The sequence below is a fragment of the Schistocerca gregaria genome, chromosome 1 (genome assembly GCF_023897955.1).
Source record: "Schistocerca gregaria isolate iqSchGreg1 chromosome 1, iqSchGreg1.2, whole genome shotgun sequence".
In the NCBI taxonomy this organism is placed as follows: Eukaryota; Metazoa; Arthropoda; class Insecta; order Orthoptera; family Acrididae; genus Schistocerca; species Schistocerca gregaria.
In genome coordinates this window covers 435,175,319-435,319,497 of record NC_064920.1, presented here as the reverse complement: position 1 = coordinate 435,319,497, position 144,179 = coordinate 435,175,319, and the positions used below count along the sequence as shown (strand labels likewise).

The 144,179-nt window shown below is 40.8% G+C and overlaps 1 protein-coding gene across 1 annotated transcript; it reads left to right on the top strand.

Moving 5' to 3' along the window:
- Nucleotides 1-34,624: 34,624 nt before the first annotated feature.
- LOC126351252 (integrator complex subunit 9) lies at nucleotides 34,625-133,172 on the top strand. The gene is made up of 13 exons (XM_050002587.1): nucleotides 34,625-35,005; nucleotides 35,193-35,384; nucleotides 35,468-35,670; nucleotides 44,780-44,981; nucleotides 52,770-52,903; nucleotides 59,852-59,964; nucleotides 60,039-60,219; nucleotides 60,295-60,427; nucleotides 60,925-61,027; nucleotides 81,378-81,583; nucleotides 93,873-94,058; nucleotides 110,925-111,125; nucleotides 132,304-133,172. Exons 1-13 carry the CDS (start codon nucleotides 34,997-34,999, stop codon nucleotides 132,421-132,423), a joined length of 1,983 nt encoding a protein of 660 aa, XP_049858544.1. The 5' UTR covers nucleotides 34,625-34,996; the 3' UTR covers nucleotides 132,424-133,172.
- The last annotated feature ends 11,007 nt before the right edge of the window (nucleotides 133,173-144,179 follow it).

Genomic DNA, 144,179 nt, shown 5'->3' with positions numbered 1-144,179 from the left:
AGTCTTAATGGGAGCAACACCCTCTAAGGATGGTCTACACCATAACAGTGATCACATACATGACTGCTATATGAAGGATTAATCGAAACGTGACACCTAGACATCTGCTACCATATCACTGTGAAAGATGACTTTAAATGCAGAGATCATCAATCAATTCCGGACAACTGTTTTGAAATACCCCACAAAACCTTAAAACTCCTACAAGTTTGTCAGTAAGAAACACTACCTCTGTCTTTTATTTCAGTCGTCCTGTGCATGTTGTGGAAGCTGCAGCAGCATAATTTACACTGAGGAACGTCCAGTTTTCTCTTGTGATTGATAGGCTGTAGGAAATAAACTCCTGCAGTACAGATGACGAAAGCTTACACTGGTCTGTGGAAGCGTCTTCGATCATGAGCCATCTGCTCCAATGAGTCGTCACCTGTGTGCTTAATAGGATCGTCACATATGCTCGATTCTGGCACAAAGGTGGTATTTGTTTCTGATACATCTGAAAAGAGGGGAGTGGTAATATCTTGTAGAGTTCTCTACGAGATGACGGTAGTGGAATTTTTATAGTTCACAGTTCTTCTCTGTTGCATGGTACAAAATAATCAGGAGGAAGAGAATGTTTGGATTACAGACATGAAAGCACCCTGAGAGATGAATCTCCTTCGGACTGCAGTGCTCATATGTAATTTGGAGGCGCATCACAGTTCAGAAGCAAAAGCCTCTTCCTTCTTCCAGTTCCCGTTACTGCTTGTACTGTCTTTTCTACTACCTCATTTTGCAGCAGAGAGAAAGCTTCATTTGGTGCTGGCCTTACACAATGAACAGCGTTGGTGGGGCTACAACATGTTCCCATTTCCACCAAGTGGTCAAAACATGGTTCTGTCGCATTAAGTCAGATCACCCTGTTTCTCCACAGGATGCAGAAGGTGGTAAGTACAAGATGCAGAGGGAAACTGTAAAAATCTGCGCTGGAGTGTTTGCTGTATCTGATAGGTTCGAAAAACGTTAATCGTTTCGAGGTATGAGAGTGGCATAACCCAACTACAGAAAAAGAAAAATTATTGGTCATGCAAAGTGACTCTTATGATCCATTTAAATACTTAGCCTATCAACTTGATATCAATGGCTTGCCGCCTGGCGGGTGGAAGCGTTGGCTAGGGCACCACAGAAACGATTCTTGACATGGAACAGCAATCGGACATTTTTCTCTTTTCATCAATATCTTTTAACGATATTTCAGTTTCACATCTACACTTAACGATATTTCATTGATGTGCAAAAGCTTGTATGCCTCGATATTTTCTGTCTTCGAAAAAGGCTTGTGTAAAAGGAGGAAATCTACATTCCACATGAGAGGTGTATGGTCAACAAGATCGTTGCCTCGTATTGGGTAAAGTGGATTTCTTAAACTGTGTGGTCTATGTCGCGATGGAATTATTTAGAACTTCTATATATTCCCAAGCTGTAGCTGCTTATTTCACAGCGCCCCACAGCTGGCTGTAGCAGTAGTCAAGAGGAGTTTGTAACCGGAAGTAATGGATTAGCTCAGCCTGTGATGGGTAAAAATGGTTCAAATGGTTCAAATGCCTCTGAGTACTATAGGACTTAACATCTGAGGTCATTAGTCCCCTAGAAGTTAGAACTACTTAAACCTAACTAACCTAAGGACATCACAGACATCCATGCCCGAGGCAGGATTCGAACCTGCGACCGTAGTAGTCTCGCGGTTCCAGACTGAAGCGCCTTGAACCGCTCTGCCACACTGGCCGGCTGACGGGTACAAAGAATGAGCTGTCCTGTCTGGCCTTGCGCATAGCAGCGAGGGCTGCCGAAGTGACCAGTGTGCAGGGTGAGCACGACAGAAGCGGACGTATGTGTTTGCGTGAGAGAAGGTTCTAAATGATGGGTGTTTGTGCTGTAAGCGCTGATAGCATCCGAATTACTAGCAATCCAGTCACCTCTGGACAGTGTTCTGTATGGGCAGGCATGCCCTGCATGAGTGTGGGTCTCTCTCCCGGCTCGTGCAGATGGGGTTACACTGTAGTCAGTGGATGGCGCAGACCAGCGTGATCGGTAGTATTTTATTTTTCACCATATACGTTTAGTGGAAACGTTGTAGTGGAGGAAGGTGTTTGTGCTTTCAAACATCGTTGCATACACGCCCTCAGATGTATTTAGCGCTGCAATCGATTTGTGGTGGAAATCCTTGATTTTCGTAATGTTACTGTGTGATATTCAAATACTAAAAATATGTTTTATCATGAATAAGGATAATCATAAGGTGTAGGTAAATGTTTTAAGTGATCTATTTGAATCTTGTAAATTTTTAAACAATTAATTGGTTAGGGTATTGCAAATGCATTATTTCACACTATTTTTGATATCGAAATTCTGCCAGCTCTCCCTTTGTCCCCAGCATTAGTCAATAGGAACACTGTATTCTGAGGAGTGATGGAAAACTCCATCTGAATGTGTCGAGAAGTTGCTTCACACAGACAAACAGGTAGAAAAGGCAGAAACTGAAAGCGAGTATGGAGTTTCCTGATCAACAAAATGCTACCGCTTCATGCTTTCTTTGGGGACCGCGAGATCAAAGGAGACGAATAAACGGTCTGTGGTTCGTGGTGTTTAGTAATGTGATCTGTAATTAGGACTTTGAGCGGTTTTGATTGGCGTGGCGACGCCCTGACGATAGACAGACGTGCTGGACGCCCCAAGACGTGACTACTATACTGCACTTCATTCCACTGATGTTGTATAGACCGCATTTTCAGAGTTTAACTGTCACTGGAATACGACTGCTGCACTTTTCTCAATCTGTGCAAAATTGTTTTCACAGAGATTCGAGTAATTTGTCTGCAGAAAATGGCAGTGGGTTTCGAAATATGTTATGAACTTTTAGATATATCATTCTTATGATTTTCTCGTCTGTGCTTAGACACCAGTGTTCTTCGAAAAGTGAGGACAATAAAAAAATAACAGTCTTAACATCACTGACTGTGGCAGCAAATGTAAACTAAGCCCACTCAGCATTTCCACGTGCAAACATAATAAGAAAGCGAAACAATTGTTTAAATATTTCGTACTGCCTTGTCACCCACAGATTGTTTAAATAAACAGTATCCCATATATTGCAGTCACATTCTCGACAAATTCTGTAACTAAATACTCAACTGAGACCTCAGGGGGGGGGGGGGGGTCCACAATCCACTTAGCACAACAATAGGTTAAGGACATGTCAATCAAAAGAGAATAATAGATTTGTCCCTGAACAAGTGCCTGCCCCTGAACGTAGGGAACCTGCACAAACTACTTGTCCTCGTGCCCCTGTTGCGCTATTACTCTATGAACGTCCAAATAAGTTTGACAACATTGTATTCACGACTTCAACAATGGTCAGTTTTGGAGCAATCTATCTACAGCAAAAAAAAAAAAAAAAATGGTCAAATGCGTGTAGGAACATGCTGGAGAAGTGTGGAGTACTCTGACTGCAGGAACTCAAAAAACTTCATCGCCTCACTCACCTTCTTCATGCGCAAAGAAAACTCATTAAATACCATAACCACTACCGATTCAACATCGTATGTCATTAGTCTTAGTTCATATTTCGCAGTATGTTGCAGTATTTTCATGTGACTAGGTCCCACAATTAGATGTGGTGCTTCAAACATTTGTTTGAACTTCATGAAAACGGGCTGGTTTTTCCCATAATTGACAGAATACTTGTCCGTACCATAATCGGCTGCTTACGATCCTGAAAGACCAGTCTTAATGACGATCTCTTTAAGCTTCTTGGCTGTAGAAGTTGATGTCGTCAGCATTTTCATAAAAATGTAACAGCAGAAGTCGTTCAAATGTCTTGGTCAAAGTGCTGGATAGCGACTGGAAATAATTTCATGTTTCCTTTATCTGAAGCATCACATGCAATCGAGAAGGGAGTTGTGCCAACTTTTTGCAGAATTCGTTGCATAGAATGTGGAGCCAATACATTCTCCATTATTACTTCAGCTTTAGTCCATAAACAGTGAATTCTGAATGATAGTTTTGAATCTTGAAACAAAAAGTGAGATAGGAGAGCATGTCCTCAGTATTGAGGAAGGTAACTGTGATGATGTTTCACTAAATAATATGTTAATATTACTTTCATTGCTGAGACTTCCTCTTCCTGACTAGTTTCTGCTGACACAGTGGAATTTCTTAATACATACCACACATTAACAATTTGAATCTTGGTTTACCACTTCATATTTCATTGTAAAACTTGCGTGAAGTGCTTTATGGTATGTAGTATATTCATCATGTTTCGAAAGCCACTCCAGAAAGACTGCTTCTTGCAGCCATTTGTATCTGAAATGACACTCACAGTGCTGTTTCTTTTAGCTTGCTTCATTTTAGAAGCTCTCCATAATATGATGTTGTTATATACATACACACATCACACAGTTACTACGATAAAATACTTCACTACACCAATCAGGTGCATGCAACAAAGGGTGTACTTGACATGTTCATTCATCTGACAGCAGTATTCCTTTTAAAATGAGTAGCTCTTTACTGCAAGCACCGATAATAAAATGAAAATGCAACACTGTCTCCATTTGTTTTGTTTGTCGTTTTTTGTCACTACGTAATATAACTGTGCAGAAGAACAAATTGAGATAAACTGAAATTGTAACTCTGCTTTATTGTCCATGTGGAAGCGACATGCAGCTGTTATAAGAAAATACAAGCTACTATTAGCCTGTCTTTCCTAGTTCGTTCTTATTGGAGCAGTCTTCAAATCACTTGGCGAGAATGGATGACAATGGACACCACAGTGCAGTAAAAATACAGATCCATTTTGACCTCTATGACATGGCTTCTCAAACAAATGAATGTGCCAGCTTATACTAAGATACATCGGAATTCGCTGGGACAAATCCAGAATGATGCCAACTTGTGACACAATCTGATACAAAATATTGAAACCAAAGAACAATCAAATTGAAAAGTTTAACTAACTCTATTTTCATTATTTGGCTTTTGCAAAATATTAAAAATGTAATTAGTAAATTTGAATTTACCCTATTTAAAGGGCCCCAAAAACAGAACTTCTGACATCCAGTCGGGACATTCGCCCAGACACCACAGTTTTTATTTAGAAACCAGACTGTCTAGTCTAAAACCGAACAAGGCAACTTTGTCAGTTACCAGCAAATTCACATTCACATTAATTACCTGAAAAGCTAACAACATATCAGTAGTAATCCTAAGCAGAGCCAAACAAGGGCAATATTAGTAAAGATATACTTCGGGAAATATTATCATGAAACAAACCAACACAAGGTTTTCCTTATGGCTCAACTAGATACTATAACTGATAGGAATGTTTAAAATCATTCTATTCCCTTAAAATTTATGTATTTCTGCTGCCATCACAGTCAATAACATATTCGAAACAGAAGTAATTTGAAAATACACTCCTGGAAATGGAAAAAAGAACACATTGACACCGGTGTGTCAGACCCACCATACTTGCTCCGGACACTGCGAGAAGTTTGTACAAGCAATGATCACATGCACGGCACAGCGGACACACCAGGAACCGCGGTGTTGGCAGTCGAATGGCGCTAGCTGCGCAGCATTTGTGCACCGCCGCCGTCAGTGTCAGCCAGTTTGCCATGGCATACGGAGCTCCATCGCAGTCTTTAACACTGGTAGCATGCCGCGACAGTGTGGACGTGAACCGTATGTGCAGTTGACGGACTTTGAGCGAGGGCGTATAGTGGACATGCGGGAGGCCGGGTGGACGTACCACCGAATTGCTCAATACGTGGGCCGTGAGGTCTCCACAGTACATCGATGTTGTCGCCAGTGGTCGGCGGAAGGTGCACGTGCCCGTCGACCTGGGACCGGACCGCAGCAACGCACGGATGCACACCAAGACCGTAGGATCCTACGCAGTGCCGTAGGGGACCGCACCGCCACTTCCCAGCAAATTAGGCACACTGTTGCTCCTGGGGTATCGGCGAGGACCATTCGCAACCGTCTCCATGAAGCTGGGCTACGGTCCCGCACACCGTTAGGCCGTCTTCCGCTCACGCCCCAACATCATGCAGCCCGCCTCCAGTGGTGTCGCGACAGGCGTGAATTGAGGGACGAATGGAGACGTGTCGTCTTCAGCGATGAGAGTCGCTTCTGCCTTGGTGCCAATGATGGTCGTATGCGTGTTTGGCCCCGTGCAGGTGAGCGCCACAATCAGGACTGCATACGACCGAGGCACACAGGACCAACACCCGGCATCATGGTGTGGGGAGCGATCTCCTACACTGGCCGTACACCTCTGGTGATCGTCGAGGGGACACTGAATAGTGCACGGTACATCCAAACCGTCATCGAACCCATCGTTCTACCATTCCTAGACCGGCAAGGGAACTTGCTGTTCCAACAGGACAATGCACGTCCGCATGTATCCCGTGCCACCCAACGTGCTCTAGAAGGTGTAAGTCAACTACCCTGGCCAGCAAGATCTCCGGATCTGTCCCCCATTGAGCATGTTTGGGACTGGATGAAGCGTCGTCTCACGTGGTCTGCACATCTAGCACGAACGCTGGTCCAACTGAGGCGCCAGGTGGAAATGGCACGGCAAGCCGTTCCACAGGACTATATCCAGCATCTCTACGATCGTCTCCATGGGAGAATAGCAGCCTGCATTGCTGCGAATGGTGGATATACACTGTACTAGTGCCGACATTGTGCATGCTCTGTTGCCTGTGTCTATGTGCCTGTGGTTCTGTCAGAGTGATCATGTGATGTATCTGACCCCAGGAATGTGTCAATAAAGTTTCCCCTTCCTGGGACAATGAATTCACAGTGTTCTTATTTCAATTTCCAGGAGTGTAATTAAAATCAGAAAAATTCGGTCATAATCAGTGTTGATGGTATATGGTTTATAACAAATGGAATTGAAAAAACAAAGAATAGGATACAATTAAAATACGAGTGTAACATATTCAGATTACCAGACTCTGTTTTGAAAAGACTGTGTTTTTAAAAGCGAGGTTCATTTTTATTTAAGCTTGGAAAACATGCAGGGAAGAATTTATATTTTATACTTTACTAATAATCCAATAAAATGTAGTATGTATTCTTATAATTACATCTGACTACTTTCATTCTGAATGACGCTGCTTTATAATGAATTTCATATGTTACTTAACGTAATGTTATTATACAATATTTAGAATTAATCAATGTACTGTTATTTGCCAAAATTCGTTGTAATTCTTTAAATTTACGTTTTAACTATTATATCATTGTAGAAAAACCTATCGAAGGCCATGTGGAGGCATTGTTGGACACCCAGTCTTGCTTGAAATATCGACATGGCACCTGTGGCGATAGTTTAACATTTAATCGATTCCAAATGGAACACACTGTGCCAACTTTGTACGTTTTTACTCAACAAACAAAACTGAAGCTCCAATAAATTGTGGTATGAATGGTGTGGGCATTACAAACACTTGGTCAGTGTATGCACCTCCAGGACGTCAATTTATTCTTGTTTCCTGCAACAACTGCAGCAAATCAACTCTTAGAAACTGACAATGTAGGTTAAGTATTTTATCCCAGCCAAAGTACAGCTCTTGAAGTATTTTGGACAGTCAAGATCTGAAACAAAATTTGGACAAAGTAAATAATAAACAAAGATAAGGATCTGTTAGAACAAAAATATGTGAGTTCAACAAACTACATCATACAATGCAGATAGGATCACTATCATTACCTGGAATGAGATATTTCAACAACTGTTTCTTCTTTTTTTGCAAAGTGATAGCGAGTACTGGTTGTGCAAAAAACGTTTTCTTTATAATGACAATTTATGTATTTTTAATTTTAATTTGATTTATATTTCTGGTTAGTTAAATATCTGGGGAAACATGAGTGATGTAAATGTAGAAAATGTCAATGAAATAAGGGAGGAGTAAGTAGAACAGAATATCAATTATGGGTCACAGTAGTATAGAGTGAGGATCAGGCAGTAGATGTTTTCTATAATTTCCCTAAATCCCTTCAGGCAAATGCTGGGATAGTTCCTTTGAAAGAGCATACCTGACTTGCTTTCCCATCCTCCCATAATGCATTGGGACCTATGATCTTACTGTTTGGTACCTCCCCCAAATCAACTAACCAACCAAGGCAGTAGATCTGAAGTGAGTAGTGTCTGTACACCTTTACTTAGCTTTGAGGAGACAGAAGGCATGAACATAGTAGTAGCAATAGTTCGTTTGACAAAGATGAGTGAGAAGTGTCTGAGCTGCCATAAAAAAGTCAGTTCTGGGTTCTATGCAGCTGTTTTGACAGATGGGTACATTAGGGGGAATGTAGTTGCGTGGTAAATGTGGAAGTAAATGGGTCTCTTCCATGGCATTGCAGATTACGTTCAAGGGACAGTAGTAAACCTGAATAGGAAGGAAATATTAGAGGCCTTATGAATGAACTTGATAGTGCTACGGAGGAACATATGAGGTTAAGGGGGGAGGAGGGTGAAGACAGGTGGGATGTGGTAGCAAGGAACAGGGGCCACAGAAAGAGAACACTATCTAACAGTTTCATCATTGGCACAAACAACAGATTTGCCTTGCTGCCACAGTTAACTAAGGAAGAGGCTCAGGTAGATGTATGTGTAGTGAGCACTCAACAGACTTTCACCAGGAAACTAATTGTTTCAAAAAAAGTAGAAAGTAGGAGGAAACACTGTTGTTTGGTAGTGGCCATAGAAGAGGAAAAGTTAGGTGACAGGACCCAGGTCTCAAGTGTTTTCAAGCCCAGTGCTTGTCTTAGCAAAGTGATATAGTATCATTGTGCAAGGATTTTACAAAGCAGGATCCTGTTGTGGTAGTGTGCACAGTGGGAAACAGTATTGGCAGAGATCAGGGCTACAGTATTGAGTGTGACCTGTCAAAAATTACATCTGCAACAAACCATACAAATGTTGGCTTGGTTCCTGCTGCCATGTGGTATGATCGGCTCCAATTGGACAGCTCTGTCAGGAGAGTCAATATGTAGCTAGATCAGCTGCTTTGGGTGCTACTTTGTCTGGCATAGGTTTGGTTCCTGTTGATGGTATTGGTAGGTGGGACTTCAAAAGACATGGTCTGCATCTCAATAGGAAAGTGAAATGTAAACTGTCTGGGATGACAGCAATGAAACTCATGAGAGTACCTCTTTTTTAAGCTAAGATCCATGTCCAGTAAACCAACATTGAATGTAATGAAGCTTAATGAGTAGCTCAGACAGGCAAGTACTAGAGATATTAAAATATCTCAAGCTTCTCATACAGTACAGCGAAAAATTATGTTAATGTGTCACAAGATTCTCATAAAAACACAGCGAAAAATAAAGTTATTATATTGCACCAGAATATCAAGGGATTAAAAAACAAAGTTGATGAGCTTCTTGTTTGTTTAGAAGATTAAGTAACTGAGGGTGGAATAGATGTAAATGCCTGTCACAGATATGGAGAAGGTAAATGAAGGTGGATATAAGCAAGTGTAAGTAGAGACACTATGGAAAGATGAGGAGTTACCATATACAGGGTGTTTCAGAAGTTATGGTCAGTATTCAGGGATATGACAGGAATCATCATTCAAGACTAAAAATCAGATAAACATTGGCTCTAAAATTCATACCTTAAGAGCTTTGAGCAATTCTTGATCTTCGATATTGTGACACAGATCTCTTCTGCTGTAAGCGCTTTGCTTTCCATTTTTTGGGAGGTGGTAGTATGGACCAAAACAAGAAATAACTGTCCAGTAAAGATATGCTGTAAAATGCATACCTTAAAAGTTATGACCACTTCTTTGTTAAAAGAGCTGTATTTCAAAGTAGCAAAGATGAACAAGTGCTCGTATCTCTGAAGGTATGCATTTTAAAGCACATATTTACTTGACATATTTTTCTTGTTTTGGTCCATACTACCACTTCCCAAAATATGGAAAGCAATGAACTTGTAGTAGAAGAGATTTGTTTCACAGTATCGAAGATCAAGAAATACTCACAGCTCTTAATGTATGCCCATATTACTTCACATGTTTGTTTCATATGGTCATTCCTATCACATCACTGAATATTGACCATCACTTCTGAAACACACTGTATCGTAAAATCTGCCATAATGTGAAAAATTTAGAAACCAAAAGAAATTGTTTAGGGTAACTTATAGAGGAAAGTGTAAATGAACTTAAATTAAATAACGGTATTTTTATAATTGTTGCTGTTTCCCATTGGAAAATTTTCAGCTATTTTTGAAAAACCTGAATTCTTTGTTGTGCTATGTGTCAGACAGAGGGAAACAAATTATTGTTTATGGGAATGTCAATGTCGAGTTTCTGAGTAGATTTTCTGAAAGAAAGGTTGACCTTGAAATATTACTCATTCAATTTGACATCAGTTATCGATTTTCCTACTAGGGTAGTGCAGAAAAGCAGCAGACTGATAGATAATGTTTTCATAGAACAAGATAAATTTAATCAAATAAAAACTTTTCCTTTTAAGAACGGTCTGTCTGATCATGATGCACAGCTAGTTACATTATATGACATAGCTCAATACACTAATACAAAACACTCCTCGAAAATAGTGCATTCAATTACTGATTTAACAATCGAAAATTTTAGGAAAAGCTTGAGGTGTCCAGAGAACCTGATGCTAATTTAAAATTTAACCTACTTCATGATACCCTTTGTGAATATATTTGAAAACAGTGTACCTAAGAAAACAGTGAAATATAATTGTAAGAAACCACCCAAAAAGCCAAGGCTTACTAAAGGGATAAGAATATCTAGAAAAAATAAAAGAGAAATGTATCTTACAGCTAGAAGGAATAATGATCCACAAACAGTGCAACGTTATAAAAACTACTGCACTATATCAAGAATAGTTATTAGAAAGTCCAGAAGTATATGTATTCTTTCTGAGATGAAAACAATTTGGAATACTGTTAAAAGGGAAACAGGGCAACAGCACAGGAAGAGTATATTTCTATCAAACTCAATGAAAATTTGTTAACTAAAAGTCAGAGGTAGAAAACATTTTTAATAATGATTTTCAATTGTTGTGGAAAAATAAGATCCAGTTGTTCATTAGAAATTGTAAGGCAATGTATGTAAGATGCTATACCTATGCAATATGATAGAACTGAAATTCAACCTAACTCTCCTACTGAAATTAGGAAAATAATAAATTTACTCAAAAGTAAAAGCTCACACAGAAATGATGGCATTTCCAACGGTGTACTAAAAGCTTGTTCCCAACAGATACTTAGGCCTCTCAGCCACATATGTAGTAGCTCACTAACACAGGGAATTTTTCCAGGTAGACAGAAATATGTTATTGTTAAACCATTGTATAAAAAAGGAGTGGGTCTGATGCTAACAACCACCACTCAATATTACTTCTGACAGCTTTATAAAAATTCTTGAATAAATAATGTGTTCAAGAGAAGCATCACATATTTATAACAATGAAGTACTAACAAGATATCAGTTTGATTTTTTGAAAGGATTTTCAACCCAGAATGCTACATATGCTTTCACTGATCAAATAATAAATGAAACTTCCTGGCAGATTAAAACTGTGTGCCCGACCGAGACTCGAACTCGGGACCTTTGCCTTTTGCGGGCAAGTGCTCTACCATCTGAGGGTTCAGTCTTAGGGCCCTTCTTGTTCTTAATATATATTAATGACTTGCCACTCTGTATTCATGAAGATGCAAAGCTAGTTCTTTTTGCTGATGATTCAGGTTTAGTAATCACACCCGACAAACAAGAATTAGGTAAGGAAATTATAAATCATGTCTTTCAGAAAACTGTTAAGTGAATCTTTGCAAATGAACTCTCACTCAATTTTAAGACGACGCTGTATATACAGTTCTGTACAGTAACTGGTAGAACACCACTGATAAGTATAGACTTTGAATACAAGTCTGTTGCTAGGGCAGAATATTCCAAATTTCTGGGTGTGTGTGTTGATGAGAAATTGAATTGGAAGAAACACATTGATGATCTGCTGAAACGGTTAGATTCTGCTATTTATGCTATTAGGGTTATTGCAAATTTTGGCAATAAACATATCAGTAACTTAGCCTACTACGCCTATTTTCATTCACTGCTTTTATATGGCATCATATTTTGGTGAAATTCATCATTAAGAGAGAAAGTATTCATTGTGCAAAAGCATATAATAAGAATAATAGCTAGAGCCCACCCATGATCACCTTGCAAAAATTAATTTAAGAAACTAGGGATATTAACAGTACATTCACAACATGTTTATTAACTTACGAAATTCGTCATTAATAACCCATACCAGTTCAAAAACGACAGCGAAGTGCATAGCTACAACACTAGAAGAAAGGATGATCTTCATTATTCTGGGTTAAATCTGACTTTGGCACAGAAAGGGGTGAATTACGCTGTCACAAAAATCTTTGGTCATTTGTCAAATAGCATTAAATGAGTGACAGATAGCCACTCAGCATTTAAAAACAAATTAAAAGGATTTCTGAATGACAGCTCATTCCACTTAGTAGATGAATTTTTGGGTATGAAGTAGTAACTGAAAAAAAAAGAAATTATATTGTGTAAATAAAACTCGTGTTAAACCGACACATTCCACATCATTACGAAATGTCACCTTCATGATCCACAGAGCAAATATTAATGTAATGTAATGTGAAGCTTCATAAATAGATGTCTTCGTCGCATCATGGATATCTGGTGCCCAGAAAAAATATGTAATGAGGAGCTCTGGCGAATAACAAACCAGATACCTATAGAAGACCAGATACGAGAGAGAAAGTGGGGATGTTTGGGGCACACCTTAAGAAAACCAGATGGGGCCATCGAGAAAAAAGCATTGGAATGGAATCCCCAGGGACAAGGGAGAAAGGAAGACCAAGGGGCACATGGAAGAGGACAGTGGAAGGGGAAGCAAAAAGAGTTGGCAAGACCTGGGCAGAATTGAGGCAAATGGCCAAAGACAGAGACGGATGGCGAGTTCTCCTGGATGCCCTATGACCCCATAGGGGTCAAAGGAATTAAGTCAAGTAAAGTCAATGTAAATGTAATGTCTTGCTTTGTATGTTCTACATCTACATACATACTCCGCAATCCACCATACGGTGCGTGGCGGAGGGTACCTCGTACCACAACTAGCATCTTCTCTCCCTGTTCCACTCCCAAACAGAACGAGGGAAAAATGACTGCCTATATGCCTCTGTACGAGCCCTAATCTCTCTTATCTTATATTTGTGGTCTTTCCGCGAAATATAAGTTGGCGGCAGTAAAATTGTACTGCAGTCAGCCTCAGATGCTGGTTCTCTGAATTTCCTCAGTAGCGATTCACGAAAAGAAAGCCTCCTTTCCTCCAGAGACTCCCACCCGAGTTCCTGAAGCATTTCCGTAACGCATGATGAACAAACCTACCAGTAACAAATCTAACAGCCCACATCTGAATTGCTTCTATGGCCTCCCTCAATCCGACCTCATAGGGATCCCAAACTCTCGAGCAGTACTTAAGAATAGGTCATATTAGTGTTTTATAAGCAGTCTCCTTTACAGGTGAACCACATCTTCCCAAAATTCTACCAATGAACCGAAGACGACTATCCGCCTTCCCCACAACCGCCATTACATGCTTGTCCCACTTCATATCGCTCTGCAGTGTTACGCCCAAATATTTAATCGACGTGACTGTGTCAAGTGCTACACTACTAATGGAGTATTCAGACATTACAGGATTCTTTTTCCTATTCATCTGCATTAATGTACATTTATCTATATTTAGAGTTAGCTGCCATTCTTCACACCAATCACAAATCCTGTCCAAGTCATCTTGTATCCTTCTACAGTCACTCAACGACGACACCTTCTCATACACCACAGCATCATCAGCAAAGAGCCGCACATTGCTATCCACCCTATCCAAAAGATCATTTATGCAGATAGAAAACAACAGCGGACCTACCACACTTCCCTGGGGCACTCCAGATGATACCATCGCCTCCGATGAACACTCACCATCGAGGGCAATGTACTGGGTTCTATTACTTAAGAAGTGAGCTGCACGTAACATTTCCAGTCAATGATCAGTTCAGTTGGACCAGAGAACCCAGTCCATTCCATGTAAAGACAGCCCATAACATTATGGAGCCACCACCAGCTTACACAGTGCCTTGGTGACAACCTAGATGCATGGCTTTGTGGGATTCTGTGTGCAGCTCATCCCATAACTTAGTAGGATCGTGTGCAGGAATATTATCCTTCAGACTTCATTTCTCAGTTTGTTCCAACAGAGCTTCACGCTTCCACTTCTTCAATTGTCCATTGGAAAATTATGCAATCCAAATTAAATAGTTAAGTCTCTGTACAATGACCTTCATAAATGTGCTGGTCAGGGTGCCTATTATAGTGTTAATGTTAACCGTGTAGAAATAATATCAGCTTTGGAAGTTATTCAGGATGATAAAACTCAGAGGGCTGCATTAAGATGCAGGACAACTGGAATGCTGTACAGTCCGCAGTCTGGAAACTGCGATGGGGATATTTTTTGGTCAGTTTTACAGCAGAGATTTAACGCCACAAATAAATTGTAGTGAAGCGTTGATACTGATTTTGGGGCTGTAATAAAGTTGTTAGATTCTTTATTTGAATTTGTTCAAGAAAATAGTTCTATGTATGGCATGTATTAGAATGCTGGCTTTGAATATAGTAAGATAAATGTGTACAAAACAAGGAAGAAGTCAAGAAAACTGAAACAAATATGGTCACAATCCCAGGAGAAGCACTGCAGGCAATGTCGTACTGTTAGCAAAGGCACTTGCGACAGTTGTCTGTTGCTGTAGCCCAATATTGCCAAATTTCGCCACACTGTTGTAAGGGATACACTACATCTGTTAATTCACATTGTGTGGCCAAAATCACAGCAGACTTAAGGTATTAATCAGCTGAGTGCAAATGGTAGCTCCTCAATGTACCGCTCTTTTATACCTACTGGAAACTGTGTGAATAATTCTCACGCATAATGGCAAATAGAGGTAGTAAATTTAAGTTTTCAACTCCAGGAAGGTCATTCTCCACCAGAAATGACTCTCACTGATATATGTCCAAAACTCTGTTGCACTTTTTGTGGGAAATTAGGGGCTCTCCACACATCCCAGTTCAGTACCGGACAAAGGAACCAATCAATTTCGTGGTAGCTTATACACGCGTGATCAACTGCACTCAGCGATTGCAGTGCTCTGCTTTTCATATCGCTGGTTGTCAAGTGAAAAAAAAATCATTGAGGTTATGTTCAACGAGATGTCGCTATTTTTGACACACAAACGAATATTGGCATTTGTTTGTTTCAAGATAACAGGGTCTAGAAAATCCGAGATAAAGTTGTGGGTAAAGAAAAGGCTTATGCAGAGAAAGAAATTCACCCATGCTCTGTTACTTAAGAAGCTGGGAGCCGATGACTATCGTTATTATATAAGAATGAATGATAACAGCTGCTAACATGATGAAGCTATTCTTCAGGAAAAGGAATACTGTCATGAGAGGGGTTGTAACCTGCAATGAGAGGCTGTCAGTTTCATTACACTTTCTAACCACTTAAAGGAGTTACGAAGATCTCAAATTCAGCCCTCTAGTATCCTCACAATTATTATCCAAAATGATTCCTGAGACCTGCAACAGGGTTCTTAGTTGCCTCAGGAAATAGATTAGATCAAAGTAATGCAAAACAAACATAAAATAAAACGAAGGATGTGCAAGTAAACTGTATTATCAAACTCATCAGGCTTTTCCGGCGATCCAATGACATCTTGGGTTGTTGGGTGTTCTGCTTGATTCCAGCGTCGTTCTTGCACAATATTTCGGTAACGTAGCTAGTAACCTTCATCAGGTGTGACCTGAGACTGTTCCTCGAGCGCTTTTTTTTTCTTGCCCTTTTCATTCCCATCCCTGAAGGGGATAGGTGGGCGGTTTGAGGGCTTGCATTACCCTTTCCAGCCTTTTGTTGTACAAGCACACTTCGTTTATTTATTTGTTAAATTTTCTTGCAAAAGGGTATTTGATCATATTTACAGTATAGAATATAAAATTTAAAGTCATATTGAAATACAACGTAAGTGCTATAGACTACAAAATATTTTACATCATGGTTATTCCATGTATCATATTGGAATATTTAAAATACAATAATGTTATTAGAATACAGTAAAAACACAATACAATAAAATACAATACAATGGTTAACAGTTTACGTTTTATGCTTTGAGGTGGTGTGTATTTTTATTTTGTTTTTTGGTGTTGCTCCATTTTGTGTGTGTGAGTGGTGGTGGTGTTGTTTTGTGCTACTATTATGCGATTTATATATAAACAGTGACACTTTTCTTTATATTGTCTGCTATAGGTGGGAGGGGAGGATAATTTGAAATTTGAAGATATACAATTGATTTGATTATACAACTGAATTTAGAAAGAAGTTGTCAATTTGGTGTTTAAGGTGCTCTCCTGTTTACATCAGGTCCTCCAGTCACCTTAGGGAAATGACTTTCGTGGCAGTGGTGAAGAGTCACATATTTTTTTAGGTCTATGCTACATTTTATATCTAACTTAATTTTATAGTTTATATGTATGTGTGTGTGTATGTGTGTGTGTGTGTGTGTGTGTGTGTGTGTGTGTGTGTGTTTCATGGGGTTAGTTTCTCTGTCTTTTGTTTAGGTGTGGGGGGAGTGGGATGTGACGGGTTAGAGGTTCCATGGTGGGGACGAGGTCTGGGTATTCTTGGCTGGTATTGTGTGCTACTGTACATGCTGGTTGGATGTACAGTAGAGCGTCGATTATCCGAACGTCGGTCAGCCGAACGACCGCTTAACCGAACTGTGTACTCACTCGCACCTGTTACTCTCCCACCCTACCGTTCATTATCCCCCTCACCCCCAAACCAAGCAACAGATTGCCACGAATGTGATGAAGAAGACGTTCATGACTGGATGAATATCGGTGATGGAGATCCAGGACGCCAAATCATGCAGGACAGCGAGATTGTAAACGTCGTCACTGATAAAGATGACACCGCCAGCATCTCATCAACCAGTGCTCCAGAAAGTGAAGATGAAAGTATACCAACAGCTTCTGAGACGTTCACTTGTTTAGATACTGTCTTGCGATGGTTTGAAGCCCAAGATGAAAGTGACCAGTTTTAGATCTCTGTAATGAAAACAGTACGTGCCTTAGCTGCTCGTAAGCATATAAGCTTGCTTAGACAGACCAAAATAAAGGATTTTTTTAAACGCTTATTTTGTATACTGTGTATATTGTTCATGCAGAATGCATATGTAATATTTATATATTTTTGTTTAATAAACTGTGCCACAGACTATATATTCTTACTGAAGTTGGCTTTGTATATTACTTTGTAATACTAAAAGAGATGCCTGTTTTTATGAATAAATTTGCTGTACAGTACTTCTTTTTGGCCAATAAGCATGTACAGTTCGATTATCCGAACAAACCAGTTTTCCGAACACCCATGTCCCCCAATTACATTCGGATAACCGACGCTCTACTGTATTTGAATTTTTGCCGCTTGTTCACTGCAGGTCTTGTCAGGGTGTGTTCCATGTCTGGGCGTTTCGTTAGTGTGTGTCTCCTGTAGTTTTCCCTGAGTTTAATTAGTCTGGTCTGTAGCGGCTCCACGCCTATGACGTCATACACGTCGTCACTCGGCGTGAGCCTGCCTTGGCAGTCTTGAGATGCTGCGTAAGAATCGTCTCGGTCGAGTAAAATCGTTCTGCTACCAGTTTATGCAGGCCCCCTAAGGGGGCTGCAGCATATTCTACCACAGGTCTGATGTACGCCTTGTAGGTGTGGATTGCAGTTTGGTCGTCACATCCGTGGATTCGTCCTTATACTCGCTGATTAGGGTTTGTCTTTTTCTTGTCTTGTTTAGTAGATATGTGAGGAGTGTTTTCCAATTTAAGTGTTTTTATAGTTACACACCTAGGTACTGGCAGTGTCATTAAGTCTTGGTGGTGTGTTTCAGAGCGTCAGTTGTATGTCATCTGTGTTTTGTTGTCGTTTCTTTGTCAGGTGTCTGTGTCTAAATAAAACCATTTGTGTTTTGGATGGGTTTGGACGGATTCTCCATTTTGCCATCCAGGTTTCTAGTCGTTGTAGGTAGGTCTGTGTCTTTCGTTGTACAATTGTCGCTTTCAATTCTGTACACCAGTTGGCAGTGTCGTCGGCGTAAAGTTCTACCGTTTCTGTAGGGGTTGTTGTCATTGGTACGTCAGCTGTGTAAAGTGTGTACAGTACCAGGGACAAGATGCCTCCTTGTGGTACTCCTGCTTCGGCTGTAAATTCTTGAGAGGAAGCACCGCCGACTTGTACCTTGCATTTCCTGTTTGTGATATATGCCTCTATTAATCGTACACCGTTGGTTGAAAGGCCCAATTGGTTCAGTATGTAGAGCAGTCCGGTGTGCCAAAGCTTGTCGAAGGCACTCTCTATGTCTAAGAAGACTGCGAGCGTGCAGTACCCTCCGTTAAAACCTTGCGTTATTCCGCTGGTCAGTTAGATTAACGGGTCGTTGGCGGAATGATTTTGTCGCAAGCCTGATTATGTGAAGGGGAGGATTTCTTTGCGTTCTACGTACGTTTTTATGAGGTCATTTAGTATCCTTTAGTGTGTTTTTCCTATGACGCCGAGTAGAGATACCGATCTGTAGGATCGCGGGTCAGTCTTTGGTTTGTCAGGTTTTAGTAACATTATTGTTTTGCTAGTTTTCCAGCTGGTCGGTAAGGTTTCGTTGGTGAGACAGTAGTTACAGATGAGGGAGAGCATGGGTACCAAGCGGTTGGCTGGGGCTTTCTGGAAGTGTATGCGTGTGATGTCATTCTGTCCAGTGGCTGTGTTGCGCCCTGAGTAGATTGCGTTAATAATTTCTGTGTTGGTGGTTTCTGCAGTCAGTGTGTTTTCATCTTTTGTCTCTGTTGTTGGGGTATTTAAGGTTATGGTTAGTTGTTGCTCTATGTGTTGTCTGAACTTGTCGAATTTAGCGTCTTGTGGGAAAGAATATACTTGCTGTAGTACTTGTCCGAATGCCTTGACTTGTTCTGCTCTCTCTGTTATTGGCTTGTTGTCCGCTAGTAATGTGGTGTTTGTTGACTATCGTTGTCCCGTTAGTGTTTTAAAGCGTTGCCAGAATTTCCCTCCTTTCCTGAAATTTAGTCTTCTACATGTGTCGTCCCATTGTCTTTGTCGGTATTCAGACATGATTCTTTTAATTCTGGCATTCAGTCTGTTCCATTGTCTGTTCAGGTCTGGGTTGTTGTCTCCTCTGATTTGTCTGCAAAGTTGTTTCTTCTGTTGTATTAGGTTGGGGGCTTCCTGGGAGATGGCATGTTTCCAGTTTTAGACTATTATAGTGGGAATGGCTTCATCTATTGCTTGATATATGGCAGTCTCTATTCTGTTGGTGGCATGTTGGAGGTCGTCGTCGTCTGTTATCGTCAGTGGTATTGATAGGTGTTCTGTGAGCACGTCTTTGTATTTGCCGCAGTCCGCATTTGCATATTTTCGGATCATTCGCCTTGTGGGGGTATGGTCTGCGGGCAGGGTGGCGCTGGTCGAGAAAAGGATTGATATGTGGTCGCTCGTTATAGAAGTGCCTACGGCAGGCTCTGACATTGTGTCGCTATTGTTGTGTCCGTATAGTACACTACTCGCCATTAAAATTGCTACACGAAGAAGAAACGCAGATGATAAACGGGTATTCATTGGACAAATATATTATGCTAGAACTGATGTGTGATTACATTTTTACGCAATATGGGTGCATAGATCCTGAGATATCAGTACCCAGAACAACCATCTCTGGCCATAATAACGGCCCTGATACGCCTGAGCATTGAGTCAAACAGAGCTTGGATGGCGTGTACAGGTACAGCAGCCCATGGAGTTTCAACATGATACCACAGTTCATCAAGAGTAGTGGCTGGCGTATTGTGACGAGCCATTTGCTCGGTTACCATTGACGAGACGTTTTCAGTTGGTGAGAGATCTGGAGAATGTGCTGGCCAGGGCAGCAGTCGAACATTTTCTGTGTCCAGAAAGGCCAGTAAAGGACCTCCAACATGCGGTCGTGCATTATCCTGCTGAAATGTAGACGTTCGCAGGGATCGAATGAAGGGTAGATGCACGGGTCGTAACACATCTGAAATGTAACGTCCACTTTTCAAAGTGCCGTCAATGCGAACAAGAGGTGACCGAGACGTGTAACCAACGACACCCCATACCATGACGCCGGCTGATACGCCAGTGTGGCGATGACGAATACATGCTTCCAGTGTGCGTTCACGGCAATGTCGCCAAACACGGATGCGACCATCATGATGCTGTAAACAGAACCTGGATTCATCTGAAAAAAAAATGACGTTTTGCAATTCGTGCATCCAGATTTGTCGGTGAGTACACCATCACAGGCGCTCCTGTTTGTGATGCAGCGTTGAGGGTAACCGCAGCCATGGTCTCCGAGCTGATAGTCTATGCTGCTGCAAACGTCGTCGAACTGTTCGTGCAGATGGTTGTTGTTTTGCGAACTTCCCCATCTGCTGACTCAGGGATCGAGACGTGGCTGCACGATCCGTTACAGCCATGCGCATAAGATGCCTGTCATCTCGACTACTAGTGATACGAGGCCATTGGGATCCAGCACGGCATTCCATATTACCCTCCTGAACCCACCGATTCCATATTCTGCTAACAGTCATTGGTTCTCGACCAACGCGAGCAGCTATGTCGCGATACCATAAACCGCAATCGCGTTAGGCTACAATCCGACCTTTATCAAAGTCGGAATTGTGTTGTATCAAAGTCGCATTTCTCCTCCTTACACGAGGCATTACATCAACGATTTCACCAGGCAACGCCGGTCAACTGCTGTTTGTGTATAAGAAATCTGTTGGAAACTTTCCTCATGTCAGCACGTTGTAGGTGCCGTCACCGGCGACAGTCTTGTGTGTATGGTCTGAAAAGCTAATGATTTGCATATCACAGCATCTTCTTCCTGTCGGTTAAATTTCGCGTCTGTAGCATGTCATCTTCGTGGTGTAGCAATTTTAATGGCCAGTAGTGTACGCGGTGTGGTGTCGAGTGGCCTCAGTGACCTATGAATGTCGATTGGTTGACTGGTAGTTAGTCCCTCGGTTCTGTTGTCAGGAAGTCAAATAGACTTCGACCGTTTCCGTTATCGACTGTGTCACCTAGCATATGGCGCCTTTCATTAAAGTCTCCTAGTATTATGTATTTATTGTACGTCATCATATGTCGTAGGAAGCGCAGTGGTAAGGGCATTCTGGATGGGTTGTACAGACAGGCCATCGTGAGAGTGTGTTTGTTCCTGCCTCTTCTCGGTACTGTAACTGCTTCTACATTATTAAGTTGTTCCAGGAGAGGGATTTCCTTTGCTGCTATTGTGTCCTGTACGAGTAATGATACTCCTCCTCTTCCATCCAGTCTGTCCTTCCGGAATGTGTTGAATTTGGGGAGGCTAAAAGCGTGTGTATTCCTGAGCCATGTTTCGGTGCTGCCTGCAACATGGACACCTTCTTGTTGTACTCATTAGTAACGTGCGTTTCGCTCCTCGAGTGGACCTGGTCCAGGATCTATGTCTGTGGCCTTGCCCCTACACTGGAGGTTGCTGGCGTTCCCCCTGCGGTCCGTGTCCCCTTTGGTGCGACCTGCTGGAGCCCTGCCGTGCCCTGTCGTCACATCACTTGCCAGTGATATTCGACCTGGACACAAATGGGGAAGCACCACCGGAGAGCAGCAGAACGCTGCACAACATCGACTGGGAGCACTTTTGAGTGCACCTGGCACAGACAGTCGCCGCCATGCCCGATCCGGACGTCAAGGGAGCAGACGCGGCCATCGCAGTATTCACGCGATACACGCTGGATGCAGCAGACGCAGCCACACCTCAAGGAGCGAGGAAACCACGGGACTACTCCCGCCAGCTGCCTCCTGACACCATAGACGTCATCAGGGAGACTGGCAGGTCACGAGAGACCCAGCCGCAAAAAGAGAACTGAAGTGACGCCGCCGCCACATCCGCGGCTGCAGTAGCAGACCACAGGAACCGAGACTGGGCGGGCCTGATTGCGAAGCTCAGGAATGATGAAGGCAGCGAGTGGGAAACCACCAAGAGGTTCTTGATACGTTCAACCCAATCCGCCGTTGCAGGTAGGGCGTGACCTTTTCGAAGAACCCGACGCCAAAGCCAGCGTATTAGCCGACGCGTTTGCAGCAAAATTTACGTCGGTGGAAGACGTCGTCAACGAGGAACATATCCGCCTGGTGGAAGAGAGGCTTCCCGCCTTCCTGACCATCAGAGCGGAAGACAAAGACATTGACGAAATAACGTGTTTATAGCGATAAGAAGTGCAATAGTATCGAAGGAAATTGACGGAGACTCGAATTGTGAAATGATTTGGGTGAAGGTCACGGTTAAAGCAGGCTCAGACATGGTAATTGGATGTCTCTATAGGCCCCCGGGCTCAGCAGCTGTTGTGGCTCAGCACCTGAAGAATAATTTGGAAAATATTTCGAGTAGAGACTCAAACGTTCATAACGGGTGGCAGGGACAAAGAATCCAGTGAAATATTTTTAAGTGCTTTATCTGAAAACTACCTTGAGCAGTTAAACAGAAAACCGACTCGTGGCGATAATATATTAGACCTTCTGGTGACAAACAGACCCGAACTATTTGAATCAGTTAATGCAGAACAGGGAATCAGCGACCATAAAGCGGTTACTGCGTCGATGATTTCAGCCGTAAATAGAAATATTAAAAAAGGTAGGAAGATTTTTCTGTTTAGCAAAAGTGACAAAAAGCAGATTACAGAGTACCTGACGGCTCAACACAAAAGTTTTGTCTCAAGTGCAGATAGTGTTGAGGATCAGTGGACAAAGTTCAAAACCATGGTACAATATGCGTTAGATGAGTATGTGCCAAGCAAGATCGTAAGAGATGGAAAAGAGCCACCGTGGTACAACAACCGAGTTAGAAAACTGCTGCGGAAGCAAAGGGAACTTCACAGCAAACATAAACATAGCCAAAGCCTTGCAGACAAACAAAAATTACGCGAAGCGAAATGTAGTGTGAGGAGGGCTATGCGAGAGGCTTTCAATGAATTCGAAAGTAAAGTTCTATGTACTGACTTGGCAGAAAATCCTAAGAAATTTTGGTCCTATGTCAAAGCGGTAGGTGGATCAAAACAAAATGTCCAGACACTCTGTGACCAAAATGGTACTGAAACAGAGGATGACAGACTAAAGGCCAAATTACTAAATGTCTTCTTCCAAAGCTGTTTCACAGAGGAAGACTGCACTGTGCTTCCTTCTCTAGATTGTCGCACAGTTGACAAAATGGTAGATATCGAAGTAGACGACAGAGGGATAGAGAAACAATTAAAATCGCTCAAAAGAGGAAAGGCCGCTGGTCCTGATGGGATACCAGTTCGATTTTACACAGAGTACGCGAAGGAACTTGCCCCCCTTCTTGCAGCGGTGTGCCGTAGGTCTCTAGAAGAGCGAAGCGTTCCAAAGGATTGGAAAAGGGCACAGGTCATCCCCGTTCTCAAGAAGGGACGTCGAACAGATGTGCAGAACTATAGACCTATATCTCTAACGTCGATCAGTTGTAGAATTTTGGAACACGTATTATGTTCGAGTATAATGTCCTTTCTGGAGACTAGAAATCTACTCTGTAGGAATCAGCGTGGGTTTCGAAAAAGACGATCGTGTGAAACCCAGCTCGCGCTATTCGTCCACGAGACTCAGAGGGCCTTAGACACGGGTTCACAGGTAGATGCCGTGTTTCTTGACTTCCGCAAGGCGTTTGACACAGTTCCCCACAGTCTTTTAATTAACAAAGTAAGAGCATACGGACTATCAGATCAATTGTGTGATTGGATTGAGGAGTTCCTAGATAACAGAACGCAGCACGTCATTCTCAATGGAGAGAAGTCTTCCGAAGTAAGAGTGATTTCAGGTGTGCCGCAGGGGAGTGTCATAGGACCGTTGCTATTCACAATATACATAAATGACCTGGTGGATGACATCGGAAGTTCACTGAGGCTTTTTGCACATGATGCTGTGGTGTATCGAGAGGTTGCAACAATGGAAAATTGTACTGAAATGCAGGAGGATCTGCAGCGAATTGACGCATGGTGCACGGAATGGCAATTGAATCTCAATGTAGCGAAGTGTAATGTGATGCGAATACATAGAAAGATAGGTCCCTTATCATTTAGCTACAAAATAGCAGGTCAGCAACTGGAAGCAGTTAATTCCATAAATTATCTGGGAGTACGCATTAGGAGTGATTTAAAATGGAATGATCATATGAAGTTGATCGTCGGTAAAGCAGATGCCAGACTGAGATTCATTGGAAGAATCCTAAGGAAATGCAATCCGACAACAAAGGAAGTAGGTTACAGTACGCTTGTTCGCCCAATGCTTGAATACTGCTCAGCAGTGTGGGATCCGCACCAGGTAGGGTTGATAGAAGAGATAGAGAAGATCCAACGGAGAGCAGCGCGCTTCGTTACAGGATCATTTAGTAATTGCGAAAGCGTTACGGAGATGATAGATAAACTCCAGTGGAAGACTCTGCAGGAGAGACGCTCAGTAGCTCGGTACGGGCTTTTGTTAAAGTTTCGAGAACATACCTTCACCGAAGAGTCAAGCAGTATATTGCTCCCTCCTACGTATATCTCGCGAAGAGACCATGAGGATAAAATCAGAGAGATTAGAGCCCACACAGAAGCATACCGACAATCCTTCTTTCCACGTACAATACGAGACTGGAATAGAAGGGAGAACCGATAGAGGTACTCAGGGTACCCTCCGCCACACACCGTCAGGTGGCTTGCGGAGTACGGATGTAGATGTAGATGTAGAAACGGAAGAAGAGGTGCAACAGCAGCTCACCCTCCTGCCAACCAGGAAGGCAGGTGGTTGCGACGAACTAAACAACGCGCTGCTGAAGCAACTGCCGCCAGACGCAGTCTTTGTCCTGACAGCAATCTTCAGTGCCCTCCTGAAGCGCTCCAGCCTCCAGCTCGGTGTGGAAACATATTGAGGTGGTGGCCATTCCGAAATCAGGGAAGAATAACAGGCTGGCCCGGAACTACAGGCCAGTCAGCCTTCTGCCATGCACCTCAAAGGTCATAGAGTGCCTGTATGTGAGAAGGCTGCGCCGCCACGTCAAAGAAGAAGGCCTGCGAGCGGTCTAAGGCGCTGCAGTCGTGGACTGTGCGGCTGGTCCCGGCGGAGGTTCGAGTCCTCCCTCGGGCATGGGTGTGTGTGTTTGTCTTTAAGATAATTTAGGTTAAGTAGTGTGTAAGCTTAGGGAGTGATGACCTTAGCGGTTAAGTCCCACAAGATTTCATACAACTTTGAACAGTTTTTTGAAGAAGGCCTGCTTTCCAACGAGCAGTTCGGATTACGTCGAAGATACTCGACACAACAGCTGATGCGACTCATGGAGCAGGCGATGGGGGCGCTGGAACGTCGTGAGTACCTGGAGGCGATGCTGCTGGACGTCGCTGGTGCCTTCGACTGCATGTAGCACAATAGCCTCCAGTACAAATTGCTTGTGCAGGGGGTGAATGTGTCGCACGTCCGCCTGCTCCGATCATACCTGCAAGAACGTACCTTCCAAGTGCGAGCCGACGGTGGTACATGAACAGCACATTCCATCAGAGTGGGAGAGCAACAGGGGTCCACCCTCAGACCCCTACTGTACTGCCTCTAAACTGCAGACAACCCGAAAACGCCAAGGATTCACCTGGCACTCTACGCAGACGACACCATGCTATTCGCGAGGAGCATGAACGCGCAAATGCTGCGTCGCCGCCGGCAGCTCGGCTTCGACGAGCTCGGATCTCGGGCCACCAAATCGTGGCTCAAATTCGATGCAGACAAGAGCCAGGCTGTGATTTTCAAGCGGAAGAAGGTGCCAGCGGACATCACGCCAGGACAGATCGTGGGTGGTCCCATCCCATGGTCACGCACTGGTCGGTACCTCGGCATTACACTCGACGGGGCCTGTCGTGGAAGGCGCATATTCGTGGAGGGGGGGAGGGGCGGGGGGGGAGGGGGCAATGACGCTGGCCAGGATACGCCTTCTGTACCCGCTGCTGAACCCAGGGTCGACACCACCTACAGACTGCAGCATAACACTCTTTCTAACACTCATGAGGCCAGTGTTCGAGTATGCTACCGTAGTCTGAGGAAACGCTGCCGAAACTTCAGTGAAGCTGCTCCAGACTGCACAGAACAAAGCCCTCAGGCTTGCATTGCACCTGCCACGCGATTTTCCCACGAGGGAATTACACGAACTTGCCGGTGTGCCGGTTAAACAGCTCTTCCGGCAATTAGCGCAAGTTTCTATGCGCCAACGAGGGAAGCCGACAACGAACTCGTCAGGTGACCGACCAAATGCTGGCCGGACTTGCTGCGCTAGTAGCGACTATGCACCAGCAGCAAAAGAACAGAGAGACCACACTAGTGACACAGAGAAGAAAATTCAGGAAAAAGGACAAAGAAAAAAATAGGTAGCTGTACGAACAGCAGTATAGGCTGCTTAACCTACGGAGAAACAAGGCAAGAAGCTTTAAAAAGTCACTACAGGGCTGTTCCGTTTTCCGTCTGCTAATGTTCTGGGCGTTCCCTCTGCGGTCTGCGCTCACCAGAGCCGCTCGTGGGTGTTCCATCTTCGACCTGGTGCGTTTGGAGTTCTATCTGGGTTGTCAAGAATTCTCCCTGTGGTCCTCTTCAGCTCACGGCAATCTTCTGAAGCGTCGCCGTTCCATTTGCGGTCCGCTGCGGTTCTGGGTCTTCCCTCTGTGGTCCGCGCCGTTCGGACGTCCTATCTTTGGTCCGGAGAGCCTGGCACTGTCTGGGGATCGTTTTCTATATCCATGCCTTCAGTTCTTCTAGTCATGGAGTGCTGCAGCTGTCCCCGGTGCTCCTTTAACAATTCCAGATCAGGATCCCAGGCTATGCTTAGCTGGTACCCCATGTCACGGTTCATGAGATTGCCAGTTACTTTTATCTCTATTCGATTCCCTTATAACACTGTCCCAAAATCTGGGTGTCTGTGCTAGAATCTTGGTTTCGTCATAATTCATGGCATGATCTAGTTCTAGACAGTGTTCAGCAATGGCTGATTTCGTCACCTGTCTTAATCGGGTGTGCCTTTGATGTTCCTTGCACCTGGTACCCACTGTTCTTGTCGTCTGGCCAATGCAGGAAAAGGTATAATGTAAATGCCTGGTTTCTGTAACCCCAGGTCGTCTTTAACATTTTCCACCAGTCTCCCGATCTTGCTGGATGGACAGGAAACACACTTGATATTGTGTTTGCGGAGGATCCTACTTATTCTGGCAGAAGTAGGGCCAGCATAGGGCTGATACGCCACCTTCTTTGCTTCATCTTGCTCTTCTTCTGGAACCTGTGGTGTAGTGACTGGTTGGAGCGCCACCTCAATTTGTTTTGTAGTATATCCAGAGCCTGGTATCTTGCTCTGGAATTGTTAAAGGAACAATGGGGACAGCTGCAGCACTCCATGAATAGAAGAACTAAAGGCAGAGAGAACAACCGAACCGCAGCGGATCGGAAACAGAACGGCAACGCTCAAGAAGATCGCAGTGAGCGGGAGAGGACCACATGGAGAACGCCTGGCAGCCCAGACAGAACTCCAAACGCTCCAGGTTGAAGATGGAACACCCAGGAGCGGGTCTGGTTGGCGAGGACTGCAGAGGGAACGTTCAGAACTGCAGCAGACGGAAAACGGAGCGGCAGCGCTCCAGCAAGTCGCAGCGAGTGGGCGCGGACCACAAAGGGAACGCCAGTAGCCGCCGGTGGAAGGGAAAGGCCACAGACGTAAATACTGGACCAGGTCCACTCGAGGAGCAGTCTCAGGTCGCACTTCATGAATGTTACGAGCTACGTTACCGAAATATCGTCCAAGAACGATGCTGATATCCGGCAGAACATCCAACAACCCAAGATGTTATATTGTCGTATGTTTGTAGCATAAGCAATCGTAATAAATAATAGAAATGAAGGGAACAGAAAACCCCTCGTCACACCTGTAACTGCCCTGTTATCTACAACATCAGACATTTTATACACGTATATTCTCGCGCGCACAGACTGCAAATGTTCAGCACTCAGGAAGTTTGTCAGGCAGCTAATTAAGTTGAGACTCAGCGCGGCAGCTGTAGGGAGTGGCTGTAATTGCATTTGCCACATACAGTCGTTCCCATCAGCCACTGTGCAGAGTGTCAACTTAGTCTGGGTGTATTATACACATGTCAATAATACATCTTCGGTTGTATAAAGCAATTCGATGATATTTTGCACAGTACATTTTTCATTTCTGGTGTAACTCTCCAAACATGCAGAACAGGTGCACTTTTGACGTATAGCAGTACTATCCATTGAATTATTAAGTTAAGGTATTCGCATTTCTACCACCGATCCAAAACAACTACAACTTGGAAGCTGAATGTTCCATACAAATTTCTGCTGAGCAGTGCAGTTTTTGAACTGGTAGACCATGTTTTCGTCTTTCTTGATGATCAGACATATGCATACAAGGTTCAGGTGCAGTAAACACACAATATGAAAATTCTGTTGGTGATTTAACATCAACAATCATTAAACGTACATACAGTTCAGAAGTTCCACAGACTACGGCCGGAAGCTTTAAGAAAGTGAAATTACTATACTGGACGCCAAATACAACATTGATTCTGTCTGACACAACACATTTATGGTTCCCAACGTTGAATAACTACAACTATTTATGAAATTAATGTAACATTACAGTTCCGAAATTGTGATATATTGACATCATCCGCTATAAAAATGATCGTCAGCAATGGTAAACATATATGACAGGACAGCTACATCTTACAAAAGTAATAATCTGTTCCTTATTATCCATGACGTTCTAAGACGGAAAACAATCACCAGTACTAGACCACAGCGTATTTCAACTTGAAAAACACTCACTAGACCACAGTACGCCATGTATTTAACATCAAACAGATGTCAGCAACTCTAATTGTGGTTCCAACAAATACTTGACAAACATAATCCAAGAGTAGTTTCAAGATACGTCCATCATAGATTGAGTCTCTCCATAGTAATCCACATTTCAGAGTACAAGCCGCACAAGTTCACATCAAATGAACGCTTAAAGTTACTTGACAGAGGCATATTTCCATTCTCCCATTGCTTCATATGCATGTGGAACAGCAGAAGGGGTAGACTCGCGGCGAGAATCCATGCCTTGGAATAGTGTTACTGGCATTGACTCTTATGATGTCACAGTCCAGCTCAGACTTGTCAGGCTATTTATAACAGTGCAGAATTCTGGCATACTGGCCAAAAATTGAGATACTGACATAGATTCTATGACATCAGAACCCAAGTTATGAAATACTGGCACTGTACAAGTAAATGTATTATAATAGTTCGTATGACAACATAATCGAAGAGCTGTTACAGTATGTCCACCATAGATAGTCTCTCCATTGTGATCCGTACTGAAGAGTACAAGTCCGACATATTCACATAAATTGAATGCTTAAATTTACCTGTGAGAGCCACGTATTCCTTCTACCATTGCTCCATATGCAAGTGGAACGGAGTAAGGGACCAATTAAAAGTGATATAAGATAATATCCCAAAGGTGCTAAATGGTGGCTTACTACCTATCAAATATATTGGAGCAAGACAGCAACAAAGTTTTCAACACCACACCCAACACACACCATGAACTGCACTCACACCTGTCATTTCTGATGAATTTTAAGGGTGTTTACACAGGGAAAGTGCTATAACAGTTCATAAAGACATGTGGGTCGCTTTGGCTTAGTTGGTATATTACCACGCAGATTTTGTAGTAGTTGATTCAATAGATTCAAACAGTAGACGCTATGACGAATTCAGATTGCACTGGGTTCCAACTAACTGTAGGATACTCAGCCACCTATACCACAGCAGCCCACACACTCTTTTGGCTGGTGGCAATATAACCTTTTTTAATTAACACCGATTTTTGCTGTAGATATGCCTTCGCATGATGGAATCTGATATCAATCAGACATAACACTAAGCTCCAACCATTCTTCCTATAAACACAATGAGATGTGATGTCTGGACTGGCAATGAATTTGTAATTTCTCACGTAAATTGTAAATGTTTTACGTTGCTCATTGGACTTCTAAGATTTCCAGCAGATTTCTGTCTGCTACTAACCTGAAGCGTCCAGGCTTCCCATCCATCAAGAATGGAGTCTGTGCTATGAACTGTTGGAAAGTCAAATGAGAATTTGACTTTCCAACATAGTAAACGACTGAGCAGGTTAATAGCATTTTATCACTGCTTCTAGAATAGGAGCTGGAGAAGTCATAGTTGACACAATCTAATATTTGTCCAACCAATGTTCAGTTACATACAGAATGTCAAAAGTTTGTTCGAGATTCACTAAATCAAATGCAGAACTTATTTTCCAGAGACTAAACATTGTGATGTAGTACCTGTAGATTTGCTGATAACACAATGGAAAACATATTCTCAGATATCATATTATCATCAATTCTATTTGTTCCAGATGGAACATTTACTCTAAAATATGTTCTTACTTTTATTTTGATGTCCAAGTCACCAGAAGATTTTGTAGTAGACAACACAACATTCTTGTCATTTCTCCTGTGTTTGACGTAAAAGTATTCCATGTAATTATTTGTCAACATTTTGTGTTATGATTTTTTTTCAGCATCATCCAAATGAAGACCATGTGTAGTGTGAGATGGTCAACCTACGTCACTGACATCCAGTACATGCACATTTGAAAACTGTTTACGTGTATTGGAATACTGTTCATTTACAGGCACTAACCTCTTTGTTCACACATGACTAAAACAGTAAGTCATATGTGTGTGTGTGTATCTATATATACAAAACATTTGTGTGCCCCAGGTAACCCAAGCTCTCCTTTAGTTCTTGGCAGACTACTGACGTTTCGTTCTGGTACACTTGGTTTGAGCTGCCAATGAGGAAAATGAAATCCTTCAACACCTACTTACCGATTTCTTCTGAATGAACATGCTTTTTTATTTGAGATAAGGATGCCTCAGACTTGATGAGATCTGTTGCCTCTCAGTTACTGGCACTTCATTAATGCGAGAAGTGATCTCATGGCTGTGACTGTCTCTGAGAATCATGAGCTTCCTCTGGCAGTTACAGTCCAAATCATGTTGCTGGATATTTTGAGAAACAGAAACAGCACTATAAAAAATTTGAATACTCTTACGTTGACGTTTTGAAGCGTTAGTTTTCCCAGAAAGGTTACTGCAGCAAGCATTATGTGAGTATATTCAATATGGATGACATAATACATTTGTCGCTATGTCATTGACCGCTTAATAACTGTTCATTAATAAAATATTTGTGGATTTATTTAATATTAGTATATATACTTTATTTATGAGTGAACATGGAGACATATACTACAATGTTAACTCCTCATATGACACAGCAAAATATTTGTATGGGCTGACACAATTGGCTGACAGCTTCATTACAATTCCTGGCAACATGAAGCAGTTACCAAGATTTACAATTTTTGAAAACAGTGTGCAAATGAGCACTGATCGAAATAATACGTGACTCATGTGAATCTACATACACTTTTGTGAAGAATGATTTCAGGAATACAAAGTATCATAATTGTGTAGCATATTAATTGTGACACATTACAGATCATATACTAACATTTTAGACACTTTTTAACTTCATAGAATCTAATAAAAGATTTATCTTTTACTTCGTTACTGAGGATAAGGGGATTTTGAATTCCCTGCATAACGTGTACTGGCAACCTGTTAGAAACTTTTCACCAGAAAAAAACTTCATTCTTAATTCTAGACAGGTGTTTGCAGTCTACAGGAAAAAACTTCATTCTTAATTCTAGACATGTGTTTGCAGTCTACAGGAAAAGTTTCACTTTTAGTATCGTGATAGTGAATTATACAGTTTGCCTTTAATTCGCTCTTTTTATGAACCACATATTCCATTGTGGAGTAAATGTATGGGCACACAAGCATTTGTCCCAGAAGACACTGCTGTAAGATCAATTGATTTTTATTTGGTCCTGTTAAATTTCATTCTGTACAAAGATTATATTATAATCTAGGAAAAGTCCGAGGGTACGATATTGCACGGAGAAAAACAAACAACGCTGTAAAAAATACACATGCAAGATATATGATATCACTTGCGAGGTCTCAAGAAAGACAACAGTCTTTAACTGCGCGATCGCAACGGTCGCAGTTTCGAATCCTGCCTCCAGCATGGATGTGTGTGATGTCCTTAGATTAGTTAGGTTTAAGTAGTTCTAAGTTCTAGGGGACTGGTGACCTCAGATGTTAAGTTCCATAGTGCTCAGAGCCATTTGAACCATTTTTATGAAAAACAACAATATTGTAGATAATATTCATTCAAGCTATACAATATTACATACATTAGCATACAGTATTACATCATTTATAAAGTAATGCATCAGTTACAAAAATTACAGCTCTAAATATTCAGTTTAATTATATATAGTATTGTTAGGAGGAACTGTTTCTCCTCATGAATACATTAGGGCTGTCAATGTCCTTTTTTATTGTCAGTGGGAGCTTATTATAAGTTCTTATTTCGTATTGGTTACCTCATTTCAGTACAATATTGAGAGTTGTTGAGTCTTTGTGGAGCGTTTATTCGGCCTTCTGTCATGACTGTGAATACCACCATTAGTTAGAATTGCTTTTCTGTTGTTGATTACAAGTATCCTGTGAGTACCAATGTCCAAAGGGTCTTGAATATTATGACTAATTTATAACGCCACAGACCTACCTACCAGCTCATTTTAGTAATTTAAAATTTTTCCCCTTTTGCAGTATTTCCTCAGAATTTTAAATCACACAAGATCAGAGAGTGGAAATATACGAGATATGACAACATTATTATTTCTCTGTCAACGAAGAGTGCAACAGTTAGTAGTACAAAACATGCCAACTTTAGTTTCTTGAGCAGGTGACTAATTTATTCATTCCATCTTTGTATGCCAAGAAATCTTATACATGAATTTTCATTTATTTTCTGGCCATTGATCTGTTTGAAAAGGCTGAAGTTCGTTATTTACTATCTGAAACTAAATTAATTTTATTTTGGAATAAAGGTTTAATGATAGGCTATTTGCTGTGAATCGTTTGTGTACTTGTGTTATAGTTTCAGTTGTAATCTATATTGAGAATTTCACACCTTTGATCAAAATATGTGTATCATCAGTGAACGTTCCTGTATTTTCCTTGTTATTTATTGGCGTTGGTAGGTCCAGGTCATTAATGTACGCTATGAAGTTCCCTTGCTCAAAGATTGACCGTTGGAGAACAATGCACATAATAGTTTCTCAGTCTCATTTTATTGTTTCGCCGGTACCTGATAGGGCAACTCCTTTTTTCTGTTGTGTAAGTAAGATTCAGTCAAGCAAGCAATTAGTCGTTGATGGAAGTTTTCTCGCTAATGTGATATATTTTACCCAGTCAGAAGCGTTGGCAAAATTTCAGAAATTTCCGTGGAATATTTTCTACAGTTCAACTCATCTAGAATTTATTTTATAAAACTAAATATTGCTCCCTTTAAGGAGAATCCTCTGCGACAGCTAAGCCAGGAGTTTGTCAGTGATTCATCTTGTGTTAGGTTTTACACAGTGTGCAGTACACTAGCCTCTAAAATATTTTTGAAAGAAATGGCATTGGAGAATAAGTCGATAAATAGTACATGTTTGGCACCACCTTTGTGCACTGGAACCAATGTCCTCCATCAACTTATTACAATGTTCTGAGCAATTTCTTCTGTAGAATAAATATTTATTTCATTTTGTCTACATTGCCTCAATAGAGTAGGGCATGGTACAGTACTGATGGAATGGGTGCTGACAATCCCTTGCGCTGGTAAATTTAATGACAGAAATTACAAAACGCAAAGGATGTGTGACTAATAATGTTAGTCAAGTCTGCAATGATAGTTTTAAATACAGCATTCCCGTTTGCCGTAGGATCAACTGCTGTTATTCTCTCTGTTAAAGAATTAGAATCCATTGCCTTCTTATCTCGATCGTTGTAATTCCTGGTATTAACTTTCTGCGAGTGTATGTGAGTCCTATATATTCCAGTAAATTCAGCAATGAACTCCCGAAAGCCCTAATATGTACCAACCAGTTTACAATTTGCTATATGCACATGGACGACAAACGCTATATTGAACGAGCAGCGGACTCGGTCACAGTTTGCTCGTTAGATTTGTGGCGATCGCCTGTCTACACGCTACTATTTGTTTGCGTAGGTGTGGCTGTAGCCCATACATTTAAGCAATGTTGTCCAAACCTCCGTTCCAACTTCCAGGTTTGGCGTACGGTATATCTCATTTCTGCGCAAATCTGCTGACGACGGGCTACTATCTCTGGGCAGATGTTACATGCTCAAACTTTCTTGCGCAGAAAGAACGTTGTGTGCAGTAAACACACCTTTAACTATTCTTGAGGAGGTATACTTGCGCAAGTATTCAGTTTCTTGTGTGACCAGTGAGCTCTGTACTGTAGTGGTAAAGATGATCTCTTCCGGCGGCTACACTCAGAGAGCTCAATACTTCAGTCTTTACCACTGTTGTCTTTAATACCGCCGACCGCGAGTTGTGAAAAATTTGGTGTTGTGTGCGTATCTGTGTGAAAAGATGTAGTGGAAAGTGCTGTTTGTTCGATTGGTTTAGTGGTCAGGATGTGTCGTACAAAGCATGCAGACTTGAAACGTTGAAAAAACGACTGCAATTTGTGACAGCTACTGAAAATGAAGCTTGTGAGTTTAACATTTGTCAGTGTTGGAATAACTTATATATTTGTTTCATAATTTTTGCCCAGAACTGGGTGGGTGTCGAATTAATGTTTTTTATTCTGATTAATTAAATGTTATGTAGAAATTTTTTAAATAACATGTAGAAATTTTTGTACTCTTAGTGTAAAGTAGATTATTTACTATTTTCCAGTATTGCTTGAGCAGCGATCCTAACAAGCCTTGCCATATATTGAGGTTCAAGGAAATCACATTAATGCTGGACTGTGGCTTATCAGCTCAGACAGTTCTTAATTTTTTACCTTTGCCATTAGTGCCAAGTGCAAGACTAAGTAATTTACCAGGATGGATGCCAAGAGATGTGTCCGATCCGCAGTTGGAGGGAGTACGTATTTGTTGTTTTCTCTCTTTAGATCTGTCGCGTGTATGAATTAATCCAGGACTCTCATAACTATGTTTCCATTCCAGGAACTGAAAGAGTGTTGTGGAAGAGTTTTTGTGGACTCTGCACCGGAATTTTTCCCACCACAACCGAAGATTGTTGATTTTGCTGAAGTTGATGTTATACTTATATCAAATTATTTATGTATGTTAGCTCTCCCTTTTATTACTGAAGGCACAGGATTTGCTGGGGTTGTATATGCCACAGAACCGACCCTCCAAATTGGAAGGTAAGAAATAGAGTGAGTCAGTTGATTTTCAAATATATTTGATCAGCTGTTTTCAGCAGACATCAAGATTAGCTAATAATGTTTCAATGTAACATTGAACCTATAAGGAAATGGGAACATAATTTCTTTTTTTAGCCACTATATTTACAAACAGTAGACATATTTAACTGATTGCAAACTGACAACGCCTCAAAATCCTGCACCGGAACTCTAAGCACATTTGAATGAAAACATTTGATAGTCAGTTTCGAAGGTAATGTCCCTCATGAAAATGGCTGTAGTATATACACCAAGTTACAAATAGAGCTAAAACTCTACAGAAATTCATGCATGTTTCTTATGTACATTCTATCTGATCATTCTGGTTCTACCCCACCCATCACTGTATGAATGTGGCAGCAACATCTTTAAAAACTAAGTAACTGTGAAGAATGGCTCTTCCTATTCACACGATTGTAACCTGGGGCAGGGGCACTGTTCAGCAGTAAGTATGATGATATTGAATAATGCATTTGTTTTTTAATGACCAATTTCAGTTTAATACAATATTCTTTACTATGGGAAAGAGTGTACGCTTGGTAACAATACGATAATAAACTGGATAACTGTGTAACACAATACTAAGGGTAAAAATAACTGACGATTTAACTACAAAGTGTAACAGATAAAACATAAGTGCTTCCCTTAGGCAGTTCATATTATTTAGGTGTAGTGAACCAAATTGTGAGGAAAGTGTTTTTTGTCTAATCTCCCAGAATATAAATCACTTAAAAATGTCCTGGGAATGAAGTTTATGGAGCTACGCACACATATTTCATAACGTAAACATTATGTTATTCTTAAGGAAAATATTATTGGTACTATTCAGGGGATTTTAAACGGTGTTGGTATAGCATAAATATCCTTTCTGTACATGTCAATGTTACAGTGGTATTCGTCCAATGTATACTTATACAGCTCTCATTGCATTAATAATTTTTTTTAAAGATATAGCTTCGACACCACATTTCTCAAGATTTCACGTTATGTTCATTGGCTTCCATTGCAATCTGGGGATATACGGAAGCGTCCGATCCCACCCGTCTGCTTTGACCCACGATGTCACAAATATGGCGGAAACGACCATAGACCACGATTCCAATATGGCGCATACAAAGTTGGTACGTACACATTATGAAGACGAAAATATATCGAAAAACAAACACACACACTTTCCACATAAAGCCTAATGACACTAATGGGACAAGTGCGGGAAATGGGGTGTTTTTAGGTGGGGGCAAACTAAATATCAACAAATTTAGACACCCATCCCCATACAAAACCACACAAAACGACGAAAGAAAGCGACATCACAAAACTCCCCAAATACCACTAAATACACTATCATCTGGAATCCGACACTTCCCTTGACTTATATATCTCAACAGCAGCTCCCGATCCCATAAATTAGGATCAAACTCTTCCCTTGGCCTATATAGCTCAAAAACATCTCCCGATACCAATATCAACATACACAGCCACACGTGAGATCGGACACTTCCCTTGACCTGCACACTGTTAATTTTATCAGTCATGTCCATTCCTGAACAAATACAACTGATTAATTTTATTAAAATTACCACACGATGTACAGCAAACAACACTAAATTAACCTTCACACAAAATCGTTAACTCACTGAAACTAATTCCACTACAAACACAGCCGACACTCGAACAATTCTGTATAATGAGCAAAAGCAAACTGAACCCATTACACCACACAAACGAAAACCCTGAACATACCACCGGAGAGCACAACATGACGACATCTACAAACACGCCACCCTCACAAACCAAACTCCGCGCCATCATGACGTCACGGGTCAAAGCCGACTCGTGGGATCGGACGCTTCTGTCGACCCCAATCTGGAGCATGGACTATGCTACAGATCGATCTCACCTTGACCTACATAAAAAAGCTGTACAAGCAAAACTATTATCAACATTCATTTAAAGTGAACATGCTGACATAAGATGTTGACTTCATCCCATGACGTAATCGTGTTGTGATGTTATGCACGCACAAAAAGAAAACAAAATACTGACAGATTTTTTGCTTTCCTTGTGTATTATTTTTTGGAAAGCAGATTGTGGCAACAGATTGATACATAGTGTAGCCCAAAGTATAAGGTATGTTGAAAGGCAACAGTTTGGTTGTGAACTGGCAAAGCCAATCAATGTTAGTCCTAATTATCTCACTTGAGGTGACATCCAGTTCTGTAGTCTAGCCCAAGGTTTAGCGTAGGTTGAAAAGTTGTTGTGAATTGGCAAAACAGTAGCAAAGGCTTTATTTAATGTCTGCTTTCTCTTCTCTCTCCGCATATAATAATTCACGCCACAACATTGTTACATTGCAGGTATACGAATGACCAGTATTTAGGGTCAGCTGCTACTCTGTTCCCTGCTCTCAGTTAAATCAGCACGTGGTACCAGTAAGGCTAGAGTGTTTTTTGGGATATAAAATACCAGCTGTGTCTCATTTACATCATACAAAACATGGTTGCAAATAAGAGTGAAACCCACAGTACATGTGTTCTTTATACTGCAAAAACATTCTTACGTATTAAGGGGGGATAACTGTGTATCTCAGTATTTCCTCAGAATCCTTCATATTTCAGAAGCAGTGTACTACAAATACAGAGGCCCGTCCTCTTTACTTTTTTTAATTTTGCACTCAGTGAATGAATGGCCTAGCTCGTCTAGTAAACTCCATGAGCGCACAAATTTCGGTGCCCCGTATGTCAAAGTATGAAGCATTTGCTTGTGCTGAGCTTGTTGACGGTAGTTATTAGCCTGTACTAGCTGACCACAATATTATTTTCCATGCCCTCCCATGGCTGTTAAGGACAACAGTACTGTGGTAAGAAAAATGTCACAGTGTGAGTGCTTTTGGGACAAGTGTCCATATGCTATCAAGTGGTGCTATGTCCTTGCATACTTTCACAATTTGTTGTGACCAATGAATACACAGGGTAAAGAATTGATGGTCTGCAGGAAAAAATACGAACTTTCTGAACTACAAAAAATTACTACATAATGAAAGTTAGCATTACTTTTAAGGTTTCTGGAGACACCATGGTACCTGTGCCGGTTTGTGGCAATAGATACATCTGCATTTATTGGCAGATTTATAGTAGAAGTGACAAAAGACGACCCTTGATTTTTATAGTTACAGTGGACTTGGTGCAGCTGCTTGCTGTATCTACCTCAACCAAATGCGTAATACGATTTTGTATATGTGAAAATGGTAAAGCCACAGTGTTGTACACTTGTAGTTGACAATTGTTTTTACCAGCGGCTGTTTGTACTTTGCAGTTGGAAGCAGGCAACATAGCTACCCGTAAACAGGGATATTCTTACTCTTATCTGCTACTTAGTGACTTGGACATGGAATGCACTTGTGCCACTTCATCACTGCAGCTTAAAATGTGTGAAGAAATTTCGATAGTATTTCAAACTATCATTCTTTATCAGGTTAGGAAGGAAAGGTCAAGTGCCTTGTAGTCAGCATTGTGTTTCATGCAGTCACCTGCCACTCCACACTTTGTGTTAAGGATAAATCAGTGGTCTGTTCTCTCCCTCTTTCCTTTAACTGCTCAGAAGTTTTCATTTCTGTGTGTTGCTGTTGTTGTTTGAATCCATTGTAAAATGTGTCAAACTAAGAAGCTAAACAAATTTTAAGTATCTAAATTGTCTGTATAAATTAATACAGTTGCAGCTTCCCCCATTAACACTTCTTGATGTATGTTTCAGAGACAAATCTGTCATTGGTAGCTATGGGGAGTACAAGTTGTTCACAATATGTGCTGGTTTTGATACATTGTGGGTTGTTTTTTTTTTTTTTTTTTTTTTTTTTTTTTTTTTTTTTTTTGTGGTTAAATGAGTCTCTAAATTCCTGGTGTGAACAAGGTTTGCTTCATGCTGGAGAAACTGGAGATGGAACACAATAAATAAACAAGGTTGTAGGATAGCAAGCTATATAATCCAAGGAATAATCCTCCAAATAGCATCATGCTCAACTTCAAAATCACTTCATATATGTGTACGCAGGTAATCCATGATGTTTATGCTGCAGTTTAGTATTCCTGTGGCTAACACCAATGCATTATAATAGATGAGCTCAGCATGAGATGAATTACAGCAAAGTTCATTCTTCATGTTTTGAATGTTATAATTAAAAAAAGGTTCAGTTATGTATTAAACTGCAAGCATCTCTTTGATATGACTGAAATTTCCTGTGCATGGTCATAACTCACATTAAAATGCAGCAGCAATCTTGACAGTGTACTGAATGTGGAGGACTTAATTTGGGAGAAACAGACACAGATCCATTGTTGGCCATTCTTATTAATATTTCCCATGGTTTCTTTAAATCAATTAAAAAACACCCAGAATCCTAAACCCCTCACCTCATTCAGATTCACTGATGACATCTTTGCGATCTGGTTTGAGGGTGAAGACACCCTGTCCACATTCCTCCAGAACATCAACAGCTTCTCCCCCATTCACCTCACTTGGTCCCACTCATCCAAACAAGCCACCTTCCTAGATGTTGACCTCCAACACAAAGATGGCGACATCGGTACCTCTACCCATATCAAATCTACTAACCACTGGCAATACCTCCACTTCGACAGCTGCCACCCATTCCATACCAAGAAGTCCGTTCTACCTAGCCACTTGTGGCTGTCACATCTGCAAGGACGAGTGGTCCCCCTTGAAATATACTGAGGTTCTCACTGAAGCCTTTACAGACGATAATTATCCTCCCAACCTTGTACAAAAACAAATCTCCTGTCCCTTACCTTTCCAGTCACTCACCATCTCCCAACGTCTCACATTGCAGCCACAGAGGAGCATTCCCATAGTAACTCAGTACCACCCATGACTGGAGCAAGTGAAATACATTCTTTGCCAGAGTTTCGACTACCTTTCGTGCCATGAAATGAGAACTATCCTGTGCCCACTATCCTTTTCACACCTCCCACAGTGGTATTCCGCTGTCCACGAAACCTACACAGTATACTCGTCCATTCCTACACAACCCCTGATCCCAACCCATTACCTCATGGCTCATATTCCTGTAATAGACCTAGATGCAAGACCACATAAATCACCCACCCAACAAAGGCATGGCTATCTTTGAAGCCAATTGTGTGATCTGCAAACTAAACTGCAACCCTTCGCTGTGTTCTATGTGGACATGACAACCAACAAGCTGTCTGTCTTCGTGAATGCTCATTAACAAACTGTGGCCAAGAAATAACTGGACCACCCTTTTGCTACCAACATCACCCGACGTGACATTATTCATTTCAGTGACTGCTTCACAGCCTGTGCCATGTGGGTCCTTCCCACCAATACCCATCTTCTGTAACAATCCTGTCCCCAACCTTTGTTAGCCATTGTTGTCATACATCTAGCCACTTCCTTGTTCCCATTCCAGCACCACACGGCCCTCCATTCCACCAACGAACCCCGTCTTTTTTCTTCTCTGACTTTTCTGCTGCCCCCCTCTCGTGCACTACGTCTTACACCTCATGACTGCACCTAGCTGACCTACTCTCCCCCTCGTCCCAGCACACTCCCAGCAACGCTTTACCATCACACACTCCTACACTGGCATTTCTCCTCCTCCCTGCCCTAGCCTCCTCCTTACCCCTAACCAGTTGCTTCTCCCATCATGCAGTGCTGCTGCTGTTGCTCGTAGTCTGCCTTTAGCTGCCAGCGACTGGCTGTGTGAGAGAGTTGAGTTTGCACATACGTGTGTGTGTGTGTGTGTGTGTGTGTGTGTGTGTTTGAATATGACAGCTTCTCTGCTATATGGTGAATAGCATTTACCTATTTTATAATATTGTTGCATTCCATGCTGGATTTTTCATTGTTTGAAGACACAGATAAGAGTAGAAATTAGGGTAGTGTCATCACTTACATGTTTTGTAGACCAGTAATGGCACCATTCACATTGAAGTGTGATGGGAATGCGTGTGTGTGGGGGGGAGGGGGGGGGGGTGTAAACAGCAGGTTGTAAATATCTAACAAGATATCAGCAGACGGATAATATTTATAGCATTGACTTAACAATTATCATCAAATCAAATCCTGGTAATCTACATAACCACAGTATACACAGTGTACACAAAAAAGAATTAATAATATAAATGGTAGTAATGATACAATAATAATTTTACCCCATATAACTCATCCAATGTTAAATTGTTTTGTTATTTTTGAAGACACAGCAATTAATTTTAACTGGTTGCAAATTACAATCAATTGAGTACATAACAATATTTGGAGCAATTAAAATTATTTACTTATGTCAGTCAGCTATATTTAGTGGCAATAAGCACACTCCTATCCGTTTCCTAAACGACTCTCCTGGTGATCTTGGCTTCAAAGGATCCTTAACTAACTCACTTGACTGGTCAAGGTTGTGAAGCTGAAGGTTCTTTCAGTTCTGATGATGGACTTGTTGCCCTGAGGATTTCTAAAATTTCAGAATGTGATTATTCAGAAAATGCCTTGTGCAAATGCAGTTTCAGGAATTGCCTAGGATTGTACGGAAACAGTACTGTTTCATTAAATGCAGACTTTACCTTAACATAGTCGTTGATTTTTCCAAAGTGTTGTTTGGTTAATGTCTTCTCACTACGATTGTGCCATTAAATCATCACTTCTTGATCCCAGTGATGTTCAGGGGAATGAAACTCTGCCTTATCAAGCAGCTGCAGTTCATGGTTTGTGCTTGTTAAGCATTATAAAACAATGTCATACTTCCCAATACTCTCCACAATGTCCATCAAAAACTGTTACACAGTGACCAGTTCCTTTATGGTGCCCAGAATGTTCTAACAAGAACAAACATGTGTAGTTGTGGAAGTTCATTCACTCATAAAACAAACGGAGTTTGCTGGTAAGTCATCAGCATAAGATCATATAAGAAATTGCTGCTCACATTGCTTTTATACTAGTAGACAATATGATGTAATCAGATACATAAAAAATCCTAATCACAATGTGAGAACACACATGAAAGGAGGTTATACTTGTGGAAGCTTTTGGAGCCAGTGGCTCCTTCCAGGAGAAGGGTTGAAGGGGGAAGGAAGAGGGGTGAAGGAAAAGGGCTGGAGAGGTTTAGGAAAAGGCATAGTTTTCAGAAAAGTCAGCCAGATCTGCCGGTCACGGAGACTTGCGGGACAGGATGAGAACGATCATTACATGTGCACAATGTTCATTGCCAATGATAGTAACTCTGTCTACCTATCTTTCCTAGTACATTTGACTCTTTGTGCAAAATTAATTTGCATTTCTTTCATCCATATGCAGTAGATTTCCTTGTTTATTGAAAAATGTCAATTTAGCGAAATCAGATTTAATTTTTGAAAATCTCTCTTTACTTTTTGGACACTAGATCTTGCAATGTCCTCCTTGAAATTGCAACATTGACTTTTAGAAATGTTCTTGTCTGTTTTTTGCCTTATGATGTTTTTAATGTCAGAAAACACATGCCTAATGTAATTTTTCTTGCAAAGTCTACAAACATATAACCTTATAATTTTAAGTGTTAAAGGAAACCTCACTTTTCTGCCAGCTGCATAATTCAATAACATAAATCGTCATGCTGTTCTTTATTTAGATTGATGTTATGTTTCAACTCAGCTTTGATTTCGCAACCAGATGTAAAGTGTCCATGAACAGATCTTTCACGTTACACCAAATTCCTTTTTGGCTTTGTAATTAGACATTTGATTTTATCTAAAGCTCTCAGTAAATCATCCTGGCCATTTTGTCTTGTTTCTCAATAGATTGTGGAATAGGCCTACTACATGAAATTAAAAAATGTATTTATTAAAAACCAATAAAGTAAGTACCCAGAGTGGCCTATCTGGTCACGATAGTTCACCATTATGCTCTTCATGAAAAATAATTTCCCATAAAATGGTAGACAAGTTTAAATTTATTGGGAAATGTTATTAATGGTACAAAGCTATACAGTGTATCGTAAGTATCATGAACAGTACCAAATTTGTGAAAGAATTTGAATGTATGAATTACAGATGAATCTTACTGGTAGAGAATTACAACACAAAAATAAAAATAACACATCTGCTTTCAACAGCCCTTCACAAACAGGTCATAACAATTGTGTAATTGCTAATGTGCTGAGGTTGTTATGGTTGCCCACAGACTTAAGAGTTTTTGGATTCCTATTGCAATTTTCAGAAAGTAGAAATTAGGCCTCATTGTGTCATAGGCCATATTGGTTACAGTAACCTTAATAATACAGAGCGAATCCCAAACATTTACAGAATATTTGCCATAACAGTAAAAATACTTTGGCTGCGTATGATGTAAGTCAAAATTACAATGTAAACTAATGTGAAATGTGGCAACCTCTTATCTCTGAGGTCAGAAACATACCAAGATCAGTTCATTAACTGTAGTCAAGTGTGTTGTTATATTCATTGGTTTCATCAAATAGCATCTAAACTTTGATCTTTCAGCTTAATCTAGACTACACGCTATGCTACAGGTCACACCGTTGTCATAAGCTTCATTCCCCGAAGGAACAAAAGTTGAAATTGCAGTTTAAAGCAACTATCTATGACCCTACAGAAATCGTGTATCCGTGAAGAACATCAAATTTCAACTTTCAAAAAACATCGCCCCTTTTCTCCCCGTTCATTGGTTACCTGTATTCAGTGTACCATTGGCAGCACTAAACTGACAATTTGCCAAGCTGTGTAATTGCAGAGGATAAGTGCGCTGGGTGGCATTGTCCATATTCTGGACTTCAGGCAAGAAAGTTTTAGGGTGATTCCTTCCCGGGTGGTGGTTTGCAGTCTCTTTCTTGTGCCTGTCTGTGACTCAGCATCCTTCTGTAAGGTGAGCAACAATCTGTCCTTTCCATAATACTGTCTTAAGAGTGCTTGTTTGAATAAGGCAGCCACATTTTGAAAAGTTACTTAGGATTTTATCATACTTGTCCACATTCAGTTCATTTAATTTTGTGTCATTGTATGTTGTGATTGATCTTTTCTTATTTATTTGCTTTATTTTGATGTAGGTTGTTTCTTGAAGAGCTGGTTCAACATATTGAACAAACACCAAAGGCCACAGTTGCTACTCATTGGAAGGAACAGCTGCATGTCCTGCCCCCACCTTTATGTGACAGTCAAAAGCCTCGAAACTGGAAGCATATTTACAATATGCAAACAGTAAATGACAGTTTATCAAGAATACAAATGGTGGGGTATAATGAGAAGTTGGTAGGTCTGTCACTTACTACATTGTATTTTTGCATTCCTAACAAATTAAACATACAATGTTTCAATTTGTTTTGTTTTATTTTATCTTTATTTTTTAATTTGTTTTATCTTTATTTTTTAATTTGTTTGTTCAGAAATTTCCTGTACAGTATTTCACTTGGTCAGTTGTAAATATTTTGTTTTATAATTCTACATTGTTGCTGTACTTGTTTTCAAGCTTGGCTCAAACAAGTAGAGGAATGTGGTAAGATCTTTAGTATCAACTTGCTCAGAGTACAGTTGTACTTTTCAAGCCACTGTACAGTATATTGTGCACTGCTCTAGTTTTGCCTCTTTCTGTTCCATTCACAAATTGCTCTAATGTTATTGCCATAGTCAGCTTAAGATGCGAGATTAGTAATATGTTACTTAACTCTTTTTGGAAACTGAATTCTTGAAATTTTTGCTGTGTCTTACACACCCAAGAAGAAACTGTGTGAGCATCTTAGTGACAATTTCGTGTGGAACAAACCTGTTACGAAATGCGGCTCGTCTCTGAAATTTCTCTATCTCCACTGTCAGTTTTACATAGTAAGGTGTAATAGTGACAAAAATTACTCATGGGTTTTGTCCAATTTTCTGATTGCAGTATAAACTCAAAAAGACAATTACAGTTAAAAAGAAGCAGAAAATCACACAAACAGACCTCACAGAAAATATTTACTTAAACCAATGCTCTTGAAAATGAGAATAAATCCTCAAAACACATTCTAAAAATAAGTAACAGTTACATTTTTCCATTATGTAAATCATACTCTGAAATTGTTGAAATGAGTTTTCGGAGAGCTACCTCCTCGTCTATGAGCTACGTTCCTATAGAATTTTACAGTGAGTCTCCATATGAAATTTGCCTTTCTTACAAGCAGATTGGTATGTTCATGACACATTAACCCATTAGTGCTCAGATGATGGATTTTTAAATACATTGATAAATAGGTATTTACACTTAAAAAGCAATTTCCTTACATTTCTAGTTTTCATTGAATATACTGTACTGTATTTGTAACATGAACTACTGTTGAGAACAAAACATCCATTTATGTGAAAGGGTTTTTTTGCTTGAAAGGAAAAAGTTAAACATGAGTACAAAATACAAATAAGAAACAAAAACAACAAATTATTTGGTATGACAGGCAGCAAAACATTAAACATAAAGTATCGCATTACATTTCTTGCAAGCTGATATCTTACTGTTTATTCCAACACATCGTCTTCATTTGAGAGTCTGTATTGTCACAACCAGATGGCTCATTCCATCAAACTGCTACATTACTGGAGTGTGGGGTTTTTCCAGGTCCTTTCAGTGGCATCAAATACCTCCCCTATGTCTACATCTAGTCTCTGCAAATCAATGTGAAGATTCATCACAGAAGGTACATCCCCATTGTACAGGTTACTAGGGTTTTTTACCCTTTCATTCACATACGGGGTCCGAGCAAGGTAGTGCAGGCGCTAGCACACTAGACTTGCATTTGATAGGACTGCGGTTCAATCCTGCGTCAGGCTGTCCTGATTTAGGTTTTCTGTGATTTCCCTAAATTGCTCCAGGCAAATGCCGGGATGGTTCCTTTGAAAGGGCACGGCCGACTTCCTTCCCCATCCTTCCCTAATCTGATGACACCAATGACGTTGCTGTCTCGTCTCCTCCCCCAAACAACCCAACCGACATATGGGACATGGGAAGAATGATCGTTTAAAGGTCTCTGCGCATGTGTAATTAATCTAATCTTGTCCCACAATACCTATGCAAGCGATACATAGAGTTTTGTAGTATATTTATTCAATTGAAGCAGGTTCTTGAAATTTCGTAAATAGGCTTCCTCGGGATAGTTCATGTCTATCTCCGGATCTGCCAGTTCAGTTTCTTCAGCATCTCTGTGACATTCTGCCACATGTCAGACAAACTTGTGACCATTTGTGCTGACCACCTCTGTATACGTTCAATATCCCCCGTTAGTCCTATTCAGTACAGGTCCCACACCCTTGAGCAATATTCTAGAATGGGTTGCGCAGGTTATTTATAAGCAATCTCGTTTGTAGACTGATTGCATTTCCCCAGTATTCTACCAGTAACCTGAAGTCTGTCACCTACTTTATCCACAAATGAGCCTATCTGATTGTCTCATTTCATGTCCCTATAGTGTGTTGCATCCTGATATTTGTATGAGTTGGCCGATTCCAGCTGTGACACATTGATTTTACAGTTGTAGGATTCTATGTTTTTTCATTTCGTGAAGTGCAAAATTTTAAATTTCTGAATGTTTAAAGTACGTTATCAATCTTTGCACCGTTTTGAAATCTTGTCAAGATCAGGCTAAAATGTTCTGCAGCTTCTTTTGGGCAGTATTTCATGAAGATAATTACATCACCTGCAAACTAATAATATTGTCTGCAAGGTCATTAATATACAACATGAACAGCAACGGTCCACTCTTCTCTGTGGCACACCTGAAGTTGTTGTATATCTAAGAATGACTCCAACCAAGATAACACTTTGCATCCTCATTAGCAAAAAGTTCTCACTCCAGTCACAAATTTAGCATAATAAACCATATAATTGTATTTTTGACAATAAGTGTAGATGTGGTACTGAGTCATTTGCTTTTTGAAATGAAGAAATCTGCATCTATGTGACTGCCATGATCCAAAGCTTTCATAATGACATGTGAGAAAAGTGAGAGTTGCATTTTGCGTGAAAGATTTTTTTGGAATCCATGCAGGTTGGAGGAGGTAATTCTCTCTTCTCAATGTCTGAGCTCAGAATATGTTCTAAGAATGTACAAAAAACAATTTCAAGGATATTGAGTGGTGTTTTGTGGATAACTTCTACCACATTTCTTGTAAATGTGTGTGATGTCTGCTTTTTTTCCAACTACTGGGCATGGTTTTTTGTCTGAGGGATCTACAATAGATTATAGCTGAAAGAGAGATTAACTCAGCCACAAATTCAGTATAGAATCTGATAGCAATTCCACCAGGGTGCGGAACTTTGTTCAGCTTTAAAGGTTTCAGCTGTTTCTGAATGCCACTGACACTCACTTCACTCATCTTTTCAGTGATACGGGGATTAAATTGAGGCAATTCTCCAGGATTTTATTTTGTAAACAAATATTTGTAGATGTAGTTATGCATTTCAGCTTTTGGTTCATTACCCCCAATTTCAGTTCCTGTCTCATTCATTAGGAACTGGACACTACCATTGGTTCACAAACAGTCTGTACATACGACCAGAATTTCTGTGGGTTTTGTGAAAGATCATTTGACCATATTCTGCTATAGTGAACATTGAAGGCTTCATGCATTGCTCTTTCGACAGGCATACATGTTTTATTGAGCATCTTTCTATCTATAGTCGTATGCTTTAGTTTTACACCTAGTATGCAATAGCCTCTGTTTCATTAGTTTTTCAGTGACTGTGTCCCATGGAGGGTCCCTCCCATTATGAAGTGTTCTACTGCATATGTTATGCATTGAAGCGACCTCAGCTATTCTTTTAAACTTGAACCATAGTTTCTCTCCATGCTCCTGCGCCATGCTGCAAGTTTAAAGTTCCTCATTCAGATGTAACACAACTGCTTTCTTATCTACTTTGCTGAACATATATACTTGTTGCAGTTGTCCTTTGTTCTTTGGTAATCATTCTTCAAATGGCCTTGGCCATGTTCCGCACAAACTCGCTAGGTGGTAGGGTTGTGCTTAGCAGTACACTGTTTGGGCTTTTGGCACACTAGTTATGGTGACAGTGGCTTGTGATTTGGGAGCAAAGAGTGGACCTTAAGTTCTGATTTAGACTCGGAAAAACATGGACAATGATTAAGTAAGCATATGCAGACAAGGCTGTTTCAAGAAGTATGTTTCTGAGTGGCACAAAAGTTTCTGTGATGGCAGAGATTTAGTGCCAGATGATACCAGAGCTGGTTGCCCATCTACAGCACACACTGATGCAAAAGTGGAGTGTGTAAGGCAGCTATTGCAAGAAGACTGTCATGTAACCGTGCTTGTAGTATCAGAACAATTTAATTTGAATTGTGACACATGTCATAAGATTTTACACGAAGATTTACAGAAATGGAAATTTAATAAAAAAAAACTTGTCCATCACACATAAACAGACAAACAGAAAGAGGAAAGACGAAGACTCTCTGCTGAACTACTGGGTAGAGCCAGGCATGATACCACAACATTATTGCTGGGGATAAAGGTTGGTTCTACCAGTATAATCCTCATATGGGGTTTCAGAGTGCTGAATGGAGTAGTCCTTGTCTTGTGGATTTTTTTTTTTTTTTTTTTTTTTTTTTTTTTTTTTTTTTTTTTTTTTCTCCTTCTGTTTCTACAAGTGAATAGGCGACTGAAAGGAAAGCTTAATCAAGATATTGCAGATATCCGAAGGTCTGTGACAAATGATCTTACAAGCATCACAGTTGAAAATTTCCCTTCTTCCAAGACCTCCAGAAACATTGGCAACTGTGTATAGGTAGCCAAGGGAACTACTTCGATAGAAACTAGTGCAAATGCTCATTCCATTCATTACTTGTTCCTGCTGCCGCTCCTTTGCAGGCTACAATAACATGTTGACTGGAGCTATAGTCCTCAACATGATTATCTGTGTCAAGGGTTTCATCCCGAGTCTGTCACACATGATGACATTCAGAAGACTGCCATCGTCAGGCCATTCACTTTCTACAAGAGTGTCTTCATGAGCTTCAGTCTCCGTAATGCTGCCTAAATGTGACAGCACTTTCTGGATGCCATCTTGCAAGGCTTGGCCTGGTATTTTGTGTATGTGGATGAAGTCCTCGTTTTCTCCATGATGCCCAAGGAACACTTCAAATGCCTCCATACAATCTTCAAATACCTCAGAGATGCCAACGTCTCGTCAAACAACAAAGTGCTTCTTTGGAGTTAGTAAGTTGGTACTCCTGGGTCATACCATCCTCACTGATAGCTCACATCCCCTGCCTGATAAGTGCAAGCCATCCTCAATTTTTTTGTGCTTCAAGATGTTAGAGAACTCTGCCAATTCCTTGGCATGTTAAATTTCTTGCACTGCCACATGAGGAAGGCACATGACACAGAAGACTCCAAACATTGAAGAAAGACTTTAGAACTGGATGTGCTAATATCTTTTGTCTGATTTTCTTTACAAGTGCAGTCCTTTTTCCAGAACTCTCCCAAAAAATCCACGTCTTATGTTCCATTTCCCAATCCTGATTTTGCGTGTCTATCCCGTTTGATATCGATAGTTAGTAGTACCCCTAAATACTTACATGATGTGGTATGCTCGAGATGGTCACTGCTTATCTTGTAATACAATACTATTGTTCTTCCTCCATGTCGTGAGCTTATCTTATATCTCTTCATATTTAAGGAGAGCTAAATGGGAATATTGTGCAAGTACTTCTGCATGTCCACGAAGTCTGCCAATAATGATACTTTTCTGTAGACGCAGCATTGCAATAGAATAATCCTGTAGTAGTGATAATCACTGATTGTGTAATCCAACAATAATGGCTATTTTCAACAATTTACACACAATGTTACATTTGTTAATTTTGAGAATTAAACGTCTGTCCATGTACCGCACACCCTGCCATAGTGCACTGAGAATATTGCCATGTATGCATCAGTCACAGTGACAGATGGATCACACTACCTGGAAGCAGCGCTCTCGCTGGTGGAACTGTGATGAGTACATTGGAATGGAATGGCATAAGGGATTCCTTGCGACTCCACAGGTGCAGTCTATACCATAACACTGAATCCCAGGGCAGTAGCATCAGACCTGTTGACTGTGGTAAAGGTAACTTCCAGCTGTTTCTGGTAGGTGGCTAATTTTCCTCTTTCTTTGCACACAATGGGAACAGTTTCTACCCATTTTGCACTGTCTCCTACTGCAGACAAGGTATTGAACATGAATGAAGGAATTATAGTAAACCAGCTCTTGGAAGAACAGTTAAAAGTAACTGATTTGTGTGGCTCTTAGCTATGCGAGCCCCAAACTATATAACTGCTGCAGAAAGTGTAAAATAATGCTTTGTAGTTTCCTCATTGGAATTTTGATTTGAATATTTGGTGAAGCAGGCACAAGAGTCAAGACTAGTGCGTTTTAGAGGATTAGTGCAGTGGAATTTTGTACCAACATAAGCTGTTTGTAGCTTACATTAACTGCTGATTAGTGATATCAGTGTAGAAAACTAAACAATGATTGTGCATCAGTGTACACACATGCTGATGAGCCAAAATTTATGACCACTGCTGACTGGCTGATAGACTGCTACCTGCTGGCATTGCACATGATATGGTAAGGTATGTATGTAAGTGGCCCAGAGGTGAATCATTTTAATGATGATGTGGGCTACAAATTGAGATATCCTCTGGTAGAAGTAACTTCGATAATGAGGTGATTGCTGTTGCCCAGCATTTGGGAATGACCATTTTGGAAATGGCAAAGCTGATGAGCTGTTTGCCTGCTGCTGTTGTGAGCATCTTTAGAAAGCAGTTGAATGACAGCAAAACCATGAGTTGTTGGATGTCCATGCCTCATCACAGAAAGTGGTGGTCAGAGACGTGCTCACTCTGTAAAGTGAGATAGGCATCAGTCTGTGCAAATCTTACAACAGAGTGTAATGCTGATGCAGGCACAACTGTTCTGTAGTGCACTGTTCAGTGCACATTGTTGAACATTGAGCCTCACAGCAGAAGACCCCCTGTGTGTTCACTTGGTGACCTACTGACATTGTTGTGTGAGGATCTTAATAGTGAACTCACGTTGATGTCTTGGCCACCAAATTCACCTGATTTAGACCCAGTGGAGCACATCTAGTATGCCATAGGGCACAAGCTCCATACCTGCAGGCCATTGGCCCATAATCTACAGGAATTACACAATTTGTGGTTAGATATTAGGTGCCACACACCTTCAGAAACCACCAGGGATTTGTCAAATCCTCGCCATTCAGAATTGCTGCTGGACTGCATTCCCCAATTCCACAATCAAGCAGATAGTCAAATGCTTTGGCTCATGAGGATGTTATCACATCAGCTCTTGATTTGAAGAAATAAGTATTGCCAGTGATGATGCTGGAATAGGTAGTGGTTAAAAGATCAGTAATGTGAAGACCATCACAAAATCAGCCAGAACGGAGATAAGTTGAAGAGGAGCACAGGGGTTGGCCAGGTTGTTATGTGAAGAGTAATGGTTTTGGGGTATAGTTTCAGAAAATCGCCACCCAGTAGAAAAGTTCGTTGGTTCATTCAAAGCAGGGATCGTGTTGTGGGATGAAAGATACATCCCTTTCTTTATTTTCAGTAGAATCAGTAGTTTTGGAATTGGTTTAGGTAGCGCTGATAGTTTGCTTGTAAAGCTAGGCGGTGAGGTAACTGTGAGAAAAGAAAATAATTAATAAGAGTAGCTGTGTGTTTGTGTAGTAACCATTTGTACATATTTCTGCTGTCCATCTGATAAATAACTATTCTTCAAAAATAATTTAGTAAGTGTATCATATATTATCAGTTCTTTTGTGTTCCTTGTTTGTTGATTTTATTGTGATGAGTGTGTGAAAGTGATTCCTTCAAATATGGGTGTTATTTCTTCTGCACTTGTATGATATGCAGTAATTCTGCCATTTCATCGATCAGCCTCCGTTCAGTTTGTTGCACTATGGTGAACATTGCTTGTGATTGTCACTCCGTTAATTAGTATTGTTTTATCATTTGTATTTTTGTCAATGTTTTCTATTTGTTTACTAGGATGTGTATGGAGGTTTGGGAGTAATGGCTGTGAGTTCAGGTTACTGCCTGGGCTCCAGCAACTGGGTTATAAGTTCACATTATGAGAAGATTGCCTATGTGAGTGGATCCTCAACACTTACAACACATCCAAGGTAAATTATAGCCTTATAAATTTTTTACAGTGTCTAGATAACATCTTTCCCATTTCCTTTCCAACTTAGTTCAACCTGTTCCCATGAGTGGCACCATCACAGCATGTCTTCAAGGTGGCTGCTACACTTGACGTTCGTCAGAAGCAGTGTGCGGTCATAGAATTCCTGTGCTGTGAAAACGAGACAGTGGGAAACATCCACAAGAGGTTGAAAAAGGTGTATGGAGATGCTGCTGTCGATCGCAGTACAATTAGTCGGTGGGCAAGCAGGTTACGTGATGAAAACGGGCACAGCAATATTGAGGATTGTCCTCGCAGCGGCAGGCCTCGTACTGTACACACTCCAGACAATGTGCAGAGAGTTAACAAATTGGTGACTGCTGACAGATGCATCACAGTGAACGAAATGTAATTCTATGTTGGGATAGGAGAAGAAAGTGTTTGCAGAATACTGAAAGTGTTGGCGTTAAAAATGGTTTGTGCCAGGTGGGTTCCCAGGATGTTGACAGTGGCTCACATAGAAACAAAAAAAAAAAAAACGGTATGCAGCAAACTTTTGGAACAGTACGAGAATGGAGGAGATTAATTTCTTGGAAGAATTGTGACAGGTGGTGAAACATGGCTCCATCATTTTTCACCAGAGATGAAAAGGCAATCATTGGAATGGCATCATGCAATTTCACCGAAGGAAAAAAAAATTCAAAACCACACCTTCTGCTGGAAAAGTTATGGCTATGGTGTGTTTGATCCCGAAGGACTCTTGCGTCTGCACATCATGCCAAGTGGAACCACCATAAATTCTGATGCATATTTGACGACACTGAAGAAACGTCAAGCTCAACTGAGTCGTGTTCGACCACATCGGCAAAAGCAGGATGTTCTGGTGTTGCACGACAATGCACGGCCACATGTCAGTCAAAAAACCATGGAAGCAATCATAGAACTCAGATGGGCAACACTGAAACACCTGCCTTACAGTCCTGACCTGGCTCTATGTGACTAGCATCTCTTTGGGAGACTCTCTTCGTGTAACAAGGTTTGAAGATGATGACTCCCTTGTGCACGCTGCCAAACAGAGGCTCCAACACGTTGGTCCAGAATCTTACCATGAGGGTATACAGGCGCTGGTTCCAAGATGGCATAAGGCAGTTGAGAGGGATGGAAATTATGTGGAGAAATGAAAATATTGTTCCTAAAGGATGTATCTACACACTGTAAAACTTTCAGACATGTAGACTAAAAGATGAATTAAAAAAAATAGTGTGCATTTCTTTTGGAGTGACCCTTATACATCAGCTTGAAAGCCCCTAAAGAAACAAAAAATATATAAATTATAGTACTGTATAAATTTTATGATACTACAATAAACACGCAGATGGACATAAGCTGTATACATTTTTAAATAAGAAATGTCAGTTTCCTATTTAACCTGACCGTGGGACAGAAAACACTGTGCTATGAAAATGTGTTGTGTGTGCGCGAGTGTGTACCTGCTTTTTTTTCTCCCCTAAGATTAGTCTTTCCGCTCCCGGGGATTGGAATGACTACTTATCCTCTCCCTTAAAACCCACATCCTTTCGTCTTTCCCTCTCCTTCCCTCTTTCCTGATGAAGCAACCGTTGGTTGCGAAAGCTTGAATTTTGTGTGTTCGTGTTTGTTTGTATGTCTATCAACATACCAACGCTTTCGTTTGGTAAGTTACATCATTCGATTCCCAATCAGAATTTCATTGGCAGTAACAAAAAGCAAAGTTCAAGGTCAGGGAGGGGGTGGTTGAGAGGGAGGTGGTTAGAGGTGGAGGGGGAGTGGAGGAGTTGATGGACAGAGGGAGTGGGGAGGAGAGTAAATGTGTATCCAATTCTCATACGTATTTAGCAACTGCAAAGCATTACCAAGTTTGCCAGTAAAAAAATGAAGATAATTGTCATCATATGAGGGCCTAACAGTTCCTTAGGTAACTATAGCAATATTGCTGACAAAAACACTTTGTAATATCTAAATCTACATACATACTCTGCAAGCCACCATATGGTGCGTAGCAGGGGGTATCCTGTATCAGTACTAGTCATTTCCTTTTCTGTTCCTCTCGAAGATAGAGCAAGGAAAACAATGACTGTCTGTATGCCTCCATGCATGCCCTAATGTCTCTAATCGTATCTTCAATGTGCTTATGCAAAATGTAGAATCACTCTGCAGCCAGCCTCGAATGCTGTTTCTCTAAATTTTCTCAGTAGTGCTCCTCGAAAAGAACATCACCTACCCTCCAGTGATTCTAATTTGAATTTCGGAAGCATCTCCATTACACTGGCTTGTTGTTCGAACTTATCAGTAACAAATCTAACAGCCTGTATCTGAACTGCTTTGATGTCTTCCTTCAATCCAAGCTGGTTTGAATTGCAACCACTCCAGCAGAACGCAACAATGGGTCACGGTAGAGTTCTGTATGCGGTCTCCTTTACAGATGACCCTCACTTTCCTGAAATTCTCCAGATAAACCAAAGTAAACCATTCCCCCTCCGTACTACAGTCTTCTCCTTTTCATATTACTTTACAGCATTCTGTGTAGATATTTAATTGATGTGACTGTGTCAAGCAGACGGCTGAAAGCAAGGGGAAACTACAGTCGTAATTTTTCCCGAGGGCGTGCAGCTTTACTGTATGGTAAAATGATGATGGCGTCCTCTTCGGCAAAACATTCCAGAGGTAAAATAGTCCCCACCAGGATGATGACGTTATCAGGATAAAGAAAACTGGCGTACTACGGTTTGGAGTGTGAAATGTCAGATCCCTTAATCAGGAAGGTGGGTTAGAAAATTTAAAATGGGAAATGGATAGGTTAAAGTTAGATATAGTGGGAATCAGTGAAGTTCGGTGGCAGGAGGAACAAGACTTCTGGACAGGTGAATACATGGTTACAAATACAGAATCAAATAGGGGTAATGCAGGAGTAGGTTTAATAATGAATAAAGATAGACACAAAGGCCATGCCTACTACAGTAGTATAAGTTTATATGCCAACTAGCTCTGCAGATGATGAAGAAATTGATGAAATGTATGATTAGATCAAAAAATTTGTTCAGGTAGTGAAGGGAGACGAAAATTTAATAGTCATTTATGGCTGGAATTCCATAGCAGGAAAAGGAAGAGAAGCAAACGTAGTAGGTTAATATGGAATGGGGTTAAGGAATGAAAGAGGAAGCCGCCTGGTAGAATTTTGCACAGAGCATAACTTAATCATAGCTAACACTTGGTTCAAGAATCATAAAAGAAGGTTGTATACATGGAAGAAGCCTGGAGATACTGGAAGGTGTCAGATTATGTAATGGTAAGACAGATATTTAGGAACCGGGTTTTAAATTGTAAGACATTTCCAGGGGCAGATACGGATTCTGACCACAATCTATTGGTTATGAACTGTAGATTAAAACTGAAGAAACTGCAAAAAGGTGGGAATGTTAGGAGATGGGACCTGGATAAATTGAAAGAACCAGAGGTTGTAGATAGTTTCAGGGAGAGCTTTACGGAACGATTGACAATAATGGGGGTAAAGAAATACAGTAGAAGAAGAATGGGTAGCTTTGAGAGATGAAATAGTGAAAGCAGCAGAGGATCAAGTAGGTAAAGACGAGGGCTAGTAGAAATCCTTGGGTAACAGAAGACATATTGAATTTAATTGATGAAAGGAGAAAATACAGTAAATGAAGCAGGCAAAATGGAATACCAACGTCTCAAAAATAAGATCGACAGGAAGTGCAAAATGGCTAAGCAGGGATGGCTAGAGGACAAATGTAGTGACGTAGAAGCTTCTCACACTAGGCGTAAGATAGATACTGCCTACAGGAAAATTAGACACCTTTGCAGAAAAAAGAACCACTTGCATGAATATCAGGAGCTCAGATGGAAACCCAGTTCTATGCAAAGAAGGGAAAGCAGAAAGGTGGAAGGAATATATAGAGGGTCTATACAAGGGCGATGTACTTGAGGGCAATCTTATGGAAATGGAAGAGGAGGTAAAAGAAGATGAAATGGGAGATATGATACTGTGTGAAGAACTTGGCAGAGCACTGAAATACGTAAGTTGATACAAGGCCCTGGGTGTAGACAACATTCCATTAGAACTACTGATAGCCTTGAGAGAGCCAGCCCTGACAAAACTCTTACCATCTGGTGAGTAAGATGTATGAGACAGGCGAAATACCCTCAGACTTCAAGAAGAATACAATAATTCCAATCCCAAAGAAAGCAGGTGTTGACAGATGTGAAAATTATCGAACTAGCAGTTTAATAAGTCACGGCTGCAAAATATTAATGCGAATTCTGTACAGACGAATGGAAAAACTGGTAGAAGCCGACCTCGGCGAAGATCAGTTTTGATTCCATAGAAATGTTGGAGCACGTGAGGCAATACTCACCCTACGACTTATCTTAGAAGAAAGATTAAGGAAAGGCAAACCTATGTTTCTAGCATTTGTAGACTTACAGAAAGCTTTTGACATTGTTGATTGGATTACTCTTTTTCAAATTCTGAAGGAGGCAGGGGTAAAATACAGGGAGAGAAAGGCTATTTACAATTTGTACAGAAACCAGATGGCAGTTACAAGAGTCGAGGGGCATGAAGTGGAAGCAGTGGTTGGGAAGGGAGTGAAACAGGGTTGCAGCCTCTCCCCGATGTTATTCAATCTGTATATTGAGCAAGCAGTAAAGGAAATAAAAGAAAAATTCAGTCAGAAATTAAAATCCATGGAGAAGAAATAAAAACTTTGAGGTTCACCAATGACATTGTTATCCTGTCAGACACAGCAAAGGACATGGGAGAGCAGCTAAACAGAATGGACAGTGTCTTGAATGGAGGATATAAGATGAGCATCAACAAAAGCAAAATGAGGATAATGGAATGTAATCGAATTAAATTGGGTGATGCTGAGGGAATTAGGTTAAGGAATGAGATGCTTAAAGTAGTAAATGAGTTTTATTATTTGACGAGCAAAATAACTGATGACTGTCGAAGTAGGGAGGATGTAAAATGTAGACCGGCAATGGCAAGGAAAGCGTTTCTGAAGAAGAGAAATTTGTTAACATCGAGTATTGATTTAAGTGTCAGGAAGTCATTTCTGAAAGTATTTGTATGGAGTGTAGCCATGTATGGAAGTGAAACATAGACAATAAATAGTTTGGACAAGAGGAGAATATAAGCTTTTGAAATGTGGTGCTACAGAAGAATGCTGAAGATTAGATGGGTAGATCACATAACTAATGAGGAGATGTTGAATAGAATTGGACAGAAGAGGAGTTTGTGGCATAACTTGACTAGAAGAAGGGATCGGTTGGTAGGGCATGTTCTGAGGCATCAAGGGATCACCAATTTAGTATTGGAGGTCAGCATGGAGGGTAAAAATCATAGAGGGAGACCAAGAGATGAATACACTAAGCAGATTCAGAAGAATGTAGTTTGCAGTGGGTACTGGGAGATGAAGCAGCTTGCACAGGACAGAGTAGCATGGAGAGCTGCATCAAACCAGTCTCTGGACTGAAGACGACAACAACAGTGTCAAGCAGCACATTACTAATACTTTATTTGAACATTATGGTTTTAAAAGTGAACACAAATAGTCTCAAACACAGACATTTTTGTTGTTGTGGTAACTGGTTTGGATCAGTTAACCTATCCATTTCCCTTCTTAAAATTTCTAACCTATCTGCCCAATTAAGGGATCTGACATTCCATGCTCCTATCTGTAGAACTCCAGGTTTCTTTATCGTCATAAAGTCGTCCTGCTGAGCAGCCCCACCCGGAGAACCGAATGGGGGACTGTTTTACCTCTGGAATATTTTACACAAGAGGACTCCATCATCATTTAACCAAACAGCAAAGCTGCTTGCTCTCGGAAAAAATTATGGCTGTAGTTTCCCCTTGCTTTCAGCCGTTCCCAGTACCAGCGCAGCAAGGCTGTTCTGGTTAGTCTTACGAGGCCAGATCAGTCAATCATCCAGACTGTTGCCCCTTCAACTACTGAAAAGGCTGCTGCCCCTCTTCGGGAACTACACGTTTGTCTGGCCTCTCAACAGATACCCCTTCGTTGTGGTTGCACCTATAGTACGGCTATCTGTATCGCTGAGGCATGCAAGCCTCCCCACCAACGGCAAGGCCCATGGTTCAGGGGTGGGGGGAGGGGGAGGGATTTTACATTTATGAAAGTATAATGAACATCAGCATCTCCCATGGCACAATAGTTGAATACAAGACTCATGCTCATGCATGATAAAATCAGTTTAATTGTTTTGCAAGTTTTTGTACCAGTGCAACATGGAAAGAACAACAGGTGTGACTGAGTAGTGAACTGTACATTATAGTTTAGTTTCCTCACTGTGTAAGGAAAAAAGGCGATCAAAATTTAAGCTCACTTGGGTCATTAATGTGTTGACATCGAAGTTTTTATTCAGTACACTGAAGACATATTGTTAAATTATTTTGTTCTACACAAATCTATCATTTCCTTCTCTTTCATGCGACCTGAATTGTATCAGTGAGCTCAAAAACTGCTTATTTTGCAGGGTCACAACTTAGCCAGAAAACAGAATTTAAAGAGGTTTATTTACATGCTACAAAACATGAATGATCTCTCTGAACTTCAATGACATGGTCATCATTTAGTGTGTCATAAATGTGCTACAGTGGAACCGACCATGAGGATTGAAATCACTGTTTCTGTGACAACAACTCATTATTAAAGGTTCTTGATCTTTTTAAATCAATTGAGAGGACTTAAATATTCAGTACACTACTCTCTGGATTGAAAGACTACATCTGGAGAGTGTTTGTCTTGCAACAATTTTTATTACTTCTGCAATAGCGTCCTTTGTACCCCTTCTGTAATATTTGAAGTGAATTTGAAATAGCTACTGAAAGATCTCTCTAAATTCATTTACTAAATGATATCTAACTTTACAGGCCAATGGATCAAGTTGCTTTGAAGAATTCAAATGTTCTAATATTGACAGGGCTGACACAGACACCAACTGCCAACCCAGATTCAATGCTAGGAGAACTCTGCATGACAGTTGGTAAGTGTTTCATATGCTTTTGTGTGTGGAAATACTATGTACAGCACTATTATTATTCATTTCAACTTTCACAGCAAATACATTACGATGTGGTGGCAATGTTCTGATCCCATGCTATCCTTCTGGTGTTGTATATGATCTTTTTGAGTGCCTGTCAAGTCATCTGGATAACTCTGGGATGTCAACAGTACCCTTATATTTCATATCACCTGTTGCAGATACATCATTGGCATATTCTAACATTCTTGCTGAATGGTAAGTATAAATTGGTAATAATAGCACTATTACATTGTGAACAACATAGTTTTTGAAAAATTTAATGAATTTCAGGTTATCAACCACCAAGCAGAATAAAGTCTACTTGCCCGAAGAGCCATTTCCACATGCATTTCTTGTTCGAAATGGGCGCTTGAAACATTTCAAACATATTTTTACAGAAGGTTTCAGCACAGACTATCGTCAGGTTTGTTCGTAACCCTTTTCAATAAATCAGCTAAAAGAGGTGTTGAGTTGCAGACAGGCATGATGAAAAAGAGTGCTAGAGATCTTTAAGATTTTGGACAAAGTCCTTCTACAGAAGTAGAAAATTCACACATGTCCACACTCGCATACTCATGGTCCCTGTCTCCAGGCACTAATGTAGTGCATGTATTACTTTTCTACTTCTGGAAAAGGACCTAGTCTGAAAGCTGATATATTTCCAGTGTTCTTTTTGTTGTGCCTGTCTGCAACCCAACATCTCATCTGTGTGATGAGTGGCGACCTATCTTTTATGTAATGTTTTTATATCATCCTGGACTTTACATTGTTTGATATCAAGCCTAGATCACATGAAATTAAAATGTCTGTTATTAGCAAATACTGAAAAAAATAATTGTTTATAATCGTAACTACCCAATTAAATATTTAAAATTTTAGAATTCAAGGTGTACAAGCTAATTTGCCCCCCTTTTACTGCAGCCCTGTGTTGTATTTTGTGGACATCCCAGCTTGAGGTTTGGAGATGCAGTACACTTCGTGGAGTTGTGGGGCTCCAATTCTCTCAACACTGTAATTTTTACTGGTGAGAAAAAAATTATGTACAGTATCTGCTTCATAATTACGCCAGTTGTTGATCTTTTTATAATTTAATATGTAAGCTGTCAGTTGTTGTTGATGTTTGCAAATTGTATTGAAACATTAGTGGTATTAATTTGTTTATAATATTTAAAATTTTTGGTTGCTTGCTTTTCTGAAGTTAATAGTGCATTCCACTAACTGACAGATGTCACCTCAGTTTTGGTGTTGAGAGCTTCATTTTTTTCTCAGTTTCGGCATTATAGTTAAAAATCAGCACGAATAATCTTGAAATAATTGGCAGTTCATGTATTTGTAGCATCTTTGTGGCAATGCTGAGCAATATTGTACAGTGTGAAGATGGTATTCGTATTCAGGGGGACATTGCTCCAAATTGCCTCTGGGCCAGTAAGATTTAGGTGTGTTCCTTAAATCTTAAGTTTATATGCCAACTAGCTCTGCAGGTGATGAAGAAATTGATGAAATGTATGATGAGATAAAAGAAATTATTCAGGTAGTGAAGGGAGACGAAAATTTAATAGCCATGGGTGACTGGAATTCATCAGTAGGAAAAGGGAGAGAAGGAAACATAGTGGGTGAATATGGTTTGGGGCTAAGAAATGAAAGAGGAAGCCGTCTGGTAGAATTTTGCACAGAGCATAACTTAATCATAGCTAACACTTGGTTCAAGAATCATAAAAGGAGGTTGTATACATGGAAGAATCCTGGAGATACTAAAAGGTATCAGATAAATTATATAATGGTAAGACAGAGATTTAGGAATCAGGTTTTAAATTGTAGGACATTTCCAGGGGCAGATGTGGACTCTGACCACCATCTATTGGTTATGACCTGTAGATTAAAACTGAAGAAACTCGAAAAAGATGGGAATTTAAGGACATGTGATCTGGATAAGCTGAAAGAACCAGAGGTTGTACAGAGTATCAAGGAGAGCATAAGGGAACAATTGACAGGAATGGGGGAAAGAAACACAGTAGAAGAAGAATGGGTAGCTTTGAGGGATGAAGTAGTGAAGGCAGCAGAGGATCAAGTAGGTAAAAAGACGAGGGCTGCTAGAAATCCTTGGGTAAGAGAAGAAATATTGAATTTAATTGATGAAAGGAGAAAATATAAAAATGCAGCAAATGAAGCAGGCAAAAAGGAATACAAACGTCTCAAAAATGAGATTGACAGGAAGTGCAAAATGGCTAAGCAGGGATGGCTAGAGGACAAATGTAAGGATGTAGAAGTTTATCTCACTAGGGGTAAGATAGATACTGCCTGCAGGAAAATTAAAGAGACCTTTGGAGAGAAGAGAACCACTTGTATGAATATCAAGAATTCGGATGGCAACCCAGTTCTAAGCAAAGAAGGGAAGGCAGAAAGGTGGAAGGAGTATATAGAGGGTTTATACAAGGGCGATGTACTTGAGGACAATTTATGGAAATAGAAGAGGATGTAGATGAAGACTGCGTGAAGAGTTTGACAGAGCACTGAAAGACCTGAGTCGAAACAAGGCCCCGGGAGTAGACAACATTCCATTAGAACTACTGACGGCCTTAGGAGAGCCAGTCATGACAAAACTCTACCAGCTGGTGAGCAAGATGTATGAGACAGGCGAAATACCCTCAGATTTAAAGAAGAATATAATAATTCCGATTCCAAAGAAAGCAGGTGAGGACAGATGTGAAAATTATCGAACTAGCAGTTTAATAAGTCACGGCTGCAAAATACTAATGCGAATTCTGTACAGACGAATGGAAAAACTGGTAGAAGCCGACCTCGGCGAAGATCAGTTTTGATTCCATAGAAATGTTGGAACACGTGAGGCAATACTCACCCTACGACTTATCTTAGAGGAAAGATTAAGGAAAGGCAAACCTATGTTTCTAGCATTTGTAGACTTACAGAAAGCTTTTGACAATGTTGGCTGGAATACTCTCTTTCAAATTCTGAAGGTGGCAGGGGTAAAATACAGGGAGCGAAAGGCTATTTACAATTTGTACAGAAACCAGATGGCAGTAATAAGAGTCGAGGGGCATGAAATGGAAGCAGTGGTTGGGAAGGGAGTGAAACAGGGTTGTAGCCTCTCCCCAATGTTATTCAATCTGTATATTGAGCAAGCAGTAAAGGAAACAAAAGAAAAATTCGGAGTAGTTCTTAAAATTCATGGAGAAGTAGTAAAAACTTTGAGGTTCGCCGATGACATTGTAATTCTGTCAGAGACAGCAAAGGACCTGGAAGAGCAGTTGAACGGAATGGACAGTGTCTTGAAAGGAAGATATAAGATGAACATCAACAAAAGCAAAACAAGGATAATGGAATGTAGTCAAATTAAATCGGGTGATGTTGAGGGAATTAGATTAGGAAATGAGACACTTAAAGTAGTAAAGGAGTTTTGATATTTAGGGAGTAAAATAACTGATGATTGTCGAAGGAGAGAGGATATAAAATGTAGACTGGCAATGGTGAGGAAAGCGTTTCTGAAGAAGAGAAATTTGTTAACATCGTATATAGATTTATGTATGAGGAAGTCATTTCTGAAAGTATTTGTATGGAGTGTAGCCATGTATGGAAGTGAAACATGGAGTATAACTAGTTTGGCCAAGAAGAGAATAGAAGCTTTCGAAATGTGGTGCTACAGAAGAATGCTGAAGATAAGGTGGATGGATCACGTAACTAGTGAGGAGGTATTGTATTGAATAGGATTGGGGAGAAGAGAAGTTTGTGGCACAACTTGACTAGAAGAAGGGATCGGTTGGTAGGACATGTCCTGAGGCATCAAGGGATCACAAATTTAGCATTAGAGGGCAGCGTGGAGGGTAAAAATCGTAGAGGGAGACCAAGAGATGAATACACTAAGCAGATTCAGAAGAATGTAGTTTGCAGTGGGTACTGGGAGATGAAGCAGCTAGCACAGGACAGAGTAGCATGGAGAGGTGCATCAAACCAGTCTCAGGACTGAAGACAACAACAACAACCACCACAATCTTAAATCTCTTACAGCCAATGTCGGGATGGTGTCTTTGAAAAACACATGGTCCATCTACATCTATATCCACAACTAAATGACTACTCTGAATTCACACTTAAGTGTCTGGCAGAGGGTCCATTGGACCACCTTCAGATTACTTCTGTACTGTTCAACTCTTGAACAGCGTGTGGGAAAAACAAACACTTATCTTTGCCAATGAGATTTGATTTTTATTCTTTTATTTGATGATCATTTCTCTCAATGTAGATGGGTTCAACAAAATATTTTCCCATTTGGAGGAGATAGTTGGTGTCCGAAATCTTGGGAAAAGATCACGTCACAATGAAAAACCCCTTTGTTTTAGTAGCTACAACTTGGATACCATGAGACACTCTCCCCTGCTTAGCAGTAGGCCCAATAGAAAATGAGCTACCCATCTTTGGAATTTGTGATGTCATCCATCAATACCGTCTGGTAACTATCCCATACCACACAGCAATACTGTCCCAGAGGCCAGACAAGTGTAATGTAGGTAGTCTCTTTAATAGACCTATTCCATTTTTCTCTCTTTTTTTTGCCAATAAATTGTAGTCTTTGGCTCGTCTGCCCACAACATTATGTATGTGATCATTCCAGTTTAAATTGTCCATAATTGTGATCTCTCTGTGTGTAGCTGAATTTACGTGATTTATCAGATTCAGTATTACTGTAAATGACCCCACACTTTGTTATTTAATTAGTTGCCACTTTTCGCGTCATCCTGTCTAAATAACTTTGCAGCTGGTTTTGATCCTCTAATGCAGGCCGGACATGGGATGCCAAGCTTCAATTGTGCAGTGTGTGTGGGCTGTGAGCGGGCCAAGGCCTGGCCTGTCACGTGGTTTTGCTTGGTCCTTCTCAGAAATATACGGGACAGCATGACATTTTATTCAGTATTCCAGTGTGACATTTTTCAGTTGTCACAAGTCTCTGAGTTTGTCAGAATCATTCTGTCAGTGATGTTTAACCTTCGCTATTTGTTTGTTGTATAAAGTGTGTTCACAGGTTGTGTGGCTGTTTGCACAAAAAGATGCAGTCTATCAATCTATCATCAGTGCTTTAAAATGAATGGGAATGACAGAAAAGAACCTAAGTGTGAGGCACTGCATCTTTGCTATGAAACAACATTGCAATACCACGCAGAAAGAATTTAAAGATTTAGTTCACAATAAAAGAGCAAAAAATCACAGTGAAAGATGAGATTCATTGTTATGTGCGTAAAAAAGCACTTTGTGCTAAATTTGCGGGCCTGGAACATGTGAAGAAATCAGGGGTATGAGTAATAAAATTTACGAACGTGCACACACTATTCCGCTGTCAGTTGCAAACAGTTTTCAGTGAAACTGAACAGTGTGCATGGAGACTTCATATATTGCCACAAAATACGTTGTTTAAGTCAAGGAGCATGACCAGAATGATATTTGTATTTAAAATTTGCTATTGCTGAATTTGTGACGGAAAAAGGAGTGCAGGAATGAAAATTAGAACACTTAGTAATGGACTGCAGACTTAGTGTTTCAAGTGAACTTTACTGCACACTGCTCACAGTAAAATGTTGTGTGGGGTTGCAGGTGAAGTTTAATAAGAAATATTGTATTTATTCATTTGTCGCCGTCTTTTACAAGAGTCTTAAAAACTATTTTTGCAATCAGCTAGCAAGCGATGGAGAACATCCTGACCATAGTATCCAGTCAGCAAGTCCACATTATCCATGTGCTCACTGAAAGAAATGTTTCTACTCTCTATTTACTCAGAGAAAATAGTCACTATGATTATAAGTAAAAGTTTTGAGATGTAATTGATTAATATATTCAATAAAAATTAACATGCGCAGACATAGTAATATTTGTGATGATGATGATGATGGTGTCTATTATAAACGGCTCTATGAGCAGTTCAGAGGCAATCTCTATGGTAAGTTCCAGTTAGAGTCTTTAGCCCTAACTGCTAATCATCACAGGTGATTGCATGCCACGAAAGTGGAAAATAATCTTGCCACTTCCATGTGATCTTGTTAACATAACAGGTGACACACAGTTAGTTCCGTGAAATCTGAGTGATCCAGGGCGACAAACAGTCCTCGCCAGTTCACTTTCTATTTGTACTGAAAACGTGTTTAGCGCATACTGGCTGTGACATCGTTTGAGGCAGCATGTAAGCTGGCATTTGACTGATGTGGATTGATTGAACAGCAAGGTGCCAAGTGAAGTGTGTCACTGCCTCTCTGGCTGTATTTGTATATGGGTGCAGCTGACGGCCAAACAGAACATCTGCTATCATCTGCTCTAAGCTCAGGTAGCAGCAACGAAGTGTTTTTCTGGGACACACATTACTGTGCAACACTGTTGTGTACCAATTTACAATCTTCATAATTTTACATGAATGGAGTTAGGTTGGCTTTAAACAGAGAAAATTTTAACTCTACTGCATTTAAACTTTGCCGGCTAGAATTTTTAGAATGAAACCAACAGTAGAACATGATCTCTGAACTACATCTTTAAGAGGCCTTGTATTGGTTGTTACCTACATTAAGGTCTTGAAACTTACTACAGCTTTTTAATTTCATTCTTAGGTCATGCCACAATGCTTTGTATGCTATGCACAGGCACATTATGATGTGGCATTTGCGGCAGTGAACTGGAGTAAGTCCCAGCACATTTGCTCACCTCTGTGTATCTCAAATGATACAGGGCATGTTTCACCATAGTTGCAAGGTAACATCTTTCTGATGCTGGGGGCGCTTTTAAAAATAAAATTACGTTGTAGAAGGGACACATTCTAACAAAGACAGTCCAGTTCCGTAAGCTCACTGGTATTAATGAAAACACAAGGTTTCGAAGACTTCATTGTGGCCTTGAAAGAATTACAGTGGTAATTCTATAAAGATTTTGAGGACACAGTGTTACATTTGTTTCTGTTCTGTTTGCAATACCATTTGCCATTTCAGTTTAAAGCGCTCCTGTGTTTGTGCCGATGTAACTGACTGACCTGCAAGGTAATTCCAGTTTGAATGACAAACCTTTTCAAGTTTAAATTGTCGGGGAAGTCTACATTACTTTACTCAAGTAGTGTTTTCAAGTCTCCACAATGAGATTGCATAAGTGCTACAATCTTCTCATCGACATATTTGTGTGAAAGGGTTTTTGTTTTGCTTCAGTAATGAAACTAAATAAGTTGTGAGTATGTGGCATCTTGAGTGTGAAATAATCTGTGTCTATTCACATGCAGACAGTTTGTACCAGAAAAAAATTATGTCTCCAGTGCGCCAAAAATAATTAAATAAATCTGAAAATTTGTTTTGTTTGTGACCTTTGTTGTTGAGAAATGTGAAAAACAAAAGCAAGCAGTATGCAGTGAGATTGTACTGTGGTGCGCTCAAAGTTTTCCCCTCTTGCCCTCCTCACACTCTGACAGGGTGATGTGGCAATGGGGCAAATGTGAAGTTAGGCTGAACACTTTGGCCCATGTGCACAGGCACTGCCTGTGAGCCAAGATCTTGGCTGCTCCTGCTCTGATTTGAATAGATGGTAAATGACAGCATGAGCTCCAGTCAAAGAGGGCAGCCCAGATTGTCTTCTAAATTTTTACATAGATCAGGAACAGCAGAAGGTCTATAAAACTTCCCTGAGGAATAATCTGTTTTTCAGATAATACACACACACACACACACACACACACACGTCTTACAGCAGCAAAAGATCTCAATGGCATTAGAATGAAGACTGTGCAGTCGTAACAACAAACCTCTTCCGGTGAACGTGACGTCATAACTGTTTACTTTAGGTTTGTTTGACCAGCGGACTCACATGCTTGTGCAGCTGAGTCGTGTATGAACAGTATCTCCCATGTCTGGCTACTTGAAGTGTGGCTGTTTGCTGAATCAACAGTAGCAGCAAGCAGCCGGATGCCAACTGGGAAAATTTCCTGGCGCACTGAGGCTGCCAGATTGCACTTGTAGAGCAGTCTGAGTAGGGTGTTTTTCTGGTGTGTGGGGTTAGTTTCCATGTGACCAGTGTTTACATTTAGTGATTTTTTTCTGTTTCCTCTTCGTTTACAGTTCCCATGTTAGATGAAAACAAAACAGATTTCTGTGGCCAGGAGCTATCAAGTACATTCACATAATTACAGAAGGCTAAAATACACTCCTGGAAATTGAAATAAGAACATCGTGAATTCATTGTCCCAGGAAGGGGAAACTTTATTGACACATTCCTGGGGTCAGATACATCACATGATCACACTGACAGAACCACAGGCACATAGACACAGGCAACAGAGCATGCACAATGTCGGCTCTAGTACAGTGTATATCCACCTTTCGCAGCAATGCAGGCTGCTATTCTCCCATGGAGACGATCATAGAGATGCTGGATGTAGTCCTGTGGAACGGCTTGCCATGCCATTTCCACCTGGCGCCTCAGTTGGACCAGCGTTCATGCTGGACGTGCAGACCGCGTGAGACGACGCTTCATTCAGTCCCAAACATGCTCAATGGGGGACAGATCCGGAGATCTTGCTGGCCAGGGTAGTTGACTTACACCTTCTAGAGCACGTTGGGTGGCACGGGATACATGCGGACGTGCATTGTCCTGTTGGAACAGCAAGTTCCCTTGCTGGTCTAGGAATGGTAGAACGATGGGTTCGATGACGGTTTGGATGTACCGTGCACTATTCAGTGTCCCCTCGACGATCACCAGAGGTGTACGGCCAGTGTAGGAGATTGCTCCCCACACCATGATGCCGGGTGTTGGCCCTGTGTGCCTCGGTCATATGCAGTCCTGATTGTGGCGCTCACCTGCACGGCGCCAAACACGCATACGACCATCATTGGCACCAAGGCAGAAACGACTCTCATCGCTGAAGACGACACGTCTCCATTCGTCCCTCCATTCACGCCTGTCGCGACACCACTGGAGGCGGGCTGCACGATGTTGGGGCATGAGCGGAAGACGGCCTAACGGTGTGCGGAACCGTAGCCCAGCTTCATGGAGACGGTTGCGAATGGTCCTCGCCGATACCCCAGGAGCAACAGTGTCCCTAATTTGCTGGGAAGGGGCGGTGCGGTCCCCTACGGCACTGCGTAGGATCCTACGGTCTTGGCGTGCATCCGTGCGTTGCTGCGGTCCGGTCCTAGGTCGACGGGCACGTGCACCTTCCGCCGACTACTGGCGACAACATCGATGTACTGTGGAGACCTCACGCCCCACGTGTTGAGCAATTCGGCGGTACGTCCACCCGGCCTCCCGCATGCCCACTATACGCCCTCGCTCAAAGTCCGTCAACTGCACATACCGTTCACATCCACGCTGTCGCGGCATGCTGCCAGTGTTAATGACTGCGATGGAGCTCCGTATGCCACGGCAAACTGGCTGACACTGACGGCGGCGGTGCACAAATGCTGCGCAGCTAGCGCCATTCGACGGCCAACACCGCGGTTCCTGGTGTGTCCGCTGTGCCGTGCGTGTGATCATTGCTTGTACAGCCCTCTCACAGTGTCCGGAGCAAGTATGGTGGGTCTGACACACCGGTGTCAATGTGTTCTTTTTTCCATTTCCAGGAGTGTATATTATGTTTGTTTGCCGATTTTATTTTATTTCCATATTTGTGGCAGTCATACATTATTTGCCTTCAACAATGAAGTCATTTTTGCCGTTTTGCTCAAGAAATTTGGCTTTTATTAATCTTCTCCACGAAGACAGTCAATTTATTTCAAATGACATGTTTCATTCCACAGTATTGGCTAGTTCCAGCTGTTCGCCGAATTTCAAGTGTGTGTTTACATCTTCTGGCACGTGTGGTGTTATGACATAATAAAGAACCAAATTTGAGATAATACAATACTGGTTCGAAAACCACACTGAAAAGCATAACATTAGCTTGGGAGCTTCTTCAGTTTCCTTTCAGGCAAGATGAATTATGTTGTTTATGAGAATTGTGATGAATTTCTTGAATCACATTCCATTTGGATCTCATTTAAATCTTGGTGCTCTGAGGCCCAGCCACTTAGAAGAATTTCGAGCCCAAAAGACCAAATATTTATTTCATTATTTTAAATAATGATGTAAATGTGAGGTATTTAATGTGCTGTGTTTGTTGGAATTGGAATTTATACTTTCAAGAAAAAGACTCTCACAATTAAAGCTTTTGGCCATTAAAGCCTTCGTCTATTGTTGACAAAGGCCTTAATGTCCGAAAGCTTTCATTGAGAGAGTCTTTTTGTTGTGCCTATCTGCGACTCAGCATCTCCATTGTATGGTGAGTAGCAACTTTCCTTTTCGTAATATTGTAATATTGTTATATTTCATCCTGGATTCTGTTTAATTTATAGTTTCACAATGTACACAGTGTACATGATGATGCACATAAAAGATCTTTCCAAAACTTTTTTTTTTAACTGGGTTTCATTTTCTAAAGTGCCTGGATTTTCTACATCGGAATATAAAACATTAACCATTCAAAGGGTGGATAATCAGGAGGGAATCTATACCGTCACTTAACACGGAAAAAGTGAATTTTTTACTGGGAAATCTGGGAATTTTTTTTTTCCTTGCCTGTTTATACACCCTGGTTTAGTAACTGTGCTTTAGTGGCACTGTCTTCTGTAGCATTACCATTGCACTTTACATGCAATCGGAATTTCTGGATTTTCTGCAAGATTATGAGACGGAGTTTCACTATGAAACTAGTAAGAGCTCTCCCATTGAAGTGTGCACAAAATTTCAAGCCTCTGTTTAAATGTTACCAATCTTTGAGATTTTGTGTCTTTTAAATTTGACATGCTTTTTATGTTACTTCTGCACACTGTTTTGATCTGTTTTGTATACCATAGGGGATCAGATCCATCACTTTTTGGTTTATTTGGTTTCCATCACTTTTTGGTTTATTTCTTATATGATTTCATTCCCATTCTTCCTCCATATAAGCTTGTGCTCCATTTCTAGTGACCTTTGTACTCTGAACATTTAATTCATGCACTGTATGAAGGATTGGATACACACTAATCTTCTACAAGACTTCTGTTCCATCCATGAAAAGTTCAGGATGCGAACAAATTGATGAGAAGACAGTACTTACTGAACAAACAAATATAATCATGGTAGACATCAGCATACAAACTTTAAATAAATTTCAAGTTTTTAAAATTCGCGTCCATTAAAGGGAGATGAAATCGGCGAGAAGGAAGAGCAGGAGGTTGACTGGTGAAACAGAAAAGAAATGGGGTAGTTTGTTGAGAACTGAGGATTAAGAGGTGTTCACAGGAGTAATTACGACTGTAAAGTGAACAGTGAACATAAGGGATATGAATTCTTGTGAAGTTAACAGAACACTGCTGCATACAGACAGGAAGTCATCACAGCTGAAACTTGCTTTGCAGTATATGACCCACTTATGGCAATATTCATGTCGTATATCAACTACCACGCTCATAACAATCAACTTAATGTATTATTATAATAATTATGAAGCTTACTGATTATGATTTACAAATGGCACCCTGTTATATAGTAGTGAAATGCAACATTTTGCTACCCATCTACTTGCTCATATTGTCATTTGGGAGACTGAATAATTTTTTATCGACTTGAACCAACTCTTCATGGCTGCTTATTTACTAGCTGAGGCCAGTTTTTCCCCCCTCTGGCTTTGTAGTAAATCTATAGGTCATTCTTCTTCTTTTGTTTTTGATTGGACGATTGATGGCTTACAACCTTTGTTCAGCTTCACCTGGTGGTGTGAAAAAACCTGCTTCAGTCGTGCACTTGGTGCCAAAGGGGTGTCAACATGGCCAGGCACAGAATAGTAATAAATCAGCCTGGTAGTCCTGGCATGGACTGCACTTCACTGCACTATATGCATTACACTGTGTGTAGTATCCAATTGCTGATACTGGGATGATGAACCAGCCATCTGGCATCAGGGCTTTGTACTCATGTGATCAGTAGAATCACTTCATGAAGATGCAGCTCAGGAAGGCAGCTTGGAAAAAACATGGTAGCACTCTTATTAAATGGATGGCAACAGGATGACAATAACGAGCACAGGATAAGAATTCTGCATATCGCGTATACCTCGGCAAAATATGCCGCACAACAACGTGGGCCACATGGCATGGTATGGGCGAGCTGCTGAGAACATGGCCAGGGATGTTGCCTTTTTGGAGCAGAACAAGAGACTGGTCAAGCGATGGTTTGGTGTGCCTAGCTTCTGGAAAGCATGGCTATTTAAGTTCTCCCTCTGGCGGAAGTGACCAGCAAGGGTATTGTAGAGCTGGTTGCCGGTCTAAGCAGCCCGTCATCTGCTGCTACAGATGGAGGTGAGGGAAGGAGTCACCACACAGTCTCTCCCCCCTCCCTTTCAAGAGAAAAACAGCGGTATCAGCTGCGCAGAGAGGTGTTTGAAGCTGATTGATGATGCTTGCTGAGTGGCTGTAAGGGTTGTTGCTGCTGTGCTCGTGCTGTGGTTTCCGATGAAAGGAGGGTCATGGGCAGCCCCTGCATGCAGCGTTAGGAGCATGTGAAGTAGCGTCGCTGCTTCAGTGGTGCAGGTACTAGCAGCGGTGGTGACGACACTATTGAGCTTGGCGGGAGCCTGTGGCGATGAGGCACTGTCTGTCGACTGGAGGCTGTGAGAAGGGTAGTGCAGTGGTGACATCAGAGTCCCAGGCACTGAGAGGATTGTGACTCATGTAGTTGGCTGGAAGTGGACCAGAGTCAGCATTGGCTGATGGTGTATCGGACACTGTCAGGGTGGCGACAGCTGGTGGCACGTCAGGGACACCAGAGGGGACAGTATAGGCCTATGTCGTATCTGGTGCATTGTTGATGATGCTGTGGCTGCATGAGGAGGTACATTGGGGCAACTCTACCTTGATGGTGCTGTGGTCATTGGCTGGAGGGGGCTTTAGGACATAGATTGGCTTGAGCCTAACTATGGAGACATTGTCGCAACTCCATTCAGATGAATGGAGAATGTCTTTCTTGTCCCTGTGTCCCAACAACAGGTGCATGCCTGAATACTGAGGGCAAAGTGGAGTCTGGTGTGCATGCTGCGAGATCACAGTGGATGAAGGTATGGTGCACACTGTGCCGTTGCAGAGGTGTTTGTCGCAGTTGGGCCATGTAGCCCTGGAGCTGCAGCATGAAACCTGCGATGGTGCTGTCAGGAGGGAGCACGGTCAATACCAAAAAAAATCACCAGGAATGACGAGTGGCTGCCCATGTACCAGCTCAGCAGCTGAAGTTCCCAGATCAGTTTTGTCTGTTCTCCAGGCCTAGAAGTATCAGGGGTAGGGCAGAAGACCATTCAGAAGAATAACATGTGAGTGTCTCTAAGTGTGCAGTGGAACCGCTCCATCATGCCATTAGCTGCAGCAAGGTAGCTGGCGGTATGGTAGAAATTGGAGCCACAGTTGGCTGCCATAGATCGGAAGAGGGCACAGTGAACTGGTGCCCATGATCCATAGTGATGTTGCATGGGCAACCAAAGCATGATACCCAGGACCGAACAAAGGCTGGTGCCACAGTTTTGGCTGAAATGTTTGGGATAGTTGTGGCCTCCGGCCAGCGAGTAAATCTGCCAATAATTGTCAGCAGGTATCATACCTGTTGGAGGAGGGTAGTGGGCTGACAATGTTGAGGTGAATGTGCGTGAACCAGTGTTGTGTGGGGGTAAAGGTGGCCCCAAGGGAGTGAAGGTGCCAACCGACATCAGCGCGCTGACACGGAACATGGGACCGTGCCCATTTGGATGCCTACCTAGATGAAACATTGTTTTGTGAAGGTGGCGGAAGTGCGGATGCTTAAAATGTACGAGGCCATGGATGTGGTCAAATGCCAGTTTTCAGAAGGCAGAAGGGAGGAAGGAGTGTGGGCCACCATTGAAGCTGTCAGGTTTTAAAGGATCCAGAGGATGTTAAACCAGATCTTACAGTTAGAGCTGCATATGGATCTTAACTGGAGGTTGAGGCCACAGTCAACATTACAAAGGGCGTGGTCAAGGTCTGGGTTGCCCTCTTGAGCAGCGTCCAGGGCATTGTAGTATCAGGGTTGGGTGGTGGCCCAGGAGCGGCTAAGACAATCTGCCACAATGTTGTTGATGCTGGCAACATGCTGAACCTTGGTTATAATTGTTCGATGTACTCCTGCAGCCTAAGCTGTTGAGGTGAGCTCTAGTCTGTCTTTTCTGCAAAAACCAGAGGTGAGGGGGCACTGTTCTGTGAAGATCGTAAAGACCGGTCCCTCAACTGAAGGTCTGAAATAAGGGACAGCTTCGTGTACTGCAAGCAGCTATGGTCAATATGCACCCCAGCGATGTTGTGTATCATCGAGCTCAGACGAAAGAAGGCGAGTGGTTGTCAGATGTTGTCCCCGTATTGTTTTAGGACAGTTCCAATAGCCATCTGGCTCTTGTCCGCCACTATTGCGAGTGGAGTGTGGGATGGGGGTGGGCAAGAAGGACCGCATTGCTGTGTCCATTTTGTATTTTTGAAGCTCCCGATCATGGCCAGGGGCCAAGGGACCAGCGTGTTCCCATTGTTTTTATCCCCACGGAGTGCTGTAGTAAGGAACTCTTAGGTCGCAGCAGCATTGTTAAGATGATGATGGAAAAGTTGACCATGCCAGTGAAATGCCTAAGGCCTTTGAAAGTGGTAGGGCATGGAAAGTCTGTCTCGGGAAGGGGACGGGAGCCTGTGGCAGAGACTAAGTGTCAGAGGAATTTGACCTTACTCACCCAAAAAATGAATTTTGCCAAGCTGAAGATCACTCCAGCTTTCTGTAGGTGGGGAAAGCTTTTACATAGCTGTTGACACTCAGTAGGGGCTCTGGAGTAGATGAGTATGTCATCTAGGTAGACAAAACACTCTGTTGTGCAAAAATCACTGCCTTGTTTATTTGACATTGCTGAGGCCAAATGTCATGAACACACTCTTGAACAGGCCAAAAGATGTGATTGTGGCTGTTTTCTCAATGTCCTCTGAGTTGACTGGGATTTGTGTGCAATATTTGGAGCAATCTGCCTTATTGGAGATAGTAGCTCCTGAGATGGCATCGTTGTAGGTGTGGAGGAGCGGGACCGGATAGTGGTCAGGGATGATGTGGGCGTTTAGTTTACAGTAATTGCTGCAAGGGCGCTTGGAACCATCCTCCTTGAGGGCAAGATGGAGAGCTGAAACCCAAGGGGCTTTAGAAGGGTGAAGTATGCTGGAGGTGAGGAGGAGAGGGGGCACGGCAGAAAAATGGGGGACCAGGGGTAGTGGCTGTGTAATGCACATTGTCATTCTGAATATTCTCAGGGGGGTTGAATGGATCGATGAGGAAGCGGAATTGTGCAAGGAGCTGAGCAGCTTTTTCATGGCGAAGCATGTGGCAGGGTGGGAACTGCAGTGGACGGTCTTGCCAGAGGTGCCATCAACTAAACAGCACTTTGCTACATTGACCAGTAGGCTGTAATGACCAAGGAACTCGGTGGCCAGAATGGAGACAGTAATGTTCGCGGCCGTGAAGGGCTGCGGGAGTTTGCACTGGAAACCTAGGTTGAGTGAACAGGAATGCACCCAGTAAGTAGTGATAGCAGAGTTGTGGCAGCAGCGCTGAGGAAGGGAGGCAGGGGGGGGGGGGGGGATTTAGGAGTATTTTGCGGGGTATTTAGGTATTTATGGATAAGTTGCAACCAGTGACAGAGGTGGTGGTAGGGGGATTAGTGTCATTCAAGTCCTGTACAGGTAGGTGCTGTGAAGTGGCATAGCAATCAGGTGTGTCTGCTGCTAGTGACTGCTGGGCATCAGGGATTAGGAGCAGGTTGGTCTGCAGTTGGTCATGTTATGGCCTAACCTCTGTTGGTACTAGCAACCTGTGCCTAGTTTGCGATGGTTTTTGTTGTGAAGGGTTTTGTCCGAACCGTTCCTACAGTGGCGGGGGACTAATGACCATAGGAGCTTACCACCTCCACTGGCACCTGTTTTCTCCTGGGTTGGACTAGCATGTGTGAAGGTGGTCAGCACCTGGTGGCTGATGTGTGTGGTGTAGATGAGCAAAGCTGGTGTAAGTGCTGGCATCTCGGAGCTCAGGCGAGCCAGAATCTGGTAGATGTTGGGGGCTTGCAGACTGGATGGAGGGAGGCTCATTAGTGGCAGGTGGTGTGAGTGACATTGTGCATGTCATGGGTTAAGGTGGGATGGGAGGGCTGGGTGCATAACCGGCTGGAGCCGGGGTGTGGTTGCCAGAGTTCCACACTAGCCACAGCAGGGAAGGCGTTCAGGGTTTCGAATAGTTTATCAGCCAAGACCATTGCATCACCTAATGACAAATGAGCTTGTCGGACACAGGGATGGGAAGGACATCGAGCGCGTCCCACCTGTCCCCCAGTCGGTCCACAGCTGTGGCCGCCCCGGTTACTGCCCACACTGAGATTGACCTCACACCCGTGGTCAGCTGGGAGATCATTCCAAAGTCTGGTAGGCAGTGAAAGACTTTCCAAGGGGCCAATCATAGGACCTCCCTGGTTCGTTTGACGAACAGGTTTTGGCCGCTATCTGTGGCTGACAAAGTCTCTAAGCTGTTTGCAGTCGTCCACCCCGTTCCAGAGGAAGCTTCTCAGTCTGCAAGGTCTGGGCATTCACAGAGGATGGATTTTCTGGTAGTTGGGAGCTCCAATATTAGTCACATAATTGGGCCCCTTACGAAGATGGCTGCCAAGGAGGGAAGGAAGCCAGTGTGCACTGCATATGCATACCGGGGGGAGTCATTCTGCATATGGGAAGGGGTGCTTCTGGCCGCCATGAAGAGTACAGGGTGCAGCAACTGCAGGTGGTGGCTCATGTCAGTACCAATGAAGTGTTTTGCTTTGGATCGGAGGAGATTCTCTCTGGTTTCAGGCGGCTTGCGGATATGGTAAAGGCTGGCAGTCTTGCTTATGAGATTAAGGCAGAGCTCACCATCTACAGCATCACTGATAGAACCAACTGTGGTCCTTCGGTGCAGAGCTGAATGGAGGGTGTGAATCAGAGGGTCAGGTGGTTCTGTGACCGCATAGGCTGCAGATTCTTTGACTTGCGCCATCGGATAGTGGGTTTCTAGGTTCTGCTTAATAGGTCAGGAGTCCGTTACACACAGGAAGCGGCTACACGTGTAGTGGTGGCTGTGTGGAAGGGACTGGGCAGTTTTTTTAGGTTAGACAGCCTCAGGAAACCACAGAAAGGGCGTCAGTCTAAAAGGGGCAGGTAGGTAAGGTAGTTGTAGAAACGATCTGTATTGTAGTTTTAAATTGTCATAGCTGTGTTGGGATAAAACCAGAGCTCCAAGCCCTAATAGAAAGCACTGAAGCTCAAATATATACAGGTACAGAAAGCTGGCTAAAGCCGGAAATAAGTTCAGTCAAAATTTTTTTTCAAACGATCTACCAGTGTTCAGAAAGGATAGATTAAATACAGTTGGTGGTGGAGTATTTATTGCTGTCAGAAGTAGTTTGCCTTGTAGTGAAATTGAAGTAGATAGCTCCTGCTTAATAGTACTCGTGGAGGTTGTACTTCAGTCAGACTAAACTATTAATTGGTTGTTTTACCGACCCCACCCCCCGACTCAGATGATGTAGTTCCTGAACAGTTCAAAGAGAACTTGAGTCTCATTTCAAATAGGTACCCCACTCATACAATTATAGTCTGTGGCGACTTCAATTTACCCTTGAAATGCTGGAAAAATTATATGTTTAAAGCCTGTGGCAGGCATAAAACATCATCCAAAATTGTACTGAATGCTTTCTCAGAAAATTATTTTGAATTATTAGTTCATGAGCCCACTCTAAAGTGTAAATGGTTGTGAAAGCATGCTTGACCTCTTAGCAACAAATAATCCGGGACAAATAGGGAGTATCGTGACAAATGCAGGGATTAGTGACCACGAGGCAGTTGCTGCTAGGCTGAACACCGTAATACCTGCAACCATCAAAAAGAAATGCAAAGTATATCTGTTAAAAAATAACTGATAAAAATGCTATTTACACCTTTTTAAGAGAGAGTTTCCATTCCATCCTATTTGATTATGTAAGCGTAGAAAAGATGTGGAATGATTTCAAAGAGATAGTCCCGACGGCAATTGAGAGATATATACCACATAAATTAATAAGTGATGTTACTGATCCCCCATGGTACACAAAACAGGTCAGATCGTTGTTGCAGAAGCAACGAGAAAAGCATGCCAAATTCCCAAGAGTGGCAAAGTTTTGTAGAAGTTGGAAATATAGCGCATGCTTCAATGTGAGATGCTTTTAATAATTTCCACAATGAAACTCTGTCTCGGAATCTGGCAGTAAACCCAGAGAGATTCTGGTCATAGGTAAAGCACACCAGTGGTAAGACGCAATCGATGCCTTCACTGCGTGATAACAATGGTGAAGTCACTGATGACAGTGCCACTAAAGCAGAATTATTAAACACTGTTTTCAAAAACTCCTTCACCGAATAAGACGAAGTAAATATTCCTGAATTCCAATCAAGAAAAACTGCCAAGATGAGAAACATAGAAGTACATATCCTTGGTGTAGCAAAGCATCTTAAATCACTTTATAAAGACAAGGCCTCTTGTCCAGATTGTATACTAGTCAGGTTCCTTTCAGAGTATGGTGATACAGTAGCTTCATATTTAGCAATTATATAAGATTGCTCACTCACAGGAAGATCCATACCTAAAGACTGAAAAATTGCTCAAGTCACACCAATACCCAAAAAGGGGAAGTAGGAGTAATCCACTCAATTACAGGCCCATATCACTAACATTGATTTGCAGTTGGGTTTTATAACATATATTGTTTCAACATTATGGATTACCTCAAAGAAAATGATTTATTGACACATAGACTGCACGGATTCAGAAAATATCATTCTTGTGAAATACAACTAGCTCTTTATACTCATGAAGTAATGAGTGCTGTCGACTGGGGACATCATTGATTCCATATTTTTAGATTTCCAGGAGGCTTTCTACACTGTTCCTCACGAACGTCTTCTAACTAAGCTGTGCACCTCTGGAATATTGCCTAAGTTGTGTGACTGGATTCGTGCTTTCCTGTCAGAAAGATCACAGTTTGTAGTAATAGATGGAAAGTCATAGAGTACAACAGAAGTAATATCTGGCATTCCCCAGTGAAGTGTTACAGGCCCTCTATTGTTCCTGATCCATATTAATGACATAGAAGACAATCTGAGCAGCCGTCTTAGATGAATTAGATAAGATATCTGTATGGTGCAAAAAGTTGCAGTTGACCGTGAATAAAGAAAAGTGAGAAGTTATTCATATGAGTACTAAAACAGATGTGCTAAATTTTGATTATGTGATAAGACACACTAATCTGAAGACTGTAAATGCAACGAAGTACATCTACATCTACATGACTACTCTGCAATTCACATTTAAGTGCTTGGCAGAGGGTTCATCGAACCACAATCATACTATCTCTCTACTATTCCACTCCCGAACAGCGAGCGGGAAAAACAAACACCTAAACCTTTCTGTTCGAGCTCTGATTTCTCTTATTTTATTTTGATGATCATTCCTTCCTATGTAGGTTGGGCTCAACAAAATATTTTCGCATTCGGAAGAGAAAGTTGGTGACTGAAATTTCGTAAAAAGCTCTCGCCGCGACGAAAAACGTCTATGCTGTAATGACTTCCATCCCAACTCGTGTATCATATCTGCCACACTCTCTCCCCTATAACGCGATAATACAAAACGAGCTGCCCATCTTTGCACCCTCTCGATGTCCTCCGTCAATCCCACTTAGGGATTACAATTACAAATACCCTAAATTGGAACAATCACATAGATAATGTTGTGGTAGAGCAAACCAATGACTGTGATTCATTGGCAGAACACTTAGAAGGTGCAACAGGTCTACTAAAGAGACTGCTTGCACCACACTTGGCCGTCCTATAATGGAGTTCTGCTGTGCGGTGTGGGATCCTCATTAGATAAGACTAATGGATGACATCAAAAAAGTTCAAAGAAGGCCAGCTCACATTGCATTATCGTGAAATAGAGGAGACAGTACCACAGACCTGATACATGAATTGGAGTGGCAATCATTAAAAAAAAGGCTGTTTCCATTGCGAAGGGATCTTCTTATGAAATGTCAATCACCAGTTTTCTCCTCCGATTGCAAAAATATTCTGTTGGCACTCACCTATATTGGGAGAAATGATCATCACGATAACATAAGAGAAATCAGGGCTCGCACAGAAAAATTTAAGTGTTCATTTTTCTGTTGCGCTGTCTCCGAGTGGAACAGTAGAGAGACAGCTTGGAGGTGGTTCATTGAACTTTCTACCAGGCACTTTATTGTGAGTGGCAGAGTAATCACATAGATGTAGATGGCAAAGCGGGTCAAGTGGTGTTGTGTGGGCAAGATACCAAAGCATGACCGGGGATGTTGCCTCATTGGAGCGGAACAAGAGATTGGTTGAATGATGGTTCAATGTGCCTAGCATCCTGGAAGCATGGCCAGCTAAGTTCTCCCTCCAGCGGAAGTGACCAGTGAGGGTATTGTGGGGCTGGTTTCCAGTCCACGCAACCTGTTGTCTGCTGCTACAGGGGAATCATGGCAGGAAATTGCCACATTTCCAACCATTTGGCACATCTCACTGCATCTGGTTTATCCAGTAGTTCATATTCAATCTGTGCCTCTACCTTTGAGGAACTTGTTATAGAGCCCATTTTGTGTTCATACGTGCTCGGGATTTATTCCCATTTTCATGGCCATCAAGGTGCTCTTTTTTTCAGAGTTTATTATAGTCCCAATAAATCTTTGTAGCTCTGGCTGGTAGTTTGGACAATACATCCAACTTCCTTGTTTTGTTGTCTTGAGACAAATGATGCTGTATTTTCTTCTTGGATTTTCTGAGTGATTTAAGTCTCATTTTATGTCTTCATTTAGGAATTTCACAAGTTTTGTTATGTCCCTTGCAAGTATTGATACACCTGGCATGTGCAGTCCATCAGTGAAATATTTAATTTTGGGACTCATGCTTGAACACACTTGAGTTTTCATGAAGAGTGCACAAGGCTGTATGGAATAAGTATAATTATATGTATCGTATTGATAGCATATCTCAAATGTTGGTTGTTAAGGTTCTAAATATTCGAGGTGTGATAAATAAAGTGGACCTTCTGACCATGTTGAGAGTCAGTATCTTATCAGTTGTTGTTTAGTTTACTGCTACAGACATTCACAAGATAAACCATGTACCTGTATTGTGTGTCTAACAGATTTTTTTAAAAAAATTGCAGTGGTCATGATACTATTGACTATCATAATATGGTTCTCCTCCTCTTTTAACATAGTTTTTCTTTTTCAGAGCCTGATTATCCGTATCTTGAGGCGCTTGCTCCATTTCAGCCATTGGCTATGAAAGCCGTGCATTGTCCAATTGACACTAGTCTAAACTTTACACAAGCAAACAAACTCATCCGAGACTTGAAGCCAGGAACACTAGTGCTGCCAGAATCTTACAAGCAGCCTCCTATCACTGCACCTCATCGACTGGATTTGGTTATTGATACGGTATTGTCTTTTTTTTATCTATTTATTTATTTATTCATCCACATCCTTGCAGGAATTTAAGTCATAACAGATAAGAACTTCACTATCATTACCATGATATATTGCTTAAGAATGGTCATATTTCTTGTGGAGATTAAAGTTTGTTGCTTATTGATGGCATCCAAATGTCTTCAATTGCTGATGATCCTGTTACAAAATGATCACAGATTGTCATCAGTTGTTTAAATTGTTAACTTTGATTTTGTTTATCATACTACACAGGCTCTCACATTTGATAATTTTGTCCATTGTGGTTGTTTGTTTTATGGACATTCGCCTATCCAAGGAATATTTCCCTCCCTAACATTTTGCCGTACAATGCCGGAGACGACATGAGAGACTATAAAAGACGCAGACAGCAATAGCAAATTTAAACACTCAGCAAGCCGAACTGTTTGTATGTATTCACACAACAGTTAGTTCATGACATCACTAGACTGCTCTGTAAGATATTGCAGGTGTGCTAATATATGTTAGGGTGGTTGTGATGGGGAAGAATTGGTACTGTTTACCTTATTTCACATGTAAGTGCCAGAACTTGTCTAACTTCTATCCTCATCTTTTTCTCTAAAGTTATGTTTGTGCATTTGGGTTTCTATGGCCCCTCTGTACATTCTAGCATAACAGTAATTATTGGATGTATAGAAAACCATACTATCGGAGAAATGAATTTGCTTGTTCCCTGATGTCACTGCATGTTGTGATACTGCCGATTTATCTGTGTTTCCCTGGCAACATTTGTTCTTATTCCTTAAGCCTGATCTTAAAGCCTCTTTTTGTAGTTCCTGTGTGCACTTGACTGTATGTGTAAGGAATTTTATAAATATCTAGCATAGAAAGTGGTAGGTGTTTACAGTTTTCAAATACTTGTGCATCTTTCTTCTTGGTTAAAAACTATCTTCTTAGCACTCTGATAATGAAATCTATCAGATTTGTACAATTGGGAAGTAAAATCTCCTTTTAGTTGGCTCTTTTTAATTGGGAAAATACAAATCTTTTAGTTTCAAAATAATTTAATTGGATAAATAAAAGAATCTACTCACCAAGTGGCAGCAGAACACACACACAAGATGGTTGTAATTGGCAAGCTATGGGGCTAAGTGGCTCCTTCTTCGAGCAGAAGGGTTGAAGGGGGATGAAGAGGGATGAAGGAAAAGAACTGCGGAGGTCTAGGAAAATTGGTAGATTTCGGGAAAGTCGCCAGAACTGTGGGTCAGGGGAGACTTACCACATGGGATGAGAAAGCAAGATTAATTGTTGAGGACTGCATAAGATGAGATTTGAAAACTTGAGAGTTTAAAGGTGGAAGACAGGATAACGTGGAGACAGATTACTGCTTATATATTGTGTACGAGTTAATAAGAGTGAAAAAGCTAAGTCCATTGTACATAACAGAGATGAGAGTGGGCGGTGAAAAATAGATGGGTAAGACAATGAAAGATGTAGAAAACTAAAATGGAGCGAAGAAAATAGTTACTGTGAAGAAATTCTGAGATGGAAGAAATTAACATAAATTAAGGCCAGGTGGGTGGTGAGAACCGAGGACATGCTGTAGTGCTAGTTCTGAGAAACTGGTGTCTGGGGGAAGAATCCAGTTGGCATATTTGGTGAAACAGGTCCAAGATCACGATTGTCATGTTGTAGAGCATCTTTGTAACAGGATATTGCAAGTAGTCAGTATACACCCTCTGTGTATGTCCATTAATCCAAATTGACAATTTGGTGGTAGTCATGCCGATGTAGAAGCCCGAACAGTGTTTACATAACAGCTGGTATTTGACGTTGTCATTTGACAGGTGGCTCTCCCAGTGATAGTATATATTTTGCCAGTTACAGGGTTGCTACAGATGGTGGTAGGAGGGTGCATATGGCAAGTCTTGCAGTGGGGACAGTCACAGGGGTAGGAGCCATAGGGTGAGGAGATGGGTGGAGAAGGAGCATAGGGTCTGACAAGAATATTGTGGAGATTGGGAGGCCAGTGGAAAACTATTCTAGGTGTGGTGGGTAGAATTTCAGACAGAATGGATCTCATTTCAGGGCACGATTTTTGGAAGTCAAGCCCCCAGTGAAAGTAGCTGATTAACTTATTCCAGACCAGGATAATACTGAGTCACCAGTGGTGTGCTCTGAAGTTGTTTTTTGGAGGGATTAGCAGTACCAGGATTGGATGTGAAATTTGCTTTTTAACTAGGCTGGTGGTTAATTATGTGCAGTGAAGGCTGAGGTAAGAACAGTGGTGTATTGCTGTAAAGAGTCTTTAATGAGGACGAGATCAACATCCAGGAAAGTGGCATGGGATTTGGAATAGGACTGTGTGAAATTTAATTGGGAGAAGGTGTTCAGAGATTCCAGGAATTTTAACAAGTACATATGGGAAAGAGATCGTCAATGTACCTAAACCAAACCAGGGGCTGAAGACCTATGGGTCCCAGGAAAGTGCCTTTCAAGTGACCACATGAAAAGGTCAGCAGAGGAGGGAGCCATCCTGGTTCCCATGGTCGTACCCCAGATCTGCTTGTATGTCTGCCCCTCAAGGTGAAGTAGTTGTTGGTAAGTATAAAGTTGATAAATGTGAGGAGGAAGGATGTTATACGTTTGGGATCAGGTCGTTGCTGAGTGAGGAAGTGTTCACCAGCAGACAGACCACATATGTGGGGGATCTTGGTGTAGGGGGAAGTGGCATCAGTGGTGACAAACAAGGTGTGTGGTGGGAGTGAGATGGGTAAGGACTTCAGACAATCTAGGAAATGGTTGGTGTCCTTGATGTAGAAGGGGAGTTGTACTATGGGTTGCAGGTGTCGATCAACTTAGGCAGATATACATTCAGTGGGAGCTATGAAGCCAGCAACTATAGGACGGCCTGGATGTTTGTGGATGTTAGGAAGGAGGTAAAAGGTGGAGTGCGTGGTTTGGGTGGGGTGTGAAGTTCTATGGATTGAGGTGTTAGTCCTTGTGAGGGGCCTGGGTTTCAGGGAGGGACCGCTGGTCAGTTTGAATCAATGAGATGGGATCTTGATGGCACATTCTGTATGTAGGGGTGTCCGACAGCTGTTGTTGACCTTCACTAACATACTCCAGTATCAGTCTTTTTCCAAAATATCATGATGCAACTTATTATTGAGGAAAATGTGTAGCTGCATCAACTTACAGTTCACAGCAGCCAGATCATGTTGCATGTGCTAAATGCATTTGGAGTAGCTTTGCCTGTGTACGATCATAGATCTGATGCACAGCTGATGAAATTCTCATTCTCAGAAAATTCAGTGTTGTCAAGGTGTGTGTACATTGTAATGAAAAGGTGAGAGAACTGAGTAAAAGATCTCTTCTTCGTATGCCATCCAGAAGTTTAACATTTCTTGACATGTTTTCCTCATAAAGGCATTTAATCATTCTTTGCAGGTGTCATTGCTAAGTTTTTTTTATTTTTTGTATGTTAGCTCTTCGTCCAAGGCATATTTTTCTTTGCTCTTCTAATGCTGCAGACATCATCAGAGACTATAAAGAATCAGCACTAGTGATTTCAAACAAGCGCAGCAAGCCAAACTGTTTGTATATAGACATGCACTGGTTAGCTTGTGAAATCACTGGACTGTTGCACTACATTGCAAAATATCATACGTGTGTGATGGAGCTTGTGGTAGGGAAGAGTTCTGAAGTTAAAGTTGTACAATGATAAGGAAAAATTCGGGAAGGCATTCCTTCGGACACTGTAGATGAAACTGTCATTTTAACTTTCATCTGTTCATGGTACTTTCACTATATGCCCTCATGTAGAAAAAATCTCAGAATTTCTAAATTTCCTAAATGACACCAATTCTAATATGAAGTTCACTATGGATAAAAAGAAAGAAGCTTCAGTCTCATTTTTGGATGTAGAGGTACTTAGGAAACCTGACTGACCTTCTGGGCACAAAGTGTACAGAAATTTTACTTGCACAGATAGGTATCTTCCTGGAAATTAGTCACCATCCCAGGCAGCAAAGAGAAGCATTCAAAACATTGATGGAGTGGGCTAAAAGAATCTTTGAACGTTCTGGTCGCTGCCCGTAGAAACTGTGTGTGTTGTGATTTCTGTAACAACTGGCACAATGGAGTCTCCAAGTGTGACTTCCCACATTGTTACATCACAATGCAGTGCTTTATTTCCGAGCAGTGATGACTTGACATCATTTGTCCGTTCTTGTAGTACTTTTAAGAGATGGTAACTGCCTATGCCTGCTTCCACAAAGTGGTAGGTGACTTGAAAACACATTATAGGTGTGAACAGTTCCTGTGCTTTTGCTATTGCTGTGTGGTTACAAAATTGTCTTTACCAGAAAGGTTTGTTGTGAAATGGGGCACAGTTTGACTGAAAAAGAAATTTTGAGTTAGCTCAAAGAATTTGGATTAGAAATTGATGACGATGATTTTGAAATTGACGATGGTGTTTCAGAAACACAGTAAATATAAATATCATCCATTGTGAATAAGGATCATAGTTATATTTACTGTAGCTTTACTGATTCACATCATGTATTTTGAAGGTAACGATGAGCGTCCTGAAATGGAAATGAGCTATCAGATGAATTAGAAGAATGTGATTTGGGTAAATGACAATGTTCGACCCCAATTACTTTTCTTTGAAGGTGCAAGTAATGTTTTAGCACCTTAGGACACTGAAAGTGCCTAATTTGATTGTTAGGGTGTGTTTCTTGACGAGAACGTCATAAAAAGAAAAATAAATAAATAAAAAACATGAAACTGAAACAAACTGATATGTGCCATTGAGTATTTCTAAATTGTGAAGACAAAATAAAATAACCCACAGGTTGCTTTGGCCCAGTTGGCCTGCTGTGAAGCTGCATTAGATGTATCAGTTTTCTGCTGTGCTTATTCAGTGTGCCTTGTACACAAAACAAAATATCACAGACTATTGGAGGAACGAGCTAATGTTAGATTCATCTTTACCTGGGAAAATTGTCAAGAGAGACTGATTTAGATCAATTTGTTTAGTGCTTCTTTGTGGATAACAGTGACAATTACATACACGGGGAGCAACCAAACCATTATCTTTTACACAAAAACTTTGTATTAAAAAAAACAAGAACAATTGTTTTCCCTGAGAGTTGAACAGTTCATGTAAGTTTGCGTCCTTTTAGTGGATGAATTCGGTTCAGAGTGCATATAAAGAAAAAGCCAAACAGATGTACTCTAAAAATGTATGGCAAGATCTGCTTGAAAATTACAATTCATTTAGGAAGCCAGGCTCCATACCCCCCCCCCCCCCCCTCCCGTCATCAACAGAGTGCCTGTGCCTTTCGGTGAGTCATCTCCTTTGTTCCTAAATAATATATATGCTATAAAGCTTTTCAGTCCTAGTAATTCTGCAACAAGCAATGTTTTGAACTGTGTAGTATACTGGTGCAGGGTAAAAAGATAATAGTGTGCATTCAGTAGTCATTTGTTTGAGCGACACATTATACAAGGACTGGTTTTATACAAGTATAAGGTTATTTGAAAGATTATTTGATTAGGGCACATGTGCTGTTGGCACAGTTATGAGGAATAACAGGCCTGCCACAGGAATTCAAACAAAATAAACTGAGAAGAACTGAAATGGTATTAAAAAGAAATCCCATGTTAGCAATTCACTGGAAAGACACTAGGGATGTGTTTGCCTTGTCTACAAAAACATAGCATAACAAGTAATGTCACTAACAAAAAACCAAAATTTGGAGTGGAAGAAAAGCTGAAGCCTGATCTCATACTTGATTATAAGAAAAATGAAATCAGTTGGTGACATATTATTATTTTCAGCAAAGAACAATGAAATGGTGGTAGAAAGTACTTTTTCATTTGTTAATCATGTGTATACTCAATTCTTAATGTGGCTACAAGATACAAGGCCTCTCTCACACAAAAGAACCCATTTGTTTACATGTATTGTGAAGCCGGGAAAACAAATTCTCGAGAAAGTTGTTTGAGATTTTGTCGAAAATAAACAGCAGTGCTCCACATCAAACAGGCTAACTGCAATGCCTTTCCCCACTCATGTACCACTGACAACAAGCAAGAAGTATGGTTCAAGGTAGTGTGTCGTTTGTTCTGAGAAAGGTGCACACAGTACTGGCAAGTGAGTTAAAAGGGAGACCAGATAGTGGTGTGAAGAGTGTAAAGTAAGGTTGTCTTCCTGACTGTTTCAAACAATATCATATAAAGGCAAATTTTGTTCAGTGAAAATAGTTACATAATTTTTGATGAACTGGTTTTGTACATTTATTTTGAAATAAATTCTTATGTATTGCATTTCCAACCTTTCTACTGCCTCTTAGCCTTCCAGTTTCCAAAATTATACTGTAAATATTTGATGAATATTAGAACGCCTTAAATAAATGAAGAGATAAAGGATTATGATATATGTTTCAGTAAAAAAAAAGTTTTGCTTTTCTCTTTCATCTTGTAAATAGGAGCCATACCAAGAAATAAAAAAAGTGTGTGACTTAAGACGGACTGCAAAAGTCACTTTGGTCTAACTGTAATATGTTAAACCAACAAGAAAGGTGCATGAAGATTTGAACATAGCAGAATATCTGTATATAAAAATCCTACATATGCATTCAAGTTTACATAGGAATTACAAAAAGGACACAAGAGCAGTTGTCTGGGGAACACAGATAAATAGGCAGTAGCAGAACATGCACTGGCATTGGGAAACACCAAATTTGTTCCTTTTTATCTAGAGCCAGTCATTACTATTATGTTTGGATGTACAGACAGGCTACAGATAGCTAAAAGCATATAAATAACTTCAACAGAAAAGGAAGAGGATTAAAATTTGCAAGTTGTGGACATTAACACTAAATTAAGCAAACAGCAATAATTCTTCTCCACCATAAGCTCTGTAAAGCATCATTAAATTCTATGATCTTGGATATGGTGATGTCACCAGCTGACTATTGCATGGATATGTATAAACAGCTTTGCTTGCTGAGTTTTTTTAAAGTTGCTACTGCTATTTGAGTCTGTATAGCTTGTGATGAGATCTCCACCACCAGAAGATGAAATGATAGCCATGGAAATATGCTTTGGACCACGGCCTAAAGCTCAAGAAACAAAAATCACAATCAATTGTGGTAGTTTTTCATGGTATGGCTTCTTGGTACTATGCACAAAAAATATCTGAAATCTGCAACTAGATATAAGTAATTCCAGTTGCATAACCAGTCCAACATTTTGACATGGCTGCATTAAAATTTTTTTGCTAATTTACTATATTAACAAATCCGGCAGTTGCATCACAATTGCTGAATACGTATGGGAATTGGATTATACATATCCTCTCCCTCTCCTCTCCTCTCCCTCTCCTCTCCCTCTCCTCTCCCTCTCCTCTCCCTCTCCTCTCCCTCTCCTCTCCCTCTCCTCTCCCTCTCCTCTCCCTCTCCTCTCCCTCTCCTCTCCCTCTCCTCTCCCTCTCCTCTCCCTCTCCTCTCCCTCTCCTCTCCCTCTCCTCTCCCTCTCCTCTCCCTCTCCTCTCCCTCTCCTCTCCCTCTCCTCTCCCTCTCCTCTCCCTCTCCTCTCCCTCTCCTCTCCCTCTCCTCTCCCTCTCCTCTCCCTCTCCTCTCCCTCTCCTCTCCCTCTCCTCTCCCTCTCCTCTCCCTCTCCTCTCCCTCTCCTCTCCCTCTCCTCTCCCTCTCCTCTCCCTCTCCTCTCCCTCTCCTCTCCCTCTCCTCTCCCTCTCCTCTCCCTCTCCTCTCCCTCTCCTCTCCCTCTCCTCTCCCTCTCCTCTCCCTCTCCTCTCCCTCTCCTCTCCCTCTCCTCTCCCTCTCCTCTCCCTCTCCTCTCCTCTCCCTCTCCTCTCCCTCTCCTCTCCTCTCCCTCTCCTCTCCCTCTCCTCTCCCTCTCCTCTCCCTCTCCCCCTCTCCCTCTCCCCCTCTCCCTCTCCCCCTCTCCCTCTCCCCCTCTCCCTCTCCCCCTCTCCCTCTCCCCCTCTCCCTCTCCCCCTCTCCCTCTCCCCCTCTCCCTCTCCCCCTCTCCCTCTCCCCCTCTCCCTCTCCCCCTCTCCCTCTCCCCCTCTCCCTCTCCCCCTCTCCCTCTCCCCCTCTCCCTCTCCCCCTCTCCCTCTCCCCCTCTCCCTCTCCCCCTCTCCCTCTCCCCCTCTCCCTCTCCCCCTCTCCCTCTCCCCCTCTCCCTCCCCCCTCTCCCTCCCCCCTCTCCCTCCCCCCTCTCCCTCCCCCCTCTCCCTCCCCCCTCTCCCTCCCCCCTCTCCCTCCCCCCTCTCCCTCCCCCCTCTCCCTCCCCCCTCTCCCTCCCCCCTCTCCCTCCCCCCTCTCCCTCCCCCCTCTCCCTCCCCCCTCTCCCTCCCCCCTCTCCCTCCCCCCTCTCCCTCCCCCCTCTCCCTCCCCCCTCTCCCTCCCCCCTCTCCCTCCCCCCTCCCCCTCCCCCCTCTCCCTACCCCCTCTCCCTCCCGTCTACCTCGCCTCTACCTCTCCACCACTCTCCCCCCACTCCCACCACTCCTCCCTCTCCACCCCCTCTCCCCAATTTGATGTAGTTTTTGTCCACAATCTACATCTACATCTACATCCGTACTCCGCAAGCCACCTGACGGTGTGTGGCGGAGGGTACCCTGAGTACCTCTATCGGTTCTCCCTTCTATTCCAGTCTCGTATTGTACGTGGAAAGAAGGATTGTCGGTATGCTTCTGTGTGGGCTCTAATCTCTCTGATTTTATCCTCATGGTCTCTTCGCGAGATATACGTAGGAGGGAGCAATATACTGCTTGACTCTTCGGTGAAGGTATGTTCTCGAAACTTCAACAAAAGCCCGTACCGAGCTACTGAGCGTCTCTCCTGCAGAGTCTTCCACTGGAGTTTATCTATCATCTCCGTAACGCTTTCGCAATTACTAAATGATCCTGTAACGAAGCGCGCTGCTCTCCGTTCGATCTTCTCTATCTCTTCTATCAACCCTACCTGGTGCGGATCCCACACTGCTGAGCAGTATTCAAGCATTGGGCGAACAAGCGTACTGTAACCTACTTCCTTTGTTGTCGGATTGCATTTCCTTAGGATTCTTCCAATGAATCTCAGTCTGGCATCTGCTTTACCGACGATCAACTTTATATGATCATTCCATTTTAAATCACTCCTAATGCGTACTCCCAGATAATTTATGGAATTAACTGCTTCCAGTTGCTGACCTGCTATTTTGTAGCTAAATGATAAGGGACCTATCTTTCTATGTATTCGCATCACATTACACTTCGCTACATTGAGATTCAATTGCCATTCCGTGCACCATGCGTCAATTCGCTGCAGATCCTCCTGCATTTCAGTACAATTCTCCATCGTTGCAACCTCTCGATACACCACAGCATCATCTGCAAAAAGCCTCAGTGAACTTCCGATGTCATCCACCAGGTCATTTATGTACATTGTGAATAGCAACGGTCCTATGACACTCCCCTGCGGCACACCTGAAATCACTCTTACTTCGGAAGACTTCTCTCCATTGAGAATGACGTGCTGCGTTCTGTTATCTAGGAACTCCTCAATCCAATCACACAATTGATCTGATAGTCCGTATGCTCTTACTTTGTTCATTAAACGACTATGGGGAACTGTGTCAAACGCCTTGCGGAAGTCAAGAAACACGGCATCTACCTGTGAACCCGTGTCTAAGGCCCTCTGAGTCTCGTGGACGAATAGCGCGAGCTATTTCAGATGATACAGATTCCTCACTATATTACAGTTGTAAGCCAGTAAACCATAATACAACTTTCCTGTTTTCTTTTAAAACTGGCTGTGAGGTTGAATCTGAAACAGCTTGTATTTGTGTCTAGAATTTTTGTTTAAAACTATATAAAAGGAGAGAGAATTATGTGGGAGAAAAAATTTGTCTTATCTTTTAAATGCTCTCTGTTGTAGTTAAAATTGACTGCAAAAAAGAAATTGATACTGAACATTTTCACAGCACACCGTAACACAACATTTTCTTTCTCAAAGTCTATTTTAATGGAAAACCTGTGAATTGTTGTTTAAGAGAATATATAGCCTATGGCCATCAGAATGTTTATGAGTATCATATAAAAAGATAAATTAAATCGATCAAGAACTTCTTGAAGTTTCTGAAATTTCTGCTAACACTCTTTCCCCTATAATTATAAATGTTTGTTAGTGTTGCGTAAAAATTTGGCGTGAATCGGTCAAGACTTTGTAGTCCATATCCAACAGTGTTTTTTGGAACTGTGTGTAAAAGTTTGAGACAAATCGGTTAAGAGCTGTTCGAGAATTTTGGTGACAAAATTAAATGAAGACTTGTCTTTGTGTAGTAGTAGAGGTGAATACCAGACTGAAACAGTAAAATGAGTGCTTAAATAATAAGTGCTTTTATAACACGCAGTTGAAGTTTTTGTGTCAAAGATGTGATCCATATTTCTGTCAAATCATTATAGAAATGAGTAATGTAGGCACAATATTGATAACTTTGGATAGTAGCCACTCTTGGAAATAAGTTACTGTTGCATGATAGTGCTGTGATGGGTCTTGGTTTCTTGATGACAGTCTCTCACAAAATGTTAAAAGTAAATTCAAAACATTTGGGAATAAAAAGATCTTTCTCTAGTAAGTTATTGTGCTTATTGTAGAACCAGTATTCATTTCATTTGGGTAATACTGCACCTCAGTGTAAAGACTGATATCTGACCATTAATAGTGAAAAAATTTATCTATTTTTCTTCAGTTCATGCAAGGACTGCCACACATGATTGAAACTCAACACTCCATTTGATTGCTGAACTGATGCACAACAGATAATAATCATTTAAATATCAGGTAATTCAGTTGTGAAGGGATATCAGATGGAATGAGCACATGATATTATTTGTACAGAAATCAGATTGTAGTGTTGATTTGTTGATACGGTACTGAGAACTCACTGTTCATCCAAAAGGTCAGCTATCAACAATACAGTTGTTAAATATATTCTGTTTGTCCAAAGTATCTGCAGAATAATTAGAGTTTCAATTAAAACATCCATTATTCTCTTAGTCCAATGTTGATCATAAAATATGTCTTAGAATTAATATAGTCAGATTCTAGTCATTCTCTCGATGTCATATTATAATAAACTGATAGGAGCAACAGTAGCCCTAGCCATCGTACTACCCATAGTATTATAAATGCAGGAACTGCTCGGAACAAAGAGACAAGTGAAATTTTTTGCTTGCATTCACAATGTAATATTATAGATTTGTTGATAATTTTTTTGTGCCTTACACATCTTAATTTCTGCAGAAAAATTACAAATCTGCTGTAAGTTACATCTGAATAAAGAGACCATTAATAAAAGCTCTGTTTGAACTTGACAAAATTTTATTGGGTGTATACCTATGATTAATGTGTAATGCACAGAGTAATTTGAGTTCTTTAGTTATCTGCTCTATGATGATGTGATGAGAATTAGGTCCATTTTGAGTCATGGAATACTCACATATACATTGGCATTCCAGTTCTAAAAATAACGTTGGAGGCTGATAAAATTCTGTCCATTGTGATTACCGTCAGGGACCTTTCGATTAGATGCCTTCATGAACCAACCTAGAAAGTAAAAAAATTACAAAAAAATGTTCAGATAGTAGATATCTTGATTTGTTGTTGGGCATATAAACAAGTCTGAGAATGAGAAATTTGCTAGCTTTTGGGTGAATCTCTCTTCAATCTACACACACACACACACACACACACACACACACACACACACACACACACAGAGAGAGAGTTGGCCCAGTGTAGGTGTACAGAAGTGTGTGTGTGTGTGTGTGTGTGTGTGTGTGTGTGTGTGTCTGTGTGTGTGTGTGTGTGTGTGTGTGTGTGTGTGTACTTAGTACTCTTAGCGAACCAGGGGTTTCATCATCAGGCAAGAAAAGAAGATATTTTCGAGCAAAATTACTCAGGGGGAAAGTGGGAGAGGGGTGCCAAATCACTCAGATCCTGGGTTAGTACCTAGCTACTATGAGGGAGAATATAAATGGCCATCTACTTGCCTCTTTACCAATTCAGTAAATTTCTAAATGGGTTTTCCTTTTTTGCATAGTGATTATGTGTTGCAAGCCAAATAATCAGCAGAACTGGGTCATGTTTATCAGTACACTATTTTTCTAATTTTATCTGCTTGCCATTTTTACTGTCTGAAATATAGTGTTAAGTGAATGCATGAAAGATCAGTTACGATTGTTCATCTTAAATTTTGGTTCCATTTGCCTGTTTAGTAGGACCGTCCGTTGATAACATTCAAGCGAGATGAAGTTTTGACATTACCTTTGAAGAGGAAACAAACTCAGGTTGAGTTAAGCCCAGAACTGGCAGAAAATTTACTCCCGAGTGAAGTGAGATCTGGTGTGGCTCTTGCAACATTAACTGGAGGAATCCATGTCAGAGATAACAAACACACTTTAAAAGTGAGTATTGCGGTTTAATTGAGTCAACTGTGTACTGATTTCATTTTGCGTTGTCATTACTTTTAACTGTGATAGTTTTTTTATTTTTTCTCGTGTTATTCTTGTTTGTTATTGCTCCCCCCTGTCCCCCTTCTTCAGAGCATCATAGTTATTTTGTATGTTTTAATAAGATTGCATACATGTCTGCTGTTTAGCAAATTTATTGTGAAGACAAGATGTAAAATGTAAGACTTTTGTGGCAAGTGATAGGAGAAAGAGATCATGGATTTGTTTCATCACGAGAAAGGTTTTTATTATTTTCTGCTGGCCTTTTATTGTGTCCACACCAACTAATTTTATGCACTTACCATGAGAAGAATGTGGCTCAGTAATTCATCTACTGGAACAGGGTGCTGCACAATAACATGTTTGTTTGTTAGACCAAAATGGACGATAATAACCATAAACATTGAAGGTTTATCAGCCAGCAAAAAATAACTTCTACAAATTTTATGTTAGGATATAAATTGTGATGTTTTGTGCATGCAAGAGATGCACAGAGATACTACTCAACAAAGACCAAAAATAGCAGGCCTGCAGATTGCCATTGAAAGACCCCACAGGCAGTATAATAGTACCATTTTTGTGAGTCTCAGTGTAGCAGTGCTCTGTTTCTCTATCAAAGGAGAACAATATTGAATCTTAAAATTGAGTTAAGCAGTTGTACGATAACATCCGTCTACAAGCTTCTTGGTGAAAATTTTAACTTCCCTCCCCCAGTGAAGTTTCAAATTCGGGACACTCAATTCGCCTTGGACACCTTTAATAGCCACAATAGTACATGGGGCTCCAAGAATGAGAGGAGGTACTGAAGTGGGCTAATTGCAGAAGGTTAACTCACTCACATGACAGCAAGTTACCACCTTCATTTAACAGCAGCTACTGGGATATGGGATAAAACCCTGACCTGCTTTTCGTCAACAACACTGTTTCCTACCACTGTGTGAAACTGTAACATTACCTGTACCTGGCACCCAACATAGGCCAGTCTGTCGCCAGGTGTCTGCAGCAATCAAACCACAGGTGATCCCGTTCTCTAGGTCATTCAGCTGTAAGAGACCAACTGGAGGAGTTTTTGCGGAAACTCTGGATGAGGAAATACTAAGTGTCGAATGCGTGACAGACTTTTAAGACTGTTTTTTGATGCTGTGAGGAGGTGCATTCACACTTCGATCCCCAGAGGCTGCTGCACAACACTTTCTGGGTATGAATGAAAAATTAATGTCAAAACTACTAGAATACCTTAGATCCGTTCAACAAGAATACAGTAAAATCAGGAGAGACTCTATCCCAGGAATTGGAGAAAGCCAAACAAAATCGATGGCTTGAAATGTTAGTGTATTGACATGTCTAAGAACAGCAGAAAAGCTTGGAAGCTGCTCAAACAACTTAGTAATGACCCTACTGTCCTTGAAGACACAACATTATCCCAAATGAGGTCTGCTACCAGGTGCTGCTGAATCAGAAAGCTGAAGGAAGGAAGGAAGGAAAAGTAGTCTGCCAAGTTTACTTCGGAAGATCTGAAAGCTGCTATTAAAAAGTGTGAACCTGGCAATGTGCCAGGACTTGACCATTTATTGGTGGAGCAGATGAAGCGTTTTGGACCTGCAACTTCGGGGTAGCTATTGCAATCCTATAACAACTGCCTAACATGACAGCAGATTCTTAAAATGTGCAGGATGACAAGGATCTTCGCTATACTGAAACCTGGCAAGCCAGCTTGCAATACCAAGAACTTCTTCCCTATGTCTCCTTTGTGCCATCTATATAAAATACTTGAAAGAATATTGCTTAATCATCTCAGCCCTGTCACCGAGCTTAAACTAATTTCACAAGAAGCTGGATTTAGAACAAATAAGAATTGTGCAGCACAAATACTCAATGTGACACAGAATATCAAGGATGGTTTTGAGAGGGGTTTGGTCACAGGAGCAATATTTGTAGATCTCTCTGCAGCTTATGATACAGCACAGTATCACTTTGCACAAAGTGTATAAACTAATGAGAGATTATGAATTTAAGAGCTTCATAGGAACTCTGATTCAGAACTGTAGATTCTATGTCAAACTAGATGGCAAGAAAAGTTGAGGGACAATGCAAAAAAAGCAGTCTGCCTCAAGATAGCATCCTAGCACCAGCCTTGTTTAACATCTATTGTAGTGATCAGCTACAACTCTTAACACAATAAGCTTCATATGTAATGATGATCTGGCGCTAATATCTCAAGCCAAAGACTTTGAAACAGTAGAGAGACATCTAACAAATGGACTTCACTCTCTTGCAGCATACTGCCAAAATAACTGTGTGAAACCAAGTCTGGCTGAAACTCAAGAATGCACTTTTCATCTGTGAAACAGACACCAACAGAAAATTAAGTCATATGGGATGGTGTGGAGCTGTAGCATTGTCATAATCCAGAATAGGTGCCGGTCACACTGGATTATGCACTGACATTTAGGAAGCACTGACAAAATGCAATACAAAAAGTATCTGACTGCAATAACATCAGAAGACTCAAAAGTAGCGGATGGGGTGCCCAGCTGACAGTACTCAGAACATCGGCACTTGCATTATGTTACTCTGCTGCTGAATATACCTGCCCTGTTTGGTTCAGTTCTGTTCATGCCAGGCATGTGGATGTTGCCCTCAACGAGACAAGCAGAATATCATCAGCATGTCTATGAACAACCCCAACCCAACAAACTTACAGCCTGGCAGGGATAGCTCCACCAGTTAAGACAGGAAGTTGCCGCAAACACAGAGAGAAGCAAAGCAGGTCTAAACATAGCACATGTGCTGTGTGGGCACCAACCCCTCCCCCAAGCAGGCTGAGATCTAGAAGGGCTTTCTAAAAATTTCTGTCAAAGACAGTATATCACTGTCAATGGCACAACAAAACCTGTGGACTGCAAGAAAAACAGATAGCATTATGGATCCTACCTTTAACCCCCCCCCCCCCCCCCCCACACACACACACACACAAACCTGCAATCGAAAATGTGGAGCTCCCTCAACAGATTAAGAAACGGTGGGTAGAACAAAGGATAATATGGGCAAAGGGAACTGTCTTGCGAACCCATCAACTATATGCGATTGTGGAGCCAAACCAACCACCAAGTACCTGTACAGCCGTCCTCAGTGCCCAGTTTCCTGCATGTTGAAGGACCTGTTGTGAGCCAGGGACAATACCATTGAGATCGCTAATTTTTGGTCTGATAGTATTTAGTGTTTGTAATTTGTTTGTATACAACTATTATTATATGGTTCAATTGCCTCACATTGTACCCCTATTTCCTTTGTATGTATTAATTAATAAATTAGCATTTTGTAACAGTTCCTATTTCTGGAACACTCCATGCCAAAGAAGTATATCTTAGAAAGCCATTATACTTTGCTGCCTTGTGTCCTATTCACAAAGAGATATTTATTTATAGTCACTGATTCTGCCACACTGTAAGAGAAAGCATTAGGCAACAACTGGTGACTTCTGTCATAAAATGATGGATAACTAAAGCTATAAGTGCATTACATTATTTTATTTTCTCTGCTAAACTGACATTCAGAAACTTGGCTTATTTTTCTGAAATGAAGTTTTTACCATAATCTGGAATGACACTGCTCCATACCTGCTTACATAATACGAGGTGCATTCAAGTTGTAAAACCTCGGTTTTTTTGGTCAGGCCTGGAAACAGACATATATGTGCGGTTCTTTCACTCGTGAGTACATGACAGAGATGACGGCACTGTACAGTAGAAAGTACTCTACCAGCAGCAGCAAGAGTGAACAGTGTATTTGACACTTAAAAACTTTCACATTTTCGTTTCAAGAACAATATGTAATAATTTGTTTCCTCCGTTGGCATAGTATGACACTGATTGAATCTCGTCACCAGTTGAGTGAGTTATGATGTAATGGTGTAATGGCTGATTTTAACGTGTGTTCATAGGTGCTACAGTTCAAAGAAGGCACAGTGTCTTGTGACAATATAAATCAAGACAATCTTGGCCTCGCATCGACCAGTCTGACATCTTGATCGAGTGAGTGCAGAAAGTTGTTTTGGAGGATCACAGAATAACTGTGGATCATATTGTCTCAAAAGTTGGTATTTCTGTGTGATTCTTACACATACTCCAGCATGAAGATCTAAAAATGCAAAAAAGTGTCCTCCAGATTGGTTTGGACAAATGAGCACAAGACTGTGCTCATGGTATGTTGTCAGGCAGTGTTGGTGATGATTACATGTATGGAATTTTTTTCCCACCAATTGTGACAGGGTATGAGGCATGGATACCATTTTTCAATCCTGAAACAAAGTGCCACCCAGCTCAGTGGCAGCGCACGCTCTCACCACCAAGAAAACAGAATTTTAGGTAAGTGCCAGTGCTGGAAAAATGATGATGGCCATGTTCTGGGACAGCAGTGGCATAATCCGTACTCATTGCATTCCAGAGGGCATCCTACAAAGATATTTTGAAGACCAAGCTCCATACAGCATTGCTTGAAAAGATGGTGAGAAAGGCTCTTTCACTGAGAGACAGCATTGACACATTGGGCGCATTCAGTGCTGCTGTTTCTTTGTCACAACTACTTTGAGATGATTTCTCATGCTGCTTACTCAGCAGATGTGGCTCCTAGTGACTTCTGGCTGTTTCCAATGATGGAGCACTCTTCATGGTCACTTATTCACTAGCTGGGCTGCCATTGTGCCAGTGCTTTTCCAGTGCTCAAACCAAACACCTAAGGAAGAGTTCTTAGTGACCATGGAATCGGGACACTGATGTTGTGAAAAATGTATATGGCTGCTGGGAGATTGCATTGATAAGTAACACAGTTTTGTGTGATTAGTGTGTGAGTAGAAAAAATGGTGGTGTTATAACTTGAATGCACCTTGGTAAGAGGTACTCTGCTGAATTGTTCTTAGGTGATGAACAGGAAATTAATAAGTGTGACAAAGATGATGAAAATAGTTTCCTAAAACTATTTTAGCTATTATGTATTGTTCTCTTCTTACTTGTGTTTTCTGTTGGTGGGCTTATTTCAAGTAATTACTGTGGTCATAAGGGTAAATTATTCATCATCTATAAAATTAAGACAGCAGATGAGAGCAAATAATGGAAGACACAAAACTTGCAGTGAGAGATTTGCCCATAGGGCAGAACATATAATCATGATCATAATTACGGTTGGGAAAATGCTTAAGGAAGTATTTCAACTTCTGAAGCCATTTCACAAAACTTATATTGTGGATGGTGCACAGTGGTATGAATTGTAGAAAAGTGGTTGTCATCATTATAAGATGGCCGAGCCTTCAATTGTGATGCTTTTAGCCAGAAAAGATAGAGAGCTGACTCATCAAGGTCCTATGAACATGTGTCCAGAAATGCATCCTTGCCACAGTAGATGATGCTGATGAATGAAAGTTTCTCTGACCATGTGCCGTGTGTTCCTTATGTGTTGCAGGCTGTCTGATCCAGTGTAATGTAAGCAGCTGAATGATCTGTTAGTCATGTTAGGAACAAGCCAAGATAGTGTTTTCGTACGGCCAAGCAGATGGAAATGGTCAAGTCAGTATGGCAATACCAAAACAAGTATCCTCGTAGACACCAACCACATCACACAACACTTCAAGCTGTATTTGAGCATTTGATCATAGGTCCTTTCAGACAGATGAAAATGCAAGGGGATCTGTTTTGTTGGACAAATGTTCTACTTGTATAAGCTTGGCTGCTGTACACCTCCATATTTCATTTCAGCATGTGACTATGGCGAAACCAGTGCAAAGTAAACCATTCACATTTGACCATAATTCAGAACTTACATTGTTCTCATTGCGTAGCCTAGTTTTCTTAAGTTTTAGCCTAAAAGATCAAAGAGATGTTCCTGAAACCCTGTTTAACAATAAATTGACATTTTAGTATTATCTTCAGACATAACATTCCATTGCCTCCCATCAGATTGATGGTTCAGCCGAAAGTATATTAAACTTACTTTACTGAGATTTAAGCTGAAGCAGTTACTTTTGAAATAATTCCTGAAGCCATTTAAGACACTAGAACAGTTCAGTCTCATATCATTGTGACCCATCAACAAATGTTGTCATCTGCATAGTTATCTTACTATTGTGCATTGTGGCTTCAATCAGTAACAAATGATATAAACAATAAGGACCCCAGAATTGAGTGTTGGGGCACACCATACCTGGAGAAGTGCTACACTTCTTAATAATACTAGCTTCTATCTGTTTAATTTGTGTGACCCAGTACCAGTCTTGAATGACTGTGACACATTTAGTGATATCTCTGATTTAACTTACACTCGTTATAACAGATGGTTGTAGAAAGCTTGTACCTCTCATTAAAGATTTAAAAACAAAACACTGCACCAATTACATGATGCTGTGCATGAGTAAGAAATGTAACTGATGCAGATTCCACTGTTACCACATGTTTAGAGTTCATGAGAACCTGTATCAAGTGCTCATGGCAGATCTAGGAACAAACATGCTGTCATTTCCTTTTTGTCTAATTTCTATGTCCAGATCTAAAGCTCGGTTGTGTTTATCATAATACTTCTTTGAGAAGAAAGTTTTCTAATTGCAGTGCAATAGTTTTTTCTAACACTTTACTTAACTTTGCTTGACATAATCAATGTTTCAGGAAAGTTGGCAGCTGTGTCACTCATGATTTAAAAAATAAAAATCTGCACCAATTACTTATTTTCAAGCTTAGTGTAGGGCATTTCGAGAATTAGTTTTCATTTACAAGTACATTTGTTTACATGAATATTTTTGATGATGTTTGAGTGTGTAATTTTCTGCCTCTCTTGAATTGTAGATATCTTTTTGAAGTTATATTACAATGCTAATGCTAGAAATGATACCTTTATTTGTATACTTACAAGTATGTGCCTCCTCCATTGCACAGAATGTCACACACACGCAAATTATCACTTATACTGTTTGTGTTTGTACTCAAGACATGGTACAAATATATTATGACACTACAATTTCGCAAAGAATTTGTACAAAGTCAGAGGTTCTGCAGTATTCTTGGATTTCGTTACATACATAAAGTTGTCATTTATAAAATTTATTTTTATCACTTAACTACTGGACTAAATGTACATTAACAAAATTGCAGTGGCGAATGACTTCCCGGCTCAGTAACAAACAATATGTAGAAACATGTAACAAAAAAGAAAACAATCCATGGCTCTTTAGAAGGATCCAATAATACAAACAAGTGTATGGCCTCATATCTAATGTAGGTGACATTTCTCAGAAGATAGGAAACCTAATTAGGCCATGTAAAGTGAAAGTAGCTTTCACAACAAACTACAAAAGAAATTAGAAGTAATAAAAAAGAAAGAGATAAATTCTCAGACTTACATGTAAAACTTGCTACATGGGAAAACAGGCAGAAATTTTCAAATTAGATGCACTGAACACATCAGCTGTTAAACATGTAGTGAGTTAAGAAATCATCAGTAGCAATACTCTTAAAAAGCACTGGACACCAATTCAGACACATTGAAGAAGATCTTGAGCTATTCCACCACACCCTAAAATTACATACAATGGAATTAACGGAGGAACTTGAAAATTTTGTACACCACAAAAAGCAAGGAGAAAAATTCTCAGTGACAAACTAGATAGTGAACCAGTTAATACATTGGAGCCAATGAACGTACTAGACATGTTCACTATGTTTTATCCATGAAATCCAATGGACGTATGTCATACATTCTTCACTTCTGGCTTGTTTTTTTTTTTTGTGATTTAAACACTTTTTACATTTGTAAGTGGCAAGACTAATTGTTTGGCTTGTCATAAGTGCACTAATGATGGCAAGCACACATCAGCCTCTCGTGAATGGTACCAGTGTTACGTGAACTGTGTATGCACTTGGAATATTGTTGCATGTTGATTTGTTCTATGTTGACTGTCGTGTTGTGCTATTGTGTGAATCCTTCCCATGTGTAAAAACATATAAATGGTGAATATGGCTAATGGGCATCACTTGTCAGACTTGGAGATTGAAGACCCCTTGAACAGCATCTCAGAACTTGACGATCTTTTGGACGACATCAGCGATTTTTCAGATGATGGTGATGGTGATGGTGATGGTGATGGTGATGGTGATGGTGATGGTGATGGTGATGGTGATGGTGATGACTCACGTGAGCTGGAGAGTGAAATCTGTGCTGCTGGTAGAAATGATGGTTGCGAGTATGAAGAATTTCTGTTAGGTTTGTCATTCAGTTCAACAGCCTGCTCTTTATATTGAATGGTGTCATTTTGATGCACACTCTGAATTACCTCTGAAGAAACAAATGGAATTCAGGTTCCTGTCAATACATTATCAACATAACTAGACTGTTTGTTTGCAATTTTTTGATTACGGGATGTTTCTAAAACTGAAATTGGAGGCAAATATGTATGCTACTGAAACTATTTCTGAACTTCACCATCAGAGCAGGATCAAACCAAAATCTTTATTGAAGAAATGGAGAGCAATGAGGATAGAGGAAATATATCAACTTTTTGCAATTGTTTCTCATATGTGTGCTGTAAAGTAACCTAAACTTAGGGGTTATTGGTTTGTAGACCCTGTGCTTGCTTCATCATTTGCTTCTCAGATAATGTCACAAGACAGATGTTTTGCCATATTCAGGATGATACGAGTGAACAATGTGCTTGTGGATACTTCAACAAGAACCATGCTGTGAGCCTCTGTGTAAAATAAGAACTGAAACTTCCTGGCAGATTAAAACTGTGTGCCCGAGCGAGACTCGAACTCGGGACCTTTGCCAGGAAGTTTCATATCAGCGCACACTCCGCTGCAGAGTGAAAATCTCATTCTGGAAACATCCCCCAGGCTGTGGCTAAGCCATGTCTCCGCAATATCCTTTCTTTCAGGAGTGCTAGTTCTGCAAGGTTCGCAGGAGAGCTTCTGTAAAGTTTGGAAGGTAGGAGACGAGGTACTGGCAGAAGTAAAGCTGTGAGTACCGGACGTGAATCGTGCTTCGGTAGCTCAGATGGTAGAGCACTTGCCCGCGAAAGGCAAAGGTCCCGAGTTCAAGTCTCGGTCGGGCACACAGTTTTAATCTGCCAGGAAGTTTCATATCAGCACACACTCCGCTGCAGAGTGAAAATCTCATTCTGAAAATAAGAACTGTTTGGGACTTTCTATGAAAAAGATGCAGAAGTCTTTTATCCATCACGGAATCTGACTGTGGATGAAGCAATCGTCTTACTTAGCAAAAGGACATGTGGTATACATGGACAGTTTTTATAAAAGTCCTGCAGTCATTGAAGTACAATGGGGAAGAAATACAGTGGGAGTTTGAACTTTGAAGAACAACAGGAGAGGTTTCTCTAGATACCTAATAAATCAAAAACTAAAGAAAGGAGAAAAGACTTTTCGTTGCAAAGGACACCTTTTCTGCTTGAAATGGAAAGACTTGTCCACTTTGGAGAAAAATAAAAATGCTGAAAAACTGTTTCTTTAGAGTAATATCTAAAAATCCCTGTATAATTTATTTGTGCTAAACATACACATGTAGATATTCATAAAGAGGAAGGATGGAAGGTTAAGCTGATATACTGTCTGAAGAGGTAAGTGGATTAGTAAATTTATTAAAAAATTGTAAATTGTAGAAACTTGCCTCAGGATCCAGGTATTAACTGGATTGCTGACCTGTTAGGTTCCATTGTGTTAACTTTTTCAAATGTTTCTTCTGCATATGGTAATAACTGCAGTAATTTTCATAAATATGTAGGTTATATATCCCCCTTCTCTCTCTCTCTCTCTCTCTCTCTCTCTCTCTCTCTCTCTCTCTCACTCACTCACTCACTCACTCTCTCACACACACACACACACACACACACACACACACACACACTCACTCACACTTTCACTTTGAATACAACCGGAAACAAACAGTGTAAGTGGTGGTGGTGGTGTGTGTGTGTGTGTGTGTGTGTGTGTGTGTGTGTGTGTGTGTGTGTGTGTGTGTGTGTGTGTGTGTTTTACATTCTGTGTAATGGAAGAGGCACAATACCTGTAAGTAGACAAACAAAAGTACTATTTCTAACATTAGTATATAAAAACACTCCAGGATTCATTTAGTCTGATTTTTGATTGTAGTATAACTTAAAAATCTTCATTGCAGGAGAAGCACTGAATCAAACATGTAAACATCACCCAAATTTTTCTTGTAAACAAATGCACTTAAAAATGGGAGAAAATTCTCGAAATGCATTGTGCGAGATGAAAAAAATAAGGAACTGGCGTAGTTTTTCATTACCCACACTAATTAAGATCAGATTTAAACTAATTTGTTGGTGGTTTTAACATTTTCCAGTACTGCCATTTTTTCTGCAGTAACTCAACTATTTTGAATTTTAATTCATATGGGGACACACCTTCTTTTTAAACTTTCATTAAAAAGGTGTACTTTAATGTAATTGGGGAACTTTAATATAATTGGGGAAATTTCATCTCGTCAAATTGAGACTTTATTTTGCATTTTATTTGTAATTGTGTGTGTTTCATTTGTATTGGTCTCACGCGTAAAAACTGATTTACGAGTTTCATAGTCACCAAGATGGTACTTATGCTCCATGGGTTAATAATGGTTGTTGCTGATGTTACATTTTGATTTTCTACCAAGTCTTGCATTTACCAAGTCCCATACTTAATTTGCTATGTTCTTTGAGTTAAGTATTTGTTGTTGTATGATTTCTTTGGTGTGTATAGGATTTTTCAATTAAGATGTTTCTTAATTTCTGGAACCATTTAAAATATTGTAATTCTGTTTCCGCCCAAATGAATTGTGACTTACGTCTTTTCATAACTGTATTAATTACAGAGATATTGGTATTGATTTCACATATTTTTGATGAAACTATAGTAATTTCTGCTTCTAGCTTCTTAGTTGCAAAGCAAATGAATGGCAAAGCTTTTCACTTTTCAAAATCCGATCGCTACTTTCTGAAAAATCATGGTTTTTAGATCTTAGTCTCGTATCGACTTTGATCGTGAAACCAAGTGCTGTTTTATGCGGAAGGTCATGTTGTAACTTTTGTGTCAGACTGATGGGGTGCTTGAACTTGACAGAACTAAGGGAACCTACTTACAAAAATTGAATAGTGGAAAAAAGTTTTAGCTTAAAACTGATGATGATCACATTTGGCTACATATGGTTGAGCTGAATACCTGGTTGTGCAAAGCAATGAATTTGGCATTGAAGTGTCATTTACCAGTATACTATGCTGCTTTTCTTTCTGCTGACCATGAAAGAAAGGAGTGAGTCAAAAATTGAATGACTTTGTGAACCAGAGAATTGTATAAAGATCGTTAAATAATAGCTTTGTGTAATTGGTTTAATGTCAAGATACCCACTTATTCTGCAAAATTGCAACAGCAACAAAAAGGAAATCACAAAAGAATAACAATATGAAAAGGATAGATTGCTACTCATCACATAGAGGAGGTGCTGAGTAGCAAACAAGCACAATGAAAAGACTGCTAAACACTAAGTTTTTGCTCAAAAAAGTCTTCTTTCTGAAATACAAACACACACGCACTCGTGCACACATGTGGCTACAGTCTGTGGCCACTGGGGCCAACTATGAACTATGCCTGTATCTGACGTGTGCAGAAATCTAGGGTGATTGGAGGGAGTAAGGAGATGGCATGGCATGGGGTGCAGAATGGGAGGGATAGCAGTGCGTGAAGGTGATGTGCTACTTGTGGTAACGTGAGGATGTTGGGAGGGGGAGGTGATTGGGGGGGGGGGTGGAGAAACGTAGAGAATGGGGAAAAGACTGTAGGTGTATTGGTAGAACATGATGTGCTTAATTTCAGTGGCTGCTTCACAGCCTTTGCACATTCCCACCAACACCATGTGTTATGAACTTCGATGGTGGGAATGCTCCCATCAACCCCCTAACCTCAACCTTCAACTAGTCCCTATCCTCTCCCTGCCTATCGTTCCCTACTCCCACTCCAACAATGCACATGCCTTCTATTCCACCAACACACCTCCTGCTGTACGTCTCCTCTCCCCCACTTACCGTTCCTCTTTCCCCTCCCAGCACAGCTTCATGACTCTGCACCCAGCAGCCAGTCGTTTCCCCACCAGGTCCCTGTACAGTCCCACAAACTGTGTGTGTGTGTGTGTGTGTGTGTGTGTGTGTGTGTGTGTATTTTTCTTTCTATTTCAGAAGGAAGATATTTTTGTCCAAAAACTTAGATGCGTAGCAGTCTTTCCATTGTGCCTGCGTGCAATTCAACATTTCCTCCATGGGGTTATGAGCAATCTATCCTTTTCATGTCCTTGTGATTCCATACTCAAAATCACAAAAAAATGAAGTTATAAACATTGGCTTTAACTTCTGTTTATGTTACGAGGTGTTCAAAATGTCGCCATCTGCTGCAACACACATTTGCAGCCTCTGGTGTTTTTATATAAACTAAAGAGCTTCCTTTAATATCATTGTGCAGACTGCAACAAAGCAATATTTTAAGTTGTCTGTGAGGCATTGGAACTTGTGAATGGATTTCATCTACGAGTGTGACCCAGAGAAAATAGTCCAGTGGTGTCAGATCAGGTGAACATGCAGGCCAACTGATAATGCCCTAACATCAAAGATGTGGACAAGCTCTTTACTAGCAACAAGCAAATAATGAGCTGAGCACCCATCATGCTGGTACCACATACATCAATGTATTTAAAGTGGTACTTCCTCTAGGAGAGCTACACTATGTGGTCAAAAGTATCCAAACACCTGGCTGAAAGTGACTTAAAAGTTTGTGGTGCCCTCCATTGGTAATGCTGGAACTCTTGGCCCACCCTTAGCTGTGCTGACAGCTTCCACTCTCAATCAGGTACTGGAAGGTGTTTTGGGGAATGGCAGCCCCACTTTTCATGGAGTGCTGCACTGAGGAGAGGTATCGATGTGAGGTCTGGCACGAAGTCAGCATTCCAAAACATCCCAAAGGTGTTCTATAGGATTCAGGTCAGGACTCTGTGCAGGTCACGCCATTATTGTTCAATCATCCAATGTTTACGCTCCTAACACCAAGTGAGGCATCGTTTGGCATTTACTGCTGTCATGTGTGGCTTATGAGCAGCCACTCGACCCATAGTACTTGAAGTGGAACCGGATGCAGTTTGGAATTCCTGTATGATGGTCTGGATAGATGTCTGCCTATTACACATTATGACGCTCTTCAACCATCGGTGGTCTGTGTCAGTCAACAGACAAGGTCGGCTTGTATGCTTTTGTGCTGTACATGTCTCTTCACATTTCACTTCACTATCACATTGGAAACAGTGAACCTAGGGATGTTTGGAGTGTGGAAATCTCACGTATAGACGTATGACACAAGTGACACCCAAACACACTACCACATTCGAAGTCCCTGAGTTCCGCAGAGTGCCCCGTTCTGTCCTCTCACAATGTCTAATGACTACTGAGATCGCTGATATGGAGTACCTGGCAGTAGGTGGCAGCACAATGCACCTAATATGAAAAGTATGTTTTTGGGGATGTCTGGATACTTTTGATCACATAGTGTCGTTGCACTTCAGTAAGAAATGTTTTTATCTTTTATCTGTTTACATTTCTTCAGTGAAGTAATTACCAGTCACTAGTCTCCAATAATCCCACAACAAATGTTCACATTCCACTGCCTCTTATGATCAGCTTGCCTCAGTCAATGAGAATTCTCACACCCAAACCTCCAGATATCAGACTCTCTGATTGGTACCAAACATTGTGTGTCGATAGAGTATGAACCAAAACACCAATTTAGTTTCTGCTGTGTGCTGTCGTCCAGTAGAAGATGCATAAACAGTAATTAAAAGTAACACCAGAACTATGGAGCATAGGCAAACTGTATCCTGAGCTCCGAATGTGAAGATCTCTGTTAGGTGAGTTGATAGTGTCAGATCGTTGTGCTAAAGGTCAAAAATTTGAAACCCATTGATGGTGATTTTTATTTTCTTATTATTTTTTTTAAACAGATTATACGTGAAACTGTTGTATGGGAGAACATTTTTCTGCCATGTAAAAGGACATTTCAGAGTTTGTAGCAATGTTCTTTGGTAGTCTGCTTTTGCTTTGTTAGTTGAAAGTAGCAAACCTGTAGCATAAGTTTGTATAGATAGGTGTGGTGTTACTTATACAGAAGTACGCTATAGGTTTGCTACTTTCAACTAATGAAGCGAAAGCAGACTGCCAAAAGAACATTGCTACAAACTCTGAAATATCCTTTTACATGGCAGAAAAATGTTCTTCCACATAACAAATTCACGTGAATCTGTTAAAAAAAATCATCTTCAGTGGGTTTTTAACTTGTGACCTTTTGTACAATGATTTAACGCTCTGCCAACTCACCTGCCAGAGAACTTAACATTCAGAGCTTATAGATATGGTTTGCCTATACTCCGTAGTTCTTGCTTTACTTTTAATTACCATTTATGCACCTTCTACTGCACGACAGCACACAGCACGCAGCACAAACTAAATCGGTGTTTGGTTGATACTCTATGGACACACATCATTTGGTACCGATCAGAGTGTCTGACATCAGGAGGTTTGGGTGACAGTGCCCCAATAACGTACATTTCTTACATTCAATTTTCCATGATTGGTAAAGGGAACTCCATTGGTAGAGGGAATTCTTTGAAGAAAGAATCTGTTGTGATGCTACATCAGAACTGATCTACAGAATTCCAACCAACATTGTGCTGACATACCAGAGGCACCTTCAGTTTCTTTGGAAACAACGTGTAGATTATGAGCTTTGTGTTCCAGAACATCTACTCAATTCTCTTCACTCACTGCAGGCCTGCTCCTTACACTCTGCATAATATTCCAGTGCCCTCCAATAACAATTTTTTGCACATTCCCTAAGTTGTCATTCTTGTTGGACACCACATCAGAATACTATTCTACATACAACTGAACTGTTCTCTTCATGTTCCATCTGCATTCTCCATAAGTAGCAAATATAGTTTCTCCCAGTTTGTAAAATACATTTATTTTTTCAGAGCAACCTGCTCTTGACACATGTGTAAGCCACAAACAGAATGTGCCTTTTTGATATCAGTGTAGTGGCACTGCAATACTCTGTGTCCCCCATTTCCAGCATGATTTATTTCCTTACTCGGGTATGAAATAGTGAAGTTAAGCAGAAGAAGCAATCAGTGCCAAATCCAAAGTAAATTCTAAATATTTTAATTATACCAAAACTTGTAATTACTCCAACACTAATTACCAGATTATGAAGAGTGAAACTTTGTGGAATTTGTCTCTTTTAGAATAATGATACTAGAATCAGAAATTCCTATAGTTCCATTTGGGGAAGCTAAGTTGATATCACCATTTCAGTAATTAATGTAGCTACGAAAAGAGACTACTTTGTTTAGCAAAGACTTTCTCACATTTCCTATGATCGAAAAGGATTACAATAACTTCAACAGTTCCAGATATAATTGAGGTGAACAGCTTAGCTGAATCACTTTGTGTGCTCAAGGCTTATTTATGGGATGGTCGACAAGCTTGATATTTGGAAACTATTTATATTTTTCTCTGGATGTGGACATTTTCTCCAGGAGTTGTTTCACTTTTTTATGGCAGATTGACATGGTCCTGAAAATGTATTCTCACTTAGCATGTGTTCTAATAGTATGCACATGTCGCTGGGGTAATGATTATTTTGATGCAGCGCTGTTTATGTTTCTTCTTTGGCTCCATGTAGGTCTTACCATTTTTGTTGCAACCCACTGTTTATCATCCCCAATGTGTCTTTTTACTTTCCCTTATTATTTAGTATGCTATACATTCTATCAAAACTTTAAGAAAGGTACATCGAGCATAGATATACCTATATAACTATATTTGTGTGTTGAACTTTTGGATGTTGTACGATATTATTTATACCAGGATATGTGACAATTCTCAGTCTCCTTAGCATCATTAGTAGATTCTTCTTTCACATTGTTTTTGTTAGAATTTAAGTTTTCTGTATTTACAAATACATAAAAATGTTGCAAACTACTGTTAACTGCACGGTAGAGAGAACTTATCATTGTACTACATTTTTGGATTTCTTCCCTGACCAGTTGGCTGTGTATTGTGGGAGAAGTGACTGCTTAATTACGTCTGAATGTACTCAGATTAGTCTAATCTTGATTTTGTCATCTCTACAGGAGCAGTACATATGGGGCTGAAATATTTTCTACATTCTTCACTTAATGCCGGTTTTTGGAGCTTTGTAAGTTGGCTTTCTTGGGATAATTGGTGCATATCATCAAGTGTGCCCCGATTCAGGTTTTCAGCATTTCCATGATGGTCTCCCATGATTGAAACAAATCTGTGACAGCCCTTCTTCGAATACGTGCAGTACTCACTGTTAATGCCATTTATTTTAGGCTCCACTTGCTTCAGCTGTATTCTAAGGCAAAACGCAGAAACTTATCCATCCTTTCAAGTTAGAAGTTCCAGAGAAATTTATTAGAGGTTGCATTGTTGTGTGTTGTATTGTCAAATTGGTATGCTTACCAGCAAATGAAGCTTCCCATCAGTTGGCCTGTATGCTATTAATTGATTTTAAATTTAAATCATCCCTGGTAATACACTAAACTACAGCAAAAATCCTTTCATTCTAAGTGCCAAATTGGAGAAGGCTTACCTTGATGGAAAATATAATTTATATACTGCATTTATAATTCTGAGAGATCAGTGTGGAGATCATGTCCAAACTCTTCCATTAAAGTAAATTTACATTTAAGGGTACAACTTTTTTCCAGATGCTTGTGGATGAAATGAAACCACATTCATCAGTGTCCAGCAAGAAGCGGATTAGAGGTGTTGAAGAAATGTTAAACAAAAAACCTACAAACTACACCTGGGGATCATTAGATATTGATGAATTTGTCCAAAAGATAACACAAGAAGGCATTACAGACGCAAAAGTGGAGCAGGTCTCTAGTGGATACATTATTCATCTGGTAAATATTAGTTTTAAAATTAATTTGAGTACATCTTATAAACCAGGCACACAAAAGGATGGTAAGAGAAAAAGAAAGGAAGGAACAAACAAATGAAAACCACTGCAAATATTCTTTACCTGTGCTTTCATTTATTATTGAGTCCTGTACTGGTCATTTTGACCAACATTTGCAATGCATAATTTTTGCAAATGATCATCTTTATATTTGGGCAATTATTTAGAGAAGTCATACTGCTTATTGGATTGTTTCATTTGAAGTCATCTAGTAGTCTCAACCTAATTGTTTCAGATGCTGTTCAAGTTTTGTTTGTAGATGATTGTACACGTCATAGGTAATTTCATAAATCCATGACTCTCAATACTTAGTATTTGGCATTTAAGTGCCTATAACTTCTCAGAAATTTCCATTAAAGTATTTTTGATAATTTTAGCCACATCTGAAAATGTATTAACAATATTAAGGTTACTTGTAAAGAAAAATGTATTGTTCCTAATTAACGTTGAATGAATTGCATGTAAAGTGGCATTTCTCAGATCCAAGATTTCAAAATTGCTAAAACATCGATAGAAAATTTCCTGGAGCCAATTTTGCCACTGGTTATCAGAAAACTCATCCACTTCTGAAAACTGTATTTTCCAGATCCCACAAAGAAACTAACAGAGAGCTCTTTATGACGGTATTCCAAGAAATAATTCCACCTACACTTTTTAGTGTTTCTTATTATGATGAAATTTCTTTATGACTCTTGCCTGCCTCTGGTGTGTTAAATGCTACAGCAAAACTCTTTAACAACTGTATGTCTCGCATGATTCAAGCTATTGAACTAGTGAACCCACACTCATGGGTGTAGTTTACATATTCAAGGAAAGACAAATATGTAGCCTTGTTGTTAAGACCTTTTGTGGAGAACGGGGAACATCATGTCTGTAATTCAGTAGATTTTGTTAGTAGGTTAAACACTTTGAAAGTTAACAGCTCTGACTTATTAGTTACCTTTGATATCATCTTCTTGTTTACTAAATTATGTTTGTAAGAAAGCTCATAACTCACTAATTTTGTGACAGTGCTACAGACAATGCACTGACTAATAGTCACATTTGCAATACCTTTTACTTACCACCTATGTCTCATTAAAAACATGTGATAATTTTTTTTAGCATGATTGAAGAGAGATTGTGCCATGAGTGTTGCTTTCTAATGTATATTATTTCTGTATTGTGTGCAAAAAATTAATTTAGGAATGCAAGTACCAAGATTTCCAGTTCTGAATAAAGTGGCCACTGTGAAAACTGCTCTACCATGTCACAAATAGAGGTGAAACTTGTCAGAAGTTCTTATAGATACCTTAAGTATATTATATACAAATTTTATCAAAATTGAGTATGGTTGAGACGGGTTCCCAAGGTTGCTTAACACAGAATGATTATTTAGTCAAGGCATTCCAGCAGTAAAACTGCCCAACTACAGTTCTTATATTTAAAATTCGTGTGAATGCAAAGCTTCCTGAATATATAAGGTGTGTGGTGTACCAGGACTTCCCTTTCATGGGCAGTGTTCTTATGGACTACACATGTGTAAGGAATATTGCACAATACTGTTGAATTTTGTCCATTTGTATGCAATATTTCCAGTCCCAGGAATGAATCTTTGATGTTGATTACTCGAGTAATTTGAAATCTGTTTCATTGTTCCACTTACTAATGAGAAATATCTTGCTAGATTAGATTAATACTTGTTCCATAGATCATGAATACGACACTTCGTAATGATGTGGAACGTGTCAGGTTAATAAAAGATGTCTGTACAAGAAATTACATTACACAAAATATTGCATGACACTAATGATTAAGTTTTTTTTCTTAGTTTATATCTAAAAATTCAGCCAATGAGTAGAAGGAGTTGTCATCTAGAAATTCTTTTAATTTATTTTTAAATGTTAGGTTGGCTATCTGTCAGGCTTTTGATGCTGTTTGGTAGGTGCCCAAAGACTTTTGTGGCAGCATAATTTACCCCTTTCTGTGCCAAAGTCAGATTTAACCCTGCATAGTGAAGAGCATCCTTTCTCCTGGTGTTATAGGTATGCACACTGCTATTACTTTTGAATTGGGTTGGATTATTATCAACAAATTTCATAAGGGAATATATATACTGTGAGGTTACTGTGAGGATCCCTAGATCCTTAAATAGATGTCTGCAGGATGACCGTGGGTGGGCTCCAGCAATTATTCTGATTACACGTTTTTGTGCAATGAATACTTTTCTACTCAACGATGAATTACCCCAGAATATGATGCCATACGAAAGCAGTGAATGAAAGTAGGCATAGTAAGCTAATTTACTGAGATTCTTATCACCAAAATTTGCAATAACCCTAATAGCATACGTAGCTGAACTCAGACGTTTCAGCCGACCATCAATGTGTTGCTTCCAGTTTAACCTCTCATCAATGGACACACCTAAAAATTTTGAAAATTCTACCTTAGCTACAGACTTCTGTTCAAATTCTATATTTATTACTGGAGTTGTGCCATTTACTGTACGGAACTTTATATACTGTGTTTTATCAAAATTTAAGAGAGTCCGTTTGCTGAGAACCACTTAATAATTTTGTGAAAAACATCATTTACAATTACATCACTTAGTTCTTGGTTTTTGGTTGTTATTACTATACTTGTATCATCAGCAAAAAGAACTAACTTTGCATCTTCATCAATGTGGAATGGTAAGTCATTAATGTATATCAAGAACAGTAAAGGACCTAAGACCGAACCCTGTGGGACCCCGTGCTTGATAGCACCCCAGTTTGAGGAATCAGCTGTTGTTTTAACATTACACGAACCACTTATTTCAACTTTCTGCATTCTTCCAGTTAAGTATGAGTTAAACCATTTGTGCACTGCCCCACTCAAACCATAATGATTTAGCTTATCTAAAAGAATTCCATGATTTACACAATCAAAGGCCTTTGAGAGATCACAAAAAATACCAATGGGTGATGTCCGGTTTGATCAGTGAAAGCATATATAGCATTTTCTGTTGAAAAGCCTTTCTGAAAACCAAACTGACATTTTGTTAGTACTTTATTTTTACAAATATGGGAGGCTACTCTTGAATACATTACTTTCTCAAAAATTTTTGATAGAGCTGTCAGAAGAGAGATTGGGCGGTAGTTGTTGACATCCGAAGTATCCCCCTTTTTATGCAATGGTTTTACAATGGCATATTTCAGTCTATCAGGGAAAACACCCTGCTCCAAAGAGCTATTACATACGTGGCTGAGAATCCTACTTATCTGTGGGGAACAAGCTTTAAGTACTTTGCTGGAAATGCCATCAATTCCGTAAGAGCTTTTACTTTTCAGTGAGTTTATTATTTTACTGATTTCAGAGGGAGAGGTTGGTGGAATTACAGTTGTTTCAAACTGCGCAGGTATGGCCTCTTCTATTAATAGCCTTGCCTCTTCTAGTGAAGATCTAGATCCTATTTTCTCCACAACATTTAAAAAATGATTATTCAAAATATTTTCAATTTCTGATTGTTTGTTAGTGCACTTGTCATTCAGTTTTATTGCACTAAAGTCTTCCTGTGCTCTTGGTTGCCCTGTTTCCCTTTCAATAATATTCCAAATTGCTTTAATTTTATTATCAGAGTTACTGATCTCAGACATGATACACATGCTTCTGGACTTTTTAATAACTTTTCTTAGTACCGCACAATAGTTTTTATAATATTGAACAATTTCGGGGTCAGTACTCCCTCTTGCTGTTAGATACAGTTCTCTTTTACGGTTGCAAGATATTCTTATTCCTTTAGTTAGCCAAGGTTTTTTATATGTTTTCTTGGAATTATGTTTAACTATTTTCTTGGGAAAACAATTTTCAAATACCCTTAAAAATGTATTGTGAAATAAGTTATATTTAAAGTTTGCATCGGGTTCCTTATACACTTCATCCCAGTCTAGCTGCTGTAGGCTTTCCCTAAAGTTTGCAATATTTATATTGTTAATTGAACGCACTGCTTTGAAAGTCTGATTTATTATACTGCATGGAGCTATGTCATGTACTGTAACAAGCTGTGTACTGTGATCTGAAAGACCATTCTCAACAGGATAAGCATTTATGTCCTTAAACTTATCTTGGTCTATAAAAAAGTTATCTATCAATGTACTGCTGTTCTTTGTTATCCGAGTAGGAAAATCAATGACGGAGCTCAAATTGAAAGAACTGAGTAATACTAAAAGGTCATTCTTCCTATTACACTCTTTCAGGGAATCAACATTGAAATCCCCACAAATGATAATTTGCTTCCCCCTGTCTGACAGATAGCACAACAAAGCATCCAAGTTTTCTAGAAATAGCTGGAAATTCCCTGAGGGGGACCTATACACTGTTACAATTATGAAAGTGCCATCCTTTAGTTTAAGTTCAGTGGCACATGCTTCCATATGTTGCTCTACACAAAATTTTTTAGTTTCTAAATTTTTTGCACTGTGGAAGCTTTTGACATATATGGCAACTCCTCCTCTCATCATATTATCTCTACTTACATGTGCAGCTAATTTGTACCCATTGATGCTAACCTTTTGCATATCAGTGACAATGTGATGCTCAGACAGGCATAGTATATCTATTACATTCTTGGTTTCTATATCTTCTAAACAAAGCAGAAGCTCATCAATTTTATTCTTCAATCCCCCAATATTTTGATGAAATATACTAACATTATTTTTCACTTTACTTTTGTGAGTATCTTGAACTTTTATAACATCTTTAGTACTTGCCTGGCTGAGTTTCCCACTGGACACTGATCTTACACTAAAAAAGAGTTTCCACCATGAGATGTAGTTCCTCCTCCCTTTAAATTTCCTGCTATCAGCCCAGCCAGTTTACCCTTCCCTTTCCTGTTGAGGTGTAGGCCATGTCTAGTATAGTCCCACCTACAGAGTGAATCAACAGGAACCACACCAATGTGTGACCCTGCACCAGATCCAAGTAGCCGTTACAACTCCAAATTAACTCTCCTGACAGAAGAGGTCAAATGAGGTCGGTCGTGGCGCTCCAGAACCGAAACAAACCCAACACTGGTATGATTCGATGCCGATGCAATCTTTGCCAGGTCACACTTTATGCTGTACCCCGGATCTCTGTCAATACTGTTGCCTGGCCCACCCACAATAACCACGGTGTCTTCCTTAGTAAAACCTTTACATAGTGAACCTAAATCCTCTGTAACCTGCCCAAGCTCAGCACTAGGTTTGAAAAAACTTGTGACCTGGTAATCCAACCCTAATTCATCCTGCAGAAGTTGGCCCACACCCCTAGCATGCGAACTACCTAGCAACAAGACTTTCTTTCTCTTTGCAGACTTCCCTACATTCTTAATCAATTTGCTGCTGAAAGCTTGTTGAGCCCTGTCTACATCTACTTCTGTGAGAGGCTCATCAGTTTCTGACTGAGGCAACAGGTCAAACCTATTTTGTACATTAATAACAAAGCTGTCAGAAGAATTTCTTGGCCTGTTCTTCATGCCTGTTGCCACTTCCCACCCCTGTTTACCCTTCTCCCCCCTTAACCTGCCCAGTTCTCGCCTAGCCTCATCTAACTCAGCCTGAAGGGCAGCAATTTTCCCCTCCTGTTCCACAATCTTCCTATCTCTACTGCATAGCCTACAGAACCACTGATGAGTCTCGCTCATTTTCCCAATTCCCACGCCACTACAGTCGTCCCAATGAAAAAAGTTACTACATCCATCACACCAGACCCCGGAGCTAACGATCCTACGGCACGTCAGGCACTTTACACTCATGGTACAAATCGATTTTAGTGACAGAAAGCCAATTAAGTTACCGGAAAACAATGAAAATACGTGTACGAACAATTAGGCCTACTCGCGACTATGTAAACAGTGGTTCAGAAGTTTTTTACTGGAAATTACTTAAGAGATGACGATACTCTACAGATATAAAGGGGCAGCAAACGTATTTAGCACACTAAACTATCAGTAAATGCACTTAAGATTGCGGTATGAAGTTTAATCTGAAAACTCAAAAGTTCGGCCTGGCCGCGATATGTAAACAAAACGAACTTTACGTGATTACTGTGAAAATACGCGAGTAAGACAAAAACCTTTAATGGTACGCTTGCAGAGCACTATATTTAACGTAATAAATTAGTTTAAAGTGTTAAAAAACAGTTTATTACTACTTAAATTACTTATCTTGTACAAGAGCTGTGACTCAGACGTCCGTGTAGCAGGCGCAGGGCTACCATTCATAATGTTCCTATTGACACCTGTATTCATTGATGCTGCAACTACCTTATGATCACTGATTCCTGGCTTAGCATTAACTGAATCCAAAAGTTCAGGTCTGTTCCAAAGTCTCAACCCTCACAGATCAGTTCTCTGACAAACCGCTAAAGATAATTTTCAGATAATTTATTTGGTACCATATTGCATGAATCTGTCCTTACCAACCACTCTAATTGCTGTAGCTGTTAAGGTGAAATCTCTCCCTAATATTATAACATGATTGGGAAATTTCTTTCAAATTTTCCCTTATATATTCTGTCATAGTGGCTCCAGGTGTAGGTGGGATCTATAGTAGCTTGTGTGCCCCTTTAACACTTCTGTTCAACCAGATTATTTCATTTTCAGAATCTCTGCTAACTACACTACATTTTGTCATGTTATTTAATGCTCTAAACACACCTCCACCATCAGTTTCCAGCCTATACAGGGTGCCCCCAAAAAGAATGGCCTGTAATAATACTGAGAGAGATGTCAATAGGTAACTGAAACAGCGCTAGATGTAATCGGCATGGTCTAGAGTTTTAGAAACAATATGATAAATGTCACTACAAGCGCTGACCTGGAGCGTGCAGCTAGTCTTGCACAATATGGTGTCCGCGCAACAGAAGGCGTATTGTGTTATTGAATTCAGTCGAACTCAATCAGTGATCCCAGTTCAGCGGGCGTTTCATATTTGATTTCATGCTAAACCACCATCACCAAAGAACGTTAGACGGTGGTATAAACAGTTTGAAGAAACGGTGCCTCTCTAAAGGCGTTCCTGAACAAGCAGTAGAATAAATTTGAGGAAGAAACCATAACAGGACAATCATATCTTACAATGCTACAGAAGTGGTTGTTCCCACAACTTGACTCCGACAATTTCATCTATCAGAAAGATGGAGCACCACCACAATGGCACAACAACATGCGCAGTTTCCTCAATGCCAACGTGCCTCAATGTTGGATAAGGTGTATAGGACCACGAGACCAGGCTTTACACTCTTGGCCTCCTAGGTCCCCTGTTCTTCCTGTGGGAATATGTTAAACAATATGTTTACGTTCCTCCATTACCTCGTGACATTGATTAACTAAAAACCATGATATCAGCTGCTGTAGCTTCAGTGGCAAGACACCTTACGCTCAGTTTGGGATGAATTCAGCTATGGTTAGATGTCATCTGTGCAGCCAATAGAGGACATATTGAACATTTATGATGGATTTTTATATAAACGTATGTCTTTTCTGAGTAATTTAGTATGCAATCTGCTAAAATTTAAAATTTTATTCCTCTAATCTTTTGATTTCAGCCACCTTACTGTATCTAGTACTTCTTTTCCCTAGTATTTGTCACATCTTGTATGAGGCCCACTTTTTCAGGTTTTTGGCATATTTTGTAGCCAGATGTCTCTCCAGACACCAGTGTCAAGAAAACCGAAGGGAGGGAAGTTGTGTGCACCATTTGTCTTGTGAATCGTGTAAAGTTTGCTTTGTATGTTGTCGTATATCAGTTGTTTGTGTCCAAGGTGAAATATGGGGACCAGCTCAGCATTTGCCTTAATGAGCATCAGTAAACACCTGAAAACCACACTCAGGCTGGCCAGCCCATCGTCGTCAATCCATTGCGTGAATTCGACACCTCTCTGTCACAAGCTAGAGCACTGCACATTATCCTACACAACAGTGACGTAGCGTGAGGGGAGACTTTGAGACTTAGTCTCCCCTGTATTCCTGCTTTAAAAAGATGCCATAGTAATTCAAAACAGAAATATAAACAACTTTCTACTAAGAGCTCTAAATGTGTGAAGACACCAGTTCTGTAGCCCACGCCGCCGCACCCTGAGTGTTGGTGTGTGTGCGCCTGCTTGAGACTCGCCTTCTCCCAGTGTCTGACTACCCCCCCTTACCTGTCTGTGCTAGTGGCGTTCTCGGCTCCCCTCCACTTCCCCTCTTCCACGAAGGCCCGTACGCTGCACTTGCCAGCAGGTATCGAGACTAGTCTCTGCCGCTTCTATGCTGGCTTTTAACGCGGAAGTGAAGTCGTGCGGTTTGTGTTCGTAATCATTATTGTGTGATTTTAGCGCATATTTTCGTTGTCACCAACATGAGTGAGCCAGTAACTGAACACCTTATAGAATTTTTATTAAAAACGCCTTTTTCTACATTAACGAACGAAAAAAGTGTGAATTGAAGGACAAACAACCTATTCCTATATTCAGTGTAGTTTAAAGTGAAGCCAAACAAAAATCCACTTTTCTGACGGCCTGGTATGTAAAGTACACTTGGCTGACTGCGAATGCAGTTAATAATAGATTATATTGTTATATATGTCTTCTGTTCAGTGGTGCAGCAAGGGCATTTGTACAATAAAGAACTTTGACAGGAGAGCACAAAAGCATCAGATATCAAAACATCACCTGCAGAACAAAGAATCATTTCAGTTATTGGGCAAAAGTAGAATTGAGCAAGCCCTTTCTGAAGCCGCTCATCTGACAGCAACAACATAAAATGAACAAGTTGCATCCAACAGGAGAGTATTGGCTCGTCTTATTCAGGCAATTGTATTTATTTCTAAACAAGAACTAGCCTTTTGCGGCCATCGAGAAGACGAATCCTCTAGCAACTACGGTAACTATCTGGAATTGTTGGATTTACTAGCGCAAGAAGAGCAGTTAATCCAAGACCATCTCTGATCATCTTCAACCTTTAAAGGAACTTCTTCAGATATACAGAATGATGTAGTAGAAATGATAACTTTGTCAGTTAATGGGAAAATCAAATCTGAAATTCAGAACTGCAATTTCATTTCTATTAAGGCTGATGAAACATCAGACACGTCATGCAAGAGTCAAATGATTATAATATTCAGGTACTGTATTGCAGACAAAATTGAGGAAAGATTCGTTGGATTTTACGATGTTTCTGGAGATAAAACTGCTGAAGGTTTGTCAAACATTATTCATGCAGTATTGTAAGACTGGAATGTGGAAGGAAAAGTGGTTAGTCAAACAGATGATGGCGCTTCAGTAATGGAGGGCAGAGAAAGAGGACTACAACAAATGGTGAAGCAGTTCTGTCTCCATATTCTGTTTATTCATTGTTACACACACCACCTGAATTTTGTACTGTTACATGCCTCCAAAATCATATGACAAGTACGCATGTTTGTAAGTGATAGTACTGAATATTCCATTCGTTTTTCAGCAAATCAGCAAAACGAACTGTATTGCTAACTGAGAAAGGGTTTAAACTGCCATATGTGAGCAACACTCGTTGAAACTTTTATTCCAGGGAGTTTCAACAATATCTAGTCTTTTCTCAGAGTTATATGGTGCTTTTAATTATAATTATAATTGATGATACAGACTCTCAATGGGACTCAGAATCTTTGAGCCGTGCTGCGGGAATGAAACGACGAATGGATGATCCTACATTTGTCTACTTGCTTTGCATCTACCGAGGGTGCTTTGTTTATGTCAATCATCTCTTTATTATTCTTCAGTCAAAATCTGTCAGTATAATTGCTTGCCATGACGAAATAAGAACTGTTTTGAGAAATTTATGACAATTAAGAATGGAAACATTCGTTGATGAATGCATTAAATGCAACTTGTGTTTGAATGGCAACTTATCATCCTGTGACAGTCTAGACACCTCTCAGGGCATTAACTTACAAGATAATGGGTTTGCAAATTGTTCAGATGGAAAGAAGAGTTAAAGACTTTATCCCAAATTCAGTTTGTTGAACTTTTGAATGAAAAGTGGTTTCCAAAGTAACAAAAAGAATTCCCAAAGTTGAAACTTCTTCAGTTGTTAGAACATTATCCTTTTTACGAACAAGAATAACTTGAGCATGAACTGTGTAACATATATGCTGATGAGAAAAAACATTTATCTCCAAGAATCCTCTTAAAGTACATTGTCAACAATGATTTAAACTCTGTTTTTGAAGAAACAACGAAGTTCCTGCTTTTGGTTTTGACCCTACCCGCAATTATAGCAAGTATAGAACGAAGCATGAGTACTCTTGAACGAGTGAAGAATTATTTAAGGAATTCAGTGTCCAACACCCGTCATGTTTGAGCACGTTAGCAATAGAAAAGACACTACTTGGAGAGCTATCCAGTGATCAGAACTTTGTAGACCGAGTTGTAGACTTATTCGGGAAAGAAAAGACAGGTGCATTGCACTTGTGTACAAGAAAATATAAGTACTTCTTCTCTTGCTGCTGGAGTTCTACAACTTGTCATCCTTTCTTGAACAAGTTATTTCGTACTATTATTAATATTATTATTATTATTAGTGGTGGTGGTGGTGGTGGTGGTGGTGGTAGTGGTAGTGGTAGTAGTTGCTGTTTTATTTGATGCATTTTGTTTCATTTGTTTAAATTACTGTTTATTGTACTATTTTGTCTCCCTATAAGAACTGTAGTCTCCCAACCTTTATAACCACGCTACGCCACTGCTACACAAACAGGCTTCTGTCCCTGTTACTATGTTGGTATTATCATCAGTTGTAAGTGAGACTAGTTACTAGATCTTTCAACCCATGGTTCTGCAGTGAAGTAATAGTATATCACAATTTTCTTTCTGTGACTAGGTGATGAATGATACACTCTGAAATTAATGAGCTGTGTATTCTCCGCTCTCTGAAATCAGTTATTGGGTGTGTGGAAGGGTTTCTCAATTCTTAAAAAGTGCCACTTGTACACTGCTACCCTTCTAGCCACTTTCTGATGTCCTTCATTCCTGACCTATGAAAAGAGACCCTACAGCTCTCCACTCAATAGTAGAGGATCAGAAATCTGCTTTCAGGCTTGTCACAGATTTGCCTCTGTTTTAAGCCATCTATTGGGTTCCGTGAATGATGCTATGAAAAAGTAGCTCAGTTTCCACCCCTTTGCAAGACTAACTGCATTTAACAGTTCAGTTGTCCACTGTTAGGAACTGAGGACGACCTCTTAATCCAGGTGGTTACATTAGCCATGATTTGCAGCCGGCTGCAAGCAAGTGTGTTGAACAGTCACTGGCAAAGGAGATCAACATCTTGGACGTAAGTCCCCATTCCCCTCTCAGCAAACACACCAGTCAGGCATTAGGTTTCCTTCTTGACCTGCTATCTACTTTGCTGAAGGGCATCATGACCTACCTAAGAATGCTAATGACTGACAGAAGCAAATCACTGTGCTTGTCTGTATATTTCAATTAGATTAGCCCCAATCCCAATGGACAGTGATGCAATATTTGCTCAAGCAATGGGCAAAGCCTCAAAGGGTAAGAAGACCATTATGTAGCTAGTACCCACTTTTGCATTCATTCCAGATAACTGCACCTTCTGCTGCTTGCTGTTCACTCCAAGTGAATGAATTAGCCAGGTCAATATTATCAGAAGGTTCTTTGACATAGGGGATCCTAGATGATTCTAGAAGCGCAACAGGTACCAAAGCTTTCATCTCAGGTGCTTTAACGTCACCACAGCCCAGGGCAACAGCCAGACATCTGGCAACTACTTCCAACTATTTCTGGAAAAATGACCTATTCACCTTGTATTTGTACAATAGGTGAAGTCTGTATCCATCTTTATGTGTGTTCAAAAATATGGAAACAATAGATTGCTGCTCACCAAATAGAGAAGGTGTTGAATCATAGAAAGGCACAGTGAAAAAGAATGCTTATTTTAAGCCTTGAGGCTAAGTCCTTTATGAGAGTTAGACAACTCACACAAATTCACGCACACATGGCCACTGCTAATCAGGGGGATTACGGCACAATTGTTTTTGCTGGGGTTAATAATGGGGGTGAGAAGGGATAGCAGGGTAGAGGTGTGGAAAGATGTTACTGCTGCCTGTTAGAACATGCAGGGATGATTGGGTACAGGATACAGATGATAACTGCAACATAAGGCAGTTTTGTGGTGGGGTGGGGGAAGTGTAGAGAATGAGAAAGGACTATGCAATTGCATTGGCAAGATAAAATGCATGTGTGGTACTGTAGTGGGAGCAGCAAAGGGATAGGCAGGTGGAGAATAGGGACCAGCAAAGGTTACGGGGGCAAAAGAACATGTTGCAGGCAGAGTTCTCACCTGCATATTTCAAGAAAGATGGTTTTGGTGGGAAGAATCCAGACAGCAGAGGCTGTGAAGCAGTCGTTGAAGTTAAGCACATTGTATTGGATAGCAGGTCAGCAACTGGGTGGTCATCTGTCTCTTTGCCTCTGTTTGGCAGTAAACATTTTTGCTAACAGCCAACTTGTTAACATTCAGACCCCTGTAGAATGTGGCACTGCGGTTGCAGCTAAGTTGGTACCACATAGCTACTTTCACAGGTCACCCAGCCTTTGATGGGATAGGAGATGCTTGCGACAGGACTAGAGTAGGTGGTAGAGGGAGAACATGTAGGACACGTCTTGCATCTTGGTCTATTGCAGGGATGTGAGCAATGAGTCGCCAGTCACCTTCCGTTGCTGAGACATCAGGAGACTAGAAAGTCATATATTCAGCTTATTTGCTTATATTCACAGTTTAATTCTTAAATTCGTTGTATATTTTTATATTTGAGAGGTGTACATTCATACAGTCTGCATAGTAGTCATTTCTTCATTTGTTTCGAATGGCTGACCATTGACCACACATCAGTCAGCTACCAGCCTCCATTGGTGAAGCATCAGGAGACCGGCAAGTATGTTCTGTTTGTTTTCATAGTTCGTCATAAGTTAGTAGTGGCAGGGTGGATATAGTGTGTGCGTGCTATGTACAGATGCAGGAGGAGCTGTTCACAGTTCACAGATAACGGAAGATTCAATCAGGCTATGGTCAGCCATCTGCAGTCTGTTGCATTTGCAGTGTAGCAGTGGTGAAGCATCTGCCGTTGTCACATGAGATATCTCAGGTATCGCTTGTTCTGCCCACAGACTTTGCTGTCGAAGCACTTTGCAGTATGCCTACAGCTCCTGTACACGAATCAGTGCAGATTTAGAAAATGTCACTCATGTGAAACTCAGCTTGCCCTTTTCTCACATGATATCCAGCAAGCCCTTCCATGTGAACCATGGATGAAGGGCAACAGGCAGATGCCATATTCTTAGATTTCCAGAAAGCATTTGACGTTTGACACTGTGCTTCACTGCAGGCTGTTAACGAAGTTTACTAGCATGTTGTAATGCCACTTCCTCGGACGAAAAATGAAAAGGGGGAAAAATAACAACCGATACCCCATAATTTCCCCGAAACAAGTTCCAAATTCCATGAAAAGTGAACAAGTAACCAAAGTTCCATTTAACACTATTATTTGGATAATAACCAGTAATTGAAATAAGAATCTTATACTTAGTAATTTATCAACTTACAAAAGAAAGATAGAATCTCAATAAATTTAAAATCATAGTAAATCGCAAAACCATTATAATTAAAATTAGAAAAGTAGAACCAACGATCTCAAAGAATACTTCGTGTGAGTACTCTGAGAATTGTGAGTAACGGCTAAGGAAAATTTGATCCATTGTCACTACGTTACGAGAGTTAGCTGAAGCTGGTAAGATTTGTTTGAATACTCGTATATGTAGGTGTGGTTAGATTGTTTTTCGAGGATTGATAATTGCGATCTACTATGACGCAGTGAAACGAAACATTGACTTCAACTATAACATAGTTTAGCATTCAGATAGAGGATATATAAGATTGAAGTGAACTTTTTAATTAAATAACTAGTACTCAACTCTAGTTAGGCATTGAACAGTGATAGACAATTAACTTCATTCATAATTGCAAATGGGCTCTGTAACTTGGCAATAGCTTTAAAGCAGACAATTTATAAATCCCCACCACTACCACCACCACCACCACCACCACCACCACCACCACCATCACGGAAAGCTTCTTCCTCCTACCGGCCTTGTTAGGAAGTGATTGTTATTGTGAAATAAACCACCCTTTCGTGCGAATTTACACATTTGTGATTCCAAACGACATAATTATTTAGAGGCAGAACTGTGATCTTTTGCGTGCTGCGATAATATTTGACTGAAGCGCTCGGTACATATATAGAAACTCTTTGACATTAGAAAGCAATCACAATGTTAAAATTTATTAGAGATTTGAAATTACAACCAAACTATGGGGAAGTTGGTGTCGGTGGAACTTAATTGAATTTACCATTAATATTTTAATAGCAATTGTTAAACCATCAAATATAAATGAGCTAATTATGACAAGTAGCGTAATATTGGTCACAATTGAGAGTTCAGTTCAGCACTGCTTTTTGTAACGTCGTCTTTGCCTATTAACAGTAACATAGTTCTACTGACTATCGCTGAGTTTTAGCCAGGGCCGATCAATACTAATCTATCAACTACCAACTAGAAAAACCGGTGACATTACAATGTGGAATAGGTTCTCACACATGTGAGTGGCATGAAGACTTCTTAAGTAATAGATGCAGGACATTGTCTTTGTCGGTGATTGTTCATCAAAGTCAAGGGTATTAGCAGGAGTGCCCCAGGGGAGTGTGATAAGACTGCTCTTATTCTCTTTGTACACAAATGAGCTGACTTTCGATGTGAGCAGCAATTTATGGCTGTTTGCCAATGATACTGTGGTTTGCATGAAAGTGTCATTCTTGAGTGACATAAACAGAATTTCTAGTTGGTATTGTAAATGGCAAATTGCTCTAATTGTGTATTTAAAAAAGTGAGTTAATGTGAATGAGTTGGAAAAACAATCTTTTTTATTTTTCCTTCCTCTATTTGCAAGTGAAACAGGAAAGGAATGACTATTAGTAGTTCAGTTGTTCACCGACAAAGACAATGTCCTGCATCTATTACTTAAGAAGTCTTCATGCCACCATGCACCTTACAGTGGCTTGCAGAGTATATATGTAGATGTAAATATAAGTATACATGAAAGTGGATTGGGAGCAGGGGTAGGAATGAACAGAGATTGTATAGCTGGGGTGGACAGTGGAATGCCACCAAGGGAGTAGAGGGGAGGACACTTGTCATTTAAGGGCATGGTTTCAGGTAGTCTGAATCTCTGGTGGGGAATGAGATTCAGTTGCTGCTCCGGTCATGGGTGGTACAGAGTCACGTGAGGGGTGTTGCTTTATGGCCGGACAGTGGCTATGTGGACTACGGTAGGTAAGGTGGTTGGGAACTCGAAGCAGGGGCACCTCAGATGATGTTCAGCACAGCTCTGGACAAAACATATAATGCAAAAGTTTTATGGACCATAACCATACAACATGAAAGATTAACCAGCAACTAAGATATCTGGTTGTAAGAGACTTCATATTATTTTTATGCTATCATTAATTGTGTGAAGAAAATTCTGACTTGATTGGGAGTTACCACTCAAGATGCTAAAAATTGTCCAAGGTGGAAGATAACATGCAAATCATCAGTCTCTGATCTAAAGTGGGACATAAACTGAGGAGAAGAAAAAAATAAATTTATCAGTTTTTAAATTTTATTTGAGATCAAACATTTAAACTATGTAACACTTATTATTTACTTAAAAATATTGTTAACATGTGTCCTTACTTTCCTTCCTTATTTTGGAAGGCAAAAGTATAGTATTTTGTTTGTCAGGACATGCACAGACTAACTAGGCCATGTTAAGGTGTCCTGCAGTTACTGAATGTTGTAGAGATCACTGCATTTTGAAGCCAGAAAAATCTATCAAGCTCAAGGATCTAAAGTATTTGGATCTTCTTTTGTTTCATGGCTCAAAATGTTTTGCATGAAGAGGATTCTAGATTTTACCAACTGAACCACTGCAGCTGCAATGGAACCAGTAGTAATGGAATTGTAGTAGAATCTGTTCTCTCCTATACTGTCAGCAAAGGCTGCAAACAAATTTTTATTGTAGCTCACAGTTCGGTTCTTCCTGATAAATGCAGTAAGTCTTTGTGAGAATGAAGATCTTTCCCTGCAGTCGTAATGGGAATTTCCAAATATTCTGCTAATGTGTAGAAGGAAGAACACCGTTGTGGCTTGGTCAACAAAGTCAAACATTCAAATACAGTGAAGGTATCAACACAACGTTCTATTGTTGAAACAGAGGTGTTCGTCACCACGGTAATTATGTTGACAAATGAATGTGTAGACACGAAGAACAAAGATGTAGAATGTTAATAATGTTTTTTTTTATTTAAAAAAACTGACAGTTTCTCCATATAAAATTCAGAGCCATTACTTCTCAGCATGTCCTCACATGTGTGAGCAAAACACACACACACACACACACACACACACACACACACACACACACAGAGAGAGAGAGAGAGAGAGAGAGAGAGAGAGAGAGAGAGAGAGAGAGAGATATGATGTGACTTACCAAACGAAAGTGCTGGCAGGTTGACACACACACACACACACACACACACACACACACACACACACACGGTTGGTTGCTTCATCAGGAAAGAGTGAAGGAGAGGGAAAGACAAAAGGATGTGGGTTTTAAGGGAGAGGGTAAGGAGTCATTCCAATCCCGGGAGTGGAAAGACTTACCTTAGGGAGGAAAAAAAGGACAGGTATATGCACGCACATCCATCCGCACATAGTGTGTAACGTCAATGTGCCTTTTCCATGTGAGCATATCAGTAATAGTGACCCCCCAAATTTTTTTTTTTCCAGTGATATAGTTGGTAGGAATGGATTCCTGTTGTTGACAGTGTGGAAGGTTATTCCAATTGTCTTTTTTGCATTAAGAAGCAGCCTGTTACTTCGAAGCCATCGATTTATTTGATCTGTGGTCCTATCTATATTAGATTGGAGAATTTGTTCGGGCGTAGATATGAGTACAGAGGTGCCATCAACAAACAAAAGGTTTTTTGTGTCTGGTAGACTGTGAGGAAGGTCATTTATGTAAAGTAAGAACAGCAAGGGGCCCAGGACAGACCCTTGGGAACGCCTTGCTTTATGGTATGTATGGAGGAATGTACAGTGCTAGCTGTACCTGAGAACTTAGTTTCATTTAATTCGACATACTGCTGTCGATCTTCCAGATAGCTTTTAAACCAGTCGTAGGCATTTCCTCTTATTCCATAGGAATGCATCTTTAGCAAAAGTATACTATGATTAACCATGTTGAAGGCCTTATTTAGATCTAGGAAGATGTGTATGACTGGGAGTTTTGTTGTCCACAAGCTCCAGTGCATGATCTAGAAATTCTTGTATTGCATCAGTTGTAGCTTTCTTACTTTGGAAGCCGAACTGAGCAGGTGGCAGGATATTTCCTTTGTCTAGAAAGGAAGTGATTCTGGTGGCCATTATACAGGGTGATTCAAAAAGAATACCACAACTTTAAAAATGTGTATTTAATGAAAGAAACATAATATAACCTTCTGTTATACATCATTACAAAGAGTATTTAAAAAGGTTTTTTTTTCACTCAAAAACAAGTTCAGAGATGTTCAATATGGCCCCCTCCAGACACTCGAGCAATATCAACCCGATACTCCAACTCATTCCACACTCTCTGTAGCATATCAGATGTAGCAGTTTGGATAGCTGCTGTTATTTCTCATTTCAAATCATCTATGGTGGCTGGGAGAGGTGGCCGAAACACCATATCCTTAACATACCCCCATAAGAAAAAATCGCAGGGGGTAAGATCAGGGCTTCTTGGAGGCCAGTGATGAAGTGCTCTGTCACGGGCTGCCTGGCGGCCGATCCATCGCCTCGGGTAGTTGGCATTCTCTGTAAACTGTTTATACCAACGTTTAATACACCACCTATCAGGAGGTTTAACACCATACTTCGTTTGAAATGCACGCTGAACAACTGTCGTCGATTCACTTCTGCCATACTCAATAACACAAAAAGCTTGCTGTTGAGCGGTCGCCATCTTAGCATCAACTGACACTGACGCCTAGTCAACAACTAAATGAAATTTTATAGCTCCCTTAATTCGCCGACAGATAGTGCTTAGCTCTGCCTTTTGTTGTTGCAGAGTTTTAAATTCCTAAAGTTGTGGTATTCTTTTTGAATCACCCTGTATATTCAAATACTTTACTAAAAGTTGAAAGCAGTACAATGGGTCGATGATTACTGGGATCCTGTTTGCTTCCTATTTTGTGGACAGGTATAATTTTTGCAATTTTGAGCATACCAGAAAATGCACCATTCAGGAATGAGAAGTGTATTATGTGGGTTAGGGGTTTACTGATAAAATTACTGCAATTATGAAGGAGGAAGCATGGAATTCGATCTTGCCCAGCAGATGGTGGTTAGTTTCCCCCCCCTCTACGAAGTGTCTTTTCTATTTCAGTTTTAGATGTAGGCCTAAAAAATAGTCTCAGAGCATAAGTTTGGTTCTAGTTGTAAGGGACAGCTATTTTTAAGATAGTTAGCCAGGTTTTCTACTGTTTCTGTAAATTAGTTATTGAATTCCTCTGCTGTTTCTTTCCCACTGGAGACTAATTTTCCATTTATTTTTAAGGTAATATCACTTTGTAGTTGTTTTCCTGCTGAGTGTCAGTTTGTGGGATGGAGTTCCATGCCTGTTGCACTTAGTTGATCAATACAGGGACAGTTAATGCTGTTTGTGGACGATGCTGGAGTTTCATGCGATAATGTGCTCTATTGTAGACAGACTGGGGGATCGAGTAGGCCAAGGCAACATTTCGACACCGTATAGAGCATGTTGGGTTAAAACAGCTGTATGTGGGTGATCATTACACTGTTGGAAATAGAATGCTCTCTGGAATGTTGTTCATGAATGGCAGCACAACGGGTCGAATCACCATATTGATGTACAGATTCGCTGTCAGGGTGTGTGGGATAACTAGAAGAGTGCCCCTGCTGTGATATGAAATTGCACCCCAGACGATAACTCCAGTGCAGACTAGTGTATCTAGCAAGCAGACATGTTGTTTGCTGACCTCAGTTGGCATCCCCCTACATGGCCATCACTGCCACTGAGGCAGAATCATCCCAAAAAAAAAAAAAAAAAAAAAAAAATCTTCCACCCTGCCCTCCAATGAGGTCTTGCTTGACCCAATTGAAGTCACAAATGGCAGTGATTTGGGGTCACTGGAATACATGTGACAGGGCATCTGGCTCGGAGCTGTCCTTTAAGTAGTAGATTTGTAACAGTTCATTGTGTCACTATGCCGACAAGGGCTGCTGAAATTGCTGCTGCAGATGCAGTACTGTTCAACAGAGCCAAACATGGTCTTCTCTCTCAGGAGCGCCACATGGCTGTTCGGAGCCTGGCCTTCTTGTGACTGTACAATCTCATGACCACTGCTGCCAGCAGTAATGTACAGTTGCAACATTCTTGCTTGTAACATAGTTACATAGTTAGTTTGCTGAGTTGTAAGGGAAAGGGAGGCTATAATTGAATCTCTAAGTCAGCATTGATGGCTTTGTGAGTGGATTAATTGTGACAGTAAAAACTTGTTCAAATTTCAATTTTACAGTATCAAGGCTACATTTTCCATTATCGCCATTTTATCAGTGTAATTTTTTCCCGTGTTATGTGCCAGTACTGCAGTGCCTCTTACTTTTTATGGTTTTTTTTTTTAAATTATAATTAAGAAATTGAAAGTCATCAGAAGCCTGTTGAAGTAGAGCATCCTCAGTGTACTTCAGTCAGCAACAAGAAGTAAAGATAGTTTTTGTACAAGTTATTTTGTGGACCCACACAGTCAAAGATCTATTCAGTTTGCCCGCATCTCTCTGCAAATTATGATATCTTTCCAACAAATACTAATTACGATATATGCCAGTTTATGATGACAACATCAGAGTTATGAAACCAATTCTAATGACTGAGGTTAGCATACTGGATTCACATTTTGGAGGACTATGTTTCAAATCCCCATCCGACACTCCAGATTTAGGTTTTCTGTGATTTAACTAAAGTGCTTAAGACAAGCCAGGAATGTTCCTTTGAAAAGGCATGGCCAATTTCCTTCCCCATCCTTCAATATCCAAGTGTTCAGTGTCTAATGACCTCATTTGGGATGTTAAATGCTAATCTTTGTTCAATGCTAATGAGCGTGTATTACCTTAAATACAGCATTGTACTTATGAGGAAAGGTAATCATTATTCTTACTGAGGGCATAAGCTAGAAAGTTGAACAATAGTGTTTAACATTAACTGATTTCTGTGTTGTTAGTGAAAGATCATTGCAGTAATATGAAAAAGAAAAAGAAACTTTCTTTTGTTGTACAGCTATTTGAGCCAAATTAGTATAAGTATTAGTGATACAGATACAGAATATTTAGAGAGAAAGCAGTGCATTTTTGTATGTTTCACAGTAAAAAGATACAGTAAAAATAATAAATTTGGTTTTACTGTTGTAACCTAACATTTGTATAAATGATACTCAATTTAACAGGGAAGCATAGTAAATTATGATTGTTCATTTTAGAGAAAAGAAATCTTAATAAGTATATTGTAGGTCACGACAAACAATCACTAATACGCAGAAATACGCAGAATGGTAGGAAGGTGGCACAGAGGATCAAGTATTCTTACTAACTGTTGTAGCTCATGTGTGGGTACCACATTTATTACAAACAGCCTCATACAGACACCAAAATGCTGATCTATGTGGCAGTTCCAGTATGCGTGGTCATGGAAGTAGGAGCAAGCATATACCTGTGCCTATATCCCACCCTCCATTAATCAGCATGTGAGTGATCGTTGCTCATCATTTTTCATATTTTTTCCCATCCCAGAATTTCGGCTATTGCAATTATTTTTTTCTGATCTTGTAAGTAGTATTTTGAAGCTGAATTTATTTTAATATGATATGGTGTGCTGTTATGATGATGCATAACTTTTTCATAGATGTGCATTTTCTGTGTGGTAGATGTGATTATCAGTTTCATATGTAGAAGTTGAGCGTAAATATATGTTATATGTTCTCCTTTTGTTGCAGCCAAATGAAGATACTTTAATCCAGGTGGAGGATGCATCAACTCATATAATTTGTGATGGAGACATACAACTGAGGCAGAAGCTGCGTACCATTCTTCTTCAATGTCTTAACAAATTTTGATCATTTGTGGTGTATTTCATCATTCTAAGTTTCATGAATACAACAATTTTTTGCGTAGTTCTTATGACAAAGTGAATGATTTGTCTTGTATATGCAACAGTTTGTGTCAGATAGAAAAACTGTAAGTAACTTTTCAGATTCAAGTACATTCGAAGATGTGTGGGAAAATGGGCCTACCCTGAAATCTCAAAGCTTAGAGAAAAGTGTTGCCATCTGTTGCTGGGTACAGGAACTATCAAAATTGACATTGACTTCACCAGTAAATATCCTAATGTGATATTTATTGTGAAACCAATGTCAAATTTGATAATTTCCATACCTGGCAACAGATAGCAACACTTTTCTCCAAGCTTTTACATTTGAGGGTTAATCCATTTTTATGTGCACGTCTTCATTTATACAGCATCAGAAGAAAGGAACAAAAACACTTGATCTTACTGATTATGATTGAACAAAAATTTGACACGCTTTTTTTCTGATGAATCACTTTTTTTTCCTCACTAAGTTTTATTTGCAGTATATATAGCTACCAAACTTTCCTTTACAGATAAAATCTAATATATTTTATGAAAAAGGAGAAATTAATCAGTAATTTAGAAATATTTTTTTGCTTATATGTGTTTAGGTATAAGACTATTTCAATTATCTGAAGTTTCTCTGACAAATTTAACTTCGAATTTGTTGTAAATGTGTGGGTTTGTATAAAATTGCTGTACTTACCTGACAATGTAATAAATATGTTGCAAACATGTCACGTATTTTCTTGACTCTTAATAGAAATCAGAAACTTGACATTGAATGGTGTTCCTGAAATGTTGCCTAACCCATGGAATTCCTGTGTTCCCACCCTCCCCCCTTTCTGCCTTCAATGGTCTAACTATCAAAATTCTAGTTTTTGGACTAAATCTCTCCTTTCAGAACAACCTCCGATCCTTCACAGTCTGCTAGTCCCTGTCCATGATCCTACAGGAACAAAATGCTGTGTTACCACATTGCTGATGTACATCTCCTCCATCATAAGATACAATGTAAATACACTCCATGCCTCTGCTCTAGTTTTGGAATGAAACTACCCAACAAGATCTGTGCTACCCTCAGAGAATGTCCTTCCCATTCACTCCCCTCAATCCTCCACAGCACCCATTCTCTTCCTGTCTGGGATCCTTCATCTGTTACACCCAAAAAGAATCTCTCTTCCAATACATCATGAAATTCGGAACCCAGTCCACTAAGACTGAGAAGGGATTTCAAAAGATGCCACCTAAAGCCGTATATGCAAATTCAGTCATGTTGAACTGGTCAAAGATCTAATCTCTTTTGCCTGATCTTTACAGTGGAAATTTTATTTTACTAATAATCCCTCTTAAAAGTGGTGAACATTATTGAACCTTCCCTCTCCCAACTCAGATCACCAGCTGTCTGATTTGTGCTCCTATAAGCCCTGTGACAGAGCTCTCATCCCAGAAGACCAACCCTACCTTAAATCCTTACTCAAATTCATAGATCCATCCTAGAACCCACCACTTGCACACCCACCATCTATTATGTTTTTTAAATTCCACAGAATCTCTTCCTTCATTACCCAAGATCTCCAATAAATTATGCAGAGCCTAACTTCCTATGTAAGGACACATACCATCTTTATCTCATTGCCACATGGTTCTATCACTGTTGACATCACTTCATTTTCTAGTTACCACCCTCCATTCCCTTGGCTTTGGTCCTATCAAGTAGTGCCTCAGCCATTGTCCTGCCAACATTCAATCCCTCATCTCATCCTTAAGTAGGTGAACAATTACATACCTCTCAATGAATTCTTCTCCTTCAAGGGGAAGACAAAACATCTGGGGCCGAACTATGGGCATCCATATGGCACCTTCATATCCAGCCTGTTTATGGTCCACTTAAAGGAGTCCTTCCTGGCCACAGAAATTGTAAACCCCCTTGCCTGTGTCAAGTTCATTAATGGAATATTAGATCAATTTTATCCCATATCCTCCAAAGGCTTAACACATTTTCTGCTGTCTATTTCACATGATCTTCAGCTCAACATGGTGCCTCTTTGGCTGCTGTTCTCCTCCTTTGTAATGGCAAAGGAGAACTACTAACCAGATACAGTACCGCCACTTAAAATAGCTGCCATTCATTCCACACTATAGAATATGTCACATATAGTCTAACCACTCAAGGTCCTCATATTGGTAGTAATGAATCAATCTCTTGTCCAGCATGCTGCCAGTCTTAGTAAGTTTATCATGGAGAGGACTATAACCCAAACCTAGTCCACAAACAGATGTCCTGTGCAATATATAGCTACCTCCTACTAAACAACTCCCCCCCACCCCTTTTTTATAAATCCAGTTACGCCTCAAACTGGAATGGCTCAAATGTCCCTCCCAGGAGCTTTCAATAACTTCATTGTGCCCTGAAATGAAGAATGTCCTTCCCAAAATCCTATCCTTTTCTCCAGAAATGGATTTCTGTTGTCCACTCAATCTATGAGATACCCTAGTCCATCTTTGTCACAACTACCCAAAACCCCTTGCTACACGAATCCTATTCCTGTGAAACAGTTTGATGCAAAAACATGCCCCGCGCACCCACACAGTGCAGCTTATTTACATACATACTGTAACCTATCAGGGTCAAGACCATCTGCTGAAACTGAAATTGTGCCATAAATAAGTTCTGTTGCAGTTTCCACACAATCTTCTAAGTAGATGAGGCCACCAGTTTGCTACCCATCCATATGAATGGCAACCATTTAATTATGGACTAGAGTGAACATGACTACCAAGGTTAGAGAAAATGCTCTTGAGTTGAACATGCTAACCTCAAATGGCTGCTCTTTAAACCCCCCCCCCCCCCCCCCCTCCTTCCTACATCACTCTTTTTCAGCTCCTTAATCTACACCCACACTGGTCTCTCTGCTGTCTCCTCTTTTGTTGTATCATGTTTACTCTCCTTTTGCCAACTCAGTTCCATTCTTTTGTATATCACACATGACTTTCCTATAACTAAATGAGTTTACCATTGTCATACTCATTTTCTGTTCTTTGCTGTCTCTACCTCCTAATGCTACCAGCCTCCCTTCTCTTCAACTCCCACCTTCTTGCTCCTCCAACCAGATGCAACACCTCACCCTAGTTGGGCTGCAGTACCAGAACCATATAGTCATAAAGGTATTATTTCCTATTTCGGCTTGGAGGAGTGTCATTGTTTAGCTTAGCTAAATGCGCCTGTCTTGTGTTCAACTATGTGGCCAGTGGATACTGCTTTCATTGCTTGTCCTCCATACTGGAATTTCCAGAATAAATTGCTTCAGGTAGTCTCATGTATTGATATTTTCTGTTTGTTGAATGAACCGATTATTGATGTAAATGTAAATTGTATTTGGTGAATAAAAAGGCATCATAGTTAATTACATTTTGCAGAACCTATTTATATATTTAGGTGAAAAAGGTTAATACGTATAGTAATATGGTAAAGCAATTTTAACCAAGTGTTAGCGATGATTAAGTTATGCTCTGTGCAAAATTCTACCACATGGGTTCCTCTTTTTCTTACACCCAGTCCATATTCACCTACTATGTTTCCTTCTCTCCCTTTTCTTACTCTCGACCAAACTGCAAAAAGATGGGAATTTAAGGAGATGGGACCTTGATAAACTGACAGAACCAGTGATTGTAGAGTGTTTCAGGGAGAACATTAGGGAACTATTGACAGGACTGGGGGAAAGAAATACAGTAGAAGAAAAATAGGTTGCTTTGAGGGATGAAATAGTGAAGGCAGCAGAGGATCAAGTAGGTAAAAAGATGAGGGCTAGTAGAAATCATTGGGTAACAGAAGACATATTGAATTTAATTGATGAAAGGAGAAAATATAAAAATGCAGTAAATGAAGCAGGCAAAAAGGAATACAAAAGTCTCAAAAATGAGATCGACAGGAAGTGCAGAATGGCTTAGCAGGGATGGCTAGAGGACAAATGTAAGGATATAGAGGCTTATCTCACTAGGGGTAAGATAGATAATGCCTGCAGGAAAATTAAAGATACCTTCGCAGAAAGGAGAACCACTTGCATGAATATCAAGAGCTTTGATGGAAATCCAGTTCTAAGCAAAGAAGGGAAAGCAGAAAGGTGGAAGGAGTATATAGAGGGTCTATACAAAGGCAATGTACTTGAAGACAATGTTATGGAAATGGAAGAGGATGTAGATGAAATCGGAGATATGATACTGCATGAAGAGTTTGACAGAGCACTGAAAGACCTGAGTCGAAACAAGGCCCCCGGAGTAGACAACATTCCATTAGAACTACTGACAGCCTTGGGAGAGCCAGTCCTGACAAAACTCTACCATCTGGTGAGCAAGATGTATGAGACAGGCGAAATACCCTCAGACTTCAAGAAGAATATAATAATTCCATTCCCAAAGAAAGCAAGTATTGACAGATGTGAAAATTACCGAACTATCAGTTTAATAAGTAACAGCTGCAAAATACTAATGCGAATTCTGTACAGATGAATGGAAAAACTAGTAGAAGCCGACCTCGGGGAAGATCAGTTTCGATTCCGTAGAAATGTTGGAACACGTGAGGCAATACTGACCCTACGACTTATCTTAGAAGCTAGATTAAGGCAAGGCAAACCTACGTTTCTAACATTTGTAGACTTAGAGAAAGCTTTTGAAAATATTGACTGGAATACTCTCTTTCAAATTCTGAAGGTGGCAGGGATAAAATACAGGGAGCGAAAGGCTATTTACAATTTGCACGGAAACCAGATGGCAGTTATAAGAGTCGAGGGGCATGAAAGGGAAGCAGTGGTTGGGAAGGGAGTGAAACGGGGTTGTAGCCTCTCCCCAATGTTATTCAATCTGTATATGGAGCTATCAGTAAAGGAAACAAAAGAAAAATTCAGAGTAGGTTTTAAAATCCATGGAGAAGGAATAAAAACTTTGAGGTTCGCTGATGACACTGTGTCAGAGACAACAAAGGACTTGGAAGAGCAGTTGAACAGAATGGTCAGTGTCTTGAAAGGAGGATAGAAAATGAACATCAACTAAAGAAAACGAGGATACTGGAATGTAGTCGAATTAAGTAGGATGATGCTGAGGGAATTAGATTAGGAAATGACACACTTAAAGTAGTAAAGGAGTTTTGCTATTTGGGGATGAAAATAACTGATGATGGTCGAAGTAGGGAAGATATAAAATGTAGACTGGCAATGGCAAGGAAAGCATTTCTGAAGAAGAGAAATTTGTTAACATCGAGTATAGATTTAAGTGTCAGGAAGTCGTTTCTGAAAGTATTTGTATGGAGTGTAGCCATGTATGGAAGTGAAACATTGACGATAAATAGTTTGGACAGGAAGAGAATAGAAGCTTTTGAAATGTGGTGCTACAGAAGAATGCTGAAGATTAGATGGGTAGATCACATAACAGATGAGGAGGCATTGAATAGAATTGGAGAAAAGAGGAGTTTGTGGCACATCTTGACGAGAAGAAGGGACTGGTTGGTAGGACATGTTCTGAGGCATCAAGGGATCATAAATTTAGCAGTGGAGGGTAAAAATCGTAGAGGGAGACCAAGAGATGAATACACTAAGCAGATTCAGAAAGATGTAGGGTGCAGTAGGTACTGGGAGATGAAGAAACTTGCAAAGGATAGGGTAACGTGGAGAGCTGCATCTAACCAGTTTCAGGACTGAAGACCACAACAACAACATGGTAAAGCAGAGAATTAGCTACACAAATGTGGTACGAAGGTAAGTGATAGAATATAGATGGAATAGCTACACTCCATGTTAATCTCCCTTTGTGTCATTGCAAAACAATTTTGAAAAATTCTCATAGGTTCTTCCTCCCATTCGTCCCTCTTGTTTCCATTGTTGTCAGTGGCTTTACTAATCATTGCCAGAGCATTAGTCTTATTTCTCTGAACTCTTTGCTCTCATTGGCTGGGTGAAGCAATCTGATGTGATGTAAACTGATGCCTATGTGCCTCTCATATCAACCAAATTGCAGGTATACACTCTCGCTTGCGATTGCACGCGCGCGCGCGCGCCACACACACACACACACACACACACACACACACACACACACACACACACACAGTCATTTGTGATGGCAGATATGACAGTCTCGACATCTCTCCCCAAACTCATTGCGCGCACGAGTGTATACCTGTCCTTTTTCCCCCCTAAGGTAGGTCTTTCTGCTCCCGGGATTGGAATGACTCCTTATGACTCCTTACCCTCTCCCTTAAAACCCACATTGTTTCGTCTTTCCCTCTCCTTCCCTCTTTCCTGACAAAGCAACCACTGGTTGCAAAAGCTTGAATTTTGTGAGTGTGTTTGTATTTATGTGTCTATCAACATGCCAATGCTTTTGCTTGGTATATTACATCATCTTTGTTTTTAGATGTATTTGTAGTTGGTTTTCCTTGCAAACTGTCTAGTGACAGCTATGCACAGAGCTCACTGCTACGCATAAGACCTATGTAAACTTTGGTATCACTTTCACTTTTTATATAAACTGCTCATAAAAGTTTTTCGCTACCTTTATAATGGAGGAAAAAAGTAACTTGTGCTGTTGGTTTTGTTCAAGAATATGTACTCTCTCCAGTTGTGACTGGGACAATTTTTCTTCTGTATATTGTTCAGTCTGCCAGCGTATCCTGAAGGGTCAGTTCAAGCTTAGACAATGTGTGCATTGCATACTATTATAAGGAGGATTGTCTGCACTGGAAATTACCAGCTGAATTAGCTTATATATAAGTGACACAAATTCCTTGTCTCGAGAGGATCGACAAAGGAGGATTTATAACATTCTGCCTCCAATCTTTACAGAGAATGACTTGCTTGGATTTTGAAAACATGGATCATGTGAAACCCAACACTCACTTTCATTACGTGCTTTACTGAAAGCTATGGATCAAGGCAACAAAGTAGATCTAGTATTTCTTGATTTCCGAAAAGCATTTGACTTAGTACTGTATTTATGCTTATTGGGAATAGCCTGATCATATGGAGTACCAAGTGAAATTTGTGACTGGATTGAAGACTTTTTGGTAGGGAGGAAACAGCATGTTGTCTTGGATGGAGAGTCATTGTCAGATGTAGAAGTAACTTCTGGTATGCCCCAGGGAATTGTGTTGGGAACCTTGCTGTCTATGTTGTATATTAATGACCTTGCAGACACTATTAATAGTAAAATCATGCTTTTTACAGATGATGCAATTGTCTATAAAAAAAAGTTACTATCAGAAAGAAGATGGAGAAATATTCAGCCACCTCTTGATAAGATTTCATTGTGGTTCAGGGATTGGCAACTTGCTTCAAATGTTAAGAAATGTAAAATTGCACACTTCACAGTACAAGAAACATAGCATCCTATGACTATATCAGTGAGTCACTGTTGGAATCGGCTAACTCATACCAATACCTGGGCGCAACACTTTGTAGCGATATGAAATGGAATGATCACATAGGTTCAGTTGTGGGTAAAGCAGGTGGCAGACTTTTGTTTATTAGTAGAATACTGGAGAAGTACACTCAGTCTACAAAGAAGATTACGTACAAATCTCTCGTGTGACCAGTTCTGGAATATTGCTCAAGTGAGAGGACCCCTGCCAGAAAGGAGTAACGGGGGATACTGAACATATACACAGAAAAGCAACAAAAATGGTAACATGTTTGTTTAATCTGTGGTAGAGAGTGACAGAGATCCTGAAGGAATTGACTAGAAGGCTCTTGATGATAGTTTATGTCTGTCTCGAGAAAGTTTATTAACAATGTTTCAAGAACTGCCTTTAAATGATTGTCTTAGCTATGTGCTACAACCCCCTATGTATTACCAACATAGTGATCATGATGATAAGGTTAGAATAATTACTGCAAGCACAGTCACATTCAAACAATTGTTCTTCCTACACGCCATATGTTAATGGAACAGAAAGAAGCCCTAATAACTGGTACAATGGGACCTCTGTCATGCACCTTACTGGGGTTCGCGGAGTATAGATGTCGATTTGTTTTAAACCCTAACCATAAAGACTGGCATGCATGACAGGTATTTCGTGTGGGGATAGTGTCGACCTGATTTGTGGGGAAGCCTAGGCGCAGCCTCCAGCGCAAGCTACCTGGCAGAACAGGGATGTTGTGTTGGAGAAATATCACCCTGCAATCTACATGTCATGGGAATAAAAGGGTTTCCAAGGCTTTGACACACAGTTTTTGCTGCACATGAGAAAAGGGGCAGGGGGAAATGGATAGGGAGAGAGGCGGCATGAGGGGATTTGTGGAGAGAAAGGGGAGGAGGAGATGGACAGATGGAGGAGAGGACAAGATGGACAGTATGGGAGGAAGAGAGAGAAAAATAGGAAATTGACTGAGAGGTGGAAGGAGGAGACCAAGAGGGAGTCAAGTTGATGATGGGCAAAGAAGGGGAGGGGGAGATGGACCAAGAGAGTCGTGCATTGTATGTGGCATAGATGAATGCTGGTGAAAAGACTAGTATGTATTAAAGCAGACTTTGTATGCCTTGGATCTCCTCCCAAACGTGTAGATCAATTTCAACCAAATTTAGCACACAAACAGCTAACTTCCCAAGTATCAGCACTGTAGGGTTTATAACCTCCTACCTCCAATAGGACGAAACATCCTCTTTTTCTGCCCCTGCCAGATAGGCTGTCCTCCACAACAGATGTGTTGGGATAGTATTGGCTTGCTTTATCAATTTGCTTTGCAGGGTAACCTACATGTCTGATGCTGGAAAATTATATTCTTCCCACTCACATGTAGGGTGTCCTCCATTACAGGCATATTGTGTTGGAATAGTATCAGCTCTATTATCAACCTATTTCACTGGGGCTATATGTGTTGATAGACGTGATGGAAGAGGTTCAGTTGAATAGAGGATGGTATGACACAGAGGAGTGTTGGAGAGGATGGACATGGAGACAGGGGCAAGAAGGAAGGAATAGAAAGAGGAGGGTATGGTCAAACAGGGGTGGAAGAAATGGATACATAGAGGTAAGAAGTGGGAGAGGAGTTGGTGGGAAGTGATGGACAGTGGAAATTGGAAATTTGTGGTAAGGTCTTATGGCACCAAACTGCTTAGGTCATTGGTCCATAAGCCTACACATTACTTAATCTAACTTACACTATGGACAACACACAAAAACATGCCTGAGGGAGGTCTCGAACCTCGGACGAGGGGCGTCAAACAGATCATGACAAAGTGCCTTAGACTTCACAGCTACTCGCGCAGCAGATGGACAGTGGGGGTAGTTGGAGATTGATAGATAAGGAGGGTGGGAGCAGTAATAATTGTGACAGGAAGGGAGGGAGGAGGAAGGAATAGACTGTCAGCCCCTGTTGTATAAGCTTCCCTGCACGACAGATGTGTTGGGGGAAGATTGTTGACCTGCTTTATACGGCAGATTACATTTCAGGGGCAATAAATGGTTTGGAAATTGTAAGCTCATCCATATCATAAGAGGCGTATTGTGCTCAAACAGAATCAGCCTGCTTTACATGTCAGCATATGTGTCAGAAAAATAAAAAGTGTTTCAGACCCTTGACATGTAGGCTGTGCTCCACTAGAGACAGGGGGCAGGCAGGGATGGATACAGAGAGAGTGGGACAGGAGGTGATTTGTAGGGAGAAGGGCAGGAAGGGGTGTACAGAAAGAGAGGGGAAGGAAGATGGACAGAGATAGAGGGAATAGACAGAAAGAGGGGAGGCAAGAGGAGATGGGATGAGGATTTTGATAGATTGGGAGGCAAGAAGGTAATAGGTAGAGAGGGGAAGGAGGAGATGGATCAAGAGAGGTGTGCATTATATGTGACATACTTGAATGCGAACGAAGCCATAGGGAAAAAGCTGGTCTTAAAATATATAAAGCTGAGGATGTGTATGTACGTCTGGGAACTCCTCACAGACTGCTGGACCGTAGTGGACCAAATTTGGCATACAAAATTCCGTGTCCTGAGAGGCCAAACATAGTGGTGCTGATAACACTTTAATATGTACAGAGATACATAATTACGCAGTTTTTAAGCCACTATCCTGTAAGCAGCTCTGTATGTTAGGTGTGTTGTTTGGGAATATGGTGCCCTATCAGGCATGGCATCCTACATGTTGTGAGCAATAAATGGTTTTCCAGCCCCCAGCATTCAGCCTGCCCTGTACGACAGGCCTGCTGTGTTGGAGTAGTATTGTCTGTGTCATGCAGCTTTGTAGTGGTTACATGTGCAGATGGGCATGGCTGGGGGAAGACTGATTTGGATAGAGGATGGTATGAAGAGAAAAGGGAGATGTGGGAGGCAGAGAGGAGAGGAGACGAGACAGACAGTATGGACGAGAAGAAGATGGACAGAGAGAGGGAGAGAGGAGAAGAACAGTGAGGGTGCAAGGCGCCAACAGATAGAGAGTAGGAGGAGGAAGAGAAGGTGAAGTTGGACAGGGAGGAGAAGGGTACGGGAAGAGAAAGATCAGTATGAGATGTATACAGGAGGAGGAATTGGACAGAAGGGGGGAGAGGTGGAGGAGGAGCAGACAGAGGAGTTGGAGGAGGATAAAGACAAGTAAGGTGGAGGGTGATATGGTCAGACAGGAGGAGGAGGAGCTAGACAGAGAGGGAGAAAAGGAAATGCAGAGAAACATGAGTGAGGAGGGAGTAGATGGGAGACAGTATTTATGTGGAAAAACTCCAACCAGGCCCCTGGACCAAAGCAGGCCAAATTTGACACACAAACTCATTGCCCCAAGAGGACCAGTGTAGGGTTGTTTATAACACTCTAGCTCTACTATTTGTAGATACATGGACACATTTTTTAAGCCCTTGCTGTATAGTCTACCCTGCACAACAGGTGTGCTGTTTGGGAATAGTATCCAACTGCCTTATCGACCTACTTTGCAGAGCAGCCTACATGTTGACAAGAAACATTGTTCCACCCTCCCAGCACAACAGGTATATTGTTTAATAGCTGTAGCAGCACCACCATTTATGATAGGGAAAGTTAGTTTTGTGCGATATTCTGAGTGCAAGTCACAGCCAGGTGTGGTCCAGATTGCAATAAGTTATGCTGACCAGCAGTTGTGAAGTGGAATGGAGGCCACAGGGCTGTTGAACCACTGAAAAGAGTAAACACAGTGGTTCGCATGGCGCAAGCTATAGGCAGAAGGGACCCACTGGTTCAACCGGGGTGTGGGGCGTACATGACTCTGAGCAGTGCATTAGCAAAACAGAGGCACGCAGCCTAGTATAAATAGGTGTTGTTTTCTAACGAGAGTCATACAAGTGTAGTAGCTCTCCTGTACGGCTGAGCGTGACACTCCTCTGGGCTACTCGCAGCAACAGATGGGGTGACAGCATCCCAGTCCACAGCAGGTCATGTGTTCGACCCTCTGAGGCTGATGCAGGGTCCGCAGCCAGCCAGGGTGGGCACTCTTTGGCTCGCTACCGTGGGTAGTCGTCTCGGCTCCCGACACACACCGGAGACTTACGTGGTGAGGGCAGCAGATTCGGATACCGGATCATGGGTGGTTGTTGCCGCCGCGTTCCCAGCTACACCAGCTGAGGAAGAAGCAGCAGCGGGGCCGGCCTATGGCTCCTTGCAGAGCAGTGCGGAGTCAACAGGGACGGTGGCCGCTGAGTCGGTTGCTCGCGCCGCCATCCTGACGTACTCGGAACTCAACAGCTGGCGTGAAAGGCTAGGACACAGTGTTGCATTGCACAGGCCACTGGCGT

Excerpts from the sequence above, each read along its gene's own strand:
- LOC126351252 (XM_050002587.1), top strand. Across the intron at positions 60,220-60,294 it reads TCTAACATTCTTGCTGAATG|GTTATCAACCACCAAGCAGA; the intron begins GTAAGTATAAAT and ends AATGAATTTCAG. Across the intron at positions 61,028-81,377 it reads CAACACTGTAATTTTTACTG|AGCCTGATTATCCGTATCTT; the intron begins GTGAGAAAAAAA and ends TTTCTTTTTCAG.